We start from the raw sequence: 114775 nt of genomic DNA on the forward strand, positions 1-114775 counted from the left end.
CATAGCTTTGAGTATTCCGCAGGTCAGGCTCTGATTTTTTACACATATATATTTTTAATTCACTCGATGATTATTTTCTTATGGTAGTTAATTCTCCTGACGTCTAATAAGGATCTTTGTATTTTCTTTTGAAGAATATTTTTAGAGTATACAATGAATTAATTCACACAGTAGATTCATACAACCAGGTAGCATTTATAGGGCATCGCAATACTTCTTCCAATTCTGCATCAGAAAATGCACTGGAAGTGGTCATAAGTTATAGCATTTCTAGAATTCATACGAGGGAACCTGAGACAGCCTCGGCAACGCGGGACCATAGGTAGGCACCGGCTTCACCGGAGGAAGCTCCGGCAACGGAGCCTCAAAGTTAAACGGAGCCTCGAAGTTAAGGGCACTGATAGCTTGTTTCATGGACGGCCGCGCCATCGGATCAGGATGAGCGCACCATAACCCCACGATCATCAAGCATTCCATTTGTCTCCGATCAAATTCACCCTGTAGCCTCGGATCCGCCGCTTCAAGAATCATCTTCCTCCCGTAAAGCTCCCAAACCCATCGAACCAGCTCGGTCATGTCCTTCTCCCCTACCATTAACGGCTTTCTACCAGACGCTATCTCTAGTGCCACGACCCCGAAGCTGTAGACGTCCGATTCTTTACTTGCCTTGCCGGTGAAAATGTACTCCGGCGCCATGTACCCTCTCGTGCCTGCCAACACTGACGTCGTCTGCGCCCCGCCGTCGTGGGCGAGGAGTCTCGCGAGCCCGAAGTCCCCGAGCTTGGCATTGAACGCCGAGTCCAGCATGACGTTGCTCGGCTTGACGTCCCGGTGCACCACGCACTGCTCCCACTCCTCGTGGAGATAAAGCAGAGCCGAAGCCAAGCCCAGCGTCACCCTGAGCCGCACTCCCCATTCCAAAGTCGTTTCTTCGCCGCCATGGAGGTAGGAATCGAGGCTGCCATTGGGAACCAGCTCGTATACGAGGAGGAGTTCCCGGCGGTCATGGCACCAGCCTACGAGCTGCACCAAGTTGCGGTGGCGCAGCCGACTGATGATCTTGACCTCCGACATGTACTCCTTCCTCCCCTGTTTTGAGCCCTCGGAGACCCTTTTGACGGCGACTTCGAGCTCGGGCTCTTTCAACACGCCTCTGTAGACCGACCCGAACCCGCCTTCGCCAAGCTTGCCCTCGTCGGAGAAATCCCCGGTGGCGCAGGCGAGTTCCGGGTAAGCGAACCTCTTCGGTCCTCTCCCTCTTTCAAACTCATTATCCATCGCGTCTTCGTCTTCTCCATTCGTCCTACGCCTTCGTTTAAGAAGCCATAGCGAGCCCAAAGCAGCCACCAAGATCAAGACTACTGCCCCGGCAATGGAAATGGCAATAGCAGCAATCTTGAACTTCTTTTTTGGCTGCAGAGTCGAGTGGAACGACCATGAGTGTACAGTATTTTCTTCACTGCCTAAACCGGTGGCCGCCGAGAAGCCAATTTCTACTTTTTCCGGCAGCACTGTGCTCAAATCGATGTTGTAATTGAGGATCAGAGCTGCATCGCTGAGCTCCAGCTGGTTATCTCCGCTAGATAGGAAAACACTTAAATTATAAGTGGCTGAATTGTAAGTGATCCACGAGGTCCAGATCGTATTTCCCTTAAAATTGCTCCAATTTGCCGTCTTTGCCGAGCGCACCGAGTTGATGTCGATCCCGATGTGGGGTCGATCCGGGTCATTGAACTCCCTATTTGACCACGTATCGAACTCGACCGCCACCGTTGGCGATGGGGGAAGCCGGGAATTGTTAGTAAAGAGTCCCAGGCTGCCGCCGTAGGAATCGTCGGGAACATGGAACATCGGCGCCGACAAGAAGAAAGCGAGGCCATCGACGAGATTCTGCCCCTGATACCTGATCTCGAAGACGAAACGGGTGGTGAAATCCGATTGCCGCTTGGTTTGCGCGTCCCAAAGGAGGAAAAGCTCCTTCCGGTAGCTCGCTCTGCCCTTGTTGAAGTTGGCCGTATTGTACTTGGCCGTTCCGCTTAAGATGTTGGTGAGCTCGATGCTGCCATCGCGGTTAAAGGCGTCGCCTTGGAGAAGGATATCGGACACAAAGACATCGTTTGGGAAGGTAGAGAAGTTGAAGGAGAGAGAGATTGAGGAAGGAGCGCCAGTTAAGAAACATATCACGAACGTAGCGCTGGAGATCAAAATCCTTGACCTACACATCTTTGCAGACCCAAGGATTTGCAGAGCAGAAGAAGTGATGAGTGACAACATAGGAAGGTTGCAATTATTTAATGAGATCTGTGCCAAGCAATGCCGATACCGAGAACAGGAATGAGTCACTGACGTCCGAGATGAGATCTGTGCCAAGCGATGCCGATACCGAGAACAGGAATAAGACACAGGATATTATCATACCAGATCTTGGATGAAAATTCGATCTGTTTATGCATGCTCTTCCTTATATTTATCAATTATATTAATGGCCAGGAGTCATCCTTCTCCGCGTTGGTTGAATTAGCGGAAGACTGAGATGAATGAATGTCTTTTACCATAACTAACTTAGACTTTGGTTGTAACAGATGAATAATATTATCATATTTAAATGCTGACGTTTAGATCCATATTAATTTTTCTAAACTATTTATCTTAAATTTTATATTTTATTTTAAAAAAAATATATGTACCATCCTATTGATTCCCTAAATTTCATCAATAATATTATTCTAAATTTAAAAAATAAAATTTATTTATGAAATATTAAAATATTATTTAATTTGGAAGAGAGAAAAATACAAGGAATAGATGGAATAATGTAAAGTAGATATTAGAAATAAAAATAATAATTTTAGGATAATAATGTGTAGTGACAAATGATTTTAAAGACTTAAAATCGCATATGTAATTTTCTGTGATATTTAAAATAAGTATACAACTTTCATATTTAATAAATTATTTAATTATTTTTCACAAATCAATCGTTAATACTGACACCGGATTTATTTCTATCCATAATGTCTCTATACATGAAAAAATAATTGATGTGGTGATATAGGGATATAGGGAGGCTCATTTGATACGTGTCAATTATTAAAGTAAACTATAAAATTAAGGTGGTAAACATTAGAGTGTCAAAAGGATCGAATGGAGGACGATTGTAATGGTCAGTTGGTACAGTCAGTAGTGTCTAATGAACGGGAGACATATCCGAGCGGACTATCCGTCTAGTTCGGAATAATATGATAAGATAATCGAACGTTCAATGTGAAGCAATAGGATGCCAAGGAGACCTGAGAGCTTGTCCTAATGGGAAGGTCACGCTACTACACAGTCAGTGCAGAGAAGAGCAATTAAGGCCGACAAAGTGGAGGAGTCCAGACCGACAGAGCGGAGGAGTCCCGGCCGAGCGGCTATCCCGCTCGACCAAGCAGCGGGACCTGACCATCGACATGGTAGAGGAGTCCTAGCCGAGCGGCTACCCCACTCGGCCAAGCAGTAAGACTATAATCGTATCTTTCGATATCCTTCTCGGAGATAGTACCGCTGACATGAGGTATGATCGACAAGCAGATCGTATGACGGAAGTTTCCATTGTCTTGACAGAGATATACATGCCCTGTTAAGATATGATGTTAAAGGTACTTTCCTGATATGTCCCTTCATAAGATATATTGAAGAATGTGCTCATGACTCGAAGAATGTGCACTTCGTCCAACAGAACTCTATATAAAGGGAGATTCATCATCGACGGAGATATACATTATTCACTGCTTACGCGAGAGTTACTGTTATTTGACTTTCTCCCACTATTCTAGTAATTAATTTGAGGATCGAAGGATAATACCAGGGTCTCTTTCCTAACTCAATATTGACGTTATTTATTTTATAGATGAGTAAAATCCAGAACTAGTCAGTGAAACTGTCACATCTTCCAATTTTTTAACTTCCCACTTTCAAACATACAAGTGATATTTAAATAGTGACTGCAAATAGATGACTTTTAACGCTTCATTGATTAACTTTAAGACTTGGAAAGACTTAGAACGCGTAACCCAATTGAACCGCATTTGTAATTTTCGTAATATTTAAAATGTATATTTAACTTTCATATTTAATAAATTATTTAACCTTTTTTTAACAAATAATCATTAATAGTGACGCTAGCCCTAATGTCTCGATTTGTGGAAAAAAATGACCATTCATTCGATGTAAAAGGTGAAACCGTCACCTTAACGATCCTCTGGGTCCGATACCACAGATATTCAGAGGAAATAAATCACGATTAAACTGGGCAGGAGGGGTGACTGGGAGTCTAGTAGAATTTAAGCACAGCAGACCGAGGTTTTATGTCCGTATGTAGCTGGCGACTCTCGATCCTACGGTCTTCGATGCAAGCGTCTAGGCACCCTACCAACTGATTCAGTCCGTCGGGGCAAATAATTTTTTTTTAAAAAAATAATTCATTGCTTTAATTATATTACTCGGGAGACTTAGACCATCCGCATGATTTATGAAAATTTATCAAATTAAAAAAGATAAGAAATTTTGAAATCATACTTGGTCACAAATACCATCAATCATGTCAAAATTTTAGAATTATAAAAATAGGAATGAGTCATTTATTAATTTTAAAGTCACGTTGGGTTAAATGACTATAATAATTATGAATATAGGTTTAATAGTGAAATAGAATGAAAATAATTATATGAATTTAATTGAGAAATTATTATCAAATCTTATCATCTAAATATTATCTTTTACTATCATTATATTCCTTTATTTCCAAATCCATCAACAAAACACTCTTAAAGACTTTGATTACAACAGAGAAATAGTATTATGTTTTTATCGTTAATACGTGGGAAAATCATATTCAAATACTGACCACTAGATGATTTTTAGAGTCTTCACATTAGATGGTGTTTGTCTCTTCATTGACAAACTTTAAGACTTAGAACGTGTACCCAACGGAACCGCATATGTAATTTATTTAAGACTTGGAAAACTTAGTCTACCACTATATGGGTTTTAGACTCTCAGGGACTTCTTGTTTTTTTAATCGGTTTACAAATCTAAAGTAAGTAATAAAAAATTGAGTTGGTATGATAAACAATCGTTCCTCCAAGTATAATAAGTTGAGTTGGGATGACAATTTCTTATCACTTTAATTACTTATCCTATTCCACGTATCCAACGATGCCTTAGCTGCCTAATTTTAAGTCTTGGAAGACTTAGGATCAGCACACATTCAATTTTCTATGACACCCAAAATACATATTTAACTTTTATATTTGTCAAATTACATAATCATTTTTAATTATATCCCTATTCTATGAGTAATCCATTGATAATACATTACTGAGACTTTTAAATTTATTGAACACGATTTATAATTAGCAGTAACTACTCATTACTTATCAGTCGATTGATACCACCATTATATAGCTCTCAATGTATTTCTGACACGGGATAAAATAGGGATTATCCTGTGGACTACGAAAAGAGAGAATTGAAAAAAAAAACAAGTAGAGAATCCAAAGAAAACAAGGAGAAAATTCGTCATTTGTCAAAAAAAAAAAAACTTTGATAATAATTGAGGGATCAATCCTCATATAGCTAAACATGATTGATGTGGATATATTGGATGGCAGAGGAAGAATTAGGAGGGAGAAGGAGGGTGTTTTCGACATTCGACTTTAGCCCTTTTAGGACATTATTCATGCGAAAATGAATGGGGGGCTGCGTATTTTTCGTGGAATTTCTCCGCCGCCAACAGGAACGAAGAGGGGAGCTTCTTCTCCCTCTCTCGCCGCCACCCTTGAGCGAGGGCCGCCAGCGACAACCGCCTCCTTCCTTTCCCACGACAACGACGCCGGTCGCCACCTCCTCCCTCCTACACGCCGACGCCATCCTCCTCCTCCTCCTCCTCCTCTCTTCCCGCAGCCAGCACTGTCGCCGATCATCTGTCAGCTCCTCTCATCGCACGCACACAAGCGACCTCATCATCCTTGCCCCCTCATCTTCTCCCTCTCTCAAGTCCTCACCGCCGACGACCACGCCACCGTCGGCCTTCCCTTCTCTCCACCTCATGCGCTGTCGCTGCCTCACGGGTGCATGTCGTTGCCACCACACGGGAGCATGCCGCCACAGTGAGGGATCGACGCCAACATCCACAGCGCTGCTCTCCGACACCGCCCCCACTTTCTTCCTTGTCGCAGCGATCAGCCATCACCACTGGGATCACTGCCTGCCCTCTCCAGCGTTAAGGGCACAACTCTTCGTTGGCCAGCCCCTTGCCACCATCATCGACCAGCGTCACCCCCTCCTTCCACATCGTTGGTCTCCGACTGGAGCGTGGCCTCCCCTCTCTTCTCCCGTTGTCGTCCACAGCGCCCCACAGCTCACGTCGCCCTCTCCTACCGAGATTGGCGACGCCTCCTCCGATCCATTCAACACTGTCTCCGACATCCTATGCTTATTGTCACTGGCGATCGACCCTCATCGTTGCGGTCAGCTTCTAATCCACCCTGTGGTACGCATCTGAAGTCGATCCGACATTCGATACACACTATCGTACACTTCCAGCATGGGTACGATATCTGATATGCTATTGTCGTATGATTCCAATGTTGATCGGGCCTTTGAGTCTTCGCTGTCATTATGTTTTAACCTGACTTGTTCGATGTTTTATGTCTCGGTCTGCGTGCCACTATTTTCTCCCGACCTACGTGCCACTATTATCTCTCAGTCAGCACATCGTCTTCCAGATCCAGGTCGCATTCGGCCCCGTGTTGCCAGACATAGCTCCACATCCGACTCCCATTAACCTGCTCTTCCGGGTCATTTCTGGATCATGATAACTCTAGCAGCGTCCCATCTGAGGGTGCCCCCTGGGCTAGGGTACGTTCTCCGTACTCACTCTACATTCATTTCATTATTATATGTCTTAGTCTGTTACTTATATACTCGTTGGATCTACCTCGAGCATCGGAGTACTAGGGACCGGAGCGACCCGGTCGCTAGCTACAGGTAGCGTTGACCAGAGGACTTCTGATGACTTGTTTAACAAAGAAGTCATCTCAGCACCCCCTCCGGGACATCGCGATTCGGTCAACATTCCATCCAGCTCACCCGGTGGTCTATCTGACTCAGATTCTGGACAGGATCAATGGTTTTATATATACTTTAGATCCTAAGACTAAAAAAAAAAGAAATCATAATATATGGACCTTAATTCCTATCTTATAGAAAAAGAAAAGAGATACTTCTAGAAAAGAAAATCTCTTGACAAAAATTGAAATTAACAGAACAAGAAACTTATATAGATAGACTAGAACCCATAAATATCAAAATTACCATAAATACTATAAAAATAGAAATTACCAAAAATAGTAAAAAGATCTTAGAAGGCTCCGAATCAGGCCTAAATGGTGGAATTTGGGCTCAAAACTTAGCGATTTGAATTTTGCATGCGTGAGATTCGACATAGTCTAATTCCAAGAGTTTGAGTCAAAAGTTATGCTCCTTTAAAGTTCAAAGAGTCATATTATATTGACCCTGTATCAATTTCAAAATTACGTCAATTTCAAAAATTCACAACTCTCTATTTAAGTTTTGAAATCATGTTTAAGGATATGGTTACACTCAAGATGATGTAAGAAATACAATGAACTTATTTGAAGTATTTTGATGTGTCTTTGGAATATCATAATCACTTCAAATCAAGACCTCCTGAGTGTAACAATGTACTAATTCCATAGCATATATTGAGAGATGAGGAATTTTAAAGTCTTTACAATCTTAAAATAATTTGTTACAAACTCAATAAAGAGCCTAGAGTTATCATACTTAGGGAATGTTTGGTTCTTTCTTAGGAATAGGAATCGGAATGAGAATCATTGTATTGTGGAATGGAAATGGGTATGAGCATGGATATCACTCTTAAAAGTAATGTTTGGTTAATTGCATATTTTCTATCGGAATAAATCAAAATTTCCTTTTTTATCCTTAAAGAAAAATAAGAGAAAAAATTAAATGTGAGAAAAAGATGAATGTGAGAGAAAAATATGATGAAAGAGAATGATGAGAGAGAAAGTGTGATTAGAAAGAATGAAGAGAGAGAAAGTGTGATGAGAGAAAATGAGAAAAGAGAGTGTGATAGGAGAGAGAAAGTATGGTGAAAAAGAAAGTATGATGAGAGAGAAAGTGTGTTGAGGAAAAAAAGGAGGGAGTGTGACAAGAGAGATTGAGGAGAGAGAAAGTATGATGAGAGAAAAAGAAGGAAGAGAGTGCGATGGAAGAGATTGAGGAGAGAGAAAGTATGATGAGAGAAAGTATGATGAGAGAGAAAGTGTAATGAGAAAAAAAGAGGAAAGAGAGTGTGATAGGAGAGATTAAGGAGAGAAAAAGTGTGTGATAAAATGATGAGAGAGAAAATATGATGAGAGAGAACAATGAGAGAGAAGTGATATGAAAGAAAAAAATAAATAAATATATTTTGATATTTGATATAAGGGAGAAAATCTTAGTTTTAGGTCAAGGGTATTTTTGGAATAAGAAAATATTTTGATTGATGAAAATAGGGTAATGGCTCATTGAAGGGGAGGTACATGAGAATGAGTTATTACCCAATTTCAAGGATTCATTCCCTTATTTGCATTCTTATTCCTATAATCCAAACATTAACAATGGCAATCAATAATTTTCATTCTCATTCCCCACTCCTATTCCCCTAAACCAAACGTTCCCTTAATCACCAATACTATCAAAGTATTCCTAGGATTCCCCTAATTTAGACCATGTCAAGATTTTAAAATTACAAATAGCCAAAATTCATTGATGGTCTTAGAACCTCAAAATCATTTCAAACCAAGATAATTATGATCATGGGAACCTTCTAAGTATAATCATGCCTTGAAACTTGGATTTTATAACCTGGTTTGAGAGATGTGAAAATTTGAAATCTTCTCAACCTTATGGCAATTTGACACAAGCTCGTCAAAAAGCTTAAGCCTGTTATACTTACTTACCAATGCTATTAAAGTGTTCCTAAAACTCCCCTAATTCAGACCATGTCAAGACTTTGAAATCATGAATACCATAGGACCATTAATGAATTTTGGCTAGAATTCAATAATGATCGTAGAAACCTCGTAACCATTTTAAACTAAAATCATTACACTCTTGGGAGTCTCTTGAGTATAACTTGGGGATACTGAGAGCATCAGATAATCGAACCTGATTTTGATGTTGGTAAATGTTCAAAGTTAAGACTTATTTATGATCTAATGTTCTTAACTAAGTGGGAAGGAAAGTCATAGTTAAGGTTAGGAAAAGAAGTTTTGGTCGAGTGGACTAAGCAAAGAAGTCCTGATCAAGTGGACTAGGTGGAAGTCTTTGCATATCGAGAATGTGGGGTAGAAGTCCTAGGGGTTGATGACACTAGGCGAGAAGCCTTGAGGGTTGAGGACACTGAGGAAAAGTGTAGATAGGTCAAGAATCGGATGTCTAGCAGGAAGCCCCGAAGGTCAAGATCGGATACTAAGCAAAAGCCCAAACAAGTCTAGAAGACCCAATGTTTGGCAAACAGATAATCTCTTCTAAGAGAAGTAGGTGAGAATGTCATTTTATGCATCATATTATACTTCTTGTGCTAACTCTATGATGCAAAAACTCAAAAAGGTAGCTGGTCGAAAAAAGGGAACTCTGGGTGCCCGAAGCAGATCCAGGTAACCAGACATCCGGGCGACCAGATAGGATCTAAGCGCCCGAAATGTCTCAAACCTAGCCACGCGAACAACTAAGTTGTCATACCCTGGTTGGTTTGTACACGCTAGCTTCCAGGCACTCGAAAGGGATCTAACCACCCAGGAAGGGATAGAGGTGACTTGGATAGAGCTTCGCCAAGGTGCAACCATGTTAGCAATCCATGCGTCCGAAAAGAATCCAGGCGCCCGGAAATGGATAGTTTCTGGGACGAAGGTAGATTGGATAAGTCTTAGTAGAGGTGTCTGGGGGTGGTCCAGGCACCTGGAATAGGTTATAAAAGACCTTCAACTAGCAGCCTTGGTACAATATTCCCTACGACTTCTATACTCGCGTGCTACTTTGGAAACTGTTCTAGGACGCCGAAACACTACTGTGACGACGACTACGCCCAAGCTTCTACTCTAAGTCTTCAGTATAATTATTTTTATTTACTTGTACTTTCAATTTAAGATCTCTTGTAAATATTTGTGTTATTAGTGAATTGCCCAATGAAAGCACTCAGCGAGTGTGGGCCTTGGAGTAGTAGTCGTCGGACTATGAACCCAGTAAAAATAAACTTATTATCATTATTGTTTGTCTTATTTCCGCGGCATACTTTTAAGTGTTTTTAAAAAAAACTGTAAAAAAGAAATGTGCGCTATTCAACCCCCCTCTAGTGCTCTATTTTGATCCTACAATTGGAATTAGAGCGGGATTATTTTGAATTGATACAACTACCATTCGAGTAAATTGTTTTCGATTTTTCATTTTCAAATTTTCACCTTTAGTCAGAATTAGTGTAATTAACTCTTCTGACAAATCTTTCATATTTTTAATTGTTTAAATTTCTTGAAGTTGGTGCAACATCACTTGAGTGATATTTTTTTAAGTATGTTATTTTATTCCCACACTACTAATTCAAGATCAAGTCTTGGTATATTTTTTTTCTTATTTTTGTGGTGCAAGATTTGTTTTAATGATCTATCAAGAAGATTACAGCACAATTTAATCGCCTGTGTTCAATGGAAGATGATGTTGGACATATGGAATACCTTAAGACCTAAGTTGAGATGTGGATCATGATCCAAACTAGATTTATGCTTCCCACTAACATAGAAGGCATACCTCTCAAGTGCAAAAAATAGGACATTAGGACGTTCTAACAAAGAAGAAGATCGACACTGACGCTAAAGCGACACAAACTCTCTAATGTGACTTGACTAAGGAAGAACTCAACCGGGTTGGACCGTTCATCAACGCAAAAAGATCTATGGAAAAAGCTTATTGAGCTATATGAAGGAATGTTCGACACCAAGATACGTAAGCATGATTTATTGTTAAATAAATTGTATAATATAAAAATATAGAAAGGAGAGTCAACAAACTAGCTACACGCTCGAATCTAGGGCCTTCTAAATGGACTTCACGTAATTGGACAACAAATAGAAAACTATGACATTGTAAGATATGCGTTAAAAGTCTTACCTAGGAATACTCGGTGGGCATTTATGGTAGATGTTTACCAGGTTTACAAGGATCTTTCAGTTATTAGATTAAACGAATTATTTTCTAAATTTAAATTACACATACAATATTCTCTATGACTTCTGTACTCACGTGTTGCTCCGAAAACGACTCTACGATGCTAAAATGTTGCTCCGACGATGACTACGCCTAAGCTTCTTCTCTAAGTTATTAGTATAATTATTTTTATTTACTTGTACTTTCAATTCAATATCTCCTATAAATCTTCATGCTATTAATGAATTGCCTAATGAAAACACTCAACGAGTACAAGCCTTAGTAGTCGTGGGGCTATGAACTAAGTAAAAACAAATTTGTTAGCATTGTTGTTTGTCTTATTTCTGCTACATACTCTTAAGTATTTTTTAAAAAAATGTGAAAAAGTGACGCATGTTAATCACTCCCCTCTCCAGCACTTTTTTTCCGATCCTACGTAGTCATGTGCTTATGCTAAATTCTACAACTTAGATGGAGATATGTAAATTTTTAAAATCTTCGCAACCTTAAAATAATTTGGCATAAACTTGTTAAAAGGTCCTAAGACTTTGTTAATTTATGTCAAAATTTTTAAATTTTGAACCTTCTTGGTAGAAGAATATTCAATTGAAAAGTCGCCTTCTCGTTCGGGACATTTATTACCCAGATAATATTCAACTGAAAATGCTTAATAACGTCTAAAAAGATAAAAATTGTACAAAATTAAAAATATATATATTTTAAAAAAAAACTCAGAGGAGCATATTTAATATTTATTTTGATGTTGATGATCAGATTTATGTGAAAAATAAATTAATTGATATAATTTTTAATTTGATTTTCCTCTATTTCGATCGTTTTCAATATAGAAGAAATGTTGGGCCCCAATTTGGGCCAACGGGCTGAATCTCCCACCGAAAGACCCAAACTTTGCCGCAAAAGGAGACGAAGTGTTCGATCACCGCCTCTTCAGTGACGCGGCGTAGATCGTCGAAGGAAGATAGAGAGAGGGGGAAGAAATGTCGGGCACGACTACAACGGTGGGAGCCCTGTTGGAGTTTGGGCATCCAGATGTACTCAAACGCTCTCCGAAAGCTTCCCTTCGGTTTGTTCCTTTTCTCTCTCCCTTTTCCTCGCTTCGGTATCTTGATAGTGCAGACTTGATAGCTTAATTTTGACATCTCATTTTTCATTTAGCAAGTATTGTTCTGTAGCTGCATTGGATGTAAGAGAGAAGGCGTGCTATAATGCTTTGGATTGTGCTATGAGTAAAATTGCAACAGATGTAGAAGTATGCCTGTCTTTTGACCTAGCTCCGTCGGGCTGAAATGTAGGTTAGGCTTATCATGGCTGAACTGCTAGGAGCTCAGTCAATGCTACTTGTCTGCTATTTAGTCCGAGGCTCCATTTCCATATGACCCTCCAATTATAGGCTTGGAAGTGTGTTTCTAGTTAATGATAGAACCCCATGGGTTTTTTTTTTTAATGGATTTTTGATACAGGTTAAATCCATGCTGAAGTCCAATTTGACCCTTCAAACTTCATACGATCATAACTTTTAACTCGAAATTTAAAATTAGATTTTATCTGTCATTATGCGTGTAGAATTCGAAAGATTACATTTGTTACCTATGAAACCATAACCGCCAAGTTTCATTCTCAAATTTCACTATTTAAATCCCTTTTTTTTCAGGGTATTTTTACTATTTTTGGTCATTTTAATTTTTAGGGTATTTAAGATAATTTTTGTATTCACGGTATTTTTAGGAGAGATTTGTCTTGATCAATGTCTTGTTTTGAGTTAAGATTGTATATTTTTTCATTTTTCATATAAAAGATTTATTTCCATTCTTTACAAGATTGAAATTAAAATCTATTAATTATTTGTACTTTCCTTTTCGGATAAAGGATTAGAATTAAGATATGTTAATTGTAATTTCTTTCTTTTATTTGGGTCTTAAATTGTGGTCAATAAAAGAGTCATATTTAGATGTTGAGGAATAATCCTCTTCTTAATAAAAGTTTCCTTTTTGAATATTTCTCTTCATATTTTCTCCTCAATTTCCCTCTTTTAAAGGTAGATCCGCTACCTTAGCGGTCCCCCTAGTGCCGGCCCCACGGATATGGAGGGAGGTTCATGCATATACACAGGCCATAGGCGCATGGCGGGGTAAACCTCAGGTCGTTAGTTCCTGAGAATCGACCCCTGGCCATTACGCCAGAGATACCATACGCCCACCGTCTGCGCTACGCCCTGGGGGCTCAATTTCCCTCTTTTAGTCAACATGTAGGATAATCGCTATCCTACCTGGCGTCATTTGGTATTAGAGCCACGAGAAGGTCATAGTTAGATCCAATGGCGTGTCATCGTGGGCGTAGTCGTGGTCGCAACAACAAGCAGGCTTCAGTGGAGAAAGCTGAGCATCATGGTCATAACATCCAGGACATAAAGACGATTAAGGATTTACGGAGGCAGGTTGCAGAGTTGACTCAACGTCAAGCGGCACGGGATCTCGAAGATCGTGAGATTTCTGATCGTGAATCTGAATCTTCCTTTGAGAACCCATATCACCGTCAGTTTACACCTTAAGAATGCCATGGGTGAGAGGAGCCTACTGAAGACTTTGGATTTAGGGATATGCTTGAATTTTCTGGTCTGTTGTGAGTAAAGGACTTCATTGACTTGATTAACGAAGTAAAGCGGATCTTCGACTACAAGCAAATTCCAGATTGGGTGAAGGTGAAGTTAATTGTCATCAGACTCAAGGGGCAAGCATCAATATGGTGGGAACATATGTGATACTCTCGAGATAAACAAGGTAAATCCCAAATAACTAACTACGAGAATATGAAGGAAAAAAAATGAAGGAACACTTCCTTCCCTTCGCCTATACTCAAACTCTGATCTAGTGATTTCACTCATTGAGACAGGGTACGAGATCGGTCGACGAATATATATAGGAGTTTTTCTAACTGATGGATTGAAACAATTTATCTGAGATGGAGGAGCATAAGGTGGCACGATACTTAGGAGGTCTGCGCTTGGCTTTGGAAAATACTCTCAGTCTTCATTCATTTCGATAGTGTCATAGGCCTTTCAGCTTGCTCTGACGACTGAAAAGTAATAAAATCGGAAATCAGCGAAGAGAAGCAACCAGAATAGTCGGCCAGCTCACTCTCAAAATTCTCGTCTTTCACAACATCCATCACAGTGGCCACTTCAGTGGTTGCCACAGGTTTACTCTAAGGGTGGGGTTATCCTTGATAACCTTGGTTATCCATCCAAGGCTATCAACGAAAATCCTATTTAGTTTAGGTAATAAATGATTCCCGAGTAATGTTCCATGCCGAATTCAGAAAATCTCAGAAAATTAAGATTTTTCTGGATTCCAGGTTAACGAAATTTTTTTACCTAAAATACTTTTTAATAAGAAAAAAATGTGATAAAAAAAATGTAAAGAAAAAATAAAATAAAAAACCTTTTTAAGCCTGGCTCTCTTTCCCTCAGCTTACCTCGTTGCCCCTTTCGCAGTTCCGCCCGATGACGAACGCCGCCGCCGTCGCTGTCTCCACCGCCTCCGCCTCTTCCAAGCGCTCTAGAAAGAACTCCGATGACGAGGTATCCCCTTCCCATTTCAATCCCTCGCCGTTAATTTCTCTTTCCCGATCTATTTTTTTGTTACGATTTCGCGATTAACCCTCGATTTGAACCAGCATCGGAGCAAGAGTAGGACGAAGAAAAAATCTGGCAAGCGTCGCCGCCTGCGCGACGACTCTTCATCCCCCTCCAAAACCGACGACGGTCCCCGTCACCGGCGCAAACGGGTGAAGAAGTCGGAGAGGCGGAAGAAGGAACCCAGGAACGCTAGGAACAACAAAATGAAGAAGAGAAAGAAGAGGACATCCCGCAAGAGGCGGTACCGAAGCCTTAGCCGGTCGAGTGGTTATTCCAGCCGTAGTTGCTCCACCTGCCGCAGCAGCAGCTCATCTGGCAACAGTAGTGTCTCGAGGAGCCCTCCTTCCAAGCCTCTGCCAAAGACGAGGAGCATGTCTGGAAGAAGAAGCAGTGATGGGGTCTCGGAGAGAGGCAGAAGTCGGCAGAGGAAGAGGACGACGAGCTATGATGACACGGGTAGAAGTAGGTATTTATCTCAGAGTTGCTCTACTCGTGGAGGAAGTAGGAGTAGTGGTCCTAGCGTCAGCCGAAGAGGCAAAACGTTTGAGGAAATTGAACAGCAGAACCAGCTTCGATCAGAGCTGGTTGTGGAAGATGGAAGAGCAGTGGTAGAAGTAGGAATTGATGAGGACAGTAACAGAATTATGCAAGCTTATGATGATTTTGATAGGTACGATGGGAGGAGATCAGATGATCATCAACAGTTCCTTGAAATGCATGAAAAGGATGATTGGACTTTTGCAAAGGATTGCAAATTGGCGGGGCTTGCTAATACCGATAAACAAACTATCGGAAATGCTGATGTTGGGAGAGCTGATGTTGCATTGAAGAAGAGCGACCACGACTCAGGTGGCTTGGAGTCTCTGGATTTGGAATCTCAGTTAAGGCAAAAGGCATTGGAGAACTTTAAGATTTTCCAACGCAGCCTTTCAGGAAACACTAGATATCCTGTACATCAGGAAGATGAATCCAAGGAAACTAAATGTCATAGTATAGCACAAGATGACTTGGGGAACATGAGAATTCTTGAACGACAATGTAGCATCCAAAGGGAAGTCTGGCCATCAAAATCTAGAGTGAGATCTGTTGTCAAACTCCCTGATGAGGAAGATACCTCAGGCGATACACTTAAGCAACCATATTCCAATCAGGGCTTTGGAGAAGTAAATAATTCAGGCCTTGATATGCCTAGCAAAGGCCAGAAAAATCCGGTCCAGTTGAAGAGAATAAAAGATACCTCAAATGAAACTTCTTTAAATACATCACCAATGAAAGAGAAACAAGAGAAGAACATCCATTCAAAATCGATGAGCAGCATTACAAATGCTAATGACTTGAATCAGCCAAGTCAGCAACAAATCTCACCATTACCTTCCAAGCCGAACCTTCACAGGGAAAATGAAAACAAAGAGGGCACTGGCTCTCAGTTTCAAGAAAAGACATTCTCTAGAACGCACGAGGGAGAAGTGGTTCAGGTGGGTTTTGAGCTTGTTTATATAAAGGTGTAAGATGCCTTGAGATCTGACTTATTTTATCCTCTTTGACAGGTAAGTTACAAGGTTTACATACCCAATAAAACCCCTGCATTGTCACGGAGACAGCTACAACGGTGATGTGTGCATAGTACATTGTATCAGCATTGGTATGTTTTTCACTATTGAATTGTTTTTGCTTTCTTGTGCATACATCTAAGGATTCTTGTTTAGTGAGTTACATTTGGTGCTTGGATATGCAATCTGTTGGCCTTAAGGTCACAGAAGTAATCAGTCGATTCTCAGGCTCTCACATTGTTGAAAAATAATAGGCTTCTTGTAGTGTTGTGGATTGATATTAGTAAGGAAGTTACCACATGATTTGATTTGGCTGAAATTTTGTAATATAAAAACTTTTTTAGGAAAAAGGTTAGAATTAATGGATACAATGATGAGTTGAGGAAAAGGCTAAAGAGATTGGTCATTCTGTCTGCAAATGCGAAATAACATAAAAAAAAAAAATGAAACTGGTGCTATGGTGGATACTGATATAAGAATAATGCTGTCTTATCTAAGAAAATTGGAGATCAAATTATAGTACTAAAGTTGATTTCATGAAAAGAGATTTGAAATGTTAGAATTGCTTGTGCATATATACCACGCATTAAGCCTAAAGGAAATTATAGAAAAGCTTAAACAAAATTATTTATGGTATACCTATGGCTTAAAAGGTTGGTCTTGGTGGAGGAGACCCAAAGAGATATCTGATGGGAACATATAAGCATACAAAGGTGTACATGAATGCCTCAAATTATTTGATCACTTAATTATAGTACAATATACTTTCTTCCTTTTACAAAAGGTATATATAACTATGTATTAAAACACAGGATCCTACTAAACACTGGTTAACTAATCAATGGATTTGTTATGATGCTAGATATTTGTCTTAGAAATTGGAAGTCCAATTTGTCTAGTTCTAGTTGGTATAATTCTAAATTAAATAATGTGGTCAGTGTTACTGAATTCATTAATCAATTCGGCACTGGTGGACAAAGTCACAACAATTTTAGACTCAAATTTTGATCCAGTTTATGCAGCCCAGTTGATTCCCTAACTTGTAAATTTGGTTCAGTTTCACGAGCCAGTTGCTACCTCACTATTACAATCAATTATGATACATATATGATGTACTTGCTAAAATAGTTTTTTTTTTTATCCTTAGCATGTTCTTATCTGGTTATTAGTTGGCATTGTAAATCTTATAGTTTTCCCATTTATTGCTCGCATTAAAAACTGAATCATCAAACTGTATGCTTATTTTTCTACTTTTTTTCTTCTTTGTTATGATTTTAATATCTTCCAAAATACGTTGAACAATTTTCTGGAATTGTTGTTTTTCACACAGTCCTCTCAGTGTTCATTTTTCTTAATAATACTAAACACTTATGTTAGTCCTGTTTTTTTTTTCTTTTTCGACAGATGCAGCTCTTCAGGGAGTTCAAAGTTCTACGAACTATGGGCGATCACATCTTTTAGATAGAGGAAATATTAGAGTATACATTCCAATCAAGCCAGGTGTATTTGTAATTTAATTTTCCATCCACATAATTATGTGATTGTTAGGTTGTGTGCCAAGTCCAAATCTTCAATTTCTTCCTAATAATTTGGGAATTGAACTATAAAATTATGAGTCAACCGAAAACGGGGAAAAATAACGAGTAATGTTGCATTATGAATTCCATTATCATACTTGCTCCAAGTGTACTATTGTATAATGCAGGGTGGTCGTCTTGAAATTGGTTGACTAAAATTAAAAAACAGTACTTTGCCTGCGATTGTTTTTGAGGGGATTTCATTCTACGGAAAGTGTACTATGTTTTGCTTTCATTTAACTGTGAATGAAAAGTGGATAAAAAAAAAAGGGAAAAGTTGGTGGCACTTTAAAGCCCTAAACCTCAATCTCTAGAGAATAACGATAAAAACTTTCTAGAAAAAAAAATAATGTGAAAAAAATAAACGAATCTAATGGTAATGATCCGCACACATCTTGTAAATTTTCAACTAAATCTAACCATCACGGTCCAGGCATGGGTGTCCGAAACTTTACAAAACTTTAACGGGCATCTAGCAAAAAGGACACAAACGATCGCTATCATGTGTACACTGCGCGTTAATCATCTATATCCAATTATTACAATCAGTCTACCACGACAGGGAAAAGGACAGAATTCAGAAAAGACGACATGGTAGATGTCGTGTTAGCACGAGCAAGTATCCATCCTGGGGTTAGCTGGATCGAACAAAATCGTGGAACATGACAAGTAGTGCAATCGACTTCAGCACGGGGAAGCAGCAACCGTGCACTCAGACCATGTTTGTCATGCTGACTTGAATCAGGTTCGCCTGCGGGACACTCAGCGACGCCACACTCTTCCGGCAGTTCCTTCGCAAGAAAGCGTAGAAGTAATTGATTACCAGCTTCTTGAAGAACCAAGAATCCTTCCTAGCTCGGATGTCACCGTGGCCGAGGAGATACACCACTCCAATATCTTTAGCCTTCTGTAAGATGGATAACTCTGACTCGAGGATTAGAGCATTGGTCGTGGTTTTGTTACCTGGCTCACCTGATGAAGTGCTTGCCTCTGAGTTTACTTGAGCGATATGACTGATACTGGACAGGAGAGGAGTGCTAAGGGAATAAGTGCCGTTGGGAGCGATGAGAATGTTTGAGCTAGTCGCTTCTCTCAAGTAAATTGCATCGGCGTCCCCATCGCTCTCTAATGCTCGTTCATGGGCTTCTCTTCGTATGAACTTCTCGAGGCTTTCGATCAGAACTTGTTCAAATGCCTGGTGGTTTTCCTTCCGCACATCTTTGTAACCATACCTACAGCAAGAAACTGAAAAAACTGATTCCGAAATGGAAGAGTTTGAAATACTTGTCCATCTACTTAGTGTTTGTCTGAATAGGCTATTTGAAGATTGAATAAGAAATTTTCAGGAATAAAGTATGCAATAACTATTCCTTATGACAGAATGATAATCCATGGGCGTTGATAAAATTTTTGTATTCATTTTGGCAAACAATATAGGAATATTAAAAATTCATAGGGAGTAGAATACTTATACCTAGGAATCAAAGGTACCATGATATATTAAAATGGTCTTGTTGTTTTGGGTCATCTTGTCTCAAATTTCGGCTGTTTCTATAAAATTGAATTGAGGAGCAATTACATAAATTAAAAAAACATATGATTCAAAGAAGAAAACAAAGGAAATTTTATTGTTGGTGACCCAGTGTTTTCAATGGTCAGTTTCAATGGTTTCAACTTTCAACAGTTTAAACTAAAACAATTAATATAGATTAGCTTAAAAATCCTTCCAGTGAGCCTGTGAGTAAATGTGTACTGAAACAAGTAAGAACTTGCAAACTACAGAGAATTAGGCAAAACTTCCTGATAGTGAACTAGAATGTGTATTTCATGTGTTAATTACAGTATGCCTCTTAACTGTATCTTACATCATAGCCATCTAGCGTCAACATTAAGAATTGAATATCATTGCATACATAGATCGTATGATTGATGTTTTGACAAAGGAGATGGACATTCATTGCAATCATAGCCTCCACCAAAAGAGATTCTAGACAGATAGTGAAGGCCATCATCAAAAAATTAAAAGGCCAAGATCTTTTTTAACAGCCATTTTTGACATTTTAGAATTGCACGTATTCTATTTTTTTTTAAACAAAAAAGGCAGCTCACTCCCGCCATGCGAGGTCCCGGGGAAGGATCCACGCAGCCTTTACCCTACTTTTTACAAGAGATTGTTTCCACGATTCGAACTCGTGACCTTTTAGTTACAAAGCAACAACTTTACCGTTGCGTCAAAGCTCTCCTTCTGCACGTATTCTATTCATGGTGTGAAATTTTTGGTGAAGCTAAGTCTCGGTCAGGTTCAGGAAACGAGTTAGAGATTTGCGTAACACTATAAACCCTTACTATCTTTAGAAATAAAGTTAGGTTAGGCTGGCAATGTAGGATGGGACCAACAGGTATGGTTAGTGCAGTAGTGGTTGTTATCTTAAACGAAAGCATGTAACAGCATTGTGTTATTATTTCAAACAAGTAACAACCATGTTTGTTTTAGTTTCCAATGGCTACACTTCGAAGAAGAAGCTGGAATTTATTTTTGAACAGGTACCAAAAACATCTCAATAGCATAGTAAACTAGTCTTACCGTGCAATGCAACGAAACATGTGATAGCTTATGGGGCAGACACGCCTGAAGAGAAACCTTTTACTCTGTGGCACTGCAGGGATGGGTACATACTTAATAGACACAAATATGATCATGGAATGAACTGCTGGCAATGTGGTCAGAAAATGACCAAAGATTCCAGGGATTCCTTTGACTGTCTCATTGTACACCAAGCCGATACCTGGGGCTCTGATAGTACCTAAGTTGCAACCAAGTTCCATCATCAAATCCTGTGAAAGCTTTTGTTTCTCTTCAGTTTCATACTTAAGCTTTCTGCCGTAGTTCCAGATACACATTATTGTAAACAAAAACCCAGCAAAAACCAACATCACCCAGCTTCCATCTGCCAAACTGCCCAAAACTGAAGAAAAGAAAACCAACTCTAATCCCATAAAGAAAGTAAAGAAGCATAGCACGAATGCAATATGTATCTGCCATACGAGAAGCATGATGATAGTTACTAGAATTGTGGTCATAATCATCACACCTAGCTCAGCAAATCCTGCAGAATAAAAATATATAAAATCATGAAACAAAATAACAAGAATGAAAGTCAAAATATATCAGTTAATCGAAAAGGAAAAAATAATGAATGATACAAAGCAAGTAGATCACTCGGAGATCCCTACGATTGAAATGATCAACACAACTCTAAGAGGATAAATATAGGCTTCTGAAATTTCCAATTTACAATTTTTTTCTACTCTCAATTAGAAGGCTGCGAGCAGACTTTGGTCTGTGACAATGGGAAATAGCTGTGGATTCTGTCAAACTTATTTGAGTTTCTGTAGGGTGATCGAATGAAGGTCCTTACCCAGTCTAACTCTGCCTTCCTATATGGTGGTAAAAGAATTGGCTTAGATTGCATAGCAAACTTTCAATGATGCATACACTATCAGCATCCTAAACAAACAATGATAACAAGAGCGGGAAAAGGAGCCAGGTAGATTACTGTGGAAGTAAGGCTGAGATCAAATTTTACTAGATAAACAATTCGAATACAGTGCAATTGAAATAAAGCATTGTCATCAAAACATGAACTTATGTATCAAAATTGAGATTCTTGGGGACCAATAGAAGATCCATAGGGATTTTAAAACAAGTAGGTAACTGGAATTTAACATTAACCTATTAATAGTTCCACATGAAATAGAGGAACCTACTATAGTTGATGAGCTTGGGTTCAGCACTGAGAAACAGCCCTGAAAGCCCACCTACTTATAACAGTTTCATTTGTTCAGTGAAGGGTCAAAAGACTCATAGCTGAATATGTTTGTATTCATCATCAGTGATAAACTTTCTTTGGTTTCCTCAGTTCTTGCATTATTAATCTGGTTTGAATTGACTAATTACAGTAGTGCAACTATAATTGCATCTATGAATGTCTCGGTAGTACAAAAAAGGAATCTCCTATTTTATCCTCAATACGTCCTAACAAAAGCCTACACATACTCAAGTATTACTGACCTAATCAAATCTAGGTTGACAAATTTACCTCATTTTCATACAACTTAAATAGACCCCAAAACCATCCAGTTGAGTCATGTAATTCATAAGCTTTGGGTCTCAACTTTGTAGAAGGATCATGATGAAATAACCAGTCTTTCAACTTTTGGAGTTAGACCGCAAAATTTAACCGACCAGCAGCAAACATCCTGAACTATATCTTAACTATGCATTTCCACTGTCCAAGCAGGAGATAAAAAGTTGGAAGTCTGTGTAGCCTCTACCTAAAAAAAATCAAGTCTTACTGGGATAATGAAAACATTATAGCAACTGGTAAAGATAATTTTCATCTCAAACATTACCCTAAAGTCCTAAACTAACTCTGAGTCTCCATCTATGCAACTTTCCTATACAAACTGAAGCAACTTCTGAGTCTCCATCTATGCAACTATCCTATACAAACTGAAGCAACTTCTCTTGGCCTCCTATTCATCAAATTGTATACACTTACTGATCCTTCCACAATCTTATCTGTTAAAGCATCTTTCCCAATAGATATTCAATCCATAAAATGACAGAGCAATTGAACAAATTATAAGAACACCATCTATTATGTTTAAGTATATCAGAACAATTTTTAGTTCCATAAAATGTAAGTCATCCATTACCTTTTTATTCTTATACAAAATCCAAACTTCCAATAGCTTCCATGTAGAGTATTATTAAAATAAATAAAAAGTAGGAAAAAGTGTACACAAAAGTAAGAAAAAATAGATGTTTCATGAAAAATAAAAGCAAAGAGATACGAATTAGCAACATATACTTTGCTAGATTCTATGCAGACTATTATTGAAATAAATAAAAGTAAACAAGAAAATGAAAAATGAACACAAAGTAAAATAGTGTGTTTAATGCAAAAGAAAAAGCAAAGAGATAGGAATAGGCACCGTATGCATTGCCAATCTCAAATATACTACCAAAAGTTGCAACAAACGCCACACAGGAAACCAACAAAAGCCAGTTTATCACTGGAATATATATCTGGCCCATAAACTTTCGAGATGTGTGAATGACTTTCACTCGAGGAAAACAACCAAGAGCTATTGATTGCTTTATGCATGAAAATATTGCCGTTATCATTGCTCGACTAGCAATTAGTGCAGCTATGGTGGCTATTAGGAAGACTGGCCAGAAAGCTCCACCTGTCATTTCATATAACAGAGTCATTTCCTGAAAATTCAAGGAACAACAAACAAAAAGGATTCTATAGCTGGAAAAGAATTAGATATTTAGGTTCTTGTGACATTAAAAAATAATAACACAAATAGATACAATCTAGCTTACTCGGAATGGATGAAAAGAAGACCTGCTGAGTTTCAGTAATATTTTCCATAAGAAATGCAGCCTGACCAAGGTATCCCAGTAGAAGGCATGGTAGAACAATAATGACAAAAGTGAGCTGGAACAAGCAGCTAAAGTAATCAGAGCATACTAAAATGTAAATAATGTAAGAATTGGAAGACACAGAAAAGTGGAGTTCAGTAGCTGTTAAAATACCTGGACTGATCTAACATAGAAGTAGCAAAGATCAGCAAACACTGCCTCAGACCCTGTAGTGAAAGCAACCTATGAATCAGACTAACCTTGAAGGGTAGTATAGGCAGAATAAGATGCACAACATAATTGGATGAAATGCTAAAGAAGTAAATTGTGTGCATGCTAAAGAAGTGACTATCTTGCACAAGTCCGAGTTTTCAATTTCTCTTTCACATAATATTGATTTAGATACCCCCTGAAATAGGGAATTCCAAAAACCAACTCATATTAATTACTTACTCTCAAATTTATATGACTATATTGCAAGTACTTAGTAGATTTGAAACTAAAAAATTATAACTAAGAACATTGTCTATTTGTCTTGACGATATAAACTTAGAAAACTCCAATTTCATATTCATTAACTGACAATTTGACGTTAGAGAGCATAAAACAATGCAATAAAGTCCTATTATAGGGGATAATGGATGTTGGTGTCTGTGGATCTCCAAAATGTTACTAAAGATGGTGTTCTTTGCCTGTTGAACGCCACATCGTTTTTTATCTGAGTAAATCTCTTGACAAAGACTGTATTTCGTATTTAAGTGGCATATCAGCCAATCAGGAAAACTAGCATTTCTAAATGGAATAGGGAAAACAAAAATGAATTAATCTCATGGGCATCAACGTCTGTTTGTTGTAAAAAAAAAATTATACAATGATAAAAAAACAATACATAATGTGATGGTGTTAAGAAACCAAAAGGTAACACTTGTAGTACCTATAGACCAACATATTAATATATGATAAGAAATATTATGTTACGGGCATCAAACTTCTGTACAGAGATGATAAAAGAATATGTTGTTGCAATAAAGAACCTAGTTGGTTGGTTTGGTTGCCATAAGAACTTAAAAGCTACACAGGATGAAAATATATGAGGTTAGACTTAAAAAATTCATAGTTTAGATATGTAGCAATCCTCCAAAATCCCATATTGTGTGGTCATATCGATTGGCACAGAGCATGAAAATAAATGAGGCTATACTTAAAAAAATCATAGTTCAGATATGTAGCACTCCTCCAAAATCCTTGGTCATATTGATTGGCATAGAGATACCAATATTTATCAAGAAGCAAATGGTGACTGAAAGGTACAAGTAATGATCAGAAGTCAAATAAAGAGCATAACCCTTCTCTTTCTAGCTAGGTAAAATAAAGAAAAAAAAAAGAGCATTTTTCCTTACCTGTTGCACAAAGAAGACAACCCCCCAAGGACATCCATGCTTGACTTGGATTTCTCCAGAAAAAATAGTAGATATAAACAGGGTTAAATGCTTTCAGCACACTAAATCCATACTTAAAAAGATTGAAGACTCCAATAATTCCAAGCGAGCAAAACCATATGAATAATGCAGGCCCCACTGCAAGCCCTACTTTGCTAGTGTTAAATCTCTGAACACAGAACAGGACAATAAGAGATGCAATTGAAATCATCACCACTTCCTCTGCAAAAGAATTGGATCATTTAAGAACGCATATAAATTATCAATGGCCAAAGCCAATGAATGTAAACATGGATTAAAATTTAAATAATGCAGCAGTTTTTCCTTCAAAATTAATGCCTATCAAACATCAGAAGAATTCAAATGACTATGCGATACAAGCAATCTTAGTTTCATATCATATTCTGAATTGGACTAGAAAGTGATCTATTGAGCTCCATGTTGCTAGGTCACTAGTCAAACCACATGACTACTAAATATTTTCAATTATAGGTAATATGGGTGAACAAATAAAATACAAAAACTACTAAATGCTTTAAGAAAACAGAATATAAAATTTAACTAAATTGAAATGGGTGACAGATTGAGTCGTCAAAATTCCAACAGTCATTTAGACCTCTCATACATGATTTGACTAATTCAACCAGTGTCCATCCGAATATATTTCAAATTTGATTTCAAAGTTATGATATAAAGAAATGAATTAAGCCTCCATATGTACATAATCATAAAATACCATCAATGCACACATAATTGCAATCCAAACAATAGTTAGAATTACAAGATACCTTGCCCAATACTAGATATTCCGACCTTCAGCCCGTTGAAAGCAGACATAACTGCAATTAACTTCAGAATGTTCAGCAAAAGTATGACTGATGAATTCATGGTATGCAATTACTAGATAAGAAAATAAATAACAATTATCAAGCATAAGTATGTACGGTTTCATTCCCAAATGGTAGGCAGAAAATGAGCAAATTAACAACATATATGGATGTGGTTTAGAAATAATGAAGTAACCTGAAATTGCGGGAGTCACAACACCATCAGCAATCACCATAGAAGTACTGAGAAGAACCAAAGCCAAAAGCAACCACTTAATTGCCAATGAACTTTCAAGATACTCCTTAACTTTTAGAGACCTCTCCAGCTCCGGTGATGGCACCTTGAGTCCAAAACTTGATATGGGAGATTCATAAGTCAGTTGATTTGCAAGAACACCGGCATTTGCCTTCCTGCAAATCAGAGAATATAATGCAAATGTCCCTCCTGAAATAGTATAGTATGGTTAGAAGGCACCAAAACAACATACTAATTAAGAAACTCATAAAGCATATCGGCCGTATGACATGGAGCATACCTTCACCATCATGATTCGCCCAAAGAACAATCAAGGTGTACTTCACAAGTGGTATCAAGATCAAAGTATACAAAACAATAGAGAGTGCTCCTAGAACATCATCTTTCCCAGTGACGGAATATTTGTTTAAGATAACATCGAAAGTGTATAGTGGACTAGTCCCAACATCTCCAAATACAACTGCAAGTATCTGTAGCGTAAGGAATATGTGTTTTCCTATAGTAAGATCCTGTAATTAAGTAAAACGATTCAGAAAACAACTATATGCAAAATCTAAAAAACTGATTTATATACTACAAGCATTCGTTCGAAATTTATGGAATTAATCGGATAGGATTCCAGTTGAAAAACAATAGATTTAGTCATGTTTAACACTCGCTATATTAGAACGAGATGGCATAGCGAATCGCACAAGGAATTCAACTATTGTTGTAAAATCACAGCACCCACCTCAAATTGAGTTTCCCCGGTCTCAGCTATCTCGAGGGCCTCGACATCCAGGGGATCGATCTGGGGACTGGTCCGAATCAATTTCTGCTCCACGTTATCGTCTTCCTCAGATTCCAACAAACTCATCCTCCGCACCCACTCCTGCCCTTCCTCTTCCGAGTACTCCTCGTCGTCCAATGCGGCCCATCTCGATTCGGACGGACCAAAATTGACCAGATGGCCGTTCCCCCTTTTCGGTTCCTCCGCCATCAAGCTCCGCAATCCCCACTCCCCAGCAGATCCCTACTCCATCGAAGAACACAGATCGCTAGTCGGAGAAGAGAAATCGAAGAAGAGGCCAAGAGATCGAATAGACCACGCGATGGCGAAGCGATTCCACGGGGGGTTTGCCAGTGCGAGAATCGAATAGAAGACTACGTCACGGGTTAAATACGATACGCAACGACGGACGTGGTTGGAAGATTAAGTATCTCATTCCAGACAGGAAACGATTTTAAGTGACTTTACTAAAGTGGTTCGGTCTATCTTACCAGCTTTTGTGTCGACGTGTCGACTTTCCTACCGAGAGAACAGTTTCTCATACCTAACCCAAACACAGGATGCAAGTCAGGAGCCTAAGATCGATTTTAACACTGGGATCTCTCGGTAACGGACGGCTGTGATAACGTCTCTCTCAACCGATTTGCATAGCTACACGTAGCAAATTTATTTTTTATTTATAAAATTTCCTAAATTTTTAGTTTTTTAAAAAAATAAAGATTCTCATTTACACTTGAAAAACTTCTCACACTTGACAAATCCGCAACAGTCTCATATTTATGGGCATTTTTTTATGAGATTCTTTTTCCCCCAATAAGAACAAGGGTGCCAGGTGTTCGACGATACGGAAAGGTGTGTGCCAGGTTGGCGCCGCCTTCCGCCCTTCCAACTCGTCGGTGCCTGTTACTGCACCGCCGGCAACGGAGCCGCCGGCCTCAAGCCGGACTTCCTCTCCCTCTCGCGGCGGCGCTCTTGACCGTACGAGGTCTCGCTTGGCGCGCTAGCGAAGGGGATGACGGCGGTGTGGCGGGAACTTCCAAGTCTATTTCTTGAAAGTTTCTACTCTTTTTCTCTACTCTGTAACTACTTCAATTATATTTTTTTCAATATAATTAAACAAAAAGTAGATCTGACACGGTAAGTTTGGATGACCACGGGCTAAGTTCGATCTAATCTTGTGTGATAAATAATCAAAATCTTCATGTTGATCTTTAAAAATTGAAGGCTTGAAATACTGATGGTGCGTATATTTCATCTATCTTTTCTTTAACCCTTAACTTGGCAATCAAATGACCATTTCCAACTTGAAATTCTAATCAAATTACAGTCATTTGATTATTTATCTGTGACATACTGCAAGAATGAAGGGAGTCGAAATGAATATGAAACTCAAAGTCAATTGCTTCCGCAGGGCACTGATGTTCGTCAGAAATGGTCCGTACCAACTCTCATAGATTTAGTAATAAGACATGGTCTAACGAAGACTTGGTTAACTCTTGCATAGTTGCGTTCCTTCCCAACAGCAGCATTCTGTCTTGCCAGTTGCCATAGAACTTCTCGGGAAGCCAAAGCAGGATTTGCCTATAAATTAAGAACCAGTTATCCAAAGTTTTACAGTTAAAAAGCAACACTGCGATGGCATTCCAAACTTGTCTCTTCTTCTTTTGTTTGCTAACTCTTCAGAGCTATCATATCCTCTCCATCGAAGCTGCAACTGCTACCAAAGTTAGATCTTTAATTTGTTTGTTAGTTTTCAATAATGGATTTCGCAAATTTACTTTACTTTACTTTTTGAACCTCTTGGCTGTTTGTGCAGTTGTATATTGTGTACTTGGGAGAGAGGAAGCATGAAAACCCAAAGCATGTGACTGACTCACACCATGACCTGCTCACTTCCCTCTTCGGAAGGTACCCAACTCTACTAGTTGTGTCCATAAAGTTGCTATAGAATTTCTGGGTTCTATATTCTAAGTACTGCTCGGTATCTTCTTTAACAGTGAAATGGATACCCTGGATTCTATAGTTTACAGCTACAAGCATGGCTTCTCAGGCTTTGCAGCCATGCTTACCGAAGAGCAAGCAGAACGATTAGCAGGTCACTTCGCCTTGTGTTTTTTGAATCGGATTAAACACAACAAATAAGGAATTAACTGACCGAATTAATGAATATTGCAGAGTCATCTGACGTGATCAGTGTACAGCTGAGCAGAAACTATGAGCTGCAAACAACACGGAGCTGGGATTTTCTGGGACTGCAGTATGATCATCCAACTCAACTTCTCGAGAAGAGCAACTATGGAGATGACATCATCATAGGAATCGTGGATACAGGTCCCTTTGTGAACTCCAATTCTATATTTATTTAATGGATAATAAAATGAAGAAAATGGAATAGAATGATAATATTCTTTGATAGGGATATGGCCGGAATCCAAAAGCTTCAACGATGACGGCTATGGACCGATACCATCACGGTGGAAAGGCGTGTGTCAGGTCGGCGACGCCTTCGGCCCCGCCAACTGCACCCGCAAGATCATCGGCGCACGCTACTACAGTGCCGGAATCGACCCCGCCGAGCTAGAGAAGGACTTCCTCTCTCCCCGCGACTTCAACGGCCATGGCACCATCACCGCCTCTGTTGCCGCCGGCTCCATTGTGCATGGTGCCAACTTCCACAGCTTGGCCGCAGGGGTTGCTCGCGGCGGCGCGCCCCGCGCCCGCCTCGCAGTGTACAAGGCCGTGTGGGGCAGCGCCCGCGGGACTGGTGCTGCCAACAGCGCCACCGTTCTGGCGGCTATCGACGACGCCATCCACGACGGGGTGGACGTGTTGTCGCTGTCGCTGATTGTGCCGCACGAGGATTCATTTGGGGCGCTGCACGCGGTGGCGAAGGGGGTGACGGTGGTGTACGCGGGCGGGAACACTGGGCCAACGGCGCAAACCGTGGCCAACACCGCGCCGTGGGTCATCACAGTCGCCGCGAGCACCATCGATCGAGCGTTTCCGACCTCGATCAGGCTGGGAAACAACCGAGTGCTTGTGGTATCGACTCGATCTCGTCTCTTCCCTTGCATAATTGCCACCGGCTGCAAGAGAATCTCTTCTTTTCCTAACAAAATTCTCTGATTGAAATTCACCACCATGGCTACTTGCAGGGTCAGTCGATCTTCTACAACTCGACTTACGGATCCGGCAAATTCTGGCCTCTTCTCTACGGTGGAAGGTAACTCTTCCATTGCATATTCTAATGGCAAGAACACAACCCCGACCACTAATCATCCTAAATATCCTACAGATGCACACAAGATTCTCTAAATGGCACAGATATAAGCGGATCGATCGTGCTTTGTTATTCAACCGACTTAATGTTACCTTCAAGCATCTTGAATGCCGGGGGAAAGGGCATCATTTATGCACAGTACACCACGAATCTCCTTGAGAGGACTCAGTGCAGAGGCCTGATCTGTGTCCGTGTAGACTACAACGTCGGCTACCACATTATCCAATATATAGCTACAGCCAGGCAAGCTTTCACCAAGCATCAATGCATCATTATCCTTGTTTGAGTCGTCCTAACACACTGTCAAGTTTTTAACAGTTCACCCGAAGTAGCAGTGGACCTGACACAAACTGTTGAAGGACAAGGAGTATTGTCTCCGAAAGTAGCATGGTTCTCTTCGAGAGGGCCAGCTTTACTATTCCCTGGTGTATTAAAGGTGAGAACAAGTCACAGATTGAAAACAAATTCATCATGTACAAGTCCAACATTGATCAATATATTCTGGAAACAGCCTGATATTGCGGCACCTGGTGTGAGCATCTTGGCAGCGTATAGGGATAGGTACGGGTTCGGCTCAGGAACATCGTTAGCTTGCCCACATGTATCAGGAGTTGTCGCTTTGCTCAAGGCCCTCCATCCTGACTGGTCTCATGCTGCAATCAAATCTGCACTTGTGACGACAGGTGAGCAATCAAAACTCCTAATTCGATCGGCAGCCACATTGACTTCGCTTGGTTCTTCGCACAGCATCGAACGTCAACGGCTACGGCATGCCGATACAAGCAGAGTCGCTTCCACGGAAGATCGCCGACCCATTCGACTTCGGCGGCGGCCAGATTGATCCCAACAGGGCCGCCAATCCCGGTCTAGTGTACGACATCGATCCGCAGGAGTACTACAAGTTCTTCAACTGCACTGCAGGGCAGTTTAGCATATGTGCGCAGGTACTGGAGCCTGTGTACAACCTGAACCTTCCTGCCATCTCTGTTCCTGATCTCATCGCCGCCAAAACTATTCGGAGGACGGTCACCAACGTCGGCAAAGCGGATGCCGTCTACAAAGCGTCTATCGAGTCGCCGCCGGGTGTTCAAGTGACCGTGGAGCCATCGACCCTCGTGTTAAATGCCAGTGCCAAGGTGCACAGTTTCGAGGTGACTTTCATGGCGATCCACAAGCTGCAAGGAAATTATGTGTTTGGCAGCTTGACGTGGTCCGATGGCGAGGGCCACGTCGTGAGGATTCCGATCGCGGTTCGCGTTGTGATTCAGGAGTCCTATGCAGATGTTGCATGAGGGAATTTAGGACATGAAAAGTAAAAATGAAATACTCATCTGTTTTAGCTGATCAGTGTGAAGAATAAATACGATCGATATATGGTATCAAGTAATCTTGTCTTTAAAGCTGTAAACGAGTGTTTATGATGCCTTCAAGAGAGTTAGTGTCTTGCCGGCGTATTGTTTTTCTCGCCTTAAACATGTCATCAATGATATGCATAGAGCATTGTTGTATGACACACTGTAAAACTGATGAACGACACATGGATCAATCGACCTCGAAAAAGCTTATGCACTAGGATTCATTCAACTGTCTAAGAAAGAAAAAGAGGCATTGGAGTTATCATCAATACTTAAATGTCTTGCCAGTTAGAAACCAAGTGAGTTGTTTTCTGCCAGTGTCTTGGCTGTCAAAACAAGGTGACTATACCAGAAACCATTGAACATATAAACCCTTGTTCCTGCTCAAAACTCTAAGCCTCAGTGAGATATGCATATCTTTGCGAATCCCTATTCTTACTCCAGAATTGAAAAGGGAGATCCCGAAAAAGTGCAGCATCTGAGAGCGAGGTTTCTGATATACAAAGTGTTGGAAGAAGCTGATCGGAGAAGAGGAGGAAGGAGATCATCATGCAGTTCAAGGCTCAATCTCAGAGCTTGCAGATTGAAGAGATCAAAGATTGGCGTCAAGCTGAAGAGGCTTAGAGTTGCTGTGTCAAAACAGATTGCGAGGCAGATTAGCAATCTGAAGCTTTGGCTAAGCACCCAGTGCTAATTAGAGATTTGTATTTATTTAATTAGAGATATTGATCGGTCGATTTGAATGGTTTTTGATAAGTCTTCGATTAATTAATTAACTAATTAAACGCGATAGGTTTGTTGCCTTAAATAGAATTTGAGTGCCCTAAAATTTATGTTGGCCTCGGGTGCAGATTCCTCCCGAATCCATCGTCTTGAACAATCTCAAGACTCTTTACCTTACGGTTCAATGCATCAAATTGTTGGGATGCCTCTATCGAAATCGAAGTACCGACGCTGTAATATGGAAGAGTTCCATAGCTACATGCCCTCTCTTCATTTTGGTCAAATTCGACGCAGTTATACATTAGCTTAGTGGTTATGCAATGACCAATGTGAGACAGAGTTAAGCACATCTTTCCAAAGTCTTCCTGATTCCCTGGTACGCTATGATCTCTTCTTATTTTTAATTGTATATTAAATTCTTGTGGATCTATTCCCATAAATTTTGAACAAAAGTAAACTTGTTACAACTTTTTTGAGTTTCGAATAATGGAAAAATATAACCTTCTTTTAGTTGAAGTTGCGAGGAAAGAAAGAAAGAAAAAGTTGTTTGTAAATTGACAATAGTCATGAATCATTACGTATATATGTTTGAGCCTGTAGTATTCCACCGTTAGTTTTTCAACATGGTGGTGATAATATTTATCGAATGAAGTTAAAGGACGGATCACTCGTTATAGGACACGTGTTTCTTTGTGCTATGAAGTAATAGGTATATTACCATCAAACGCGTCGAGAGCAGAATTTCGAGGTAATATTAATTAAAATTTTTATTTTTATATATATATTTTATTTTTTTTGTGTTATTACATGTATTCTTTATTTGAAAAATAAATATTTATTCTGAAGTTATAAATGAATTCACTATTAATTATTAATATTTTTGTTAGTTTCAAATATATAATTTTTATTTTGATCAATATTTTTATACTCTTTAAAATTTTGACAAATAATACCTCCTAAAACCTATAACTAAAAATAAACAAAAAGATTACAAACATATGAAAAATTATTTAAAAAAAATAAAATTGATTAAAAAAAATGATTAGCAAAAAAATAAAACCAATAAAAACAAAACTTAAAAAATAATAATAAATTGAAAAAAAATACCAATATTGATGAAAAATAATAAATAAAATAGATAAAAAATAAAACTAAATAAAATTGATTAGATAATTTAGATGGACCATATTTATTTATATGTGGGATTCATCTAAATTATTCAATCTCATACAAGGAATCATTTTCTAGTCCACAATTTGTGAATTCCCGCCTGATCGGGGGAAAGCAGCTCTCGACATTTAATTAGTTTTAGATTCGATTCAACCTGGTTCGACTTGATTTAGATTGTTTAGACCTGACCCGGGCCAGATTCGAACTGGACCCGCCCAATCCCGTAACCAGGCCAGGTCACGGTTCAATGGCCAGTTGATTTTTTTTTTTAATGAAAATTTGTTAAAAATGGTGTCCGGTAGGATTTGAACCAGCTCTCCAAGTTGATTTTTTTTATTAGTGTTTTTTAACCAGCTCTCCAAGTTGATTTTTTTTTATTAGTATTTTTAATGAAAATTTGTTGAAAATGGCGTTTGGTAGGATTTGAACCAGCTTAAGGTTGTAAGAGTGATAGTTAATTATTTAATAACTAATTATTAATCTTCTTTTAATATTTTAGATATTTTTCTAGTGTGATTTAAAAATATAAGGTAATTCTGAATGTTAGGTTGATTGTCATCTTTAACGGGAAGGGGAGGATTTTTTTGATAAATTTTTTTATTAATGATTATAATTTATTTCTTATGTCCTAAGAGGTACATGTAAACAACTTAAATAAGTATAAGTTTTTTTAACCTTTTTTTTTAATATAATAATTTTAAACTACGGTGAACTGTGAACCAGTAATTCTGAACTTTAAACTGGTTATTTTGAACCGTGAATCGATGATTCCACAGTAATCATCTTAGATAGTTAAAATTAAAGATCAACTCTCATGAACCATCAAACTGACAATTCATAAGGATGACAAATGGGACGGGGCGGGGATGAGTTTATCATCCCATCCCCGTCCCCACCCCCACTTTTTCAAGATCAAGGAATCCCCAAACCAATGGAGATCAAATCCTCATCCTCATCTCTGTTGGGACCGAAAAGTAGTTAGAGGGGGGAGGGGTGAATAGCTCGTCGCACTCCTCGTGTGCTTCGTTGTCTGTTTCTTCAGAGATGTGCAGCGGAAATACAAAAAACATACAACAAATGCTAACAATGAGATTTACTTGGTATCCACCTCACAAGAGGTGACTAATCCAAGGATCCACACACGCACACACCCTCCACTATGAAAAACACTCCTTTATGGTAACCACCAAAGGCGGAGAAGCCCTACAAACTCTCAGTACAAGAATAAAGCAAAGGAATACAGAATACAACAATTCTTACAGGTTTTACAGCTGAAAAACCCTAACCCTAGCTTTCCTTCTTGCTTGTGATCCGCCTCTTGACTTGAAAGAACATCCAAGAACCTTCAAGAACTGGCGATCTAAGCTTGAGAGAGGTGTGGAGAAGTCGCAGTATTGATCGGAGTTGAATCGGTGAAGCGCTTGCTGAAGGAATCGAACGCCTACAGCTAAATACGACGCCAACGATCGGATCCTGATCGATTGGATTGCTCCCAATCGATCGGGGAGGTTTTGGATCGATCGACTGATCGATCCAGAGCGCCTCTGTGCTCTGGGAATTTGCCTGGATCGATCGGCTGATCGATCCAGGGCTTATCGCGACACATCGCACCACCCCAATCGATCCACTGATCGATTGGGACCTCTGGATCAATCGGTTGATCGATCCAGCAGGCTTATGTCCGCTCGCGACTGCCTCCCAATCGATCCACTGATCGATTGGGACGAAGGCTTCTCGCGGGTACTCTCCAATCGATCGGCCGATCGATTGGGTTCCAGCCACGATCGGCTGATCGATTCAGCTGGTGGTTTTTGCCCAAAACCAAGCCCCAAGCCCTCTAAACCAACATCCGGTCAACCCTTGACCTGTTGGTACATGTGCCTAGCATCCAGCCACCCTTGGCCTGCTAGGACTCCTTCACCAAGTGTCCGGTCAATCCCTTTGACCCACTTGGACTTTTCTCCTCTCGTGCCAAGTATCCGGTCAGTCCCTTTGATCTACTTGGACTTTCACCAGATGTCTGGTCAACCTTGACCCATTTGGATTTTCCTGTGTCTGGCTTCACTCACCAGGACTTCCAATTGCCTAGCTTCACTCACTAGGTCTTCCAATTGCCTAGATTCACTCACTAGATCTTTCCATCTGCCTGGCTTCACTCACCAGGACTTTCTTCACTGCCTAGCTTCACTCACTAGGACTTTCACCTAGCTTCACTCACCAGGATTTTCTTCACTGCCTAGCTTCACTCACTAGGACTTTCACCTAGCTTCACTCACCAGGATTTTCTTCACTGCCTAGCTTCACTCACTAGGACTTTCACCTAGCTTTACTCACCAGGACTTTCCAATCTGTCTGGCTTCACTCACCAGGACTTTCCAATCTGCCTGGTTTCACTCACCAGGACTTTCCAATCTGCCTGGCTTCACTCACCAGGACTTCCTAGTCAAGTATCCAGTCAACCTTGACCTACTTGACTCTTCATCATACAAACTGATCAAACCCTGATCAGAGGGGAATTGCATCAACAACCTCCCCAAATGAACAACTGCACCTGCATTGTCCACATCATCGAAACCCAATATATTGTCAAACATCGAAACCCAAACCAAGGCTCAAGCTTGGTCAACAGGTCAACCTTGACCTAAGGAATATTGCACCAACAATCTCCATCTCCGGAATTAATTTTATACTATTATTATTTTACCATTAGTATTAAAGATAATATTAATATCAAGATCAATAATAATAATAATTTTATTGTTAATATTTAATTTTTTTTAATATCGATATTATTTAATGACACTATTATTAATATTTTTATAATAATAATAATAATATATTATTATTATTATTATTATTTTCAGGGCAGGTTTGAGGATGAGATAATATCCTTATACCCGTCCCGAATCCGCCCCATCCCTAAAAAAAATCTCCGAACTCGCCTCTATCCTTGAATAAATCTGGGATCTCTGTCCTTATTTCGGGTTTTACTGCAAGGGTCCTGAACCCATGGAAAAAATTATCATTCTAACAGTTATGGACCGTTGAACCGTCAATATTTCGAATCTAGAGTAAGGTACTGTTGTTAGCTTAAATAGGACTGTAAATGAATCAAACGTTCGTGAATAAGTTTAGTGTTAAACTTGGTAAGAGTTTGTTTATGTTCATTTAATATATACAAGATCAATTAAATAAACAAGCTTGAACATCTCGTTAAACTAAACAAATAAACTTGAATACATATGTGTTCAATTTGTTAATATCCGTGAATAACGTTCGTGAATAATGTTCACAGACCATGTTCATTAATAAAACTCTTATCAATATATTAATAAGTTCTAATTATCAAACTTAATATTAAATCAAACAAGTAAAAATTTTAAGCAATCAAACAAGTTTAAATTGAGAGCTCGATAATATCTAAATGAACTAAGCTCAAGTCAAATTTAAACTGCAAGCTAGATAACATCTAAAAAACTAAACTAAAATTAAACTTAAAACAAGCTCAAGTTCATAAAAAATAAATCAAACTAAATTTAAACAATCATTTCAAAAAACTTAATTAATTTTAAGTTCAACTTAATTTAACTCGATTATCTTATCAAATAAACTTATACCCCTAAAATTTAACTCCCCTCGACTCATTTACCACCCTACGCTTAAACACAGTGCATCATCCTTAAGCAACATGTTGAGATTGATAGAGATGCGACATAAGTTACACCATAGATAACGATCTAAGTCGCGCACGGACCAAGCCCACTTCCTTCTTCTAGCTCACCCGATATCTGCTAGGGTTTCAGCTTGCGTCAGGAGACATGAGAGCACTATGGCAATCGACGAGGACGAGGAGGACTTCATCTTCTACGGCACCCCAATAGAGCGAGAGGAGGATACATCCGCACGTAAACGTAAGGCGATCGCCGATGCTGGTTAGCTTCGCAGCCTTCCGCTATGGAAGCAAGAGGTCCAAAACTCATCCTACGCCTCCCCCCGTCAAATTCAAACACTTCGCTGTTTTTTTTTAATCTCTCTTTTAATTCTATTTCTCTCTCTCAAATTGCCTGAAACTAATTATATTTCGCTTGATGACTTAAATTGGCCTACTAATTATTCTAGTTTTTTTTTTTATAATTTAGTATGTTTATTTGTATGGATATTTGTTTATTTGTGTTTGTGATATTATGGATGGTAAGAAATGTATGCATGAATTGTTAAGACGTATAAAATATTTTTTTATGTGTGGATTATGAAATGTGATTATATAGATGTAAATGTACGAAATATTGATAATTTCTTGTATATATTGAAAATGTAAACAAGGTTGATCCTGTCTGAGCGCTGAGTCGACGGACGTTGGGGACGTGGCACGCTCCGCTGTCTTCGACTGGTGGTGTAGCTCTCCGACGATCCTGCAAAGAAACCGAGCCGGGAGGGGTTTCCCGGCGACGACCCTCCGACGCTCAAGTCAGGCAACGAACGAGGCAGAGTAACGTGGCTACAGTAAATAGTTGCGCATACCTTCGTCGACGTCTGGGGTCTTTATATAAGACCCCGGAGAAGCGCGGGCACGTTTCCCGACACGTGCACGCTTCCCCAAACATACCTTAATAAGCCTGTGTCAGAAAAGTGCTTCTGGCGCCATTCCGCAATCGTCCAGCATATCCCGGATGCGACGGTGGAAGCTTCCACCGTACGATTCTGTGTACGGCTCGGCCGCCAACTTTGCTGCTTGTCGGCGGTAGGCGTCTCGAGGATGATGTTACCCCGTCTCCTTTGTCCTCTTGCGCTCCTTGTCTGTTCCAGGGCCGAGCGGATAGGCCACTCGGCAAGCATCTCACTCTTGCACCGGTCATGTGCTCGGCTAAGACTACTCCTGCCTGTGTTGCATTGCGCACCGGCCGAACGGTGAGCCCGCTCGACCCTTGAACCTTTTTATCATGAGCATCGGAAACCCGACCCCTAGTCAGGTTGTACTCCATTCGGTTCGGAGACTCCTGGCCGGTCGGCCTGCAAACCCTGTCGGTAGGCTTGCTTCGTCCGGTCGACCAGTCTTCGGGCTGACTATCTTGACCTTTGACCTCCACGTGCCGTTGACCTCTTGCTGACGAGGATCCCCCGTCCTTATCACCGGATCACATGCCTCCCCTTCAAGTCTAGTCGAAGGAGGTGCCAAGTCCGACTAAATGGACTATGAATTTGGTCGAGCGACCTTCACTTCGCCACTTCCGAAAGTGTATTTCCGATCGGCTCTAGGAGGCCCCCTAGGCCGATCGGTGAGTTGATGGCCATGCCTTGTAGTTTTGATCTCCTTTCGTTGCTTGTTACGCTACTGTTCTGGGGGCGGTCGGCGTCGTCAGGTCTCCTCGAAATTCGTGCCAATCCCCATTAAGCTGCCCACGCGCGGGTAATAGCGCTCATTAAATGTCGTCCAATCGTTGATAGCCACTTGGCATATCCGCCGTCATCGTACAGCGAGGGCATAAACTTCGATGGGACATACGTCGGTTCAAATCTGACGGTCCGATGTCCTCGCTTCTTTTGATGACCTGGATCGGACGACTGTTGTGAACCGAGACCAGGGTTTAAGAGGCGTCGGCCCTGAGCCTCCTTCTATCACCCTTGCCTTTGCGTTTTTGGCGACTTCTTCCGCGACCATCCTCCCAGTGTCCGCTTGCTTTGGTGCTCCGACAAACTCTCGGCCTTCTCCCTCGCATTTTGCTCCCAGTAAGCCCCTTCCTATCTCTGTGTTCTTCCACTTTCTTCTTTTTTGGTGATCTTTGCACTGGTTCACTGTAGTTTCAGTCTTCTCCTTCAACCCTTTCATTTTTCTTTCCTCGGCTCTTCCTTTCCTGCTATTGTCCCGGCGATGGCTAGCACTTCGTAGCCTTCCGGTCCTTCCCCTGGCCTATGGTATATGACCATGGTCAACCGCTTCGACGAAACTGACGCCGGACGTTTCCTTAATAAATTTGAATTACCTTCTGACCATAGACTAGTTCTAGCCACCTTTTCCGATCGGCCCCATAACCCGCCGACCGGCACTGTTTGCTTCTTCCGCGATCAATTCGTGGCCGATCTACGCTTCCCTCTGCACCCTTTCCTCCTGGAGGTTTGCAATTACTTCCGCATTCCGCTCGACCAACTTGTTCCTAACACTTTTAGGTTGCTGTGCGGCATAGTAATCCTTTTCAAGCTGCACGGCATTCCCTTAGCTCCCAGAATTTTTCACTACTTTTACTATCCCAAACAGTCCGAGTGGGGTACTTTCCTCTTCCTGTCGCGGATCGGCCTTGTATTTTTCGATAAAATGTCGACCTCGAACAAGCACTGGAAAGAAAACTATTTTTACCTTCGTTTTCCCGAGCTGCCCTCCTTTCGCACCAAGTGGCAAACCACCGTGCCGGATCCGCCTAACCTCGGCAAATACAAGAACCAGCCGGAATATCTGTTGGTGCAACCTTAGGTCAAGGTTGACCTGGTTGACCCGACTCAAGTTGACTTGACTCGAGTTGTATTTTGATGTTTGACTTGGGAAGATTGTTGATGCAACTTTAGGTCAAGGTTGACCTAGTTGAGTTGCATGTTGATGTTTGACACTCGTGAGGGAGTTCTATTCTTGATATGGGACAAGAATAGATGTTTGGGAGATTATTGGTGTAACCGTAGGTCAAGGTTGACCTGGTTGACCTGAAAAGTCCAAGTATGGAGACTTGGCACTGGAAAGGTCCAAGCAGGGAGCTTGGCACGCGAAAAGTCCAAGTATGGAGACTTGGCACGGGAAAAGTCCAAGTATGGAGACTTGGCACTGGAAAAGTCCAAGTATGGAGACTTGGCACGGAGAAGTCCAAGCAGGGAGCTTGGCACGAGGGAAAGTCCTGGTGAGTGAAGCCAGGCAGTGGGAAAGTCCTAGGAGTGATAGGCAGGTGAAAGTCACAGTGAGTGAAGCCGGGCAATGGAGAAGTTCTGTGAGTGAAGCTAGGTGAAAGTCCTGGTGAGGATGTTAGGCAGTGGAAAGTCCTGGTGAGTGAAGCCAGGCAGTCGGGAAAGTCCTGGTGAGTGAAGCCAGGCAGTCGGAGAAGTCCTGGTGAGTGAAGCCAGGCAGTCGGAGAAGTCCTGGTGAGTGAAGCCAGGCAGTCGGGAAATCCTGGTGAGTGAAGCCAGGTGAAAATCCTAGTGAGTGAAGCTAGGTGAAAGTGGAAGTCCTGGTGAGTGAAGCCAGGCATTCGGGAAAGTCCTGGTGAGTGAAGCCAGGCAGTTTGGAAGTCCTGGTGAGTGAAGCCAGGCAGATTGGAAATCCTGGTGAGTGAAGCCAGGTGAAAACCCTAGTGAGTGAAGCTAGGTGAAAGTCCTGGTGAGTGAAGCCGGGCAAGGGAAAATCCAGATGGATCAAGGGTGATCGGACATCTGGTGTTGGGAACTCCAAGTAGATCAAGGGAGTGATCGGATACTTGACACGAAGAGGAAAGCCCAAGTGGGTCAAAGGGATTGACCGAACACTTGGTGGAGAGTCTTAGCAGGTCAAGGGACTGACCGGATGCTAAGCATGATGTACCAACAGGTCAAGATTGACCGGATGTTGGTTTGAACTTGGTTTGGGCGAAAACCATGAGCTGGATCGATCCGGTGATCGATCCGGTGATCTGTGAATATTCGATCGATGCGGTGACCGATCGTGCTATCGATGGCATCTTGTGTGATAACGATCGATCGGTGACCGATCGAGTCGATCGTCGAGCGAGGCGGGCGCGAGGGGCTGATCGGTCGGGGACCGATCGAAGCTGGCTGATCGGTCCCGGCCGATCAGAGTTCCTGATCGGTCTATGGACGATCGGAGGTTCTGATCGGTCCATGGACCGATCAGAAGAACCCTGGATCCTGATCGGTCCCGGACCGATCAGAAGTCGACCAGTAACTGATAATACGTGCCAGAACCACTGATCGGTCCGCAGACCGATCAGATATCGAAGAACGCCTAGTTTCTTCTGTCTTCTTCGCAGGTTATAAAAGAGGTTGAGAAGCTACTGTTGAAAATCTTCTTCTTCTTCTCTTTGGCCCTGCTTCTTGCTGTGCTTGAGCTTTGCTGAGCTCTCTACTTCGTGAAGCTTCGTGTGAGCTTCCCCGGCTGGTCAGCTGCTGCTATCGTTCCGTGAAGTTGCTGCTTCGTCAACGGAAACCAGTCGAAGGCAAGATAGTGTGTGTTTTTACATTCTTATTGTTCTTGCTTCTTGTTGTATTTCTTGTACACTTATCTTGCTGTTGCAAGAGACTTTGTGGCGAGGTTTCTCCACCCAGAAGGAGTGTTTGATTTAGCCGGTTTTCCGGGGACTCATCCACCGACGGATTGATAGGGCTCGTCCACCTTACGGACACGCCGAGGAGTAGGAGTTTCATCTCCGAACCTCGTTACATCGATGCGTTGAGGTTTGATCTCTTTCTTTGTCGTTTCTACATTGTATTTTCCGCTGCGCTAACCCTAATCGTAGGAAGAAACGCGAGAATTTGGGGCGGCTATTCACACCCCCCTCTCTAGCCGTACGAAGGATCCTAACAAGTGGTATCAGAGCGAGGCCGCTCTTCGACGGATCAACACCCGGGGGAGCACGGGCTAGAGATGGATCTCTATGGAGAAGACATCACCATTCAACCCTTCTACGAGTCTCACGACAACTTCACATATTGGAAGGTAAGGATGATGTATTTTCTTAGAACTAATATGTTAAATTGGTTTTGTGTACAAGAAGGGTTTTCCCCTCCGATGGATGAGGAAGGAAAACCTATCAAGAAGAAGGAGTGGACGAAAGAGCAAATCCGACAATCCGAAATCAATGACGAGGTAACAAAAATTATTGAATTTGCTTTACCTAATAATGTTTTGTGCAAGATAGATAGGTACAACAATGCCAAGGAGTTGTGGAACAACTTGGACAAACTCCATGAGGAGAGCTCCACTTCAAGCCATGAAGAGGAGCCTAGTGAGTCAAGTAGCTCACATCATGGAAGAAGCAAATTGGGAGTTGAGGGCTACTCAACATCCAAGGAAGAAGAGGAGGAGAGTTCTTCTTCAAGTTCGAAGCAAGAAGAAGAAGCTTCTACCTCCGGGAGGGATGAAGAAGAGAGCTCGCATCCACCCTCAACCCTAGGTAACTCAAGCAATTTAAGTTCAATCAAATTACATATTATGTGCTTTGAGTGTAGGGAACATGGACATTACAAGAGTAAGTGTCCAAAGAGGGTAAGAAAGACTCCACCGGCGCCAAAGGTCAAGGAAGCCGGAGTCCCGAAACGCAAGGGCAAGGAGCACATCGTGTGCTTTCAATGCAAGCAACGGGGACACTATCGGAGTCAATGTCCAAGGGGGAGGCAACCTCACAAGGGCAAGAGACCGGGCACATTGATAGGGGGAGCTAAGGCAAACCCTAAGGTATCTTTTAAGGCTCATTCGTGCAATTCTAGTAGGATACATGCTAGTAATTTTATTGCATTAGTCAATAATGATGAGCATGTTAACACTAGAAATCAACACATGTGCTTAGGTGCTAAACATGTCAACCTAGATAGGGATACTACTAGGAATGCTAACCCTAGGTTTAACACTTCTAAGGTTAAGGAAAACCTAGGTAGAAACCCTAAATCAACTAGACACATGCCTAGGAACACCTCAAGAAAGAATGACAAACCAAAACTTGAGGTATTAGAGAAAGAAAATCAAGTCTTGAGGTCAAGACTTGACTCTCTAGAAAAGGCTTTTAAGGATTTGACTCTAGGGTCTAGGGGTCAAAAACCCAAGTCCAAGGACAAGAAAGGTTTGGGTCACAAACCTAAGTCCCAAATGGTCAAGCCCACCTATCATAATGTTCCATTCGATTATGGAACAAAACCTAGGGCTAGGAAGACCATTACCAAGGTTACAAGGGGAGTCACCCCTATAGTTGACCTTGATGAGACCCAAATGACCAAGGCTTCAAAGCCTAAGAGGGTCATTAGGAGGGTTGCTAGGGAAGTTATCCCTAGTGAATATTTAGTGAACCCAATGAGCTCTAATAGGTATTGGGTTCCTAGGAGCATCTTCTCTATCCCATAGATGGGTTAGAGAGTGTCAACTCCAATAAGAAGGGTAGTTAACCCAACTTTGAGGAAATTGACACTCAAGGAGCATTTTCAAGGTTTTTGGGAACCTTTGAAAATGAAATGGAATAATCTTTATCATTCACTCCTTGGAAGAGTAAGGTGTGCCAAAGTGAGAATATATTAATCTTACTTTGAATTGACACAATTTGGAAAAACCTAGAGAAATGTCAAATTGGGATTTTGATATTCTCTTAGGTAATCAAGGCAATCCGGGCCTTAATTTAGAAGTGCTACTCTTGTAGAATTTCAAATGATATAAATCAAACAAGAGATCAAGAAATGCCAATTTGGGTTTTGACATTTTCTTGGAGCACTTTGGGCAATCAAGGGTTAAATTTTAAGTTAGCTAAGGCTAAGGATACTTAGATACGGATTTAGGTATTTTATTTGAGCTAACTTGCCATGATTGGTTGCCATATGCCATGCCATGACATCATATTTATTTTATTATCATTTGAAATGTCATGATAATACTTAGGCTAGTTTATATGTCATGTGTTAGTTTAGTTTCAAACTTTATGCCATGACATCATGACATTGGCACATGTTCTCATTTATGATACCATTTTATGCCATGTCATCATCTCTTGCATTAATAATCAATTGAATTGATTTAAGGATGAAAAACATATTTTGATATTGAGATCAAATTTGTGTTTAGAAAATGCATGAGACCTTAGCCTAAGATACCTAAACCCATATCTCACATCAAAATTGACATGGATGTGCTTGATACACTTTAGATGTGTGTGAGATATTAGGATCATGAATTAGGATCAAGGTGCATAGTTCTTGTACCTAGATGAGCCTAATTCAAGATATGGAGGATCATAGGGAAAGCTTGTGTACAAGTTATGTGCATATAGCCCTAAGATTATGGTCCTAAATTCAAATGGTTTTAAAAGCATTTTAAAATTGATTTGAAAAACCTTGATGAAGCTTTCCTAGTGATAGCATTCATCATTGAACATTGTGATACAAAGTTGAGTTAAACTTGAACTTTTTCAAAGTTTTTGAACTTTGTATCAAGATTGAAAAATGGAAACTACTTTCATAGAAAACTATTTTTCCATGGTAGTATATGTTATGAGGAATGTATCCTCGAAATTTACATTTTTCGAATTTTCTGGAATTTTCTAGGAGTTTCTGAATTTCGGAAGGAAATTTGAAACTGATCAGTGTTCCTGGATCGGTCGGGGACCGATCCAAAGTCTGATCGGTCTGCGGACCGATCCTGATCGGTCTGCGTGAGATCCAGAGAGCATGGTGCGATCTGGTGAAGGCCTGATCGGTCCGGGACCGATCCATGGGTTTCGATCGATGGGGACCGATCGGGCGTCCGATTCGATTTCAATGTTGGTCCGAAATTTCAGTGGAAGTTGGGTTTTGTAGATTTCTAAAGGTTTGGAACTCCCAAAGACATTGTTGGTGCAATGGTCAAGGGGGAGTTGGCTTTTAGGGGGAGTTTTTACTCCTTAAGATTTTTAAGGATTAGTGATATGGGATTATCACTAAGTTGATTGTTGAGTTTAGTATCAAGGGGGAAATTAAGAGTTTCAATGAAAGGTATGGGACTTTCATTAGGAAGAAACTCTTGACCTTGATTCTCCTTTTTTTTGATGTGTGTCAAAAGGGAGAGTGCTCATTGGAGAGTTATTGGAGAACCCAAGTTAGGTTATCGGTTTAACCTAAGCTAGGGAAGAATGTCAAGGAATGTTCGAGGAAGAACATTGGAATTCTTTTTGATGTGTGTCAAAAAGGGGGAGAATTATTGGAGAACCCAAGTTAGGTTATCGGGTTAACCTAAGGGGAGAATGTCCAGAGAATGTTCAAGGAAAGAACATTGGACATTGGAAGATGGTTGGAAAACCTAAGTTAGGTTATCGGGTTAACCTAACTTGATTATAGTTTTGTCAAACATCAAAAAGGGGGAGATTGTTGGTGCAACCTTAGGTCAAGGTTGACCTGGTTGACCCGACTCAAGTTGACTTGACTCGAGTTGTATTTTGATGTTTGACTTGGGAAGATTGTTGATGCAACTTTAGGTCAAGGTTGACCTAGTTGAGTTGCATGTTGATGTTTGACACTCGTGAGGGAGTTCTATTCTTGATATGGGACAAGAATAGATGTTTGGGAGATTATTGGTGTAACCGTAGGTCAAGGTTGACCTGGTTGACTGAAAAGTCCAAGTATGGAGACTTGGCAGGGAAAGGTCAGCTTGGCACTTGAAAAGTCCAAGTATGGAGACTTGGCACGGAAAAGTCCAAGTATGGAGACTTGCGAAAAGTCCAAGTATGGAGACTTGGCGGGGAGAAGTCCAAGCAGGAGCTTGGCAGGGAAAGTCCCTGGTGAGTGAAGCCAGGCGGTGGGAAAGTCCTAACTGGGATGTTAGGCGGTGTGGAAAGTCCAGTGAGTGAAGCCAGGCAATGGAGAGTGAGTGAAGCCAGGCGGTGGGAAAGTCCTAACTGGATGTTAGGCGGTGTGGAAAGTCCCGGTGAGTGAAGCCAAGCAGAAGTCCCGTGAGTGAAGCTGGGCAATGGGAAAGTCTGGTGAGTGAAGCCAAGTTGGAAGTCCCGTGAGTGAAGCCAGGCAGATGGAAATCTGGTGAGTGAAGCGGTGAAAATCTAGTGAGTGAAGCTAGGTGAAAGTGGAAGTCTGGTGAGTGAAGCCAGCATTGGAAAGTCCCGTGAGTGAAGCCAGGCGGTTTGGAAGTCCCGTGAGTGAAGCCAGATTGAAATCCCGTGAGTGAAGCCGGTGAAAACCCTAGTGAGTGAAGCTAGGTGAAAGTCCCGTGAGTGAAGCCGGAGGAAAATCCAGATGGATCAAGGGTGATCGGACATCCGTGTTGGGAAGTCCAAGTAGATCAAGGAGTGATCGGATACTTGGCACGAAGAGGAAAGTCCAAGTGGGTCAAAGGGATTGACCGGACACTTGGTGGAGAGTCTTAGCAGGTCAAGGGACCGACCGGATGCTAAGCATGATGTACCAACAGTCAAGATTGACCGGATGTTGGTTTGAACTTGGTTTGGGCGAAAACCATGAGTCGGATCGATCCGGTGATCGATCCGGTGATCATGAATATTCGATCGTCGGTGACCGATCAAGCTATCGATAGCATCTATGTGTGATAACCGATCGTCCGGTGACCGATCGTGAGTCGATCGAACAGAGCGAGGCGCGAGAGGCTGATCGGTCGGGGACCGATCAAGAAGCCCTGATCGGTCCGCATCCATCGATTCCTGATCGGTCTATGGACCGATCAGAGATTCCCCGATCGGTCCATGGACCGATCGAGGAAACGAAGCAAAGCTTCTTCCGATCGGTCCCGCCGATCAGAAGTTCTGATCGATGCGTGGACCAATCGTGACGAACAAAAGGTTTCTTCCCGATCGGTCCACGCCGATCAGGTTCTAGCTGACGCAACGGCTAGTTTCTTCTCTTCTTCGCAGGTTATAAAAGAGGTTGAGAAGCTACTGTTGAAAATCTTCTTCTTCTTCTCTTTGGCCCGCTTCTTGCTGTGCTTGAGCTTTGCTGAGCTCTCTACTTCGTGAAGCTTCGTGTGAGCTTCCCCGGCTGGTCAGCTGCTGCTATTGTTCCGTGAAGTTGCTGCTTCGTCAACGGAAACCAGTCGAAGGCAAGATAGTGTGTGTTTTTACATTCTTATTGTTCTTGCTTCTTGTTGTATTTCTTGTACACTTATCTTGCTGTTGCAAGAGACTTTGTGGCGAGGTTTCTCCACCCAGAAGGAGTGTTTGATTTAGCCGGTTTTCCGGGGACTCATCCACCGACGGATTGATAGGGCTCGTCCACCTTACGGACACGCCGAGGAGTAGGAGTTTCATCTCCGAACCTCGTTACATCGATGCGTTGAGGTTTGATCTCTTTCTTTGTCGTTTCTACATTGTATTTTCCGCTGCGCTAACCCTAATCGTAGGAAGAAACGCGAGAATTTGGGGCGGCTATTCACACCCCCCTCTCTAGCCGTACGAAGGATCCTAACAATATCTTCATGCTGCTAACCTACTGGCCGGCCAGAGGTTCAACATCAATAAACTGCTTCATGAGGGGGTGTTGTATGTCTTTGGCTTGAGCCCGATCCGCACAAAGCTTCCGAGCAGCTTGGGTAAGCACCCTCCTTGTCCTTTTTCCTTTTGGTCTAACTGATTTATTCTTCTGTTATTCAGCTGACATCATGTGGCGATCCAAGGTTGCCGATCGGCTGAAGTTGAAGGCCGCCGAGATTGAGGCGGTGGCCGCCAAAGAGATGGCCGATCGAGGCATCGCGCCGGTCGGCTCGCATGAGGGCGAAAGTGAAGAGGCTCCAACTGAGGCCCGAGAGTCTGCCGCTCAGGGCACCACCACTGGAGCGACCGGGGATGCTATTTCTTCGGCCGGTCAGCAGCCCACCTCAGAGGACGCGGAGCGATCGACCGGCGATTCCCCCCTGATAACTCGCAAACGTCGCCGGACCGCCATCGCGCCCGTTGAGCCGGTGATTAGGCCAGTCGACGCTCCCCCAGAGGCAATCGACCCGCTGCCTGCCGTGCATGAGACCATTTCTTCCGATCGGACTCCCTCCCAGCTCGACCAGCCAGCACCTTCGACTGGAGCACCACCCATTAGCTCCGTGCCCCGGGTCCACCTTCGGCTCAAGAGCTTTGACATTACTTCTGCACCGATCGGCGAGTCTTCCAGCCGAGCCGTTTCTACCCAAGCAGATCCAAGCGACCGCCGAATGATCAAGTTTGTCCTCCGTCTCCCTACCGAGAAATTCCTTTTAGCGGCGGATCAGCCTGCCGCTCCCGAGCACCAAGTCACCATCCGAGGTCCGCTCGCCCAGACGTGGGAAGATACGAGGGCTCGCGTGGCCCTGATGACTCCCGGTCAGCTGGCAGACAACCACATGCAGCAAGCCACCGGGGTATGTTTCTTAACGCTATCCTGATAATCTCACCAGGTTATTGACGTTATCCATCCGAACGCAGCACTGGGTGGAGAACATTGCGGTCAGCAATCGTTTGGCCGAGCTGGAAGAGGAGTTGAAGAAGCTCCAAATTTCTGGAGGAGCGCCGGCTGAGGGGACCCTCGTATGCCACGCTCAAGTCCGAGCTGGCCAAAATAGAAAAATTGCTAGCGGCCGAGCAGCACAAATCTTCCGGCCTGGAATCCAGGGTGGCTGGACTTGAAAACCAAGTCAAGTCCCACGACCACCAGATCACTGTGGCCACTAACAGAAAGAATAGGGCCGTTGCTGATCTTGACGCAATGAAGGTGCAGGTTCGGGCGCTGAAGCAACGCGTCACTGAATTGACCGACCTGCTATCTACTAAGAAAGATAGTCGATCTGCCACTGAAGCTAAACTGCAGGCAGATAAGGAAGAACTCCAAGTGGCTCTCGACGCTTCTCGAGCGGCGTTGAAGGAATACCAAGATGGAGAGCCTGACCGCTTCAAAGTGATGAGATAGAACTACCTCCGATCGGATGCCTTTGGTGAAAAGTTTAGCGATCGATTGGTTCTGTCCTTCGAAGAGGCTATCCGGGCGACCACCGTTTACTTGAAAGCCAAGGGACATCTCTCCGAAGATATCTCCATCCCCCCCCCCGAGACCTGGCCGGCCTGCTAGACGCCGTCCCGGAGCCCATCTTCGAGCCACTGGAGTGAGGAGTGTTTATGATTTTCCTGTAATGTTTTTTGTACCTCTTCCGATCGGCTTTAATGGATACCTATTGTCTTGTTATTAGCTGTCAACACTTGTGTCCTCCTCTCAGACTGCGAAATACAATCGTTCAAGTCTCCTCCTTCTTTTCGTTAACCATTGCTCGTCCCGCCCGTTCCTTTCAAGGAATTTTTAACGAAGTTTTCTTTATAACTAGGCCGTTCGGCTAAGCGTCCATACTTTTTTAAATGGAACTCCCGCTAGATGCTCATGAAGTCTCTTTGATAACTTGGTCGATCGACCTGCTAACTCACGAGTCGATCTTTTTATTAACTTTGTCCGGCCGGAGGTTTTATAGTTGCCGGTCCGACCCTAGGGTTTAACGTCGCCGCTCGACGGTCTTCAAACCGGGGGGGTTTATAGTCGCCGGTCCGACTCTAGAGTTTAACGTCGCCGCTCGACGGTCTTCTAGCCGGGGCTTTTATAGTCGTCGGTTCGACTCTAGAGTTTAACGTCACCGCTCGACGGTCTTCAAGCCGGGGGGGTTTATAGTTGCCGGTTCGACTCTAGAGTTTAACGTCGCCGCTCGACGGTCTTCTAGCCGGGGTTTTTATAGTCGCCGGTTCGACTCTAGAGTTTAACGTCGTTGCTCGACGGTCTTCTAGCCGGGGTTTTTATAGTCGTCGGTCCGACTCTAGAGTTTAACGTTGCCGCTCGACGGTCTTCTAGCTGGGGTTTTTATAGTCGCCGGTTCGACTCTAGAGTTTAACGTCGCCACTCGACGGTCTTCTAGCCGGGGTTTTTATAGTCGCCGGTCCGACTCTAGAGTTTAACGTCGTCGCTCGACGGTCTTCAAGCCGGGGTTTTTATAGTCACCGGTCCGACTCTAGAGTTTAACGTCGCCGCTCGACGGTCTTCTAGCCGAGGTTTTTATAGTCACCGGTTCGACTCTAGAGTTTAACGTCGCCGCTCGACGGTCTTCTAGTCGGGGTTTTTATAGTCGCCGGTTCGACTCTAGAGTTTAACGTCGTCGTTCGACAGTCTTCTAGCCGGAGTTTTTATAGTCATCGGTTCGACTCTAGAGTTTAACGTCGCCGCTCGACGGTCTTCTAGCCGGGATTTTTATAGTCGCCGGTTCGACTTTAGAGTTTAACGTCGCCGCTCGACGGATTTCTAGCCGGGGTTTTTATAGTCGCCGATTCGACTCTAGAGATTAACGTCGCCGCTCGACGGTCTTCATCGAGCATTGGGCTCGGATAATATACTCCAGGCTGAACGGCACGGGTCTTCTCCATCGAGCATTGGGCTCGGATAATATGTTCCCGGCCGAACGGCAAGGGGTCTTCTCCATCGAGCATTGGGCTCGGATAATATGTTCCCGGCCGAACGACACGGGGTTTCTGCCACGACATTACGCTGTTATCCGCTTGGTGCGCCAGATTCATGCATTTATTCTTATAGCTTTCATTCCTGCAACCAAATAATACATCCGAACAGAATATTTTAAAGTATATTACATCAGCGCACCTTTCATCCAACCCGATAGGGCTGGAGGTGGTTTGCGCTCCACGGCCTCTCTAGCCTTCTCCCATCCTCATCTTCCAAGTAATAAGCTCCAGATCGGAGCTTCTCAATGACTTTGAACGGTCCTGCCCAGGGAGCCTCCAACTTGCCCACGTCCCCGACCGGTTTGACTTTCTTTCAGACCAAGTCGCCTACCTGGAATGTTCGAGGAACCACGCGGCGGTTGTAGTTCTGCCTCATCCTCTGCCTGTAAGCCATCAGCCGAACGGACGCTTTGGCTCGCTCCTCGTCGATCAAGTTCAATTCCAGCTGCCTCCGCTCGGCATTATCTTCATCGTAGTTTTGGATCCGGCGGACTCCACGCCGACTTCGACTGGGATGATCGCCTCGCCTCCGTATACCAGGTGGAATAGGGTGACTTCCGTTCCCTCCTTAGGGGTCGTGCGAATGACCCATAAGACTCCCGGCAGCTCGTCCACTCAGCTTCCTCCCATATGGTCGAGCCGAGCCCGAAGAATTCGGAGTATCTCCCGGTTGGCTACTTCGGCTTGACCATTGCTCTGGTGATACGCCACGGACGTGAAATGCTGCTCGATGTCATATCCCTTGCACCATTCTTCGAGTTGATTCCCGACGAACTGCCGCCCATTGTCTGACACGAGCCGACGTGGAATGCCGAACTGACAGATGATGTTTTGCCAGATGAATTTTTTGACCATGTGCTCGGTTATCTTGGCCAATGGCTCAGCCTCCACCCACTTGGAGAAGTAATCTATCGCCACCAAAAGAAATTTTCTTTGTCCGGTCGCCATAGGGAAGGGTCCTATGATGTCCATGCCCCACTGGTCGAACGGGCAAGACACTGTGGACACTTTTATTTCTTTCGTCGGCCTATGTGAGAAGTTGTGGTGCTTCTGACAGGAAAGACACGTTGCGACGGTCCGAGCGGCGTCCACATGTAGTGTTGGCCAGAAGTATCCGGCCAGCAGGATCTTCCTAGCCAAAGACCGGCCGCCCGGATGACCTCCGCATGACCCTTGATGTACCTCCTGGAGAATGTACTCGGCGTCTTCCGAGCTGACGCACTTCAGCAGAGGTCGGGAGAACGCCTTTTTGTAACGTTGCTCCCCGATGAGTGTGAACTGGCCGGCTCTTCTTCTTAATAGCTGAGCTTCGTCCCGATCGGAGGGCGTGACACCCGAGCGCAGAAACTCCGCGATGGTTGCTCTCCAATCGTTCGGGAATGTGAGGTCGTCCATCCGATCCACGTGTGCTACCAAACATACTTGCTCGACGGGTGGCTGGATGACGACTGGCGATATTGAGCTTGCGAGTTTAGCTAACTCATCTGCCGCATGGTTCTCCGCTCAGGGTATCTCCTGGACTACTACCTCGGTGAAGACGACCTTGAGTTTCTCAAAGGCCTCCGCGTACAATTTGAGTCTGGCATTGTTTATTTCAAAAGCGCCCATGAGTTGCTGAGCGGCCAGCTGTGAATCCGAGTGGATCACGACCCGACTAGCTCCAACATGCCGCGCAGCTTGCAATCCGACTATGAGAGCTTCGTATTCTGCCTCATTATTTGTTGCCCGATAGTCCAGCCGGACGAATAGATGCATCCGCTCTCCCTGAGGTGAAAGTAGTACTATCCCCATTCCTCTCCCGAGCCGAGTGGACGATCTATCCACATATATTTTCCATGTAGCTTCGGGCTCAAGCTTTTGTACCTCTGTCACGAAATCCGCCAAGGATTGTGCTTTGATCGCTGAGCGAGGTTGATATTAGATATCAAACTCACTTAACTCCGTCGTCCACTTGATAAACCGTCCGGATGCTTCGGGGGTTCAGGAGTACCCTTGCTAGCGGGCTGTTCGTCATCACAATAATTGTGTGCGCCAGAAAGTAAGGGCGCAACCTCCGAGCTGCCAGAACCAAGGCGAAAGTCAACTTCTCGAGACCGGTATAGCGAGACTCAGCATCCTTTAAGATATGACTTAAAAAATACACTGGTTGCTCCTCGCCGCTCGGCCTCACTAATGCTGAGCCCACAGCATGCTCAGTTGATGATAAATAAATGCGAAGCGGCTCACCTACGGCTGGTTTTGTCAGCACAGGTAAAGAATTCAGGTAAGTCTTTAATTCCTCGAACGCTCGATCGCACTCCTCATCCCATTGAAACTTGGTGGCTTTACGGAGTATCTTGAAAAACGGCAAGCTCCGGTCGACGGTCTTAGAGATGAATCTAGACAGCGCCGTTATCCGACCGGTGAAACGCTGCACTTCTCGGAGATTTCTGGGAGGCGGCATGTCCTGCAGCGCCTTTATCTTGCTGGGGTTCGCCTCTATGCCCCGCTCGGTCACAATGTAACCCAAGAAGCGCCCACCTCTTGCTCCGAACAGGCACTTCTGTGGGTTAAGTTTGACGCCATACCTCCTTAGTGTTTGGAAGGTCTCCTCCATGTCCGCGTAGAGGTCGGCCGCCCGGAAGGACTTGATAAGTATGTCGTCCACGTACACTTCCAAATTGCGTCCGATCTGCTCTCTGAAGACCTTGTTCATCAAACGCTGGTAGGTGGCTCACGCGTTCTTCAATCCGAACGGCATTACATTGTAGCAGTAAGTGCCGTCTGCCGTGACGAAGCTGACATTCTCTTGGTCTTCTCGGGCGAGCGGCACTTGACGGTAGCCTTGGTATGCATCCAACATGCATATTAGCTCGCACCCGGCCGTGGAGTCCACCAGCTGATCGATCCGGGGAAGAGGATAGAAGTCCTTCGGGCATGCCTTGTTCAAGTCCCGGAAGTCGATGCAGACTCTCCACTTGTTGCCCGGCTTGGAGACCAGGACCACGTTCGCAAGCCAACTCGGCAATTGTACTTCCCTTATGTGGCCGGCCTCCAGAAGCTTCTCTATCTCCGCCCGGATGATTACGTTCTGCTCCGCGCTGAAGTCTCTCTTCCTTTGCTTCACCGGGCGGGCGTCCGACCGGACATGAAGTTCATGCTGCGCTACGCTTGGCGAGACCCTAGGCAGCTCATGGGTCGACCAGGCAAAGACGTCGCAATTCCGCTGGAGGCATTTGATCACCTTTTCCTTCTGCTTCTCCTCCAGATCGGATGCTATGAAGGTGGTGGCCTCCGGTCGGGATGGGTCAATCTGCACTTCCTCCTTTTCTTCATAAACTAAAGTAGGTGGCTTTTCAGTAATAGCATGTACCTCAACACGCGGCACTTTCCGAGCGGACTTTGATTCGGCCCGGACCATCTCCACGTAGCATCTTCGAGCGGCCAGCTGGTCTCCCCGCACCTCCCCTACTTGATTCTCCACTGAAAATTTGATCTTCTGGAAGAAGGTGGAGACGACCGCCCGGAACTCATTGAGAGCCGGTCGCCCCAGGATGACGTTGTATGCAGAAGGAGCATCGACCACGATGAAGGTGGTGGTCCTTGTCCTTCTGAGCGGCTCTTCGCCCAACGAGATAGCCAGTCGGACCTGGCCGACAGGCAAGACTTCATTCCCCGTGAATCCGTATAGGGGGGAGGGTCGTTATTGGCAATAGTTCGGCTCGGTCAATTTGTAATTGTTCGAAGGCCTTCTTGAAGATTATGTTGATCGAGCTGCCTGTGTCAATGAAAATGCGATGAATAGTGTAATTGACTATTACCGCTCGGATGATCAGGGCGTCATCGTGAGGGACTTCAACTCCTTGAAGGTTCCTGGGCCCGAAGCTGATCTCAGGTCCGCTCGCCCTTTCCTTGCTGCAGCCGACCGCGTGGATCCTCAGCTGCCTTGCATGCGCCTTTCTGGCTCTATTCGAATCTCCGCCGGTCGGACCCCCGGCGATGATGTTGATCTCTCCCCAAGGCGCGTTGCCCCTGTTCTCTTCCTCCCGAGCTGAATGTCGAGGTCGTTCATTTGACGCTCGATGGTGGGCTCCGTGTTGCTGACGGTGATGTTGCTCGGGAGATCGCCTTTCTGTCCTTTGCATGGGGCTCCGTTGCCGATGCTGCCGATCTGGTGAAGGCGATCGGTGGTGGTAACTCCTTGGCGCAGGATGAGCAATGGGGGGGGGGAGGCTCCGACAATCGCGAGTATTGTGAGTGGCCGACTGATGGAGTGAGCAAAATATTGGGGTCCATACCTTCCCCTTGTGTTTGGGCCGATCAGTCGTGACTTGTTGGACGGCGTGCGGCCGAGTATGCTGATGAGGGCGGGCGGCTTCGGCCCGCGGTCCTCTTGGTGGTTGGTGACTGATGGGTTGCTTCCGCTCGGCAGGAGCTGGTTGGTCGCTCAGTGCTTCTTTCCTTCTTGCCGCCTGGGCCTCCTCCACATTGATGTATTCGTTGGCTTTATGCAGCATGTGGTCGTAGTCCCGAGGCGGCTTCCGGATGAGCGATCGGAAGAAATCACCGTCCACGAGCCCTTGCGTGAACGCGTTCACCATTGTTTCCGAGGTGACCGTTGGAATGTCCATGGCCACCTGGTTGAAGCGCTGAATGTACGCTCGGAGCGGCTCCCTCGCGCCTTACTTGACGACAAACAAGCTAACGCTTGTCTTCTGGTGGTGCATACTGCTAGTAAAATGATGAAGGAACGCCGTCCAGAATTCCTTGAAACTGGTGATTGAGCCGTCCGGCAGTCTTCGAAACCATCGATGCGCCGATCCCGAAAGCGTTGTGAGGAACACTCGGCATTTTACACCATCTGTGTACTGATGCAGAGTGGCGGTACTGTCGAATTTACCTAGGTGGTCGTCTGGGTCGGTCGTCCCGTTGTACTCCTCGATAGCAGGGGGCACATAATGCCTCGGCAGTGGATCGCGGAGAATGACATCTGAGAACTGCTGATTGGTCCGCTTGGGCGATGCGTCCGATCGGGGCGCCTTTCCTTTTCTGACGTCCCGGATGGGTGCCTCGTCTGATGAGGATCTCTTGTCTTGATTGGCTTGCGCCACCTCCGACGGCGTCTGGAACAGAGCCCGATGAAAAGGTATTGGGGCGGGCGGCACACCCATCTGTGTCCCGGTCGGCCCCTTGTTTTGCCCCCATATTGAGAGCTGCTCCTGCCGGTCTTCGGGTGGCGCTCTGCCACCCGAAGCTGATGTCGCTTGCTGCACTGCCCGCTCGCCTTGAGCTTTTTGTTGCTGCTCCACAATCTTCGCTGCTCGTGCTTGGACGAGTGCTTCGAGCTCTTCAGGGGAGAGCGTTACCAAAAATTGACGTCCAGCTTCTTCCATCTTCTTGGCTCGAATTCAGGTGCGTTCCCACAGACAGTGCCAATTTGATCCTGTCCGAGCGCTGAGTCGACGGACGCTGGGGACGTGGCACGCTCCGCTGTCTTCTACTGGTAGTGTAGCTCTCCGACGATCCTGCAAAGAAACCGAGCCGGGAGGGGGTTCCCGGCGACGGCCCTCCGACGCTCAAGTCAGGCAACGAACGAGGCAGAGTAACGTGGCTACAGTAAATAGTTGCGCATACCTTCGTCGACGTCTGGGGTCTTTATATAGGACCCCAGAGAAGCGCGAGCGCGTTTCCCGTCGCGTGCACGCTTCTCCAAACATACCTTAACAAGTATGTGTCAGAAAAGTGCTTCTGGCGCCATTCCGCAATCGTCCAGCATATCCCGGATGCGACGGTGGAAGCTTTCACCGTACGATTCTGTGTACGGCTCGGCCACCAACTTTGCTGGTTGTCGGCGGCAGGCGTCTCGAGGATGATATTACCCCGTCTCCTTTGTCCTCTTGCACTCCTTGTCTGTTCTAGGGCCGAGCGGATAGGCCGCTCGGCAAGCATCTCACTCCTGCACCGGTCATGTGCTCGGCTAAGACTGCTCCTGCCTGTGTTGCCTTGCGCACCAGCCGAACGGTGAGCCCGCTTGACCCTTGAACCTTTTTATCGTGAGCATCGGAAACCCGACCCCTAGTCAGGTTGTACTCCATTCGGTTCGGAGACTCCTGGCCGGTCGGCCTTCAAACCCTGTCGGTAGGCTTGCTTCGTCCGATCGGCCAATCTTCGGGCTAACTATCTTGACCTTTGACCTCCACGTGCCGTTGACCTCTTACTGACGAGGATCCCCTGTCCTTATCACCGGATCAAAGGTAATATAAATGGTTTTTGGATTTTTTTTTAATTACCAACGGAATCGGTATTCTGTCGATAAATATCGAAATATTTAATCGACATAAACTCTGTTTTGGTTGGTAAATATCAATTGTTTACCGAAGGAAACAATATTTTCGTTGGTGATTACTGACGAAAACTACATTTTTGTTAGTAATATTTGCTACGAAAATTAAATTTCTATAGTAAATTTTACCGATATTAACGCTTTTTCCTCCAGTGATTACCGTCGGACCCTAAATTCCGTCGGTAAAAGAGTTTATGATAAACCACCTCCCGACAAATAATTTTTCGTCGTAATTCTGTTCCTAAATCACTTCATCGACGGAATTATGATAGAATATTCTGTCGATAAATCTGATTTTTTTTAGTGTTGATCATATATAATTTTTTGAATTTAGTCATAGATAGGCTTTGGTGATCGATAAATCGTTGTTTCAACTAAATCAAGGGTTACGGTCGATATTTTTAAATTTAAGTTTGTTTTCAACTCCTTAAATTTAAAATTTAAGCTTTTAATAATAAAAATTAATTTACATTAATATTTAAAATATTTGAAAATCACTTTTTGAGTCGAAAATCCTGACCACGTGATTGCCTAGGACTCCTTTACTTTATATTAGTCAAGATTTTAAAATTTTAAATTTAATCGTTAGAGGAGTATTCAATTGAAAAATCATCTTCTTGTCCGAGACATTTATTAGACGGAAAATATAATAATGACTATAAAAAATAAAAAATTATACAAAAGTAGAAAAATATATTTTTTAAAAAAACTCAGATGAGCATATTTAATATTTATTTTGATGTTTGATGGCCAGAGTTATGTGAAAAATAAATTAATTGATATAATTTTTAATTTGATTTTACTCTATTTCGATAGGTTTCGGTAGAAGAAATGTTGGGCCCCAATTTGGGCCAACGGGGAGAATCTCCTGCCGAAAGGCCCAAACTTTGCCGCAAAGGGAAACAAAGAGTTCGATCGCCGCCTCTAGAGAGATCATCGGAGGAAGAAATGCTCACCCGATATCTAGGGTTTCAGCTTGCGTAGGAGAGCACTATGGCGATCGACGAGGACGAGGAGGACTTCATCTTCTACGGCACCCCAATAGAGCGAGAGGAGGATACATCCGCACGTAAACGTAAGGCGATCGCCGATGCTGGTCAGCTTCGCAGCCTTCCACTATGGAAGCAAGAGGTCCAAAACTCATCCTACGTCTCCCCGTCAAATTCAAACACGTTGCTGTTTTTTTTTTAAATCTCTCTTTTAATTCTGTTTCTCTCTCGCTTGATGACTTGAATTGGCCTACGAAATTTCACCAATATATCAGGAACATTGATAGATGAAAGGCATATTCTCATTCTCTCACTAACTTAGTTTTCACGTTGGCATGGGTAAAACCTTCTATATCCGATATCCCTGCTTGACTCCACACGAACGCTTGCATATGGGAGGATCTTTCTCTCCAATGCTTTCTTAGCTTGCATCATTAGTCTTTTTTTTTTTTTTTTCATTTTTTGGATCGTTGATGGTTATTGATTTTTTACCAGCTCTTATATCTTTCTACTGGATCATTATATGTCATTACAGTTCGTAGCTATCTATTTTCATGCGCCACATTAATAGTATTGTTGTGGTGGTTTCTTGCTCTGGAAGCATACTTATGGAACTTCCTCTGTTTCTGTCATCTCATCTAGGCTTGTAGTGGAAATTGTTAATTTTTGTTTTCTGATGAATTGCATTTGTCTTGGCTGTATCTAACTATTCTTTTTCTTCTTTTGACTACTAACTCTTTTAGGTTAGAGATGAGGAAGGACGCAGAAGATTTCATGGTGCATTTACCGGTGGATATTCTGCTGGATACTACAATACCGTTGGTTCAAAAGAAGGTTATCTTGAAATTCAAACCCCAAGCATAGAATTGTGGGATTTTACAGTTATGTAGCCATCTGAATATATGACCACACCATTCCAGGATGGACTCCTCAGACATTTACTTCATCACGCAAAAATAGGGCGGAAGTGAAACAACAGAATATATATAGCTTTCTGGATGAAGATGACATTAAGGTACTTGATCTTTATCTAATAGAACATTGGGCAGCTCATTTTTCTCTAGGAGACTAGATATAGGCCTGAACCCTGCTTAATAACATTCTTTAGCTGTAGTCATTATACTGCTAGTAGTCATTTTCAATTTTCATTTTGTGAAACATCATGTATTCTTCAGGAATTGTTCATATGAAACATTCATGTTTACAATATTTAAGAAATCACTCTCTTAAATTAAGCACCTGTACTTGTACTTCCAGTTGGTTAATACAAGTGAGTATATATGAGGTGTTTATCTTGTCATATCAGTTGATATGTTTTTTCATGTGTGTCTTTTGTCTAGTTCATTCCATACTGCTAAGTGGTTATAAATAATACCGCATATTGTTCAAATAGCGCTCCTTTCTAAACTTAAAGTTTTAGCTTCTTAAAGAGATTATAGTTTTCATAACCTCTGGTTGTTGCCACCATGACCGTAGGCTATGGGAGGCCAAGCCCTGGAGACCTCCATGCAGTTTGATACTTTTGGTTTTACTGCTGCTGAATATGCTCGTAAACATGCTGAAAAGGAGCAGCATAAAAGGTAATTAAAGTGTTTTTTTTTTCTGTGAACACAGCAATTTTAAGTGTATCATGTTGTTGCTAGCAGATCCAATTAGGTAGGATTCCCACCTTGTTATTGCAGTATGAGCTACACTTGGTCTATCTTCAGATTTTTGTCTAGCCGTTGTTTATCTCTTAAAGAAGCTTACCCTTCCTTTAAACATCTAAATGTGGTGACAGTCTATGTAGATAGATTCATTTAGTCAAATCCAAGGCTTAAAATCTCGACCTGTGCCAAGGTTTTGGCCCAGACCGGAACGATATCGTTTCGGTATCGTATTGTGCTGTGTGGATACAGTTTCGGTATTTTTTTAATTTATATATAGTAATTATTAGATAAATATGTTTATGGTGTATAATTTAAAAATAAGTTGTATATTGCTTTTATATAAATTCTTCATTATTGAACAACTTAATATTGTTAGAAAAATAATTAAATATAGTTTTCTTTAAAGAAATTGATCTATCAATAACTTGAATTAAAATTGATATATTATGTTACATGTTGGAAGTATTGGTTCTCCAAATTAAGTAATTATGATTATATAAATTAATACAAAGATGCTATTTTATATATAATAATTATATAAATTAACTATTTATTTATTTATTTATTTAAATAATATATATTTAAAATAGTAAAAAAATCAGAATATCAATTAAATATTAAAACAGTAAAAAATAAATAAATAAAAATTATCAAAAATATAAATTTGGTTTATTAGAATTTTTAAATAAAATTTAAAACAATAAAAAAAAATTAGAATATCAATGAACAAAATTTATTAATTTTTTTAAAAAATTTAAATATATTTTATTGGGATTTAATGAGGGTTCATGAAAGCCTTTTTGTGGTATCACACTTAAGTTGAGAATTGTTTTAATTAATTAAATCTATTTTTAATTTTCGGCAAATAACACTGTTCGTGCATCGTGGGACATTGCTGGCGCCGTCCTGCAATTGGCATCGACCTTTTTGGCGTGCAACACGCGCGCTTGACGGACTTGATGACACGACGAAATCCAATCAGTTGTGCGTACTGTGCCAACTGCGCTCCTTCGTCGGAACGGCAAAAACTGTCACGGAACAACATTTCAATCACTGGTCAAATCCAATCAGTTGTGGGACATTGCCGGCGGCGTCCCCCGATGCCTCCAGCGGCGCCGGAGGTGTCCTCCGATTGGCGTTGACCTTTTTGTGCGCAACACACGCACTTGACGCACTTGATGACACAGCAAAATCCAATCAGTTGTGCTGACTTCACTCCTTTGTCGGAATGGTAAAAACTATCCGGCACGGAACGACATTTCAATCACTGGTCAAATCCAATCAGTCTTGATCTTACCAATCGAATATATTTTTGCAACTACTTTGTTCTCCATTTGTCTGTGTTTTTCCTGATGTGATCTTTGGGGTAGTCCAGTGTACCTAAACATAGTGGATTCACAAGTCTGAATAGTTGTTTTTTATGCATATTTGTTCAAAGTGTATGGTGCGAAGGAAACGTTAGTTGATTTACTTGATCAAATTTTCACTTCGGCCAATATCCCAAGAAATGCACTTTTAGGCATTTTGTTTATTAACTAATATGTTGTTTCATATCCGCAGAGTAATCCACTCTCATTTCTGACATTGTTTCTTTCACTGATATGGTGTAAGTCCTTTACTTCGGATTTTAGAATATTAGGATAATCGTGTAGTTTGACACTCTTGTTGATCAAAGACATTCTAAAATATGAGCGCACTAAACTAATCCCATTTATTATTCAATTGATTATGTTCTCATCTAATGGCAAGAGCATAGCACGCTTAGACAAGTTACTGATCAATTACATGAGTCTATAACTTCAAATTACATCAGAACATTGTCATAGGCATGCACACAATTCTGAATAAAAATATCAATGATTTGACATCAAGGGGTAGTGGAATACAGTTGAAAATTCTTCTATATGTAAAAATACATTATTTAAAATATATGTATATTATATCATCTCCTTTGTGCAGTTCTTATTTATAGATGGCATCCTTTAGTTCTTCATTTAGCTATTAAGACAACTCTCTGAAGCTGGTTTGTGTACTTCTATCATAGAAGATTTAATTTATTTTCTTGAGAGCTTTAATAGATCCCTTACTGTAATTTTCTCTCTTTTGTTTTTTGTTATTCTGAAATCTTTTATATTCTTCACTATCTTTTTATATTATTAGTGTTGGTGTTAGGTTATATTTAAAGTTTTGTTGTTGAAGCTTGAAGAATTAACTGTGATTAGCTTTTGTTGTTGTTAAAGTTGCTAGAAGTAATTCTGCCAAGTCCAGGCTCTAGTTTTTTTTCTTCTGTTTGATTGTTTTTTGTTATTTGGGGGCTGAAATGGAGAATACTCTAGTAATTGACAAGAGCACCAGATTATTTACCTTTGCTTTTTTTGACACAGGCCTTCAGCTATTCCTGGACCAGCACCTGATGAAATAGTAATTCCTGCATCAACTTCTATTGGTCTGTCTCTTTTAACTTTGCTTTAATAGCCATAATTTGCAAAAGGTTAAATGTGGCCACTGTAACTTTATCTTACACGTTCTCTATTGATCTTGATAGGTGTAAAGCTGTTGCTCAAAATGGGATGGCGTCATGGTCACTCAATCAAGGATGCACATGTTGATTCTTTATATGGTACTGCTTATTTTGTGTTAGGACCAAGAGTAATATTCATGCTCATACCCATTCCCATTCCACAATACAATGATTCCCATTCCGATTCCTATTCCTAGGAAAGAACCAAACGCCCCCTAAATGTGTCCACTGTAACTTTATCTTACACGTTCTCTATTGATCTTGATAGGTGTAAAGCTGTTGCTCAAAATGGGATGGCGTCATGGTCACTCAATCAAGGATGCACATGTTGATTCTTTATATGGTACTGCTTATTTTGTGTTAGGACCTTTTTCAGTTAATAGCTTCAGATGCTGCAACTAGTCCTAAATTTTGATATAGTATGTATCCCTGTTTGGATATGTAAGCAATTTTTTAACATGAGTTCAGTTGTGGCAGTCTCTTAATTAGTAGTAATTCCAGGTTTCCTGACCTGATTTGGTCTACCAGATGCACTTTCTTTCTGAGAAGCTTGTTACGATAGCAATTTCAGGATTTCCTGATCTAGTCAGTCTACCAGATGCATTTTCTTTCTCAGAAGCTTGTTAGATTTGCATACTTCCTATGTTCTTGTGCAAAATGGGAAATGCCTTTTTCTATCCATGCATGTTATATAAATCAGTTAGTAAGCTAATAAGATTTCCATTTTTTTTTTGTGGAGGCTTAGACGTCCTCCTTTTAATCCAGCAATTTATATAATGAGATGTTGTATTTGGATGTGAAGTCTGGAGCATGATCATTCAGTTGTTTTCTAGGTTCTATTTTATTTTATTGTATTCTGTTCTTCTCTTTAGAAGTTGGTCAATTCCTATAACTCAGATGGGTAATTTATAATTTTTTTAGGCAGCCTAGATAGAGGAGTTATTTGTCACCTCTTTGGACTTCACATTTGAGTGCATTCTTTCTAAAATGTTATACTAGAAATTTTTCTTTATCTTTTGGGTTTTACTGTAAATAAAACTGTGATATTCTTTGATGTTTTTTTTGGCTTTCATGTTACTCCTAGAATCACGCAGAGAAGCTAGAAAAGCTTTCTTGGCCTTTTCTGGTAATGAGGGAGGAGCAGAACCATCACAAAAAGGATCTCATGTTTCAGCTTCTGAAGAATATGACGAAAGAGGGGTTGATGTCAACAATGCTTCTAAAAGCGTGCCTGTAAGTGTCCCACAAAGAAATGATTTTGTACTTCATACTGCTGCCCTGAAATCAAGGGTGTTGCTTAAATAAATTTTATTGTTTGGGAGCGTGGGTTCAATCTTCTGGAACTTTTCTATTTTGTATCATATGCACTTACTTCCATTAAATATGATATACCCCTACTTCATAGCTGACCATAAATTGTTGGTAGATATTCTTGTGCTTCATGTACACTTGTAACAATTTAGACTGCCCTATATGTATATTTCATTTGCATTTCAATTATTATCTGGTTTACAGAGTTTTCCAGTGGCAAATAAGGTCTAAGGAAATCTTATGGTGTTTTGAATTATATCTTGCAACTACCTTTCAGTCTGTGATTGCTGCTGGGTGAAGTACTTTTTTTGAACTGTTTGTAAAGATTATTATAATCAAGTGAATGTATTTAAACCATTTCATGCTTTGTTTTCTGGAAATATTTTGCTTGTAGGTGTGATGCAAAAATGTTGGTACTCAAGGATTGACCTTCTGGAAATATTTTGCTTGTAGGTGTGATGCAAAAATGTTGGTACTCAAGGATTGACCTTCTGGAATTGTTGGGACTCATTATTACCTCTTGTTACCATGAACTGTGATACAAAACAAGTGTTTATTACCAGACTGAAATGCAGGATAGAGGATGCTCAAACTGCAACAGCATGAAATAGGAGGAGGTGATAGTGAGAAGAGAATACAGGGAGTAGAACAGGGAGGAAGAAAGAAAGATGCAAATGAAGAATTGGGAGTGACAGATAGGATTCCAAATTCCAATCAGAATTAAATAAATTAAAAAATTGTAGCACGATAAGTCCGTATAGGCTCAAAGATATAAGTTTTATCCCTAATACCAAAGAAATAAAATGGAGCTTGTGGGGATCTTTTGCTAAATGATTAATTCTACCTCTATTATATTAAAGAAAAATAGAAGGAAAAAGAAACTAAATCTTGGAGAATTACAAGATGTATCAGCATCAAGTAGACTTTTGGGTTTCTCTAACAAGAATGGAGCACTTCTCTTTATGGAGTAATTAATGTGAAATGTAAATATACTAGATGGAGTCGTTGGTGTTTTATACTATATTGGATCCAATTGTTTTATTGGCCTAGTTGCCATAGTCCATGGAAACTTCCAATTGTATTCTTATCTTCTTTATTTTTTCCAAAAACATTCTTTCTTATTGTTCAATCATAAAACATTTTTGTGTCAAAGATCTAATTTGCAATTGGACGACAACATAAATGGTATGTAGCAGCATGTATATCATACATTGGAATCTTGGTTTTGATTTCGTTATGGAAATACAGAATGCACATTCTCAGCTCTCTCTTCAAGTGTTTTTTTCAGCTTGCAAATTTGTTTTTGATTTACATTTGTTGTACTGCACTTGCATTTATTATCTTGTAGAGAGTGGGAAATTCTGCTCACTCTTTATACCTACCTTCCCTAGGAATACGTGGTGCAACCAAAGCAAGACCTGTATGGATTGGGTTATGATCCATATAAGACTGCTCCTGAATTCAGAGGTAACTAAAGCCGCTGGTGATTTAATTGTCCATTTGACCAGAATAATGTTTGATTTCAATTTGTGGTGCTTATTCAAAATTTTAAATTTCTCAGATAAAAAGAGATTGCGCGAGTCTAAAAGCAAAAATAGTGGTATTAAGGGTTCAATGAAAACAGGTCTTTTATCTTCTAACTGTAAGTGTTCACACTTCTAACTTGTGTATTTGATCTAACGCATTATTAAATTAACAGAACATGTGAATTCTAGTTATATGTGATTTGATATTTTCACATTGTTTCTGAAAATTTGTTCAATTGATAATTTGTTACTCAATCATCAGCAGGAAAATATGCTCCAGGCTTTGGTATTGGAGCACTAGAGGAACTTGATATTGAAGATGAGGACATTTATGCTTCAGGTAAATTTCAGAGAATTTTTCAACTTGATCATCTTGAACTTTCACTTGTTCTACTTTTGATGCTTAAGACTATGGCCTTTGATACTGAGGCATTTCAATCTAGTCATGACAATTGCATTATTAGACTCATGGTGTAGTAACTTTGGTTTTAAGTGATTCATATATTCATAGATTAAAAGCTATTGCTCGCATACATATCTGGAAAGACACTTTTACTTTATTCGACTTCTATCAAGTTCTCTTTGATTGTGGTGTTGCATCATAATAAATGAAACAAATGTTTTGGAGTAATATAATTGATGAAGATATTTACATTTGGATTCAAGAAACTCTTTTCTTTTCCAGCTTCATAAGAGTGGATGGTCATTGTGAATCTTCTTCTTGTGCGTCTTCTTAGGCATGCATGTTAACACAGTGTGTTCATTGTTCACTTCCTGAATGTGTCTGTCTTGGTTCATTAATTACAGCAAGGTTGGGTGGTAGAATGTGTCTGTGTTGGTTCATTAATTGCAGCAAGGTTGGGTGCTATATCATTCTGCATTTTCTCAAGTACATTAAGATGAAGAATCATAAAATTTCTAATATGAAAAGGCTATCTATCCTTTTTCATCTCTACTATGGATAACATTGGGCTGCCTGCTTGTATCTAAGACATTGTGTTTAGGTTTTGACTTTGAACAAACTGAAGTTGAAGAGGATGAGCAAATGGGCGTGATCAGAGATACTAAATACAGACTTGAAGGAAGAAAATCAGGCAGTTTACCTGGTTTTAAAGTTGCATCAAGTTCTGACTATACAATTGAAAGGTAGTTGCTAAACTTCATCTTAGCTTTCTAAGGTTGTTTTGAGTTGCATCAAGTTCTGACTATACAATTGAAAATAGTTGCTAAACTTCATCCTAGCTTTCTAAGGTTGTTTTGATTTTCAAAATCTGTGGAAACTGCAGTGATGGAAGTGTGATATCTTGTTTTTTTTTCCAACCTTTTACTTTCTTTTTAATTTTCAGCATACCTGGTAGATAAATAATATATGCTTATGTACTCCTGTGAATAAAACTTTGTATAAGCATATGTATTTGTGACTGACAAGTTTTCTCCCTTTCCCCTCCACCAAACAGATTTCACCCTCCTGTTATCCCTGCCAATTTTGATTCACATCACAAGTTCTCTGCCCCTCTTGAGACTGTATTTAAAGTTTCTGAATTACCTCCTCCTGAGGTTCCCCCTCCAGAAGACAGTAGTTTGAGATTGTTGATTGATGGCTTTGCAACTCTGGTTACTCGCTGTGGAAAACTTTTTGAGGATCTTTCCAGGGAAAAAAATAGGTCGAATCCCATGTTTTCTTTTCTCACTGGAGGAGATGGTCATAATTACTATATAAGGAAGTTGTGGGAAGAGAAGCAAAAAAATATCAATCAGGTATACCTGGCGGAGGATTTAAAGTCAAAAGGATCTGTCGAACGCATGACAGCAGAAAATCGTGGAAGAATTCTAGGTGAGAAGCAGTTAGAGAGAAGGTCCAAGGAACCCAGCACCTCAGCTGCCGCCAAAGAAATTCATTTTCAATCAAATCTATCTGATGCATTCACCAAGCCATCATCCCTTGTAAGTTCTAATTTTGTTACTCTGCTGTAAGTTCATTTGCCGAGTCTAGTTTTACAGGAATTACTTATTTGATGACACCAAATTATCTATTTCCTTTAAGAATACCAAGTACTGCCTTTCTGTATCACAGGTTGGAGTAATAGAAAATGCAAAAACTTTCAAAGATGATCCTGCCAAGCAAGAGAGATTTGAGCAATTTCTCAAGGATAAGTACAAAGGAGGCTTGCGTTCTACACAACCTTTAGGCATCATGTCAGAGGATGATCGTGCTCGGGAGAGGTTGGACTTTGAAGCTGCAGCAGAAGCAATCGAAAAGGGTGAGCAAAATCCAGTAACAGCTTCTCCATCAATGGGGCAGTTAATGGATTTCTCAGGTTCCATTGAGCAACAGTTCATATCATCAACTGGACCGACAGTTAAGTCTTTGTCTTTTGAAATTGTGAGATATCTCCTCTCTTTTAGCTTTTAAATTTCTCTAATATATGTGATACTATGGAATTTTTCAGAAGACACAAGATCCTTCAGCTGAGAGTAAGATGACCAGCAAAGTTTATCCGAAGAGGGAGGAGTTTCAGTGGAGGCCAATGCCTGTTCTCTGCAAACGGTTTGACATAATAGACCCTTTCATGGGGAAGGTACTTCAGTAAATTTCCATCATAGCTACTGGCATTTAAGATGGTTTCCTTTGAGTTTATGTTTTCTTCTGAAACTACTCTCTGGGGGAACCATTTATATTTTTGCATATATACCTTAAAAACCCTGTTAATGGAATTGTCCGAGAGTTCCCAGAAAATAATTATGGGCCATAAGTGAAATTTTTAATTTTATTTGTTGACTGCATACTGCATCCCGCATAATTACACTCCTAAACTGCATCAGATTGCCTAGCAGAAATATTGGACCACTAGATCATATATTGGCTGTCTAGACTGCATTAACTCATATTTGAACTACTTGAAAGGTATATTAAAGGCAGTCCTTCACTTCATAATCACGTGATGATATACGTAAAAGTATACTCGGAAAATTATTGTTGGTCTATTCCCTAAGTATTCTCCTATAGTTTTTTTTTTTTATCATTTTGCATATCCATCCTTGATATTTGGATATATACAAATAATCCCAAGCTCTTTAATATTTACAAATAGCTCTCTGAATGACAGATACCTATAAATTGATGAGTGTCTGTGTGTTGTTGGCATGGGTTTAGCATAGTTTGTTGTTATTTGCACCATTAGGATGTCATATAAAGGATCCAAAATGGGTTCAACCTTGATAAATGCGTGTATAAAATTGCTTGTCATCAGTCAGCATATACTTCCTTTTGCTTTAATCTGCTCCCATAGTGTCTCTTTCTTTTATTTTTATTATTGTTTTTTTTTTAAATAAGGAAAAGGAATAATGTTTGCCTCCAATAAAACATCCATGCGATAGAAATATAATGTTTACTAAGCCATCATAATTTTTAAATAGCTTTTCTGGTAGCTGAGAATCACCCTGAAAGTTTTTGGTGTGATTTGGTTATGGTGAATCAATTATAAAATCCAGAATCTGTGAATCTAAGTAAAATGTTCAGGGACCTGAGTTTAAATGTCAAATGTTTATATTCATGTTAGGTTCACATTTCTTCTTTATTTGATAATGTTCTTTCTCAGATTCAGCTTGTTTGCTGCAAATTGATATTTGAAATAGTTTCTTTCTTTGTGCAGCCTCCCCCTTTGCCAAGACCTAAAAGCAAGATGGATACTCTCTTTTTTATGACAGAATCTATTAGGGAGATGAAACCTGACGAAACCATTTCTGCCAAAAAAGAATCTGTGCACTTACCGCAGTTTGAATCAAAAGAATCAGAGAAACTAATTGACACCAATAAGCCTGAAATTCAGCAAGATATAGCAACTTTACAGAAGCCTGTCGATCTATATAAGGTACTCATTTTATCTAGCACTGAGAATGAGATTATATATACCTACAAACTAATACACGGCTACAAATGAACTGTTAAATGCATGCTTCAAATGATGCAAAGGCCTGCTTGAGATAAATGTGTTGGAATTTGTATCTAGTTACTACTCTACACTTCATGTAACTAATCTTTATTTTCATGGATCCAGGCAATTTTCTCTGATGATTCAGATGATGATGCAGATGCAGATGCTGGCACTTTTACCAAAGCCGCTGATCCCATGAAGAAGAGTGAAGGTGCCAACATGACACTAAACCGCTTGTTTGCAAGTGATTTTTTGGAATCTTTAGGTGCAGAGCTAGGCCTGGAGGTTCCGCCTGATGTACCCAGCAAACTTCCCAAGGGTGACAGTTCATCTGTAGTTGGCGAAACAGCTAACACTGGAGAATTGAAAGTTGCTGGAAGAAATGGGCAATCTCTTCAGACACCAGAAGCACACAAAGTACCTCAAAGTAGTGAAGTTCTAGCTTCTGGGCATAACGATTCTGGAAGTAACAAAAACTGCACTCCTGGAACAGGATTCTCTTTGGATGCCAATTTTGACAGTTATCATGGCAAAGGGAATGTCAATAGATATGCAAGTGTCTCAGCAGGAGGTAGATTTTCTGATTTGCGCGAGGAAAATTTTGATCAAGAAAAAACACAATTCCTAATTCCAAGTAGCAAAATTCATTCAAGATATGATGGGAATTCTCCTGATTCTTCTAGTGATCATCAGGAGCCTATGGAAAAGGGAACTAGTAACTCAAGGAATCGGCAAGGTAGAAGCAGAAGTCCGGATTCTGATTCTTCAGGTGGTAGATATCAAACAAAAAGAAATAAATCTCATTCAAGACGTCATAGAAGAAATAGGACTCCTGATAGTACTGATGAATATCAATCAAAGAGGAAAAAATCTAATTCTAGGCATCGCCGCAGGAGCGCAACTCCAGATAATAGTTCTTCTAGTGATTACCGAGATGGTTTTCAATCAAAATCGAGATCAAAGAGGAGTTATCATCATGATAGCAGTAAAAAGCATTCTGAACATTCAAAGAGGAAAAAGAAGCATTCTGTTCATTCAAGAACAGACCATCGCAAAAATTATGACTGAGTTCTATGGATAAATGAAGGCACATCCCTGTGCACTGTAAGTTCTTATTGATCACACCTGTCCTTTTTGGCTAAGGACAACCTGCGCTAGTCTTTTTTTTTTTCATGTTGCTCATTTGACCATCTTCTGTGTCTTTTTTTTCCCTTTGCCACGATCCTCTGGTCACTTTTCTTGACTGTTTATTTCTTAATCAACACTTATGGTGTTAAGAAAACCTGCACAAGTCTTCATTTTATATTGCTCATCTGACCATCTATTTTGTCTATTTTTGTTGTTTTCCCTTTGCTATGGTCCTTGGTCACTTTTCTTTTGACTGTTTCATTTCTTAAGCAGCATTTTTACTTTATTTCCCTGTATGTATAATGGCGATACTGCATGTAGGATAAAAAAAATCACTTTGATTTTGCTATATATCTTGCTTGGAACTTTTGTAGATAGCTACTGTGTTACTTGAACTAGGGTACAAGTATCTAACAAATGGATTCAAGTGTCTCTGCTTCTAAAACTAATGCACTTTGATCCATAGGGATATTGAGTGTGTATTTGCCTGATCCAGCTTTGATTTTCATAAAACAAAATTAGGACTGAAAAATGAAATTGTTGACGCAAGTAAAATAGATTACCCTTCCTGTTCTGGTTCTGTATGATGTATAACCATACACGTAGACTTGTCTCATTGTATAACCAATTCACATCCGGAGAAGCAAATAGATTAATTGCTTCAATTTGTTTCAATTTTACATTAAATTACTCTACATGATTTCCTTCATTGGGAACATCATCATCATCTTTGTATAACTGGATCACATCGGGCGAAGCAAATGGAGTAATTGCTTCAAATTGTTTCTGTTTCAGATCAAATTAATTTATATGATCCCAATTTCCTCACTGAGAAGACCATCATAATCATAAAATCTGGTATTAGAAAGCCCATAATTATTTTGTGAAGCTATGATTGCAACTATACAGGCTTTTCTAAATAAATTTTTTCTTCTACTGAGCTCTATGCCAAGAATATATTACAGTACTATTAAAAGTGCTGGAAAGACATGTTTTCGGAATTAATTTTTGGCTGTGTTACCCTGCTTATGTTATTCTTACCACACTGCTTACTCTTGTTCTCTTTGCAGATCTCACTGCCATGATGATCCTCACTGCCAAGTCTGGTCAGCAGCTCAAGCTTGAACGCCCACTCTACTTCAAACCTCTTTATCAAGTCAAATATCTATATGTAGATGTTGCCTTCAACTCAGTTTCTTTACTGCTGATCGTCTCATTCTCCATCTCCATCGTTCTCTCGATGATGGTTCGACCTTAGTGCACCACAGCACCACTGGATGTATAATTTTCTTCTTTGAATTTTAAAGGTGAGCAATTTCTGTCATTGTATGCAAGAAACAAGCAGCCTGGTTTCCACTAAAATTTTAAACGTTGGAATTTATTGAAATGGACAAGTCATGAAGTATAATTAGTTAACTAGGCTATACTAATTTTTTTTATCAGACAATTCTGTGGCGTTGGAATCTTGTGTCGATTTAAATGAATCAAGCTACAAACTGTTCTGTAGGACATGTACTTTTAATAGTGCTTAATTCCAGTCATAAGATTAAGACGTTAAATAACAGTCAACTAACGGTGATGTCTTTTTCTTATGTATAATTTAATAGGCTTGCATATGTTTTTTTCCTTTCATATGACCATCAGTCAGTCATGTGTAGTTAATTGATTTTTTTTAGTTGTTGATGTTCTCACAATCATTTTTAAGTTATTGATTTTCAAAGAGGCAAATACCTAAATGGTGCCCTTGTGAACCAAGAAGTCTATTTGGAGATATCTTAATACAATTATTTATTTTATTGTTAGAAGTATTTCACCAAATACCTTAATAAATGATATCTTATAGCATTAAAAGGAGGAGAAATCAATAATGCTAATGACTAACTGGTAATAGTCAGAGTCAATTGTAAGAATATTTTGATGTTTATAAAACTGACCTTTTTTTTAAAAAAAAAATGAAATATGATATAGAATCTAATGAAACTTCCCTAAAATGAAAGTGTCGAAAACAGGCACTTGTCAAACTCAGTCTTCTCCGGCCTTAAAAAAAAATATTCATCAAAACTAAATTTTTATAAATGATACTTTTTTATAATTAAACATTTAATGACGCTCAGTAAGTAAAGTAACCAGAGTTGAACATTCGATTACCTTTAGGATTAGTTGAATTGTAACAACTGAACACGGTGGTTAAAAAAAAAATTAAAAAACAAGAGTCGAAGATTTGGTTGATATTTTAATAATCATAAAATGAAAGAATTTGTATTTGTAGGTCATAACATTGTAAAGGGCAGTTTGAGAAATTTATTAAACATTGTTACCTAAACGAAAAATCGTCAAAACAGTGCCTTTGTCCAATACGTTAGTTCTAGTTTACCCGAAGTTGCCTACCCAAATTAAGCGGGACCCAACTGGAAATTGAAGAACGTAAACCATCGGGTACGTCTGCTGGGACCCTTAATCAATTCAATAGTAGCTGCATTATCTCCTCCCCTCCCGATGCCTTTCGTTGCCCTCCTTGATCTGGAGTCGATCTCCTTCTTCCGCCTCTTGTTTTCCCTTTCTTGATCTCTCCTTCCCTCAGGCTTCTCGTGCGATTTTGTTCTTGGATAGGGGAGGGCATGGCGAGGATGATCACGCTGAGGAGCTCGGACGGCGAGGTGTTCGAGGTGGAGGAGGCGGTGGCGATGGAGTCGCAGACCATCAAGCACATGATCGAGGACGACTGCGCCGACAACGGCATCCCCCTCCCCAACGTCTCCTCCAGGATCCTCGCCAAGGTGGTTGAGTACTGCAAGAAGCACGTCGATGCTGCCGCCTCCAAGTCCTCCTCCGAGGACGCCGCCGGATCTGGGATCTCCGATGAGGACCTCAAGTCCTGGGACGCCGAGTTCGTCAAAGTCGACCAGGCAACCCTCTTCGATCTGATTTTGGTGGGATCTCTCGACTTCTTTTCTGATTTTTTTTTTTAAAGTAGAGTAAATATTTCTGACAATTTTTACGTTAAATTCTAATTAGATTTTACAATCAGATTTTGATCAGTCTTATTAATCTGGAATTCTAATTTTATATTTGTTCTATATCAAAACGTATCCTTCCAAAAAAAATGATCAAAATTGGACGAATTTGCGTTCAAGATGTCTTGGGAATTCATTCAACATGGTACCAAATATGTCCGTACTCTATGATCCCAAGTATAAGGAATGGATTTCCAATTATCATTTCCCACCTAATTCCAAATATCTTAATTGGAATTAAAATTCTTAGATTTTTTTTCTATATGGAAATATAATTATTTTGAGATTCTTCCGGAGTAATTAATTCCAAGCAAGTTGAACTTTTTGTTTATTTATTTGTTTTTTTTTAATCTCAATGTGGCACTCTAGGGTAGTTCCCTCTTAGGATTAGATAGTGCACATTTTCATTTTCTCTTATTTTTGGTTTTGGCAGTGATATTTTCCCCCTATTAAAGGATCTACAATTGTTATTTTTCCAAACGATGCATAGTTACAAAACTTGTCTTGATGTAAACCTACCAGATGGACCACAAAACAATTTGCTGTCGCCCACTGATAGCTATCCTAAAATGTACAGTTGAGATAATAGGTTCGTTGCTGGTTGGTCAAGCTCTACCTATGAATAACTGCTCCTCAGTTTCATTTACCTAATTGCTTACTGTTCCATAGTGACCTTTTTATCTCATCTAACTTTGCCTCAAAAATTCAGTTGACTGTTGAAATTGTTTTCGTACATATGTATTATCCCTTGCCAGCAAACCATGGACTTTCTAAGGGCATGTTATTCAGAAGTCAGATCTGTTAGTTAAGGTGGAACCTAGTGATCATTGAATTTCATATTGTTGCACGAAAAACAAATATTGTATTAGAACCATGATTGGCCCAGCTTTCAAACTATATGTTGGATCAGACTAGGATTTTCCACAATTGCCTTATCTAGTCTCATTTGGTTCAGATTTAAAGACATTCATGTTTGTTCATTCTTTTCTACTCAATGTTCTTGTCCCTATTTTGACTATGCAAAAGTTGATTGGTAGACAACCATGGGAAATGGGGTAGTCAGCTAAATAACTTAGAAGATAGTATTTAGAGAATGACTACAGTTTTTTCCATCTCTTCCTCCCAATCTTATATTGTCTTGTTTGAACTGGGGAAGCACGAGATTGGAATACCTTATCATATGCTTACATGATGACTTACAAATCTGTAGTTTCCATCCTACCACTCCATTGTAGTTTAATGACGTATTTGCCTAAGTAACAGGACAGTTATGTTTCAGACTTTTGAGTTATGTTTATGGTTATGGGAAACGGTAAACAATCTTGCATGAAGCTCTATAGAGGAACATCGTAAAGGTAACTCCTGGAAAAATGCAACCTGAGTAGCTGAGCAGGCATCTTGATCACTTTGTTATACTGTGTATGAGTCCAACCTTGGTAGGACATTGATAAATTGTGAATCTTTTCTGATTTTAGGTTGACTCCGTTGACTTTTCCCCTACACTAGTAGTAATAACTCATTTAAAATGACAGTTATATTATATAGAGCCCTGAATTGTTTCATTCTATCTGTCTTTAAAAGTGTCAAAATCAATTTAATTGATCAGCCTTTCTATAGAATCTTTTTGTTGTTTTTGAACATGTCCATTTCAAAATTTAAAATTGTATAGGAGCTATTCCTCATTGTCCTTGATAATAGTTTTTTATTTTGCCTGGTACGCTTATACATTTATCTGTCTTTTCATCTGGATCATCTAATGTATTGTCCTGGACGTAGTGATGTCACCATTCTATCAGAATGAAAGCACATACACATCTTGTTTTATTGTTTTTTTAGAGGTACTTTTTAAATTGCCTAAATTTTTTTAAGTTATCAGCCACTGTCATTAGAATAGGCATGATATTGCTTTTCGTTGCACGCTTAAAATAATCAAAATAGAAGAAACTAAATAAGAAACAAGAAAAGAAATATTTTCTACACCAAATAAATTGACTGGAAGTTTTTTATTTCTTTCAGTTTTTACGCCAATTACACCTTAAATGGATTCTGCATCTTGAAACTTTAATTACATTTATTATCTTTGTATTTCATGCAAATCTGATTTCCTAGTATCTGATGCTATTGCAATTCAACTTTGATATGATAAACATGGTTTTAGAAAGCTCCTGCTCTGGTTGCATAACAACTGCCTAGGCTCCTGCCATACTGCTGTATATGACATAGGCAGTCGGTATGTGTAGTTAAATGGCTTTATTTTGATCATGTATACATAATTGTTTAGTTTATAAGATTTGTTGCATTGTGCATGATTAACTTTTTTTAAAGCAAAGTATGACTTGGATATGCCGATAAGTATATTTAATTACTGTATTAGTCATTTTTATCGATATTGGCATTTTTAATTTGTCTCCTATTCACCAAGTATACCCCATGTGCAACTATGTAGTAAGATAACAGCATTGTTTACTAAGAATTTGCTCTCATGGGTTTAGGCAGCAAACTATCTAAACATCAAGGGACTGCTGGATCTGACATGCCAGACTGTGGCTGACATGATCAAAGGGAAGACCCCGGAAGAGATCCGCAAGACCTTCAACATCAAGAACGATTTCACTCCGGAGGAAGAGGAGGAAGTGCGGAGGGAGAACCAGTGGGCGTTCGAGTGAATCTCGAATGGCTGCTTCACAAGATCCGTCCCCGTAGCGTTTGGCTTTCCCCCATGTTCATCTCAGTTGGTATTTTGTGACTGTTTATATTATCGATCTTTGCTCTGTTTATCGTGGAATATTAATAGTTTTATCATCACAGTTTGTCGTTTAACGGTCGCAGAATATGACTTGTGAAAAGGATTTAATTCGGTGTTATCGCAATGTGTTCAATCTTATTCCCTGTCAAATATATGGAAATATTCTCGGCAAATGTCTTTTTTCCTTTTCTTTTTCAAGCTGAACCAAATTTCTGTCAAAATCCAGTTGAACACAATTCAAAAAATTAGAAGAAAAAGCTACTAGTCTTATTTTGTTATATATTTTTACATAATGTAGATATGTTTTCATATAATCTAATATTACATACGGATCCAATCCATAAGTGATTAACTGAAAACTCACAAAAATATTTCGTAAATCAGTGTTTAATAAATTAAATCTATTAAAGTAGTAGACAATTACATATCTTCTTGCTGCTTCTTTATTCTTCTGGTCAGCCACCATGCCTTGCCTTCCTCCTCTTTTCGGATGCCCTGAAAGGCCCATTCCTTATCATCTACACCACTCGTTGATGTTTAGATACGTCTACTGTTAAATTAGATTGCCACCGCTCAGTGCGGGTTTCCATCAGGACTGTTCTTTGGAATTTTGATCTCAAGGAGGATGTCATCAACAATATATGCCTCCACCTTCTTCCAATTTGCATCGGCCGGCAGCTCGAGTCGCCGTACGAATCCGTTCTCCCACCAGCGGCCCATCTTCCAGTCTCTCGCCTCAGATTCTTTGCCCTTCCACATACCACTGATCTCGATCACCTTTGTGCTTAGCCCGCAGACTTCAGCATCGCATCTCCTCACGCCAACTGCAAAATAAAGCTTGGTCATTGCGTGCAAGCATTGTCTATCAGTAATTCCCATTCTCAAAGTGATAAATGATCTACTTAAGCAGTGATCAGATTATAACTTTCGTATGATCGAATCAGTGCAGCCCGACAGAGTATTGTTATGTTATTAGTCAACTGAAACAACACATTAGTCATCGTGCCAACCGATACCAATTAGCAGTTGAAACATGTTATCAGAACTTGGGCAGTCTTTCTTTCTTGGTTCTATATATTCAAATCTTTCGTATGTTATCAGAACAAATGTAAGTGTTCAAGAACACCAAGCAAAATGCTCGAGAACTTTGCTATCTGCAATTAAATTGACGCTAATAAGCTAAGCTGCAGCTGGATCTGTTGCTTCAACTAGATTCAAGCTACTCAGCTGCTAAAAAATAGATGTGCGTTCTACATGAACAAACATTATTAGATAGATCAGCATCCTCTGATGAAACAGAACATCCATGATAAACAACAAGGTAATGAATTCTAATGGCATATCTACTCTCCTATTTGGTTGCAAGATAAGTCTGCAATTAATTACTATTCCCCTTCAAATATAAAACGACAAACTGTGCATTTTACGGGAATAAATATTCCATTGCTGTCTGATTCTGATGATAAAAGAGTTATTCTTGAGTTTGATTGCAACTAGAAATCATCATTCTGCCAAAACTATCATTCCTAATATTTCTTATATAAAATCTAGGAATACTTACCATTCCATTCATTCCACAGTGAGATTTATGTCACTCTTAGAGTTTTCCAGTACCTAGCAATTCTGATGAAATAGCTATTAATGAGTTTGATTCCAACTTCAGATTATTATTCTAACAGAATAATCATTCCCCTTCAATCTTTCTTTCTTATTTCTTGTCTTAATTCTAGGAATATTTATCAATCCCGTTCCATAATAAGATCTATGCCCTTATTGAGTTGTAAAGATGGTAAATTTTTGTTCCGAGTAGTAAATTATTCTGGCATCTAGCGATTCTGATTAAATAGATATTCCCGAGTCTGGTAGCAACTCGAACGATCTCGTTCAACAGTCAAACATAGGGGGTTTAGGGATTTCAAGGTGCTATCTTTTTGTTCTTCTCGGTAAATACCAGAGAGAGAGAGAGAGAGAGATCCGTACCTGGCAATTCCGCTTTGAGGACGTACTCGGAGTCAGTCTCGGACCAATCGACGCCGGTCTTCGACGCGTTCCTCAACCCAGCGAGCAGCGCGTCGGCCTCGAACTCCCACAGCGGGAAGGCGTCGCCGGGGTCGAAGAACTTCCCGAACAGCAGCGGGCTGAAGAGGGACCCTTCGCCGAACACCTTGCGGGCGGCGTCCCCGCCGTGCGCGACGAACGAGTCGAAGGCGTCCTCCGAGAGGGAGACCCGCCACTTCTGCGAGTTCCCGTCGCCGGCGCGGACCTCGATCGCCCTCCGGCTCGGCATCTGCGATTGGAGGCACCGCTCGATTCGAGAGAGGACGGTCGCTGCGGACTCTGCTTTTTATAAAGTTTGAGTGTGGCTTTTGGAAAAAGCGGTGCGGGAATATTTGTATGCGCTCCTTTTTCTGGAGCTTTCCACTACTGTGGATATGTGCTACGCTTATCCACCCTCCACTGGCTGCATACGAACGGCCGTGATTAAATATCATCGAATCTGACGGCTACATATAGAGCCTTTATTCTTGCGTATTAAATTGACTTTTTATTATTCCACACTTTTTTTCCTCTTACTTTTTAATTTTATAACCTCAAATAAACTATGATTAAATTATCATATCATAAAAAGATCATGGGCATTTTGACTTTAATTCATGACGCTCAAAATAAAATAAAATAAATAGATAAGAAGATACTTTGTGAACGACAAGATAAATGCCCAGCATCAAGTGCTACTAATCTTTTAAGGTCAACTGCTCTTCATTTTATTCTCAATCAAGTCTCCAACAACAATTTGTTGCAAGTGTTTGTATTCAGAGATCAACTCAGTGCTCTTTCAGAATCTCCAAGTTCGTGTTACATGGGGAGTTTCACTAGATAAATTTCACTGAATTAAAGGTTCTTTAATAGCAAACCTAAAGTACTCAGAATTTGTTTTCAATCTTCAGGAGCATGAACTTAATTACTGAATTCACTTGAGATATCAGCATTGCCAGGTTTTTGTGCCAATTTTCATGTGTATCGACGCTTCTTTGCTTGTTGATGCTGAAGGTTGAAGGTTTCCTTTAATGGAGGTTTCAGTCATTGACCTTATTTGAGTACTGAAGTTACTATAAGCAATACTGCATCTGTGATATCGGCAATATCAGAGAAGGCACCACCGGCTCTCATATCAGTTTCTGGATCAAACTTATACGGCTCCATAGGCTCTGTAGATTTCAAGATTTCGCGCATTTGCATCCTTGGTTTCGATCTTTCTATAGGTGTTATAGGATTGAAGTATTTCCATGAATCTGGGCAGTAATCCTGTAAAGAAACACACTGTCAAAACTTCAATCTATGATTTAGTTGTTGTTGAAGTACACAAAATGTGAACCTGATCAGCATGCATTTTTCTGACAAGTCTTGAAGCTTTGGCTTGCCATTTGTTACGACATTTGGCCTTGAATTCCTTAATATTTGGTCGTAAGCTCTCCTATCTTACCTACTAAGTGCACTTTCACATGCCAACTGAATCCCTTCTCTCCATGCTGCAGAAAACACCTGATAAAGATAGACAGCTAGGTTTTTGTCATGTCATGTACTTTTACTCAAGGTCTAAAATATGGAACGGTAGAGTTTTGATACACACCATGCAACACTCGACATGCTTTTTAATGTTCTAAGATCAACTCAAATGAGTTGTAACACTGTAACTTCCTTCTAATTAGCATGTTTTCTCTAAATATACAAGTCTTATAACTATAATCACGATTGATATAAAACTTAATAGCATAAGTCACAAACATATAATAAGCATCTCAACTGATAGTTATACACCAACTTAATGGATTATAACATTTTGCATTATGTTGAGGTTAGCTCTATAATTTCCAAGACATCCAATTAACATTTTAATTGTGCGCAGTCAGCTGTTGAACTAATTCTTCAGGTGCACTCTTGGCTCTCCAAATCTGCTCATGATTCCTCATCTCGACACAAGTGAAATTAAGAACAGCATCATACCTTGCCAGCATTCTAGCAATGGTTCTATAACCATCCCCATTGTTCAGGTTGTAGTAATCTGCAGCTAACTCTACCGCATGGCTATCATCTTTATACCACCAGTGGATGCGAGACACCTTCACCTTTATGGAATCCATCACACAATTCATCGATCAACAGAAGAATCCAAAACCATGCTTAAATGTTTTGAAGTCATGCAATAGGATATACTTTGGCTGCAAGCTCGAGTTTGCAACCAAGGAAGTGTTGGTGCAATCGACCTTTAAGGTTTTAATGTCTGACAAATATGTTTAAGTAAGTTTAATGGAGCTTGATCATGGGAAGTCCTAGTCGTGGCTAGACAAGGATGGGAAGTCAACCGAGTGACTAGTCCTAACTACGATTAGGCAAGAGAAGTCCTAGTTGCAGGCTAGGCAAGGAAAATCTCGATAGATCGGAAAAGCCAAGTGGATTCGATATGTCTGAAGGACCTGATCTCGGGTAGCTGAATACTGAGATAAGGGAAATCTCGATAGTTCGTGAAAGCCAGATGGATTCGATAGGTCTGGAGGACATGATCTCTGAGTAGCCGAATATTGAGTCTTGGTTAGTGAAGCCAGATGGAAAAAATCTTAGGGGGTGGTAGCCTTAGGTTCTGGTGAGTGAAGACAGATGGTAAAAATCCTAAGGGGAGATAACCTTAGGTAGCGAGAAATCTTCAAGGAGTGAACTCCAAGCAAGATTGATCAGATGGTTTCCGGTCGACTGCGCGTGATCAACCAAACCAACGGATCTCGGTAAATTTAAGTTTAGATTTACCATAGTATTTTGTATTACTATTATTGTTGTTGTCTAATGTAATATTGTAAGAAAAATCTTAATAGATCAGACGATCAGACACTGAGCATATAAAGTCCAAATAGATCTATAGGATCAACGTTTGGCAGGTAAGTTGAGGTAAGCCACTGGAGGAACGATAGTGAGATCGTGTTCCTGAAAGGAACAATCTAAGGTCACTAATCCAACTGAAGAAACTGGGAAGGTTTCCAAGTTGAGATCAAGACAATTAAATTGTCTATTATTATTACTCATACATTAGATATATTATTAGTGTGCTAATATCTGTTTTATAGGATTATTGCCTAACACTGTTTTGTAGGTTCGGCCTGATCGGTCGACCGAATCAGATGATCGGTTGACCAAACAATGCCAACTCAGAGCAAATATTAGCTCAGACCAAAACAGAGCAGGGTCCGATCAAAGCTTGATCGGTCGACCGAACTAGAGGATCGGTCGACCGAACTAGAGGATCGGTCGACTGAACCCTAATGACTCAGTACAGTTCAGATCGAGCAGAAGCAAAGAAGGAAGAGCGACTGATTGGATCGGTCGACTAAACAATCATCACTTAATGGGGCATTAATTCCAAATCTCGGCGAACAGGGAAGGATCTGTTCGATCGACCCAACAAGGGGATCGGTCGACCGAACACTTAATTGTCATTAAATGTCGAAGATCGAATCAACATCAGATCTCAACGAAGATGAAAGGGAGCTGATTCGATCGACCGAACCTAAGGATCAGTCGATCGAACATCGACGACTCTTATAAAAATGAGCTCGAGGTCCGAGATTGGGGAACGAAATCTGATTGGTCCGAAGTTCATCTTGCGCAAGCTACTGTCTATGCTACAGCTACTCTTCACACGCAAGGTACTACTTCAAGAAGTGCCAACAAACTGCATACTCATTCTTAAGTCGGTATAATTTTACTAGCTTGTAATTGTACTTATTTATTAGCAAGATATTAGGCTATTACTATCTTACTCATTTGTACGCACTGCTTCTTTCTGAGATTTTTAGAAAAAAGAATTTTAGTGGATTGTCCATCGATACGATCAAGGATCGCGATCTTTGGAGTAGGAGTCAATCTAGGCTTCGAACCAAGTAACTGAATTATGTTTTCTATTTTTCCGCTCTCTCCCTCTCTATCGCACTCTTTCGATCCTACAGGAAGACGTGGTTTGCGATCCTACAGGAAGGCCTGGTTTGCTGCATTAAGGATCTGGTCTCCATGCATGATCAACTTGTTTCAGTACACCATGTTAGGAAGAATTGTCCTTGTTGAGTGAGATATGTCCCATTTGCAGCAAAGAACTTTGTGGACTCTGGTTTGTCATTATATCTTCCTGAATCATCTGGCAAGTTCCATTCAGAGTCTCCTGCCTTTGTTGTAGCAATTTTGAAGTCCTACATGTATTTATCATAACAATGCACAAGTTTGTTTTTTCAGTAATGATGTTTACCAAGTTATTTTGTTTCAGTTTTGATTCTTATCAATTGGATGAGTAACATATTTGCATTACAACTATTCATGGTAAGGTACCTAAAACTCTCCAATGCCTGGGAAAACCCATTCCCTGTGCCTCAGAATACGAAGGGTACCTCAATTCTCCAGCAGGGCCAAAACCCACCTCAATGTCTTTTATCATATCAGAAACCAAGAAATCTGCCATATTTTCTCTAGAGCTCTTGATGAAGTCACTGTAAAGCTGCAAAAATCAAAAGAAAATACACAGTTTCTGCATAAACTTCAAAGACTCAAATTGGTGGACATCATTCTTCATTTTATTGTCTTCTATCACTTCATCTTTAATTCATTTATGTACACTAAGAGAATGCTAGTTTACATCTCAAACCTCCACAGCAGTGCGCCCACTGAATATGGGCTGCTCATCCACTCCAATGGTGAGGCACTCTTTGTTCCTTGTGCTGCAACTGTTAGTGTAATAAATGTCAGGGTTTGTGTCAGCGATACGCCAATGAATCCATTCTGGTATTGGAAAGTTCACGTCATCGCCGATGTTGCCACTGCACTGGTGGAATGACATGATGGCCTGCATCTTGAGGTCTTCTTCGTGAACCATTTGGAACAGGTCTCTGTAGGCACTTGAGTCCTAATGCTTTGGAGCCTTGCCTTCCACAATGCCCCACCATACATCCACCATATTCTGTAAATGTCTGCCGCACGGAGATTCTGCAACTGCCGCCTCAAAGCTTCCGGTTTGTGCAATAGGTTGTCATCTGGGAAAATGACAACTAACTGCTGGAAAATTTTCTGATCAAAGGGTTTGTGGTCATTGTTAGTGTAATGAACTCTCTGAGAAAGAGTTGACTCACTGGAAGCATCGCAAACACTGGAATGTAGTTTGCCAGCTTCTGTTCCCTCTCATTGAAAGTTTCAATCTACATGAAACAGAAATATCTTCACCAGAGTGCAAGAAACAACTTTAACCTGTAAACTCAAAATCTAAGCAAAAACAAAACTAAGCCTTTTGAAATCTCCTTCAGTTTAGAATGTGATGAGTGTTACATATAATTCAAATGAAAATTTAAGATGCATATAAAGGAGTGACAATATTAAACATGTACCTCAAAATCCCAAGGCACAGATGACGACTCAGCAATTGAAGCTTGGCATGCTAAAGTCCTCTTAGTTGGCAAAACTGAGACTTGCCTCTCCATCTTCCTCGACCTGGTCAGGTCACCGTAACCTTACCTATCCTTCGGTAACACTGGTCAACCTCAATCTTCTCTGGCAGTGATATCCTCTCTAACAGAAGTGGACTTGCATATGAAACAATAGCCATTTGAGAAGGTGAAGCTGTCTTGACAGAGAACTGAAACAGAAGAGGGAACTCTATAGTATTTTCTTCTCCTCTTACAGAAATGCTACTGAACTGGATCCATGCTAATATCCATCAAGGAAATGAGCGGTCTGTATTATTATGATTGTTATTTCCGTGGTGAATTTTTTTTTTCCACATTTTTTGTGACTCTGATGCAAAGTTGCGAACTAGTCTCTGCCAGATATCACGATCTTCCATGTGTGAAAATGATCTCAAATCATTGCCTAGAGATGTCAGTAAGCATGAAAAACAAATGGAATAGCGACCTCAAAAACAAAAGGATAATTCATTAAAAAAAATAAATCTGTAGATGCTGAAAATATCTTGCCTACTTTACACACAAATGGCAGCTAAAAACATAAGTACTAGCTAATCTGCATCGACAAAGTTCAGTACCATTACCAGTAACAATTCTTGGAAAAGATAACATCTTTCCCATGTAGATGCAAAGGAATTGCCAACCGCGAGAGCTTCCACGGAGGCGAAGAGAGAAAAAGTGGCCTTGTAGAATGGGATCCATCGGAAGGAAGGGAAGAAGATCGGAGAAGCCGCAAGGTTGAGACGGAGCACGAAGGTGAAAGCGTTCGACGCGACGGTGGAGGAAGAGAGAGAGAAAGAAGCGGAAGGGACAAGAGGAGACGGAGGGCGGCAGGAGAGGTGAGATCCAGCGCTATGGCTCTGTAGACCGCCATGGTAGAGCATTGACGAAGACGCTCGCTCGGTCGCTGAGGGTTTTGCGGCGATTTTATTTGACCCAAATATATAGGCCAATAAATTTCACTTTGCACCCCAAGTTTTTAAAAGCTGGTGAAACGTTCATTTTCGACACCTAAAATTTAGCTTAATTTCAAATACCCCCAAAGTTTTACAATTCGCCCCATAGGGAAAAATCAGGCTAACATTTTGGTAATTTTAGAACTTTATAAGGTACATTTAAAACCTGACAATGGAATTCAAAAAAGAGAGGGCTCTGTTTACATCGACTGGCTGCTTATGAAAGGAGAACAAGTGCAGAAACAAATGATTTAACTGTCAAAATTACTTCTTTGTTTTTGTTTCACTCATAATTCTATATATTGAGATGTAACAAAACTATACCTTGGGTATAATTGTCAAACTATGGAGAAATTAGAGGAGATCATCTCCAAGATCTTGTTGTGTAACCTACTGTTCGTCGCAAGCACACCGCCCAACGGATATAAGATTCTTCGATGTTCTTGATCAGCTGCAAAATCTAGCCGAGTCCCATTCCAATCAGTAACCTAATCAGACGCTGTCGTTAGTATGCACGAACAGAATTATCGATAAAAGAGGACAGTAACTAAGAAAATTAGAATGTTTTGTTGCCCTAGGATCCCACAAGGAATGAAATACTAGTTTGAAATCCATGATTCCTACCTAGTCTCTGAAAGGACAACATAAATTTTGATAATTCTAATTGGTGGAGAAAATAAAATATCTTAAAAGAACAACAAGAACAAACTGCATCAAAGTATAAGAAATCAGATGAGAGAAGCACACCATTCCTCCTGCTTCCTGTATGCAAATGACTCCTACAGCATGATCCCAAACCTATGTAGAAGCAAGAAACAATCACTATTCATCACAAATAAATTTCTTGAACGATCTTTTCTTCAAACCAGATATTGATCTTAAGTTACCTTAATTTCCTTTTGAGACCTGACTCGCTGAAGGAAAACAGAAGCTCTACCAGAAGCCACCATAAGGTACTTACACAAGCTGAAAAAACATGGGAACATGATTATTTTTGCAAAACTGGCAGGACAATCTCCCTGGAATTCAACCACTGAGATTAGCAATCATTACATGGAGTCTGTATAACTACACAAAATATTATCATATTGATGAAGAACATGCAATGGAATTCAATATTATATGCTCCAATAGTCAATTTGATATGTGTGTGTGTACATATAAATTGAAATATTTCCTCTCTGGCTAGTTGTATCTCGCCCCTTTGTTGATGGTACCTAATATGCACACTGCATTCAAGAAGGAACATAGTCATTGTACCCTATGTTCCTTCTCTGTGGTTCAAGGGTCTCTTTTCTTAATCCTAATCAGATCAGTTTACTTTAATGTTCATAAGGTTTGTGATCTACATTCCCCTCCCCCCCAAGAATTCCTTTTCTTCTTCTCCTTTTTTGTCAAATATAATTATCTTTGTAGCCAAAAAGTGGACGAGCAGAGATACTCATTGTTTGCTGAACCAAATCGACAAATAAAACTGAGGATTTACAATGATACGAAAGTTAGTATTCATCTAGATCTTCAGATCTAGTTGGCTAAAGAATAATTTCTTGCCAACGTAAGAATTGTAACATACCTGCCACAACATGTTGGCAAAAGAAGTATTGTGCTATTGTCTCTACACTCACTATCATCAACTGTGGCACTGAACAGAGCTGATAGCGGGATAAAATCCCAGGTTTGACTATCTGGAATGCAAAATCGTGCCTCTTGCACTGTATAGTAGGAATCAACAAAGCATTGCTTCCAACCACCTTGGACCATCAAAAGGTTGTCTGCAGCATCAGATAATCTCCTTGTCCAGGTTCCACAGCCTGCATGAGCAATCATGATAATCCCTGTCTCAGATTTAGCTGTTTTCTTATCGTGACTCCCAGAAGTATGAGTATCCATTTTCCAATTTGGACAGCCCATGACACCAAGTACAATTTCTCCTCTGACTACAAGAGCCAGACCAACCTGAAAATTTTGAAATATGTTTATCCAGAATAAGAAATGAACACAAAAATGTTTTAACAGTGGACTAAATTTACAGAGATGATCAATTTAGGAACTAAGAACCATGGGCTGCTTATTGAGCTTAACAGTGGAGTTGATTACAAAAGCTTGTTCATAATATCTCTGGACTTGATTAATTTGGTGCAATGATAAAAGAGATGTCAGTTAACAATGTTTCTTCACCCTTATATACATTAACACAAAACAAACAATCAAGGTGTTTAGTCCACTAAGTTGCCTAATAAAGGGAATTTTACCGACCACTGTCAAAGTATAGACTACCTAATTGAGATTACTGCTACATTGGAGTTGAGCAAAATGTTGCATCCATTTCTCATATTTGATATAAATACATATACTGAAACATTAACAACGAGTACTGAATGGAACTCAAGCTACCAGCATACTACATGTAACACAGACATGGTAATTCACATAACAGCGAAGAAATGGTGACAAGTGAATGTATTACAATGATTTGGAAGAAATGCAGAAAGTAATAAAAAGGAATACCACATATAGTGCATCACTTCCTTTTACAAAACCACGAGTACCATCTATGGGGTCAAGCACCTACACCAGAGGATATGAGTGGGTTAATCATAGAAATATTCAGCGGTTAGGCATGAAAACATATACTCACAAATAAGTTTGATTACCCAATAAGTTGCCGGTTGTGCATCAAAAGAAACTGCATTGATACCCCCTCTGTCAATAGCATCCAACACAATGTTGGCAGTTAATGGATCATCAGAAACGGTAGCTTTATCGACCACGGCATTCAGGACTGAGTTGACAAGATAGTTTCCATCATGGCCATCAATATTTTGCAAATTTGCAGAACTCGATCTCAAAAATCCTGAGTCTTCTTCAGCTACCAATGGTATAGATGGAAATAGTCTCTTCAGTTCTGGCAAAACTCATAACCTTCTTAACCATTATCTTCAGTAAAGATTATAAAGAACGGACGAAACTAAAAATTTGTAAGGTGAATCAGAAAACGGAATTACCCAAGCTGATCAAAGATTGCACACTGAAGTCTGCAATTGTTACAGGCGTCTGATCATTCTTTTCGAGAATACGGTCGTCATTGGAGAGCAAAAACTTCTTCACCTGATGATAACGCACGTAGTTTGAGTAAATGCCTAAAAATTCGATTTTGTCCTTCCAAGTAGTCTGATCCACGTAATTTTTAGTGACAAGAGAAAGAAGCCTACATCAACGCAGAGGCGGCAAGCTCTCTCCACGACATCGACGGCAGCCTCGAGTTCGCGATAGAACTTCGCCTTATCCTGCAGAAAGGGAAGGACCGATCTGCAAAGTTAGGAACCATGTTAGCGCATAGGGCTTTGTTAACTTCAAAAAGGCGAGGAATTTGACTGAGAAGGAACAAATCGATCCAAATGGGAGAAGATGCCTAGCGGATGCAAAGCTCAGGCATGAAGGAGAACGAGAGGAGCGAGAGAAGGGAACCCCAAATCGACGGGCAGGGAGGCGCGAGTGCGGATGGAGAAGGAGACTCATGGCGGGAGGGAGGCGAGAAACAACTGAGAGGTCGCCGCGACAAATTAGGGCAGTGTCGATGCGCGACACTCGATTGATTGGATCGATCAAACTTTCATTTGAGCCATTAAATTTTAGAATGTTTCAATTGAATCCAAAAACTTGTGTGTTATTTCATCATTAGGTGCCATCTTGGAGTTTTCAAAAGTTTAAGAATATTTCGGAAAAATGTAAACTATCGGGGTGAAGTGCAATTTTCCTCAACACGAACTAGGTTTATTTACGGCCTCGAGTCACGTAGTATTTTACGTCACGTGTCTCTGTCTGCGTCTCCACTTCCTTCGCCTCCTCGATCGCTCCCGCGTCGCTCCTTCGACCGAAGTCGCTCAATACCTCGTTCCCCGCTTTCATGGCTTCCGATCGAGGCTTCGTCGCTCCTGATTGCCTGTTCAAAGGGTAGGGTTTGGGGGTTTTCAATCTGTATCTCCGTTTCCTTGTCGCCATGTCTTCGTCTGCTCCTAATCCGGCGTCCGCGGCGGCGCCGTCAGCGGCCAAGATCTGCTTCAACTCCCAATGCAAGGAAACTGTATCGGACCACCCTTCGCGGAGGAATAAAGGGTGGTGCCTACGCTCCGGGGAGATCGCTGAACTCTGCAGCCGCTGCTCGTACGGACCTCCCCTTCCAAAACGTTCTTTCACTACTTACCTATTTTTACTAAAAAAAAACGTTTATTTTCCGAGTTCGTATAAATGAGTCGGTTCATTTGGGATTCGGGTGTTGCGGTCCTCGGATTTGATTTTCCAGCGATCGATCGGGTCGGATGATGTTGTTCTTTCCTTCGAATTTTCTATTCCTCTATTTGTACCATGTGCGTCACGTTTGTTGAATTGATGTTCTACTACTGCGACTACATGTTTGACTTTTTTTTTAAAAGATATGTTTTTTAATGTTTAATGCTACATGAATTATCGTGGATAAAGATGCGAACGGATGACATTTTTTGTCTTGTGATTTTATATTGATATACGTATAGAAAATACTATCGTGCTTCTAACTTTCTCTCTAATCAATTTGCCCCTCATATATTGGATTACATTCATACATCTTTTTCTACTGTAGATGCGCATTTGAGCAAGGGACTTTCTGCGAGACGTTTCATTCCGGTGTCACTGGTTGGAGAAACTGTGAGACATGTGGCAAGGTAAGATAGGAACTCTGTTTTGATTCTAACTAGTCTTGTTAGCGTGCTACTCTGTACTCACATGAAAGCAAAATCGTCGTTTCTGGGCTGTGTTGTATACCCATTAATTGTCCTATTTGCAGCGGCTGCATTGCGGTTGTATAGTGTCGGCTCAGACTTATGTTTATCTTGATGCTGGAGGAGTTGAGTGCCTTGCATGCGCCAATAAATCTGTTGTAAAGGTGACCTGTATACTCAAAAATCGTTATTCTATCACTATCATGCAATACTTTGACTGTTTGACTATCCCATTCTTCTATTCAGTGCAGTATTAAATTAGTTGATTGTATCACTATGTATCATATATTCAAAACCTTCTTAGTCTTTCTCTAGAATTTTTTTTCTCTTAGGAACTTTTGTTGGTCTACAATTTTCTAATGGACAGTATGATGGTATACGAGTTTGTAACTAAATTGAGACTTTGTGCGGTTAACTGAAAAACTCTGTAATGATGTAATTGCTTGGCTGTTTTCTCTCCAAAAGTGAAAGCACTTGGTATAAATTCCTTAATTTGGTTAAATTAGTGTGATGTGATTCTATTGTTGTCTACTTGCAGGTTAGAAGTTCATCAATTGTTGTATTTAGCTGACTCAAATTTTACTCCATGATTTTATTTCTACTATTATGTTTTTAGGGGCCAAATCAGATTTCTCCTCCTCCTATGCTTATGCAACATGCCTTGGAAAGAAGAGATTCACCAACTAAAACCTGGAGATCAGTTGCCACCCCATCTTATGGGCAATGGCGTCAAGCTCCACATATGTGGACTATGACAAATATGCAGTCTGATTTGCAACAAAGACTATCATATGAATTTGATAGACCTTGTACTATTGAAAGGTTGGCAACTGGAAGGCGGCACTATATATCAGCGCATGAAAAAAACTATGAGCCCAAGAGAATAATTTCTAGAAGCATTAATAGCATTCCACAAGATAGATATGCTGATGGGAATACAGGTTTGGAGTGATTTCCTTCTTACGACAAATATTATAGCGAGTAAGCTTGATATTTTGTCAAATTCATGTCTTGCATAGGAGAAAATGATCCAAATTCTACAAATAAACCAGTAACTGCAGACCCTTCAACGAGTTTTGGATTTAAATTTGAAGCAAAACCAAATTCATCCACCAATTTGCAACCACTACCTACCAATTTGCAACCACTACCTACCAATTTGCGGCCACCATCTCTTTCAAAAGAAAATTCATCTCTGGTTATCGGGTTACCAGTTCCCTTTTCAACATTGCATGGAGCAAGCTGTCCAATTAATCTTTCAGCAAAGCAGTCACCAGCTCAAGTAACTTCTCCATTATCAAACCAGTTTTGTCCTTCACATATCAATGAAGCTGGATTGCAAGTTCAAATGCGCAATGGAAGAACTAGAGGTGATGCCTTTCCACCGACACAATTACTTCCTCAAAATTGGCCTACAATAACAGATCAAAAGCTTCAAGAAATATCTGGAGAGTATCCTTCAGTTTTATCTTTGTTTGAAAGATTTTGGATAGCCATCATCTCTTACCTTGATTTTATCATTTATGATGTTGTTCCATTCCCATTACATTTTCTGAAAGTATTAATTAACTATTGCAAGTCGACAAACTGCCATCATTCCCTTGTTTGAAAAGATGCTAACTGCTAGTGATGTTGCTCGGATTGGACGGCTTGTGTTACCCAAGAAATGTGCTGAGGTGATTCCTTCAGCTTTTAAATATTTAGCACTAGAAAATTCAGCAACATTATCACTGAATTTAGTGAGTTGATTTTCCTACTTCTTGTATTTCTAAAGTTAATGTTCACAAGAATAATTGATTCTCAAATAAAGGTGATATTGATTAAATTTAATTAGGATAGCGGATTGTCATTCTCATCAAGTGATTGAATCGCTTATCATAGAGTTTGTATTTTGTCTACTTATAAATTTTCTTGGGTTTGGACTATGAATATCTGAGTACCTCTGTTAAATAGTTAATTTTCAAATTGTGCTCTGTAGCTCTTTGGAATTTAAATGGTTATAAAGGTTTCAACTTTGCATGGATGATACATGTCTAGCCAACTCATTGAGTTTCACTATCTTGATGCTTGTAACTTAATTCTTTTGTATGATAGGGTACTATTTATGTCTCTATCATTCTAGGTGAGTTTTCTTATGGACTATGTTTTTACACAGGTGTACTTCCCCACAATTTCTCAGCCTGAAGGACTTCCATTAAAAGTACAGGATACAAGTGGAAGGAGTTGGACATTCCAGTTTCGATTTTGGCCTAACAACAACAGCAGGATGTATGTATTGGAGGGGGTTACACCTTGTATTCAGGCAATGCAACTGCAAGCAGGTGACACAGGTACTGTTCTAGTTGATTTAAGAACAGCTAATCTCTTACTTAGCAAAGAGGCTATTAGTTGCTTCCAGTCTTTCTTCTAGATAATCAGTATGAGTCCTGAACACCAATGGATACATATTTCTTTTATCATATTTGACCTTAACTCTTTACCATTTATTGCTGGAAACACAACATTAGTTTAATTAACCTCTTGTATCTCTAGTCATCCTGACATAGATATTAAGTTACGGAAGATGTTTCTCATAACGGTTTTAGTTTAGTTTATACTTTATGAATATTATTTTGAACTTCATAATCATATATGAAGGCTTTGCGGGATATACATAGAAGTGTAAGTTTATAACTGGGACTATTCTTTATGTTTCAAACACAATGTATTTTTGCAGTTACATTTAGTAGGATAGATCCAGAAGGAAAGCTGGTCATGGGATTTAGAAAGGCTTCTTGCAGCTCTAATGAACAGGTTGGCTGGTCAATTACTCAGCTAGAATTTATTTAGGTCTGGAAATGGGACTATCCTGTGTTCTTTATGTGTCACTGTGTAGAAATTTCTCATGCTTTGCTTCTCTGCTCCTAGAACCTTCCATTTAAATGTATGTCAATGCCCACTTGAATTTGGTTTTTGTTAGATGGTGTTTCTTTTTGCTTTAAAAGAATCACAACTTTGGCTTCACTTTACCAAACAATGCAGTCCTACACAAAAATGAAAAAAGCGAAAAAATAGCTAGGGATCATAAAGCCAACGCTTCACAATATTGTAGGACCCAATATTCATCTGACATGCGTTTCATCACATATAGGATATCTATGCTGTTAAGACTGAGAAGAACAGATTGTTTAGCTACTGAGTTGTTTAGGTGAAGGAGCAAATAATATTTTAATTTACACTTACATATACTGACAGGGCCAGTATTCTTCATTGCTGTAACTATTACTTTAAAGAAACATCTTTTATATTATTTCTTACATAGGTATTGCAATAACATAAATTTACTGAAATTTTGACATACATCTTCAAGTCCGAAGCCAAAATTCGTAACCTGCAGGATCCTAAAACACATAATCCTGGCAACGATTTCTCATCACCACCAGAAGGTAATAAGAACAATGTTGGGGATCCCACTCTAAATGTTTCATTTGAATTTAAAGTACCTTATGATTGTCAGATTTGGACAATGCAGCAGATCAATCTACCCAGCCTATACATAAGGATTGGTCTATTGCCAGGTCACCACCAGTTCCTAGCAAAAGGAAAGCAAAAACACTTGGCTCAAAGAATAAACGCCTAAGAATCGAAAATGAAGAGTCCATGGAACTGAAATTAACATGGGAAGAAGCTCAAAAGTTGCTCCACCCACCTCCAAATTCTTCTCCTAGTGTCGTCGTTATTGAAGGCCATGAGTTTGAGGAATATGAGGTGAATAACTTAGCTTATCATTTATGCTACACTTAATGACTTTGGTGATTTTTAACTTTTTAGATTCTGTCACAAGTTACAAAATATTAGGTTTGGATGACAGAGGTCTTTGTTTCTATCTCTCTTTGCTTAAATCAGCCATTATCCAATCTGCAAAATTTGAACAATTTAGCACTTCTTTTATAAGGTTTAAGTGCTGCTGAATACAGATAGTTTTGGCTAATTGGATACTTTTATTTTTCTAATTTACTCTCATTTCATCCAGTGAAAATAAACAAACCTAGTTCAATCATTAATTACCTGAATTGCCAGTTATGCCAGTTCTTTCTAATACTCCGTGAGACAGTGTTAACAGACACATAAATGGTCAATAGCTATAAAATGACGATAGTTTAAAGAAGTACAATTAAACTATATCCTTTCCTCTGTCAGTTTTATCATTCACTCCATTATGTCAATTATGAGACTGAATTTGGCTTTTAATTTCATAGTTCAAAGGCGCTGCTTTTAAATCTCCCTTCCAATATTCTATATTTGCCCTGATGCTGTTACACATGATCTATTATATTATTTTAAGAAGCATTTTTTTGCTTTCTGTATGAGATATCCTTCCGTCTTTTCAAGTGTTGGTTGTATACAAATCCGTGCTTCATGCTTCACAGATTTACGTCTCCTATGCTGAGCAAGATATAAAAAAAACAATCATTTGGCAGTTATAATCTTTATTGTTGTTTTCAAGTCATTTTGTAATTGCAGCAATAACTTGATTACACCTACACTAATTTAATGTTAATACAGTAGGTTCGCTTAATTGTATAACTGGAGGATCTTTTATTGCATTCATTCTCAAGATGGCACTGACAAATGAAAAGCATTTTGTTTTTTTTTTTTGCCCTCGTTTTGACACTGCTCTCCATCTGTCCTGCTTAACGTAGACCCTCCTTTAAACCGTTTGGCCTTGTTTGCTATTATGCATAAATAGACCATTTTCTTTTGTCTTGAACAGGAAGCGCCTATACTCGGGAAGATGTCATACTTCACTTCAAATCAAGCTGGGTATTCATTCTGGCACATATAGTAAAATCAAATACCAGATCGTAAATGGTTTGCTTGAAATTATCGTTAAAAAATTCATTCCAAAATTTGTCTAACTGAACTCCACTAAAATGTGTAGCATCTCAACTGTTGCTAAATTCTCTTAATTAACTTGCGCCCAGGTCAGCTTGCCCTCAGGAGTTGGACTCAGAGTCAATAGCAGACACGATACCCTGTAAAACAGGTGTGGTAAAATAATAAATATCGTTTTGTGGTCCTAAGGTTGCCCCTTCCAATTTGTCATCATATATTTTCTTGTGTCCCCTATTAATCACAATATATGTTTAGTGCTGAAGTTGGTATGCGATTTTGTGAACATCTCTATAAGATACATATAGTTAATTGTGCTGATATTTATGTTGGAATTTCCAACGTGATGGCAGTTGGTTCCAAGAGGAGCAAGGCAAATGCACAAAAGGACAACGTCCAAGCCTCAGATCGTCTCGACACACTTGTGAGTCTCGCTATCAGCAAAAACCTTCCTGCATTCCAACCAACAACGAAGCACCCTCGGCACAAGCCCGGCTGTTCATGCATCGTCTGCATACAGCCTCCTAGCGGGCAGGGCCCCAAGCACAAGCCGGATTGCACGTGCAACGTCTGCCTCACTGTGAGACGCAGGTTCAAAACACTCGAATCAAGGCGGGAAAAGCGTCAGTCTGAGAAGGAGCTTGAAACTTCAGAGAAGCAACCATTAACAACCATCCGACTGCCCAAGGTTTTACCAGAAGCAGGGAATAGCAATCCTCCAAGTGACGAGACTGCGTCTCAGAGAGCAACGATGAACGTCAACGCGGAAACATCTCCATTGCTGCCCATCAAGATTCCCCAGATTGATTTGAACATCCAGCCAGAGCGGGACGAAGAGCCATCCACTGCCAGCCAAGCTGACACTAGTACTATAGTGAGCCTTTTCGAGACGGGAGCAACCAGGAGAACACAAGAACTTGGCGAGGCATGTCAAACCAAAGTTAGAGATGCGACTGTTCGGTAGGCAATTTGATGGCCAACATCAACAATCTCTCACACTTTTGCTTCATGGTTTGCAATTTGATGCTAATTTACATGGCCGATTGTGTCTACCATTTGTGCAGTGGTCAGGCTAATGTAATACATCGATGTGAAGATGCTTTAGTTGCAGTTTCCTCGTTATTTACTTGTGTTTCTACACCAGAGGAAGACTACAGGCGCTGCAATACGCTGTTTTGTGGGGCAGAAATTATAGGAAGAAATTATTGTGGGAATAGTTTTTCGATACAATTTCTCTCATGTTTTTAAACAACTAATTTAGACAGTGATGCGATGATGACGAGGAGCTTTATCCTGCTGTCATTGTGGAGGTCAAAGTCAAGTGGATCAATGGGTGGACGGTGTAGGTCGGTCAGGTGAGTTATACGCCAATCGGAGATGAAGCACTGATCCACCATCTTCGACATAGGGAGTAATCAACCCGACGTTCAAAGGACGCGTAGAAGTCAAGCCGAGCGGCTTCTCCGTTCGGACTAGCAGCAGACTCAACATCAACTGAGCACGCAGATAGTGACCTACCCATCGAGCGGCTATCCCGCTCGGCTCATCAATCGAGCATATGGACAATGGCTTCCGACCGAACGACTATCCCGCTCGGCCCATCAATTGAACAAATAAACAATGAACTTCCGACCAAACAACTATTCCATATATCAACAGGAGCATCATGTCTCCAGCATCCATCTCTTCTTCAACTTTTGAACAGATCAGACAGTAATTGGATTTAAAATATATTTATTAATTTAAGGCCTTCATTATTTGTATTTCATAAATTGATGTAAAGAAAGTTTTATCATACGAACTTAAATGTAATATTTCAAATTAAGGTGTTTAAAGTGGAAAAGGGTTTATTTATGCAGCGTCGACCTCGTAGGACAAGCAGAAGCCGGCATGCAGACTCCGTCCATATCTCCCGTTCCAACCCGCGTCTTGTCAGCGACACCGCCGGCGACCGCTAACTGCCGCCCGTCGGCGACCTTTTCCTCCTCTACTCTGCCGCCGCCCCACCATCCCATCTCACTATATTTGAACCTCAAATCTCTCCTCCTCCTTATCTCATGGAGAAGCCCACGCCGCCGCGGAGGGTGGCCAAATCCCACCCCCTCCCCTCCCCTTCGTCCTCCCCCACCGCCTCCGACCGCCGCCGCTCATCGATCTACGACGCCTCCCCGAAGCGCAGGGATTCTCCTGCCTTCGCTGTCCTCTGGCCTTCCTCCAACCGATCCCAATCCCAACCGTCCCTCTCCCTCGCCGACCACCTCACCCACGACCGCCTCCGCGACCTCCACCGGACCCTTCACCCCGCCGGATCCTCTTCCCCGCGATCCATACTCCGCCAGAGGAGCTACTCGGAGGTCGACAAGAGGAGCATCAAGAAGAAGCAAGACCCCAAGGGAAGCCGTTCTCCGACGATCGTCGGCGGATCGATGCGTCACCTCCACCTCCCTCCCTCCCCCAAATCCACCCGCTCCACAGCGTGCGCCGGCGCCGCCCTGACTCCCTCCTCCGCCCTCTGCTCGCGCTCGCTCAGCGCCCGGCGCGGCAAAACCAGCGACCTCGGCCTCCACCTCCTCAGCTCCGACTCAAGTCCGACGGCAGCCCCGTCGAATTCCCTGTCGCAAGGGAGGCGCTCCGGGAGTGCCTCGCCTGAGCCGAGAGCCGCCAAAGGAAAGAGCAACGGCTCTTTTATCAGTCTGGGACTGGATTTGTTCCGGCGCAAGTGGAAATTAGAGAACACCACTCCTTCCTCTCCTCCTCCTTCTTCTTCTCCGACTAGTTCTGGATTGAAGAAGAACAGAGCAAAGGATGAAGCTTGGCACCAACTCAAGCTGACGAGCAACCGCCTGATCCAGTGGCGATGGACGAATGCTCGATCCGATCGCACCTATCTCATCAAGACGACACGAGCTGAGGTATGATCTCTACACTCTGCGCTAAAATTGAAACCAGAATTAATGATCGAGAAGACGGCTGAGTCCAGGCCAATCTATTAACTGCATGGCTGCTACTATCAAATGCGCAAGCCAGAGTCTTAATCAAAAGGCTGCAGATGGAGAAGAACAAGCTGCATCTCAAGCTTACTACTTTCCTACCTCTCCATGTGAGAGTCACAGAACCTCCATAACAAAAAACAAAAAAACAAAGACATTAATTCTATTTAAAATGGTTTTGTAGTTGAAGGTTTTGGAAGAATGGAACAGCATGTCCCAGCAGCATTCCAATGCCCTCACAGCCACCAAAGACTGCTTGCAAGCATCTGTCTGTAGGGTTCCCTTAACTGATGGAGCTAAGGTTCATTCTCCATTTTTCTCCAAGTTTAATTCAGGAATGAATCCCTTCATTCATTAATCAAATCTGCAGGTCCATCTCCATCCTTTCTCGTTGTCTCTGCGCTACGCGACAGAATTAGCTTTGATGACGAGAACCACAATGAACAGAATCTCTCACACTGTGAGTTATTTATTACTCTAATATAATTAATACGATATGCTATGGAATTCATACAAATGGAATGATGATTGCAGGAAGCATCAGCAGAGCTTTTGGAGCTTAAACAGATTGTGAAGAGAGAGAGAACTCTTCTCCAAGAGTGTTGCCATCTGCTCACTTACATGTCTTCTCTTCATGTAAAGTACCACATAGTTTTACCATCTAATCTGTTATTGTGGTTAATTAATGTACGTTTGCTTTTTTTTTTCTTCCTTGATTTGTTGGTCTAATCATCAGGTTGAGGAGCAGAGTCTGAAAGCTCATCTGATCCAAGTGCAGTCTAAATCACATTGTTTACTAAGTTGAGCCAGGGAATTATTCAAGCTTGTTGCAATTGAAGTGAAGGCGTTACCTGGCCCAAAGAAGGTCAAAAATATCCTTAAAATATATCCAAAATACACAAAAAGAAAAATGAAAAAAAAAAAACAATTTCGATGCTACTTAATACCTCCAATTATTGGCCATATTCTAAAAGCTTCAGGAATGCCAGAAAGCACTTTACACAGCTAGAACTAGTAGAGGCGTGACCACTTTTGTTGTATTTGGGAAACAAGTCAGTCAATGTCCTTAACATCTGCTTCAATGTCGACGACTGCAGCAGAAGAGGCTTTACCTGCTGATGTTACAAATTGTAAAATGTTCTATGGACAGACACAACTCACTGATGAAAGAGCTCGTAGTAAATTGTTATTAATTGAGAAACTGCAGATATGAGGCATCAAGTACCTGTCTCCTTTCGAGCTGAGAATCCATTGAAGGATCGTCGATAACTTATTGGACGATTAGATGAGAATCTTGAAGGTTCTCTTACAAATATGTCACCCTGAACTACAATCACAGATAAAGCATGTCTTATCTTTCTAAATCACGCACAAAAGTACTTCAATGAAAGACCAGGATACAGAGTTAGGTTTGTTTGTCTGAAACAACCATGAAAGAATTACTAGAAAATTTACATTTAATGGCCAAGAAATGCTGAGCTCACTGCTCTATAAGGTTGAAAACTCACATTCTAATTGTAGATAGGAAGATAACTAACAAGTAAATATCAAAGTGTTGTAATTAAATAGGAATTTCTAGAGGGAAATGTTCCTGGTTACATGAAAGATAGATTTCTTGAATAACAACCCCAAGGTAGAAAAGAGAAAAGAAAAGAAGTATCTATGATCATAACTTAATCGATCACACAAATAAATCTTTAAATTTAAGATAGTTGAGTACCAGAGAATGGTTGACTGCAGAATGGGCACAGTTGTGGGTCATCATTGGTAGCAGACCTAGAAGGAAAACATATTGTACTTTAGCCACTATATCAAATAAATGTAATGTAGAGAATCATTGGTATGCTTACCTCAGAATCTGAAATTCATTTCCACAGTTGGGACACTGTGCATGGAAATGGAAAGATGTAAGTCAGCTCCAGACAAACTATCAGAAAATGAAATTATCAAGTGTTTGAAAGGTAAATTTCAAGTCTTAGATGTCTATTAGCAGTACAGGATTGAAACTTAAAAGAATGATTGCTTTGTATGTCAAACCTTCATTGAGTGATCATAATTCCAATGTTCAAGCTATTCAAAGCAAACTAAAAAGTAATAGACAGAATGACAATAGAGCATTAAAGCTAGTAACCGAATGGCATCCTTGTGTTATCTAATATAACAGCAACTGAACACAGAGGAGAGTATTACAAAGATTTTTTTTTCTTTTTATTTAACTTAATGTACTCACACTGCTTTGAATTATGTCACGCCCAGCAAACCAGAAGAAAGCGCCCAAACCTATGATAGGTAACAGCACTGCAAGGAGCTGTTGGCATGTACACATTCAGTGATATATTCAGAAACTTGTAAAAAAAGATTTAAAAGATACTCAAGATAAAATGAAAGGACAAGTGAAATGCAATAGGTCTTCATTGAAACTAGTCTTCCTAGTAAGCTCCATAAAGGAGGTTTTGATACAATGCAAAGGAAAATAAAAGAAAGTCCTGCTAATACTGCTTTGGGTAGAAGGTAGGTTTGCCTAGAGTAATAACCAACAAGCAACTTCGGTTTGGTATAATTTCCCAGTAATTCAATTGATAAAAAGTTGTGTTTCAATAAAAGAGTTGGCTCAGTGCCCGAGGATTCCACCAATTCATGCTTTGAGAAAAGTCAAAGTGCCCACAGCTTTCAGAATCATGTAACCAGTAACCTAAGACATCATCACAGAGCATATCACTGACTCAGATTAAGAAACCACAGATTTAAAATCCAGTGAGCTATGGATCCTTTTGGTCGAATCTGAGCAAACAATCTATGTTAGTCAAAATTTCAAAACTTTAGCAACTATCTGCTGCACACAAATCTCTTGAGTTTGGTTACAACACTGGTTGGAACCAGAGTTAGTTCATCTACTTTTCCCTTTTCTTAAAATGGAAAATTATGAACTTGAGAATCTCATTACATATCTAACCACCTCAATCAAAAGAAACACTGAAAACTAAAGATGTTATACACAAGATGCTGTTTGTTGTACTAAAAGAACATATAAATCTTACCTTACCCCTACCTGAAAAAAAAATTTAAACACAACCAGTTATTTCACTCTATTGTTATTTGCATATAACTCAATGGAGAAATAAGATTCATCTAGTTGGCTAAATATATAGTTGGGACAAACACTAGCTACTTGATGATGATAGTGAATTAATTCATTCTATGGTCAATAGGAACATTTATATGACAAAATTAGCCAAAAACAACTAGTTGACTGCATGTAGTAGTAGGAAGAGCAAAAGATTGCTTAAATCGTATGAAATACCAACCAACTAAAATGCTGGGAAAAAGAAATGGAACAAGAACCAGATTAAACCTTTCCCTTACCCAGATGGAAACGATAGTATCCAAGATCCAACCAAGCTGCCCCGTCATGGTCAGGTATGTCAGCCCAATAGCCAAAGTCAAATTGCCCAACACCCTTGTGGTGGAGCTCCTGTCCCATCCGCCGCCGCCGCCGCCGACACCGTTGAAACCAAAACCCTGGTTAGCTCTAACCGAGGGCCCTTTCCGCCCTTTACTCACCAAGCTCAAATCTTTCAAAAACCCTCCTGAAAATGTGAAGTCCTGACGCAAATCCGCACAGAAGTAGCTTCTACTCCTCTCCCGTCGCGGCGAGCAATCGACGCGGTGCTGTAGAAACCTGAGCGCAAATCGGCATCTTCGGACGGAAATGCCATGGACGGAGGCGCGGGAAGCCAGAGGAGGCGAGGGAGAAACAAGCAGCGAGGTCATGGCTGGCAGATCATTCGGAAGCAAGAGGGGAGGAAGGAACTCGAAGGTAAAAATGGATTGGATCGGACGAACAAGCGTTGCGGTCGCTGTCGTCGAGGACTCGAGCTCACCATTGATTGATCTTGAGAATTTTCAATTTGCCACACTCCATTTTAAAATATTTAAAATATGCGCTTCAATATATTATAAGTAAGCTACTTAATTTAATGATAATTGAGGGGGGTTTTGACCGAAAAACAAGCTACAACATGAAAATTTTCATAAGCAAAATAATCTCATCATTTTGGCAATATATTACAAATCGAAACAAGAAGATCGAACGACACGAGGAACAGATCATGATGAAGAACTCTCAAGCTTAACGAGAAAATCCTGCAGTATCAAGAGAAAAAAAAAATAAAAGGAAATGAGACTGAAATTTTCATCTTCCTCTAGGGTTTACAAGCTGAGAGAAGACTGCACTTGTCGTAGCGTCTTCCGCGAAATCAATGGTGGTGCTGGTATTCACTCCCTCCGCCATGCTAAGGCTACTGTCGTCGAGAGGTTCCATGTGCGGCGGCAGGATTCCGGCGATGCTCCTTATGCTGTTGTCGTCGGGATCGGCGAGGGAGGAGGTCTCCTCGAGCTGGAGGGCGTACTCAAGGTTCCACAGGACGTCGCCCATGGACGGCCGGTCGACGCCCTGGTCCGCCAAGCATTTTTCAGCCGTGTCGCCGTACTTGTTGAGTGACGCCGGACTGACCTTCCCTGACAGCGCCGGATCTAGAATCTTCTCGAGCGCGCCCTTCTTCTGCCACGCCATGGCCCACTCCGCGATGTTCACCTGCTCCCTCGGCAGCACAGGGTTGAGCGCCGGCCTCGCGCAGAGAACCTCCATCAGCACGACCCCGAAGGAGTACACGTCCGACTTCTCGGTGAGCTGCTGCCGCCGGAAGTACTCAGGGTCGAGGTAACCGAAGCTCCCTTTTACCGCCGTGCTAACGTGGGTCTGATCCAGAGCAGGGCCGGCCTTCGAGAGGCCAAAGTCCGCCACCTTCGCCACGAAATTCTCGTCCAAAAGGATGTTGGTGGTCTTCACATCCCGGTGGATGATGCTCTGAGCTGCGCCGGTGTGAAGGTAATGCAACCCTCTGGCAGCGCCGATGCAGATCTCGAGGCGCTGCCGCCACGAGAGGGACGGGAGGTCGGTCCCGTAAAGATGACTCCTCAGAGGCCCATTGGCCATGTACTCGTAGACCAGAATCATCTCGGAGCGTTCGTCGCAGTAGCCAATGAGCGAGACGAGGTGGCGGTGGCGGAGCTTGGACAGCATCTCGATCTCGGTCTGGAATTCAGCCAGCCCCTGCTCGGACCTAGGATTTCCTCGCTTGACGGCGACCCTGGTGCCATTTTCCAGCGTGCCCTTGTAGACCTTCCCAAACCCACCCACTCCGAGAAGCAAGCTCTCGTCGAACTTGTTGGTGGCGTCGAGGATCTCATGGAACATAAAAACCCGACCGAGGTTCGTCGAAGCCAATGAAACACAACTCGCCGTTAATCCACTCTTCTGAGAAGTCGTCGAGATTTTGCTGATGGTGTGGGAGTTTCCATAGAAGGGAAGCGGCAGCCATGGCTGGCTGTTGGAGCACGTTTTTCTCCTCCGAACGACGAGGCAGCAGTAACAGAGAATCGCAGCTGAGATGCCGATCAACGAGCCCAAAACAACCCCGATCACCAATCCCAGAAGCTTGTTCTTCGACTTGCGTGAATCCGGTAGCAGGTCTTTGACCGCACTGGTTCCGTCCAAGCTCTTGGCATCGTTGCTAATCTTCATGAACTCCAGACCATTCAGGATGGCGTTGCTGAAATCGGCCATCGTGTCCGGACCAACACTGACGGTCATCGTGCTCGAGCCATTCGAGTTTGAGACGAAATCCTTGTAGTAAGGCACAGATAAATCACCTTTCAGCGACGATAAGTCGAGGCTGGCAATGGCGATGTCGGAGTTGACGTACACGTTGAACACCAGTGCGTTCAGAACTTTGCTAACGATGTCACAGAAGTGGAGACGGATCAAGTACTGGAAGGCCGGATCGACGGAGAAGACCCAGGTGATGTTGAAGTTCAAGTCCGTCACATTCGCGTCCCCCATTGCTTCTGCAGTCGAGTAAACCCACCGGGGAGCTGTCTCAGTTGTGACGCCGTCGGGGTAGTTTATGCTGTCGAGGTCCGCGGCCGCCTTCACGGCGGAGCTGTTTACGTGGAGGTATTTGGCGTCGTTTTCCCAAGTCCTGCCGAGAGAATCATTCAGCGGAGTGAGCAGAGGGCCGCCCATGTTCAGCCGGTACACGGTTTCGAGGCCGAGAACAGAGAGGCCGCTGAAAGGAGCATTGGGCACAGCCAGGGCCTGATCGTAGATCAGGTAATCGGGAGCCGAGACGACTTCAATCCCGTTCACGAAGGAGACGGAGCCATTGGCGGGGATGAAAGTGAGGGCCAAGGAGTCGGAGGTCAGATTCAGCGAGTACTCCTTGAACAAGTAGGTGCGGTTGGAGTTCTTGAAGGTGAAGTTATTCATGAGGACAAACTCATCCGTCACCACTGTCAGAGGAGCAGAGGCCAAATCGTGGCCGGAATTCGGAATCGGATGGAAGTAGAGACGGATCCAATGGCAGCCCTCTTGCCGGATGTCGAAATTGTAGGATGCCGTCTGGGTGAAGACGCGGAGAGATTGGTAAATTGGGGGAGGGAGAGCAGAATCGGAGGAGGAGGAGATGGAGAAAACGCCATCGGCAGAGGTTCTTAAAGCGAAGGAGGATTCTTGTGAATCAGGAAGAAAATCTTGGCCTTGGAATGATACATTCCGGGAAGATCCACAAGCAAGGAGATAGTTGTCGGCGGGAGCGAAGGTAGCGAAGCAAGCATCAAGCATCAGAAAGGCAGGGATTGCGAGGCATGGAAAGAACAAACAGATCCACCACCGCATGCTTTTAAGAACCCTAATTTCTCTGCTCCTGCAACACGACGTGATCAAGCATGCCACAAATTCCTGCCAGAAAAGTAAAATCAACAGGAGGTCACTCGACAGATCTCAACTTTATTCCAAGAGAACAGAGCTAAAAACAAGAAGAAGAAGAAAAACGAGATCGACGCGAATGGAAATCTTTGAACTAGTGAATGAACTTGAGCTTCCAAAATCCGGGCTTTAGGTGGTAGAGCTTCCCGGAGAAGAAGAAGAACTGACCAGCTGGAGTTCAATGCGGGAGAACCTGCTCCACCTCCTCCTCCTCCCGCTCCAAGATCCGAACTTTCGAACCGCGAAGTGATCCGGGGACTGTTCTCGAGAGGAATGCGGCGAAGAACAGCAATGTAAGGGCAATGGCGATGGTTTTCTTGCGCTGATCGACCACAAAACATCGCCTTTCCAGGCTGGGGGAAGGAATCGAGTGAGGCTGTCGCCACCTACGCAGAGGACCCACCCCCCTCTCTCCCTCTCCCTCTCTCTCCATTGATTGCGACACGAACGAAAGCGCAAAGGCAGCAGGCATAGAAAGAGACGGGAGGAGAGGAGGAGAGGACGAGAGGACGGAAGGAACGCAATAAAGAGAGACGACGGATTGTTCGTTGGCTTTGTTTACTAAGCTCCTCTCCCGGGTTCCCTCGAAGCTTCCCAGCAGGTAAACAGAATCCATGACTAATATAATAAATTGGACGTACACATGTCGTGGACCGTCCGTTCCTAGTAATTAATTAAGAGAAAAAATATATATAAGGACGTTCTAAATTAAATAAATCATAAAAGGACATCTTTTTGAAAAAATAAAATAAAAATAACAAACAGCGCCCTCTAAAATACACTTACTTGCAACGCTATTATAACAATTACTATTTACTGTTATAATATGTAGAAATTATCCTTAGAATTATAATATGATAATAAGAGATAGGAGTATACTCTCATACAATGAGAATTTGATTCACAATGAGTCATAGTTAATACATAAATAAGATATGCCGTTGATAAAATGTACTTTTTAAGATTAATCAATTAAAAAATTTACGTGCATGGCTGATTATTAGCCTAAGATATGGATATAGATAAGTGTTTAATCAAGTGTTATGCGTGATTTGACGTGTCCATGTGAGGATATGGCCGTCTTCCTTGGCCTTTTCTTGGGATATAAGAAGTCAAGGAGTAATGAGTGAGATCGACGGTGAGTGTATGATATGTTTATATGCATGCATGTGTGGCATTAATTCAACTCCTTGTCTATGTTTTTCGACTTTTTTGTGGGGTCGATTCAATTTTGATTATCGTACAAAATGTTTATTGTTTGTGCGGCTTCAGTAGGGAAGGAGAGTAGGCCCCTCTTCTCTCGAAGATGATAAACCGCCGGTGCTTATTTAATTTTAGTTTAACGACTTTTTTTAAATAGGAAAATTTAAAATAATTTGAAATAATATTTATTGAAATTGAATTATACCTCTATAAGGGGTTTTACAATGACATTAATATCTGAAGTATTAACACTAATGTGAAATGTTTTTAATAGTATTAACACGTTTAATTCATGTATTTATATTTACGGATAAAAATAAAAACAAATAACATATTGCTATAAACGTGTGAATGCTTTAATGATAACGATAACGATAACGATAACGTGGATGCTTTTAATGACAAACCTGAATATCACTTGATTATATCCGCGGAGAACTTTGTTATATATTTTTTTTATAGCTCGCAATTAATTGCTCTATTTTTCGCTGTATTTTAGTTGACCCTGACATAACATTAGAACCTCTTCTCAATTTGACTTTTTATTTATTTTAATAATCGGTAAAAAAAATTTATCGAATGAGACCGATCATGAAAATATTAATCAACTTAATCTGCGTATTTGATGTAAAGCGACGATGGTGACGTGGCAGGAGAAAATGATAGCAAAGACAGCTACTGGTCACGTGGTCTACGTCATGTTTCCGCGTACTTTTCCGCCACAATTAATTATCGATTTCCTCTTTAGGACATATTAATTTATTCTAGTTTTTTTATCGACCCAGTAAATCAACTTTCAAACTATTTAATCATGTATCATAATTTAAAATTTATTAAATTATATATCCACTTTCCATTTTATTCTTATCCACAAATCAATTCGACTAAAAAAAAAAATCATATTGATTTTTTCCCTGTCGAATCAATTTTATTTTATTTAAAAATTTTATCAATAAATTTTGATAAAATTGATTCATGTACTTAGAGAACTCTGAAATCAATTTCTATATGTTAATCTAATTTTCCTCATTATAAAAATATTATCAATTATTAATTTGACCTAATATATTAAAAATAATGATTTTTTATACATAAATTAGTTTTTTTTGATAGATTCGTATTCAAAAAAATATTGCTCTTAATATATTAGGTCAAATTGATATTTAATAATATTTTAATAATCAAGAAAACTAGATAAACACATAAAATTTAATTTCATATCATTTCGAGATCTCTAGGTTCATCAGCCTATTTCGAGTCTCGAGACCTTCTTTTATAGACTTCGTTCGATCAACTAAAAAATCCTTCGGTCGACTAAACCTATTAATCGACTAATCCTCCTATCGGTCGGCTGAACTCAGTGCCCTTCCTTGTTTGCCTCGATCCGATCCCTTGATTTCTGATGTTCAGTCAACTAATTACCTTGATCGATCGATTGATCATTACAAATTTCTTTTTCGCTGAGATCTGATCTTCTGCGTCATTAATATCATTTAATGTATCCAAGAGAAGTGGAAGATTGAGCCCTAGATACCCGATCGGCTAAGAATCCGACCGGTAGTAGATTGGGAGCCGTGGTAGGAGAAGTGAACTGAGAGGTCGGTTGGTGCTTGGGCCAACCGACGTTGGAGCCGACCGAGAGTAGACTAGAAGTCATGCCAGAAGAAGAGACTAGGGCCTATTCAGAGGATAGTGGCTCAATAAGACATGTACTACTACTTCCTCTTGACTTTTGACTGCGATACTACCTTGATTGTTGTAGTTAGACAAACAAATTTGACGATGGGATCAATCATGCACAATTTCTGTATGACATATACTAACTGGAATTAGCACTCTTACTTTCATCTTTTAGTTATAAATATTAGACAGATGAACTGTTTATTGTGAGTATTTTTTAATTTATACTAGTGGCCGATAGAAAATTTTCGTGACAATGAATGATCATCCTAATATTAATCGATATAAGTTGGACATATGATACCAACTAAAATCCTAATTTCAGGTCAAAAATAAAATCCTAGAAAATAATACTTGGACGAGTAGAAATTAGGTAAAGAAGAGTTACTAATTATAAAGGCATCGAGCTCAATTTTAGAATTTTAAGTTGGCACACAAAGAAGTAAAAAAAAGTTAAAGTATTATAAATATAAATTAATCAAATGCTATTAACATGATTTTAATTTAAACTAAGAAACACCCATATTTCACCCAATGCGTGCCACAATTACTCGGTTGGTTACTCAAAAGTAGAAATAAATATTAAATAATTGTAAGTTCAACTAACATACCGGCCTATTAGCTCAGTTGGTTAGAGCGTCGTGCTAATAACGCGAAGGTCGCAAGTTCGAAACCTGCATGGGTCATTATCTGTTTTTTTTCCGATTTGTAGACAATTAATATATTACTGGGCCAGCCCATTAAGATGTCGATATAGCCTACCCGCTTTATAGATAGGCCTTCTGGTGCAGTCGCCCGAGGCCACTTTATTTCTGTTTAATATCGAGAAGCAAAGACAGCTACTCGTCACGTGGTCCACGTCACGTTTCCGCGTACTTTTCCGCCGCAATTAATAACCGATTTCCTCTTTAGGACATATTAATTTATTCTAGTTTTTTTATCGACCCAGTAAATCAATTTTCAAACTATTTAATCATGTATCATAATTTAAAAATTATTAAATTATATATCCATTTTTTATTTTATTCTCATTCACAAATTAATTCGACTTGAAAAATAAATAAGCCATATTAATTTTTTTCCCTATTGAATCAATTTCATTTTGTTTAAAAAATTCATCAGTCAATTTCGATCAAAATTGATTGATAAAGTTAGAGAACTTTGAATAATATAAAACAATTTCTATATATTAATCTAGTTCTCCTAATTATAAAAATATTATCAAACATTAATTTAACCCAATATATTAAGAGTAGTTTTTTTAAACATAAATTAGTTTTTTGGATACATTCGTATTCAAAAAGGTATTACTCTTAATATTGTTAGTGAGAGTCTTAGAGCTGATGATTATTGTATGGACTCGATATATCATATTCCTATATATTTATAAAGGCATTTCTTTATGATTATTATACTTACTTGTATTGGTGTTAAATAACTAAGTATAATAACGTCCTTTAGTAGAAGGTTTTTATCTATATCAATCGATTGGTTGAATCGATAATGAGATGATATAGAGAACACTACTCTTAATCATTCCTAGTCAAGTATTAACATTCAGGGACAATGTTAATACGATGAGACTAGCATGTAGGTCAACTCGATGACTTGATCTCACAAGTCATGGATATAGAGATATCAAGTTGACACATGGGTATGCATTGGAGAATGTATACTGAATGACCCATGAGAAAGTATCATGGATTGTTATATGAGTGTCATATACTTTCTCATGTGACTATTAGTATTACTATCAGTCCTTGGACCTGAAGTCACCATGGTTCCCTACATAAGGAGTTGCATACTTTGACTTCGTCGAACGTCACCTGTAAATGGGCGGACTATAAAGGCGACTACTGGGTATGTAACAAATTATGTGGAGATATGTGAGTGATGTAGATGAGATCTATCCCTCCTATATGACGAGAGTGACATCATGATTCTTGATAGAGTGAGCCCACTAAGTGCATGGTCATGCCCAAATGAGTCAATATGAGACATTGAGCTCATTTGATTAGAGTGAGTTTACTTGGAGTTCAAGGCATAAATTGATTAGAGGATGACACGGTCTATGCCTCAATTGATCAATTTAGATGTCAAGGATAGAATGACATTATCATATATTGTGAGAGTCACAATTAGTAGTCACAAAGGTGATGTTGGATCTCAACATTCTTGTAACTTGGGTAGTAATGACGTGTTGCTAGATACTGCTCATTACTTATGTTTTTAAATGAGTTTAGGAGCATTGTCAACGTTACAAGAACTTATAGGGTCACACACAAAGGGTAATTAGATGGAGATTAGGTTCATATGATGAACCAAAAGGATTAGGTTCATGTGATGAACCAAATTGGATTAAGAGTAATCCAAATTAGACTAATTGAGTTGGACTCAATTTGATTCATGTGTAGAATAAATCTAATTTAGATTATGATTCATTAAGTCAATTTAAACCAATGAATAGAGATTCATTAAATTAAATTGACATGAATCAATGGTTAGATTTGATCAACCATGGGAGATAAAAAGGTCAAGTTTTACTTGACTTGAGAGGGAAGATGAAGGGTCAAGTTTGACTTGACCAAATGCCACCTCATTGTGACTTGGCATGGGGCCGGTCAATGATGGTGTTCCGCATCATCAAGGCTACATCATAGTGTGCCACCACATGAGGAAGACCAAGAGTCATGACTCTTGGTATTACATGGAGGTTTAAAACCCTCCTTTATGTGGTCGGCCACATTAGTGCAAGCATTGGTGCTTGTTGTAACTTCTTCTTCTTCCTCCTCTCTTCTCTTGTTCTCTCCCTTTCCTCCATTGCCGAAACCATTCAAGGGTGCTAGCACACTCTAAGTGATTTTTCTCCACCTTTTGTTCGTGTGGATACATGTAGAGGAGTGTAAACTTGACACTCTACGAGATCCAGCAACCGTTTGGACGAGCGGGATAAGCGAAGGGTATCGTGACAAGGGTAACACTCTTATCATGTAGATCTAGGATAAACAAACATGTACATGAATTTTATTTATCTTCACACGGATCCGTGGCAAGACTTCGAGGTTTCCGCAACGCAAAAAGCGGGTTTTGCGGCTCGAAAGTCCCAACAAATATATTGGGCCAAATTGATATTTAATAACATTTTAATAATCAAGAGAAATAGATGAATACATAGAAACTGGTTTCATATAATTCCAAGGTCTCTAGATTTATTAGCCGATTTCGAGTCTCGAGGCCTTCTTTTATAGGCTTTGTTCGATCAACTAAAAAACCCTTCGGTTCACTAAACCTATTAGTCGACTAATCCTCCTATCAGTCGACTGAACTCAGTGCCCATCCTTGTTTGTCTCGATCTGATCCTGTGATTTCCGGTGTTCGGTCAACTGATCACCTTGACCGATCGATTGATCATTACAAATTCCTTTTTCATTGAAATCTGATCTTCTGCGTCATTAATGTCATTTAATGTTCGGTCGACTAATCTCATTGATCATTGATCGACCAATCGCTGAGTTTTCCAACTTTACCTAGATTGAATCTGTCACTGTGTTTACCAAATTAGGTTAGGTCGACTGATCTTGGATTCAATCGACCGATTCGCCTGACTTTCAAGTTTGCTCTGCGCGATCTGAACCTTGCCACATCAACTAGGTTCGGTCGATTGAACATCCTATAAGTTCTTCTAGTTTTTATGATTATATACATGCTCTTAAACATCAATTTGATTTAATGTAGTGATTTTTTTAATACAAATTAATTTTTCAAAAATATTCATGTTAAAGAAATTAATGCTCTCAATATATTCGGTTAAATTAATGTTTGCTAGTATTTTTACAATCAAGAGAACTAGATGAATACATATGAACTAGTTTCATATCATTTCAAGATCTCTAGGTCCACCAGCCGATTTCGGCCGAAACTAACTGATGGACCTAAAGTCTTCGAAATGGCATGAAATCGGTTCCTATGTGCTCATCTAATTCTCCTATTTGTAAAAATACTATCAAACATCATTTTGACTGAATATATTGAGAGCGATGATTTGTTAAATACAAAATATTTTTTCCGACACATTAGTGTTTAAAAAAAACACCGCTTTCAATATATTAATTAAATTGATGTTTGATAATATTTTTATAATAAGGAGAACTAGACAAACACATAGAAATTGGTTTATATCATTTCGAGATCTCTAGATCTATCAGTCGATTTTGGTCGAAACCGACTGATGAATTTTTTCAAACACATAAAAGAAATCAATTCGGCTGGGAAAAAAAATCAATCGACTGATTTTTTTTCTAATAGAATTGATTTGATTTTTCTAATAGAATTGATTTGAGGATGAGAGTAAAATGGAAAGTGGGTAAATAATTTAATAATATTAAAACTATAATACATGATTTGAGTATTTTGAAAACTTATCTACTTGATTTGAGTATTTTAAAAACTTATCTACTTGAGTCGATAAAAAGTTGTGCTAATTTATTTAATCTTTCTATTCTACCACTACCGTCAATCACATTCAACCTTAATAATTTATTTTGAAACTAACTAGGATTTTTTTTTAAAAAAAAATAAATCTCTTTCCTCCTCCTCTCCTCTCCTAGGACTTATGGTACCACAGTAGGACATTCAAATTGTTACCCAAGTATCCATGATTTGGTCCCCAGATATGACATATTTGTAGAAATTTTTTCTCCGAATGGGAGACACAACCAAAGGATGCTAGGCTTCTAGGTTGGCTATCGCGTGCGCTTCCCAATTTATCTTAGTGGCTGGTGATGTTAGAGTGTATACTAAAAGCTTAGCTTTTGTATAAATATTTATTTAGAAATAAAGAATCATAATGGTCAAATATCTACATTTATTTATTAAATATAATTTGTTCAATTAATTTATATAGTAGACAACATGGTGTGTGGTGTCACACACAGAATATCATGTTGTCGGTTCTTTATAAATTATAAACAGTTACTCGCGACTAAAATGGAAAGGAACAAACCGTTGAAGTAGTTATAGTGTAATTAAGTATTAGTTTATCTTAACTAATAAATTACACTGATACACTCCAAGTGTATTGAGTAGGACAATTTTAGGTAAGTTCTTTTTGTACTGACTTTATAAAAGAACTAGACTTTAGTTATTATGGAAGTGTGTGTTCTTAATCCTAATATAATAACAAACACATATATTTATTATTTATTTCTTTGACTTATCAATGGGTGAAATTTAGCTCGATAAATCAATAAACCCGATAAGTTAGGAAATGATATTACTTATAGTGTGTGTTGTTGATTATAGAAGGAAACTGTGTCCTAGTAATCTAGGTTGAGAATGACCCCAAGAGGAGCTCATAAGGATTGTCATGTTAAACCCTGCAGGTGGACTTAGTCCGACATGACGATAAGGTTGAGTGGTACTACTCTTGGACTAAGATATTAATTAAGTGAATTGTCAGTAGCTCATTTAATTAGTGGACATTCGATATCTTAAACACAGAGAGACTAACACACTCATAATAAGAAGGATCCCAAAATATAATTTGGGATTGATGCGGTAGTTCAATAATAGTTCTTTAGTGGAATGAATTATTATTGATGAAATTAAGTTATGTGTTCGGGGCGAACACGGGATGCTTAATTTCATCGGGAGACCAAAACCAATTCCTCCTCTCAGTCCCTATTGTAGCCTCTTAATTATAGAGTACTATACCCACCTATACCCACCTTTTTACCCATCCTATAGGGGCCGACCAAGCTAGATTGGAGTCCAAGCTAGGGCCGGCCAAAGGCATGGTTCATGGGTTCATGAGGTGGCCGGCTCTAGCTTGAACCCAAGCTTAGGTGGCCAACCCTATTAAAATAAAAAGTAATTTTATTTTTTAAAATTTTTCTTATGTGAATTCCATGGTTTTAAAAGAGAGTCTAAAATTTAAATATTTCCTTTTATATCTTTCTACAAAAGATTAAGAAAAGATTTGAAATCTTTCCTTATTTGTAGATTGAAAGGTAGATTTAAATTTTGAGAAAACTTTTTTTTTGAACCATGTTCATGATTTAAAAGAGAGTTTAAAAATTAAATATTCTCTTTTATTAGTTTCTACAAAAGATTAAGAAAAGATTTAATATCTTTCCTTATTTGTAGATTAAAAGGAGATTTTAATTTTTAGAGATAACTTTCCTTTTTGGAAATCATCCACATGTTTAAAAGAAAGATTTTAATTTATAATTTTTTTTTTTACAAATCACCATGAAGGGAAAAATTATTGGAGAAATTTTTTATAAATTTCCGGAGACAAATTAGGAAGTTTTAATTCTTATTATAATTAAAACTCTCATTGTTTATAGCTTAAGAGGTGGCCGACCATTGTAATTGAAAAAAAAGAATTTGATTTTAATTAATTAAAATTTTCTTTTTCATGACAAAAGAATTAAGGAAGTTTTTTATTTAAATTTCCTTATTTGCCAAGACCAAGGATTATAAAAGAGGGGGTAGAGGTGCCTTCATGGGTAACGACTCTATTCTATTTTTCTCCTCTCTTTTTCTCCTTGGGTGTGGCCGACCTCTTCTTTTTCTCTCCTCTCCTTATTGTGGCCGAAGCTTCTTCATTGGTGGAGTTCTCTTGGTGGCCGGATCAAGCAAGGAGAAGAAGGAGAGAAAGGAAGCCTAGTCTCTAGCATCCCTTGGAGCATTGGTGGTGGCCGAACCTCTCCATCAAGAAGGATTCTTGGTGGCCGAAACCTAAAAGGAAGAAGAAGGTGTTTGGTGGTTCTCATCTCGGAAGATCGTTGCCCACACAACGTCCGAAGTTAGAAGAGGAATACGGTAGAAGATCAAGAGGTCATTAAAGTTCACAAAGAAAGGTATTACTAGTATTTATTTTCCGCATCATGCTAGTTTATTTTTCTTTGTATGAATTCCAAACACAAGATGCATTAGATCTAGTTTTTCGAATTAGTTTTTCGAGTTTGTGTTTTCTTTGTTTTCGAATTTGTGATTCGATTATTTTTTTTGGTTAACCTAGAGTTATTTAAGAAAATTAAATTATTAGCTTTCCTTAAAAGGCTTTGTCTAGGCGGTGGTGGTTGCTCCCATATCCAAGAAGGCCATGTGCCTCGCCATGCAGTCCTGGAAGCCAATTTTGAAAATTAATATTTAATGAAATTAATAACATAGGTGGATTTGAATCAATAGTGTTAAGTTCCGCTTGCGATTCAAATCTAAACCATTAAGAACAGATAAGTTAAATTTGGAATCAATGATGTTACGTTCCGTCTGCGATTCCTAATTTAACTTCTAAAGAACACAATAGATTATTTAAGGAAAGGTTCGACACTTGTACAAAAAATTTTATACAGTGGAACCAGTACGTTTTCCTAGGACTAACCAACAGGTGAAACACTTCCGTGGGGCCAGGGCGGTCACCAAAGGATAGTCAATGAGTATAACTGAGATTATAATATTTTTTCTCTCTTTGATTTTTTTTATTCATCCCCGGGGCTATGGTACCGCGATAGGACATCTAGGTTGTCACTCAAGCTCCCGTGATTCGATCCCCAGTTATGACGTATTTGTAGAAATTTTTCATCCAAATAGGGTGCGCAACTAAAAAATGTTGGGCTTCTGGGTTACCCACCACTCATACTTTCTGATTTATCCCAGGGATAGTCAATGAGATTAATCGGGATTATCATTTTTTTTCTCTTCGATTTTTATTCGACTAAAATTTAGTATTTTCAAAATACCACTATTAAGGAAAATTGAAAATAATAATAGATGACATATTTAAACTCCTTGTAACTTCAGAAATTCACATGATCTGAAATATGTACAATCTGATCGATTCTCTAGATCAATCTGTGGGTTTCGATCGACATCCACTAATTAACCTAAAGAACTCTGATTGTATCCATTTCAAGTTATGTGAATTTCAGATATTGCAAGGAGTTTAAATATATTATTCATTATTTATTTCAACGTCTTTGGAGATATTAAAATGTTAGTGAAAGAATCGGCTAAAATCCCACGTTAAATTTTATATTAGGCCCAATGTGAGATTTCAATCAATTCTTTTAATAATATTTTAATATTTCTGAAGATACCAAAATAAACAATGAATAATATATATATATATATATATATATATATATTTATAATTTTTAAAATATACAAGTCTCGAAATAGATGTAATCAGAGTTCTCATCTATTTCAGATCTTATGAATTTCTAATATTATAATAAATTTAAATATATCATCCATTATTATTTTTCATCTTCCCATGGTAATGTTTTAAAAAAAATGAATTCAAATCGAGAGAGAGAGTAAGGGAGTAGAGAGACAAAGAGGAAGTTATATTTAGGTTGCATGCAATTCACATGAG

The 114775-nt window shown here is 40.5% G+C and overlaps 12 protein-coding genes and 1 pseudogene across 20 annotated transcripts; 6 read left to right on the forward strand and 7 right to left on the reverse strand.

The window, feature by feature from the left end:
• Window positions 1-103: 103 nt before the first annotated feature.
• Window positions 104-2415, reverse strand: LOC122055411 (L-type lectin-domain containing receptor kinase IX.1-like). Its single transcript, XM_042616841.1, has one exon. It carries the CDS (start codon window positions 2272-2274, stop codon window positions 271-273), a length of 2004 nt encoding a protein of 667 aa, XP_042472775.1. The 5' UTR covers window positions 2275-2415; the 3' UTR covers window positions 104-270.
• A 9782-nt stretch (window positions 2416-12197) lies between these two features.
• LOC122055412 lies at window positions 12198-18093 on the forward strand. The gene is made up of 5 exons (XM_042616842.1): window positions 12198-12352; window positions 14780-14866; window positions 14962-16398; window positions 16471-16565; window positions 17878-18093. Exons 2-4 carry the CDS (start codon window positions 14789-14791, stop codon window positions 16534-16536), a joined length of 1581 nt encoding a protein of 526 aa, XP_042472776.1. The 5' UTR covers window positions 12198-12352; window positions 14780-14788; the 3' UTR covers window positions 16537-16565; window positions 17878-18093.
• Window positions 18094-18421: 328 nt separating this feature from the next.
• Window positions 18422-27149, reverse strand: LOC122055414 (probable potassium transporter 14). 2 transcript variants are annotated; one of them, XM_042616843.1, is made up of 10 exons: window positions 26737-27148; window positions 26287-26515; window positions 25947-26195; window positions 25712-25762; window positions 24885-25145; window positions 23659-23711; window positions 23446-23560; window positions 23049-23303; window positions 20635-21157; window positions 18422-19282 (listed from the first exon to the last, which is right to left on the reverse strand). In XM_042616843.1, exons 1-10 carry the CDS (start codon window positions 26983-26985, stop codon window positions 18763-18765), a joined length of 2505 nt encoding a protein of 834 aa, XP_042472777.1. In that variant the 5' UTR covers window positions 26986-27148; the 3' UTR covers window positions 18422-18762. The 2 variants fall into 2 exon arrangements, with proteins under 2 accessions (XP_042472777.1, XP_042472778.1); XM_042616844.1 differs by having other exon boundaries at window positions 19258-19295; window positions 26737-27149.
• Window positions 27150-28301: 1152 nt separating this feature from the next.
• LOC122055415 (subtilisin-like protease SBT3.5) lies at window positions 28302-31563 on the forward strand. The gene is made up of 10 exons (XM_042616845.1): window positions 28302-28500; window positions 28592-28683; window positions 28773-28870; window positions 28951-29106; window positions 29192-29817; window positions 29931-29998; window positions 30071-30298; window positions 30374-30491; window positions 30567-30738; window positions 30803-31563. Exons 1-10 carry the CDS (start codon window positions 28411-28413, stop codon window positions 31345-31347), a joined length of 2193 nt encoding a protein of 730 aa, XP_042472779.1. The 5' UTR covers window positions 28302-28410; the 3' UTR covers window positions 31348-31563.
• A 26133-nt stretch (window positions 31564-57696) lies between these two features.
• On the forward strand, window positions 57697-71370 carry LOC122055416 (G patch domain-containing protein TGH homolog). 2 transcript variants are annotated; one of them, XM_042616847.1, is made up of 17 exons: window positions 57697-57933; window positions 58535-58625; window positions 58712-58806; window positions 59268-59371; window positions 61825-61886; window positions 61986-62060; window positions 63046-63194; window positions 64664-64739; window positions 64834-64914; window positions 65061-65138; window positions 65803-65944; window positions 66256-66742; window positions 66873-67157; window positions 67249-67377; window positions 68452-68670; window positions 68857-69837; window positions 70932-71370. In XM_042616847.1, exons 1-16 carry the CDS (start codon window positions 57796-57798, stop codon window positions 69799-69801), a joined length of 3156 nt encoding a protein of 1051 aa, XP_042472781.1. In that variant the 5' UTR covers window positions 57697-57795; the 3' UTR covers window positions 69802-69837; window positions 70932-71370. The 2 variants fall into 2 exon arrangements, with proteins under 2 accessions (XP_042472781.1, XP_042472782.1); XM_042616848.1 differs by lacking the exon at window positions 61986-62060 and adding an exon at window positions 62230-62304.
• An 893-nt stretch (window positions 71371-72263) lies between these two features.
• LOC122055418 (SKP1-like protein 1B) lies at window positions 72264-75794 on the forward strand. The gene is made up of 2 exons (XM_042616850.1): window positions 72264-72791; window positions 75368-75794. Exons 1-2 carry the CDS (start codon window positions 72480-72482, stop codon window positions 75539-75541), a joined length of 486 nt encoding a protein of 161 aa, XP_042472784.1. The 5' UTR covers window positions 72264-72479; the 3' UTR covers window positions 75542-75794.
• A 175-nt stretch (window positions 75795-75969) lies between these two features.
• Window positions 75970-77978, reverse strand: LOC122055417 (22.3 kDa class VI heat shock protein-like). The gene is made up of 2 exons (XM_042616849.1): window positions 77602-77978; window positions 75970-76445 (listed from the first exon to the last, which is right to left on the reverse strand). The coding sequence occupies exons 1-2, from the start codon at window positions 77906-77908 to the stop codon at window positions 76195-76197; spliced, it is 558 nt and encodes a 185-aa protein (XP_042472783.1). The 5' UTR covers window positions 77909-77978; the 3' UTR covers window positions 75970-76194.
• A 4232-nt stretch (window positions 77979-82210) lies between these two features.
• LOC122055426 lies at window positions 82211-83178 on the reverse strand (annotated as a pseudogene).
• Window positions 82211-87645, reverse strand: LOC122055422 (putative PAP-specific phosphatase, mitochondrial). The gene is made up of 9 exons (XM_042616858.1): window positions 87480-87645; window positions 87280-87376; window positions 87073-87175; window positions 86722-86972; window positions 86576-86635; window positions 85641-86023; window positions 84955-85033; window positions 84815-84865; window positions 82211-84555 (listed from the first exon to the last, which is right to left on the reverse strand). The coding sequence occupies exons 1-9, from the start codon at window positions 87584-87586 to the stop codon at window positions 84406-84408; spliced, it is 1281 nt and encodes a 426-aa protein (XP_042472792.1). The 5' UTR covers window positions 87587-87645; the 3' UTR covers window positions 82211-84405.
• A 233-nt stretch (window positions 87646-87878) lies between these two features.
• Window positions 87879-94822, forward strand: LOC122055419 (B3 domain-containing protein Os07g0563300-like). 6 transcript variants are annotated; one of them, XM_042616851.1, is made up of 13 exons: window positions 87879-88231; window positions 88686-88767; window positions 88890-88988; window positions 89441-89765; window positions 89844-90276; window positions 90404-90500; window positions 90980-91154; window positions 91541-91617; window positions 92174-92249; window positions 92321-92571; window positions 93578-93627; window positions 93789-93850; window positions 94050-94822. In XM_042616851.1, exons 1-13 carry the CDS (start codon window positions 88068-88070, stop codon window positions 94658-94660), a joined length of 2502 nt encoding a protein of 833 aa, XP_042472785.1. In that variant the 5' UTR covers window positions 87879-88067; the 3' UTR covers window positions 94661-94822. The 6 variants fall into 6 exon arrangements, with proteins under 6 accessions (XP_042472785.1, XP_042472786.1, XP_042472787.1 ...); XM_042616852.1 differs by having other exon boundaries at window positions 92336-92571; XM_042616853.1 differs by having other exon boundaries at window positions 92339-92571.
• Window positions 94823-95561: 739 nt separating this feature from the next.
• Window positions 95562-97284, forward strand: LOC122055424 (AUGMIN subunit 8-like). Its single transcript, XM_042616860.1, has 3 exons — window positions 95562-96987; window positions 97057-97146; window positions 97221-97284. The coding sequence occupies exon 1, from the start codon at window positions 95754-95756 to the stop codon at window positions 96612-96614; it is 861 nt and encodes a 286-aa protein (XP_042472794.1). The 5' UTR covers window positions 95562-95753; the 3' UTR covers window positions 96615-96987; window positions 97057-97146; window positions 97221-97284.
• Window positions 97285-97317: 33 nt separating this feature from the next.
• On the reverse strand, window positions 97318-100539 carry LOC122055425. 2 transcript variants are annotated; one of them, XM_042616861.1, is made up of 7 exons: window positions 100050-100539; window positions 98917-98994; window positions 98537-98571; window positions 98407-98462; window positions 97912-98013; window positions 97634-97801; window positions 97318-97537 (listed from the first exon to the last, which is right to left on the reverse strand). In XM_042616861.1, exons 1-6 carry the CDS (start codon window positions 100455-100457, stop codon window positions 97740-97742), a joined length of 741 nt encoding a protein of 246 aa, XP_042472795.1. In that variant the 5' UTR covers window positions 100458-100539; the 3' UTR covers window positions 97318-97537; window positions 97634-97739. The 2 variants fall into 2 exon arrangements, with proteins under 2 accessions (XP_042472795.1, XP_042472796.1); XM_042616862.1 differs by having other exon boundaries at window positions 97634-97798; window positions 100050-100536.
• Window positions 100540-100699: 160 nt separating this feature from the next.
• On the reverse strand, window positions 100700-104058 carry LOC122055421 (receptor-like protein kinase THESEUS 1). Its single transcript, XM_042616857.1, has 2 exons — window positions 103681-104058; window positions 100700-103485 (listed from the first exon to the last, which is right to left on the reverse strand). Exon 2 carries the CDS (start codon window positions 103420-103422, stop codon window positions 100879-100881), a length of 2544 nt encoding a protein of 847 aa, XP_042472791.1. The 5' UTR covers window positions 103423-103485; window positions 103681-104058; the 3' UTR covers window positions 100700-100878.
• Between the last annotated feature and the right edge of the window lie 10717 nt (window positions 104059-114775).

Source organism: Zingiber officinale, chromosome 3B (assembly GCF_018446385.1).
Source record: "Zingiber officinale cultivar Zhangliang chromosome 3B, Zo_v1.1, whole genome shotgun sequence".
NCBI classification, from domain to species: domain Eukaryota; kingdom Viridiplantae; phylum Streptophyta; class Magnoliopsida; order Zingiberales; family Zingiberaceae; genus Zingiber; species Zingiber officinale.

Coding starts and splice junctions, on each gene's coding strand:
- LOC122055412 (XM_042616842.1), top strand. CDS start 14,789: ATGACGAACGCCGCCGCCGTCGCTGTCTCCACCGCCTCCGCCTCTTCC. Junction 14,867..14,961: donor GAAAGAACTCCGATGACGAG/GTATCCCCTTCC, acceptor GATTTGAACCAG/CATCGGAGCAAGAGTAGGAC. Junction 16,399..16,470: donor ACGAGGGAGAAGTGGTTCAG/GTGGGTTTTGAG, acceptor CCTCTTTGACAG/GTAAGTTACAAGGTTTACAT.
- LOC122055411 (XM_042616841.1), bottom strand. CDS start 2,274: ATGTTGTCACTCATCACTTCTTCTGCTCTGCAAATCCTTGGGTCTGCA.
- LOC122055417 (XM_042616849.1), bottom strand. CDS start 77,908: ATGCCGAGCCGGAGGGCGATCGAGGTCCGCGCCGGCGACGGGAACTCG. Junction 76,446..77,601: donor CCTCAAAGCGGAATTGCCAG/GTACGGATCTCT, acceptor TTTATTTTGCAG/TTGGCGTGAGGAGATGCGAT.
- LOC122055424 (XM_042616860.1), top strand. CDS start 95,754: ATGGAGAAGCCCACGCCGCCGCGGAGGGTGGCCAAATCCCACCCCCTC.
- LOC122055416 (XM_042616847.1), top strand. CDS start 57,796: ATGGCGATCGACGAGGACGAGGAGGACTTCATCTTCTACGGCACCCCA. Junction 61,887..61,985: donor TCCTGCATCAACTTCTATTG/GTCTGTCTCTTT, acceptor TGATCTTGATAG/GTGTAAAGCTGTTGCTCAAA. Junction 65,945..66,255: donor TCTGACTATACAATTGAAAG/GTAGTTGCTAAA, acceptor TCCACCAAACAG/ATTTCACCCTCCTGTTATCC.
- LOC122055415 (XM_042616845.1), top strand. CDS start 28,411: ATGGCATTCCAAACTTGTCTCTTCTTCTTTTGTTTGCTAACTCTTCAG. Junction 28,501..28,591: donor AAGCTGCAACTGCTACCAAA/GTTAGATCTTTA, acceptor CTGTTTGTGCAG/TTGTATATTGTGTACTTGGG. Junction 30,739..30,802: donor ATCTGCACTTGTGACGACAG/GTGAGCAATCAA, acceptor TTCTTCGCACAG/CATCGAACGTCAACGGCTAC.
- LOC122055425 (XM_042616861.1), bottom strand. CDS start 100,457: ATGACCTCGCTGCTTGTTTCTCCCTCGCCTCCTCTGGCTTCCCGCGCC. Junction 98,014..98,406: donor CTGCAGTCAACCATTCTCTG/GTACTCAACTAT, acceptor CTGTGATTGTAG/TTCAGGGTGACATATTTGTA. Junction 97,802..97,911: donor CTCAGCTCGAAAGGAGACAG/GTACTTGATGCC, acceptor TTGTAACATCAG/CAGGTAAAGCCTCTTCTGCT.
- LOC122055418 (XM_042616850.1), top strand. CDS start 72,480: ATGGCGAGGATGATCACGCTGAGGAGCTCGGACGGCGAGGTGTTCGAG. Junction 72,792..75,367: donor CCCTCTTCGATCTGATTTTG/GTGGGATCTCTC, acceptor TCATGGGTTTAG/GCAGCAAACTATCTAAACAT.
- LOC122055414 (XM_042616843.1), bottom strand. CDS start 26,985: ATGGCGGAGGAACCGAAAAGGGGGAACGGCCATCTGGTCAATTTTGGT. Junction 26,196..26,286: donor GGCGAATCATGATGGTGAAG/GTATGCTCCATG, acceptor ATACTATTTCAG/GAGGGACATTTGCATTATAT. Junction 23,304..23,445: donor CTTCTTTTCATCCATTCCGA/GTAAGCTAGATT, acceptor ATGAAATGACAG/GTGGAGCTTTCTGGCCAGTC.
- LOC122055419 (XM_042616851.1), top strand. CDS start 88,068: ATGTCTTCGTCTGCTCCTAATCCGGCGTCCGCGGCGGCGCCGTCAGCG. Junction 91,155..91,540: donor ACTGCAAGCAGGTGACACAG/GTACTGTTCTAG, acceptor GTATTTTTGCAG/TTACATTTAGTAGGATAGAT. Junction 93,628..93,788: donor TTCACTTCAAATCAAGCTGG/GTATTCATTCTG, acceptor ACTTGCGCCCAG/GTCAGCTTGCCCTCAGGAGT.
- LOC122055422 (XM_042616858.1), bottom strand. CDS start 87,586: ATGAGTCTCCTTCTCCATCCGCACTCGCGCCTCCCTGCCCGTCGATTT. Junction 86,636..86,721: donor CACAACCGGCAACTTATTGG/GTAATCAAACTT, acceptor CCTCTGGTGTAG/GTGCTTGACCCCATAGATGG. Junction 86,024..86,575: donor GAAGTGATGCACTATATGTG/GTATTCCTTTTT, acceptor CAAAATTTTCAG/GTTGGTCTGGCTCTTGTAGT.
- LOC122055421 (XM_042616857.1), bottom strand. CDS start 103,422: ATGCGGTGGTGGATCTGTTTGTTCTTTCCATGCCTCGCAATCCCTGCC.